Source organism: Schistocerca americana, chromosome 4 (assembly GCF_021461395.2).
Source record: "Schistocerca americana isolate TAMUIC-IGC-003095 chromosome 4, iqSchAmer2.1, whole genome shotgun sequence".
Taxonomy (NCBI): Eukaryota; Metazoa; Arthropoda; class Insecta; order Orthoptera; family Acrididae; genus Schistocerca; species Schistocerca americana.
This window is the reverse complement of record NC_060122.1, coordinates 232,555,746-232,699,924: the sequence shown is the minus strand read 5'-3', so window position 1 is coordinate 232,699,924 and position 144,179 is coordinate 232,555,746.

Here is a 144,179-nt window from a genome sequence, read left to right as displayed (position 1 = left end):
TATCGGGTTGATATTGCTCATGTGTCTGGAGGGGGCCATATTGAACATCTCTGAACTTGTTTTTGAGTGAAAAAAAACCTTTTTAAATACTCTTTGTAATGATGTATAACAGAAGGTTATATTATGTTTCTTTCATTAAATACACATTTTTAAAGTTGTGGTATTCTTATTGAATCATCCCGTATATTAGCAGTTTAGTTTTTCTTGTAACAAGGCTATTTTTGAAAAGCTGCTTATTTGCAAAGTAAGCTATGTTTCCTGCTTGTATTCTTTCCCTTATAGCCTTTCCAATACTGTTATCACTTGTTATTACGGCTCCCAAGTAGTTAAATGAGGACACTCCAGTGAAGCATTTCCCATTGATGTTTAGGTTTTCAGGGGTTCTTCTGGCCTCAGATTGTGACATTGCTACATATTTTGTTTTGTTTTCATTTACTATGAGGCCAAATTTTAAGGCTTCTGTTTCCATTGCCCGGTATGTTTCTAGGAGTGTATTGGTATTTCTTCCTACTGTAGCAATGTTATCAGCATATGCAAATATGTGGCTAGTTTTCATAAATATGGTGCCTTTTGTTGATTTTATTTACTACACTATGCAGTGCTATATTGAATAGGACAGTGGAGAGACTATCCCCTTGCTTCAAACCTTTATTAAAGTCAAAACTTTCACTTGTTCTGCTAAGGACCTTTACTTTTGCTCTTGTATCTGTAATTTTCATTCTGATTAGTCTTATTAATTTAGCACATATACCAACTTCTTTCAGTACTCTGTATAGTTCTTGCCGATTTATGCTGTCAAAGGCTTGTTTGAAATCGATGAATAGGAACTGCAGACCTATATCATATTCATAGAACTTTTCCATCATTTGTCTTATCACAAATATTTGATCAATTGTTCCTCTGCCTGGTCGAAAGCCACACTGATATTCCCCTAGTATACCTTCTGCACACTTCTGTATCCTTTCGTTTAATATATTGGTGAAGATCTTATAAGCTGTGCTTATGAGTGTTACACCTCTATATTTTTCACATGCTGTTCTGTCCCCTTTCTTATAAATGGGGACTATTATTCCAATTTGCCAATTATCTGGCATAGTTTCTGTTTCCCGTATGTCTGATATTAATGTGTGCAGTTCCTTTATTACAGCCTCACCACCAGTTTTTATTAATTCAGAAATTATGCTGTCTTCCCCAGGGGCTCGATTGTTTTTTGACTTGTGCACAGCCTGGGAGACCTCTTGTAGTGTTGGCTTTCTTGCCTCATTGGCTTCATTGTCTACTTCCATCTCCACTCTTCCCTCATGTGCGGCTGTCTCTTCATCTTCTAGGCTGGTGCTTAGTGTATCTTTGAAATACTCTGCCCATCTTCCCACTATCTGTTCTTCCTCCCTTATCATTTTCCCATCTTCACTGGAACAGGTCATTGTTTTTGGATGTAATCTATTCTTCATTTTGCCTATTGCATGATAGAACTTTCTTATTTCACTCTGTTCCATTAGTTCTTCTAGTTCTTGAAATTTCTTCTTATTCCACTCTCTTTACTTTCTCTTGCACTGTCTGTTAGCCCGTCTCCTTAATTCTCTATATTGTTCCACATTATTTCTGGTTTCTCTCTGTAGCACTTTTGCTCTTGCCTTGTTCTTTTCCTCTATTGCTGACCTGCAATCTTCATCAAACCATTCCTGGGTTCTTCTGTTCCTTCTTATGCCTATTATTTCCTCTGCAGCATCCTTAATGGCGTTTTCAAACCTGTTCCACCTTTCATCCACTCCTACTGTAGTCTCTTCTTTGCTCAACTTTCTGCTTAGTGTTAATTTTTTTTTTTAATTCATCAGCGATGTTCAGTTTGTCTGCATTCCATTTCATCATCTTTCCCATTCTGTAGCCATTTGTTAGTGACAGCTTCTCTCTCAAGACTGATTTTATCACAAAGTGGTCTGAATCACAGTGTGATCCTCTGCAGCTCCGTACATCCGTAACTGACGTGGAATGGCGTGCAGTCACTAAAATATGGTACCAGTCACGATGTGAATGGAAACTACAAAAGCACGACAGTATGTAATAAAAATCTTATACCGACGATGTCAGTAAATTATTTAAAGCACTGCAATGGATCTATATCAACACTGTATAGCAAAACGCAATCTGAACACAATGATGAGCACTGCACTTTGTTCAAATTAACTGGTAACGCTCCGCCACAGCAGTTGCTTTCTTCTGAGAGATTCAGTGCGTTCGCCTCCAACGGGTGCCAACTGCCAGTTGAGATTAACTGTCTCCATTTGAGAGAGAACTTTAACACGACTGTTATCTGGTTACGTCTCGAGCATAATTATTGACATTGACTGACAGAATGTCAAGCTCACATGACGTTTACGGCAATAATGTGGGGTGACTCCACTTAAAAAAATTGGTTTGCTGGTTAACGGCGAGAATCAGAGCCTACTGCAAAGGTAATCTTACTTATTGCAGTTTTCAAGCTAAAACATCGTGAAACGGACAGTGTCAAATGCGATATGGGAAGTAAAACATCGAGAAATGCAATAATGAAGACACATGTAAAATACCACAAAAAGTCCATGAGTATTGTTGCATGTGAACACTATAGTGGAAGTAAATTTGACGAACTGCAAACCTACGAAAATATGTCTACAAAATACAATGTGCATCGAATTTGACGGACATTTTTCAGCAGTTTGTGAAAAAAGACAAACAACAATTAGATAATGTAGGCTGACAGTGCACAAATACAATAAAAAGGGTGTGCTTATTTTTACTTGTTCTACATCTGTAATAATATGGAATTATACAAAATAAATAAGCTGACTAATAACGACTGATAAATTTAGGTATAAAAAACTCCAATTATTAAATCAAATAAAGTTCCTGAGTTGCAGTCATTGGTGATTTTTGTGAACAGAGCAGTCTAACCTGTTTAATATAATTCATCATTTGTAACGTCGCTTCGGATATTGCCATCATCAAACGTGAAATTAAGATTAAAGAAACATAAAAATTATAATTGTTAAGGCGACAAAAAAAGATAACAAATATTTATGTTCCGTTATACTTATTGTAGGTCTGATGATGGCAGTAGCTGAAACTTGGCTATAAACTAAGATGTATATATTAAGCGAGCTGAAATGATTCAAATGGCTCTTAGCACTATGGGACTTAACATCTGAGGTCGTCGGTCTCCTAAGTGATCTAAACGGCTAATATTAACCTAGAGAATATAACCGCAACATACTACATTATCAGCTCTCATGAGGCAAAATAAAATAAAATGAAACTGGTTTACAGTTAAATTCGAGAAATTAAGAGAAGGAACTGCAGTAGTGAGACATATACTGTGTTTTGTATTTAAAGCTACTTTGTACAAAGCATACGACTGTGGTGACTTTGCACTGACGGAGGACTCTAAAAGAGGTAGAAGATAATATGACTCTACAGATGTGATCATGATTTTTGAAAGATGTCTGACTTCTCTGAGAAAAGCTTTTTTCGCGAAATTGACGTTCGTTATCACTGGGAAAGGTAGGAAGTGAAGTATAAATGACGTTTCACGAATTGTGAGCAATCGGACTGGGCAGGTTAAATGAACGCTTCCGTAGAGTGTAAAAGTTACGACTACAAGGCGTCCTGGGCGGAAAATGGAGTCTTCTCTAAGGATAAAAAGAAGACGACTTACATGAAATGCCCCTCTAAGAGAAAAAACACGTTTCTGCCCTACGGAATGGAAGTTCCCAGACCCTTCAATACTGGGTAACTGGCTTGAATAGGTAAAACTGAATTAAATTTAAACCGATCAGGGCATTGTACGTTTGTAACGAAACTGGCTTTTAAGAGATTGCAAATACCGCCTTGTGGCCGTGGATGGACCTAAATATTTAACTCCAAACTGTAACGTAACAACTTTTACTCACTCAAGTATACTTCATATCATAGAGCAAAACACATGAATCAGCAAAGATACGTTAAAGATGCCTATAGTAACGATGTAAGAAGATGCGAAAAATGGTCCTAGTTAGAATTAGCAATGTTTTCCCAACCAGGCAGAGTTTTGCTTGCCGTTAGTGGAAACGAGGGAAGATCGCTTCTGGTATACAACACGACAATTGGCGAGAGGTTCTGTTGCGCACACTTCTCGTACAGACACTTTTTTCAGCATCTGCATTACAGATTTTGAACACTTCAATCTGCTGCTCACTTCAGTTGCCGTCTTCTCACGGTGGCCACCTTGTGCACACACAGAAGCTGACACCGCTTCCTCTCGGTAATCGCCTGCACACCGAAAGATTACAGTTTCTCATTTTCCGAAACATTTTCCGTAACCGTGTGGTATGAAATGTCCTGAGCAAAGCGATGCTTAAACGTTGATGTAAAACAGACAAATTAATTAAAAGTTGAGCCCCTAGAAAATTAATTTAACATTTCTTGAAATATTCTGTTAAGGTGCATGACTGAAATGAAATGTATTATTTGCCGTATTCCAAGTCGAATAGATACAATAAATATAATATTATAAAGTGTTAGTGATGTATGTGAATATTTATTCACTGGAGCTGGTCCATTCAACCAAATTTTTCTATTTTATTGTTGTTGCTGCACTCTGGTACACATAATAAATAATAAACTATTGAAAGGTGTACAAATATTGCTGTGGGTACTCTAAACTTGATTTTTGTATTGTTTTAAGACTGGAGTGAGATACGCTTTTCACGAGTTTAAAATCATTGCCTGATGATTTTAAGTTATGTTTTCCAGAATGGGCAGAGTACAATGTAGGACTAACAATTATTAGCTGACGACTTCGAGAGCAAACCAGAGCCGGCATTCTGGCACTTTAGGTCTTCTGTTATATACCATCGTAGCAAAAAGACTGTCGGCAACGTAGCTCGTTTTATAAATGAAGCGTGCGTTAGAAATAAAGTAGAGACTGTACAAGCATCTTTCATGCTTCATGGAATTTTTTATAATGATGTTCAACTACGCAGTCAGTTCATTAATGTTCTGATAGCCTTTTTAAGAAAATATACATTTACAGGTTAACCTTAACTTCTCCAACGAGTTTCCTCTGACAGTACTTTCACAGTCATCAAATACAAGTTCGAGCACTGGAAGTAAAGAACACACATATATCACGGCACATTTAAAACTGAAAGCCATGGTCGCAGTGAGATACGAACATACGACCTCCGCTTCAAGAGACAACTGCGCTATCCAAGACCACGGAAGCCGTCAATCAATTGAAGACTTTAACATTTACTTCATTTGTGTCTTTTCCTCAGGAATATGTGCCAGAGCCGTCGTAAAATTTTATAAACCCAGTTATTCTAATGGACATTAAGAGTGAGAAAATAAAGATATACAGAAACTAAGTAGATGAATGAGTACTGAAATAAACTGTAATCGCTAATAATTAAAATCTACGATAAAATGTGCGCTCAGCTCAAGCTGTATTTTCCTGCAAATAACTTACATCTCCGAAGCGCTAAATTAGAAACCAAACGAACAGCTTTAACAGAAAGTAATCTTGTAACGAAGTAACTTTCGACAGTTGTGGACTCTTCGTCGTTATCAGCGGAAACGTAACTTCTGAGTCAAGTCATTAAAATTACATAAAATACTTTTACGATCATTATGGGCGTAATTTCTGATAAGTACGTTACTGTTTTACTCCACCATTAATTTCTTTGACCTATGTATTCCACTCGTAGGCGCATTTAAATCTATTACACACAAAGTCCACAACGATGAGCGTCTGTTTGAATTTTACATCATAGGTGCGACAGCGAAATCTGTTAGTTAATGTGACGTTCTGTGGCTGTCGATCGGGCAGCTCAAAGAAAATGTCACAGATTTCTATGAATATTCTGTAAAATTCCTGCTTGAGGCCGTCCAACAACACTCGATCAACTTCACACGAAGACTGCTGTAGTGATTTAGGTGAATAACATTGTATCATTCTCCCTGCAAATATCACTAGCACACAGATGTTTTGTGTCTCTTTGACTTACGCTATGGTAGCGGCATCCTTCAGATGAATGTTGGCACTTCACAAAGATATCGTTCACGCCGGCGTCAGTGTCTTGTTGTACCTGTAGCAAAAGTTCGTTATTCGTCTCCTCTTTCGATAAGTGATCAATTTTAAATGAAACTTGTTAACAAATAGAATTAGGATGCTCAACAAAGACTCAAATCTGTAAGTTTGCTCTTTATCATCGTTTAATGCATGTGACTGATGTGCCTGCCTTCCATTCTCGCTGCTATACTGCCACCTCATCTGAATCTTGACGTTCAGGTTGAGTCCATGGACTGTTGCCGCCTAGTGATTTCATGCTGTGCCCTCAAAGCTTTACAATGGGCTTCTAAGCTATCTCACGATTACTTCTGTATAAATCCCTCTTGTTTCACAAATTTTAATTCTAATATATATCATTGTTTCTTAATTCTACCAAAATTTCCTCATCTTTTGAGAGAAGTAGTCAGAGTAGAAAGAAATGGTGATGACGTATCGTTAGTATGTACATGCAGTTAGTATGTTTTTAATCCTAAACATTGTTAGTTTCACGCTAAGAAAATGAAAGATGTCCTTGACCTCTGTTCTCTCCCCTCCCCTGTTTGCCATTTGCACTCGTCCTTATTGTAGACTCCTGCAACATAAATTCTTGAGCTCACAATGTTCTCATCTGATTAAGCTACATACATGTAAATCTCAACTGTTTCAATCGTATCTATGAACTTATTCCAATATCCGCATGCTTGCAGTACCTTTAATACCTGCATTTATTGTCTCTTCTGTATTTTTCATCTTATCCACCTTTGCTCTCCATCATCAGCTCCTTGAATCAAAACTCTTCTAATGTCTGCATAATAATCTCACATCCTTTTCATATTAATTCAATGTCCTTCATCAATCAGTACAACTATAATTTAGTCTTTTAGGTGACCTATCGATGAAAAGTATGTTAATTTTATATCAAATAGCAAATTATCAAGATACCTGAACTTGGTCAAACAAGTGAACTTCGATTCTTACTATCCTACTCCTCATATACCTTTAGATGGCTTATTCGGTGCATCCCTAATGTCTATCCTGTTTTCTGATTGACTAACTTCACACAGTTTTGTCCACCCTGGACTTCCTCTTCATGGCTGCACAACGGATGTTGTTCACTACCATTGCCACAAGATTTCAGGTTTGTATTCTTGGGATTGGTGGAAATTTTATCGTCTCCCTAATTCTGAGTGGGACTGGTTTATTTGTTAAGACAGCAATTGGTGGAAGTAGTGTGGTGCTATAGGGCATTTTAGTAATCACTGTCTGAAGTTATGCCAGATATATATCTGAGGTATTATGCTTCTTACTGCAATACAAGCGACACAGTGTTGCTAATTCTTTCATCGCCAGCTCAGCAGGGCTTGTACTTGGTTTGTATTTTGAAATGAATATGGGCTTGATTCGGTGCTTCTTAAGTGTTGTCTGCCACTGTTTCGACCTGTATTGTGTTGTCAGACAATATTTTGTCATCTCTGCCCACTTGCTTTAGGAGATCGTGATTGAGTGCTTTTGTAATAGTGCACCCAGTTGCCTTTTTCAAGGTGGTAAGGGTAACATATTTATATGTTAATTGTAACACAGCAAAAATAAATGTATTTCCCTTATTTGTCCATGGTAATGGTCCCATTAAATCGGTTGCTGCAATGTATTTTAATATTTCGGGAATTATCAGATACATCGGTGGTCTGGTTTGAAATGTTACGTTTTTAGCCGGCCGCGGTGGCCGTGCGGTTCTGGGCGCTTCAGTCCGGAACCGAAGGACTGCTACGGTCACAGGTCCGAATCCTGCCTCAGGCATGGATGTGTGTGATGTCCTTAGGTTAGTTAGGTGTAAGTAGTTCTAAGTTCTAGGGGACTGATGACCTAAGATGTTAAGTCCCATAGTGCTCAGAGCCATTTTTTGTTACGTTTTTAGCCCTCTGGCAATCTTTGCGTTTGGCTAATACTTTTCTAATTCTTTTTTCCACATTGGGAAAAAGACATTACTGTTTTAAATTGAAGCAATATTTTTGTTGGCCATAATGCCCATTGCCATTATGTGCATACCTATTTATTAATTAACTCTTATTAGATTTGCTGTTAACAAAAACTCCAACGAATTATGGTCAGTAAAGACTTTTGTTTTTCTTCCAAATAAAAAGAATTGAAACCTTTTTAATTCCCATACAACCGCTAGCACCTCCAATTCTGTAATGGAGTAATTCTGTTCACATTTAATCAACACTCTACTTGCCAAAGCAGTAGTTTTATTAATAATTTGTTCGCATTTCTGAAATAGTACTACACCCAATCCAGTTTTTGCGCTGTCTGTGGCCATGCAAAAATCCAAGGTTAGATTGGAATGGGCTAATATGGGTGCTTTTGTTAGCACAATCTTTAATTTCTGAAATTCGTGCTCTGCTTGCTGGTCCCACATCCATGGTGTATTGTTGCTAGTATGTGGATGTAAGTATGGTGCTGCTAATGTATCAATCCAAATGAATTTTTTTGTAAAACTTGATCAGACCTAAAAATCCACCTAGTGTCTTCTGATTGCTGGACCCTCCAAAATCTCTAACTACTTGCAATTTATTTGGATCTGGTTGTATCCCTTCTGCTGATATTATATGACCCAAGAACTCTACTTGCTTTTTGTCAAATCTGGATTTTGCAACATTTAAAGTAGCAGCATAGTCTTTTAATGTTTGGAGGAGGTTTCCTAGAAATTCATTGTGTTGTTCCCATGGTGGTTCTGCAATTAATATGTCATCTACATAACATGTAAGGTTTTCCTACAATTCTTTATTTAAAATTGTTCCTAATCCCCTTATAAAAGCTGCAGATGATATGTTGAGCCCAAATGGTAATCTTTTGAACTGATAGTACCACCCAAATACCATAAAGGCTTTATACTTCTACATTCTGATGCTAATTCAATTTGCCAAAAACTCCATCTTAGATCAAGGAATGAAAAGATCTTTTCCCCAAGAAATTTCTGAAGTAATTCCTCTAACTTTACCGGTCGATCAGTTTCAATAACAATTATTGTATTGATCTGGCTTGAATCTAGTACAAGATGAATACTACCATCTTTCTTATCTACAGTTCTTACAGGCTCATTGTAGGTTGATGATGTGGGTTCAATTATCCCATCTTCCATCATTTTGCGTACTTCAGGAAACACTTTATGCCTATAATATAATGGTACAATGTAAGGTGGAACCCTAACGGTTTGTGTTCTTTTACCTGAAATTGGTATTGAAAATTCTTCATTGCTCCTGTCTTTATTAAAAATATCTCTGCATTACTACGCAGTGTTCTAACTCCTTCTTATCATATTGAGAGATATTAGTTGCTTCCTGTAATATCTTATCTATTTCATTATGAATATAATGTAGTAACCCTGGATCTATAATCTTCAGTTCATCTGTGCACTCGTACTGTGTATGTCTATCTTCTGACACCTCCCCTTGATTTTCATACTTAATCGTAAGTACTTGTCCTGTCAAAGCTTCTCTTCAATGAAAAGAGTAACATAACCTAATGTCACACTCCCTTTTCCCATATTCAAAATTGTTCGTTGTTAGTGTGTCCTTGATACGTAAAGTCTATCCTAGTCTACTTTGTGACGTTAGTGGAATGACCCATAATTGGTCCTCTGAGTCTCGCCTTTCGTGTTTTGAATACTCGCAGTTCATTTTCCCTGTTACATTGTTCAAACAGCTGCTCTGAAATGTCTGACATTTTACTTTTCACTGTCAATGTCTACATTGATGACTGTATCTCCCACTTGAGCGCTAATTTTGGGATATATCTCAGGTGGAACACTTCGATCACTCTCATTCATGAGTGCATCCTCAATCGAATTATATTCCATCCTATCGATCTGTGTCCTCTCAGACACCAAATTTCGTGGTGGAGGTACGTCAATCACTTGCCCTCCTATATAATGGATGGCTTTCCTAGTCTTTGCTGGTCTAATTTCGCCAACTCTTCTCTACATGCTTGCACAATCGTGTCATAATTATCCGCATTATAAAAATTAACTTTGCCATCCAATGGCAGCCCAGCGGGTTTCAATCGATGGCACGTTACCCTCCTGAACTATCTCCGTTCTACTCTCTATGTCAAACATTTGATATAAGCAATGTAGTGCTTCATTTGCATACTTACTTCGAGTGGTGGCACGTCAGCCTCATCGTCAGTTGAGCCCCAGACAATCATGCCCCATCCTGTAACTTGTATTTCCGATCCTATTTTTACGGTCTCTGTTACTGATTTCTCTTCCCCTGAATCACATACAAGTCTACTAATCTGTTTGTTGTTAATCATACAATCGTCTGTCGGTCGAGTGTCATCCTCATGGTTCCCCACTTCTACAACTAGTCAACTGTTTTGTCTCCCTGGGTTAGGTGTCCTAATCCCAACCTTAGGTTGTTTGTTTTTCGTCTGACCATCACATGCACTCGGATTATGCATATCCTCAACTGGTTCTTGAGGGTTGTTCGAATTCAAGTAATTCTGATTTCTTTGGTGAAACAAATTAGGTCTATTTTCACCATTTCGCCAGTTCCTATTCATGTTATTATTGTTATTTCAGAAAAAAACGGCTGTTGTTGCCATTATTATTCCGGCCTGAATTCCCATATCCTTGATTACGTCCATCATTACGTCCTGAGTTCAGTCTATATCCATTACCATTGCCATTGTTTCCGTTTCCTGACCTCTGCCTATCACTGATGGTCTCCTGCTGATTTCGACGTTTTCCTGCATCAAATTCGCTGAATATAAAGTCTAATTCACGAAGAATTCCTTTGAAGGCTTGCAATTTACCTCCTGCTCCACCCACTAATGACTGTTGATACCTCAATGGGAGTTTCATGGCACACAATCGTATTAATTCTTCGTCACTGTACGGATTGTCTAGGCATTGGTTCTTCTTGACGATGTTCTGAATGAACTTAACCGGACTCTTCTCTTTCGAATTTTGGCACATTGTCTTCTGAAGCAACTCTTATTTAATTCTTTTTTGTGCTTCAGGCGACCAATATCGCAACAGAAATGATAACTTGACTCCTCATTCTACTTGCACTTTTGAGATATTCTCTGGATGGTTTCTACAGTTGCTCAATTCATATGTGCACAAATAAAGTCTAGTTTGTAAGATAGTTGACAATTTTCCGGGAACCCGATCTGAAATTGATTAATAAACGTTCTTGAATGTAAGGGGTTTTCATCTTATTTGTAGTGTTGAAAATACCTTTCTGCGAGGAAGTCGTTATTGTCAAATTTTGTATATGCACCATACAGTATTTGTTCTATGCCAGTCCTCCCGCCAATCATACCTCTGTCAAATTCGTTCCTACTCTGTACCGCCATTGGGTATTTAACGCTTACGCTATCACGTAAATGAGTATCAAATATTCGTAATGGTATGCAGTTATTTCTCTCAAGTCCAGCCCCGTGAACTACATTTTCCGTCATTGTAACTGGTATTCTACTTTGGCACAAACTTTCGATTACAGAATCTGTGTCCATTCGTGCCAGTGGCGTCGGATTTGAGTATGATCTGTACTGTTCTGCATAAGAAGTTGCTGCTACCAGACTGACATGTTTCGGTACGACATAGTGTTCTCTTAAATGTTGATCAGCGAACGTCACACTCTGCAGCTGACGTATTGGATTTTGATGTGCTGCACGTAGTTCCGTCTCTGCGTTAAGTATGCTCTGTCTCTGTTCACTTGGGTACGTTCATTTGGAACCTATCTGTACCCACGGTGTGCACCGAAATGTTTTTTTTCTTTTTTTTGCCCTTTTTGTGACAGAGCACATTTGTGCATTCAGATTTGCCGCTACTCTCGTCTTTCTATGCTGTCGCGATCTTTTTGCGTCTCGTAAGCAGCTTCGGATAACCTTCCTGCTACCTTCACAGCGTCCCTATTCGTATTTACCGTGGACTCAGAGGGAGATATTGACTCTGAACACACGCTGTCGTTGACACCACGATCTTCGATACTTTGTAATAATTCGGCTCTCAGTCTTTGAAACTGCTCCTTGGTTTCCTATTCGATCTTCAAAATTGCGATTATAAAATTTATTTTTCGAAGCTTTAGTACCCTTTCTTTGAACTTATCAACTGAACACATGAAGTCTGTAAATGAGTCCCCAATCATTTTATTTTCGGCACTTTTATTTTCACAAGTCAGTTTTGATCACCATCTTCAGATCTGTTGTAAATATAAATATTGTGTAAGCGACCAGGTTCGATTAGTTAAGACTAAATCTATACAAGTATTAATGATGCATGAAATATAAAAATATAAAATATTTATAGCCTTGTAAAGCAGCCATACATACCGTTAAAACATTCTGGTAAAAGTAATTGTCAAGTTAAACTTGTGAGTACATGGTCGCTTACACAATATTTATATTTACAACAGATCTGAAGATGGCGGTAAGCCGAAACCAGTAATGAAGTGTAAAGAAATCTGTGTGATCAAAACCATGGTAAGTGCTGGTAATACTCATATTGCGTAAGGCATTCATACAAGAACCTAATGCCAGTAGAGGGTACTTTAGCTGTAGTACATAGTAAACCAGTGCCGCCAATATGAACAATAAAATGCAGTATGCACGCGTTTAGTTAAAAAAATTTCCTTTGGCTAAATGAGCGTCTGACATTAAAACTTATGCTGATATACTGTATAGGACATTGGACTCATTCTTGAAATCCATGACCTTTTCGAAATGTATTTGCCTTAAAGTGATCAACCTGTTCCTTGACCTCTTTGACACTGGTGAGTTTCATCGCGTAACTTTGTCATATCTTTTTGTACCGCGTCAATATCTGTGCGAATCTGTCTGTGACCTACCATGAGAGTTTCAGTCACCTCTCGTGATTCTTGTGCTTCGTTTCGAATCTGATCATGCCCTTGAGATAACTTTCCTATGCCTTTATTTACCTGTTCACCTAGGTTCTATGTGTTCGAACGATTTTCTGCACTTATATTCTGCATGCACCCATTCGTTTGGTTACTTTGTTGAATCAGATACTGCAACATTTCGAACATACTATTAGATGCATTTAGATTTTTACCGGTAGCCATTTTATTCAAATTTTCCCTTTCCTGTCTCTCCTGTACCTATTCCTTAATCTGTGAATGAAGTGCAGGTGCACTGGCACTCATTCATTCTGTCCTATCACGTGACAATTGGTCTCTTAAGGCTACCCTCGGTTCGAGATAATCCAACCTAGCATCATCTGAAATTACGTCTCTCTCTTGATTTGCCTGTCCCGTTTTCGTCATCAATTCCTTGCTGTGAGTGCCTTGAATTTGTCTCACTTTAGTGGTATTCATGATGTGACATAGCGGCTGATACGTAGTTCTGTTCATGCAACTGTTCTCCCTGTGACACACGCTTCAACCCCTCCACTTTGTCTACTACCTGGCTTTTTTTTCTGTCCTATATTCTTACGTCATTTCCTATCTTTCTGACGCTCTCTGAACTTGGCGTTGTTTCCGCGCCTGACTTCGCGTTGCCATGCGATCGTACGATCTAACATATCCCCAAAACAAGATACATAGTCGTGTACGAATTTTAGTTTACAGTGCGTACTTTCTCTCAGTTTGATGTAAGAATTTTCTCAACGATGTTTGGAACAGAATCCAACGCAGCAACAACGATGTGGCAAAGCCTGTGAGCCAGACAAACATAAAATTATTAAGTATACTTAACTACTGACTTTAAATGAGTTCTACTTTTTCTAAAAAATTAATATAATTACGAAAGATCACACATTTAACACAAAAATGCTGTTCCAGATCTAATAAAGTTTTGAGTTACTGAACCTATAACTTCCAACAACATAGTGCCACACATACTACGTGCCGCTACTTTACTCACTCTCTGACATTTATTAACATAAACTTACCATTGGTAACACTGAACTGTGCTAACAAACCTTTACAAGTTTAAACTGCAACAAGATAACACACCCTATGCACAAATAATTAAGTATATCACTTTCAGTCCTCATATTGACCTCTGACAGTAGTATGTCCTTGCCACATTCGTATTAGTAGTGTGCAATAATAAATTAACGTGATTCTAACAATTTCGCTCTGCTCAAAAATATCCTAATCATCTGAAATTTCACCCTAAAACGTATCCTAGCACTCTTCCATCAACCACAAACGTATTATGGCAATTTTTCACTGTGCTCGAAGGTATCTGGACAGTCTGATTTTTCCATCGAAAATGCATCCTGGCACGCTAATCTGGCAACCAAAAACGCATCCTGGCAGGGTCTCTCTCAACCAAAAACGCATCCTGGCTAGGTCGCCATTATCTGACATACTCCCCTGGTATGATCCATTCATGCCTCTTGCCATGTGCGGAGATATCTGACAGAACTGAAGTGCCTCTGAACACAGGCCCTGCAAGGTAAGGAGATCCTGGATGAAGTCATAATTAGACATCAGAATAACAGCTGTTATGGCCCTAAAATATTTCAGAACACACAAACAACCGATACCTGTTCTAAATATTTTGTTACAGAATCTCCATACACATAGGGTTCAAGTGTGTAGTTAGTGTCACTGGAAAATCTTTTATAATTAGGAATATCCTGACAATGAATTCACAAACCAAATGAAATTAATCGTGATGAACAACCTTCCAAAGCGTTCCTACATGAGAAAAGAAGCCCTAGTGTAATTTACCCTCCAAAATATTACACTCATAACACTTCAATATGCCCTATTGTCTATGCTATTTTAGCTGGACAATAATGTATATTCATCAATATCTTTCTCGACTTTTAAGCCCTATGAACACACACGCGATACATGGCTAGCATGGACACAAGGGAATGAGAAGAAAATACGTAACACAACTCCAGTCTCCAATAGAACTGAAGTGGACACACAAGCTAGTAACTGCCTTACTCTGCGCCTGAGCAAACGCGATATTTGCCGTGCTTTGTCGGCGGCTGCTGTAGTCAGCAGTGGTGAATGACGACGGCGGCGCGTCGACGCTGCGCGGACCAGGAAATCTCAATACTATTCTGGCCTTCACTGTATAAGCAGTCGGGAGAAAAACTGTGTTTTCCCCTAACTAAACTATTGGCAATGTCCACTCAATCCAGCTCTGCGATGTGTACACCTCTGCCCTCTTTAATTGTTCCGAAGAACGTAACTAACTCGGGTCGAAATCCGCCATATCTACTCCGGACATGTTACGAGAGTTTCGAACCCTGTAAACGCAAGTGTTCACTAAAAAGCTCTTCTAGGCCGACAGAACACGAAGTGTTCCATCTACACACGGCCCTGGTCTGAGGAGATCTCTCTCTCCCATCTACTCACTGCCCCGGTCTGTATATCATTTTTGTTCACCCCTCTGCACCTTGTGTTCATACCTTACCACAGTCAGTAGCGGCCAATGCTGATTGTGGTACGACGTGCGTCGTTTTTTGCCCCAATGCAGTTTGAGAAGCGTATTGGTGGTGGAAAATACTTTCCTTCTGGCCTATAGGATTCATGTTTCACTCCCGTACTCTCGGACTCTGCCCATACACGAGCTGTGCACGTGCAACCTCATGTTCTCCACGACTTCGTTAAGTGATATGCGAGTATTCGTTAAAAATGGCGGTGCTTTCCACTTTGGCCTGTTTTCTGTTTTGAAAAAAGAAACATAGCGACAATGTTTCTCGTATGTTTCAAAGACCACCAGTTGTGGCTCTGAAGGCATTCCTTTCCTAGAAGCTTTCCTAGGCATCAGGTGTGGTCTTTCTATGTATGTTCTGTGCAGTCGTCTCTACTCCGCCGTTAACTTTATTTTGTGCGACTCAACATTTTTCGTAAATGCGAATTCCGTGTATTGGTCCTCTAAAAGCGCGCACGCGGACCGCTGCTATGCTGAGATGCTTCTTTCCGTTCCACGCAGGTGTGAATCTGAGAAGCTCGCTTAATGGCTTATTGTCAGTTAATGTGCCTGCCCGATGCGAAGGGTCGGCTTTTATGGCCCCTCTCGAAATGCATTCTGTGTTATACTTCTCTCGACGGCTGGGATCTCCTTGCGTCCACTTCAGTTCAAAGTGATTGCGATACTACGTGACTATTAACATTCAAATTGGTGAATGCTTGTTATTATCGTGTTCATGTTGGCCATTGGCCAGGTATGCATTCCATACTCTCCATACTATGCAGATTAGTATCACTTAACTGAAGTGGGTCATGCGTGGTATCAAATTCCTCGGCTTGATGAGCAGATAATGTTTCTCTATTAAAATAGTGTGTTAAGGAGCAAATATATACCGCCACCTTACACGTACTCACGAGTTTGTCTGACTGTCATTTCTCGCCAGATGACGCTGTTATCGTCTGGACGGGTTTTTAATCGGCTGTACGTCGATGATCATTATATTTCTGGTTGACCTGCGTATGATCATTTAAAGCAAGTGACACCTGTGTGCACCTAGAGTGAAAGGGTTGTTCTGCGTTATGGTTGTCAATAGGAGAGGCCGAAATGTAGTACGTGCATATAACTTTCAGGAAAGACTAACAGGGCATGGTTCCCAATTAGGAGCAAGAATCACCAGCAGCTGACACGTCTTTAGGTCGTGGCACCCAGGTCAGTGGTTTGGTATTACCCCGTGTCATTGAGACACACAACAAATAACAAGAATTGTAGAATGCATCTGTTCTCCAGTTGCCATCCAGATCCCAGATTAGAGACTTTTCATACACATGGGAGAATCGAACAAATTCCTCTGCGTTGAATGCCTTCAAAAAATGACCAAGTGCACTCTGTGTGTTCGGTACAAACTTAATTATATATTATAGATAGTTCATCCATCCTTTAAATGGAAAATCTCTACGATATTTGCCTGTTATTGATATCGATACCGACAAGACATCGATGGTGAGACTTTCGAGAATCTTTTAAGTTTCAAGTTTTAACATTTTTGTGTAGTTTCGCATTTGTTATTGTAATACTGATTCATTTTATTAATTCTGGAGTTACATTTGCATGTTATGCTAATTAGCAAGACCGATTATTTGAAGATTTTTAAAATACTAAGTCAACAGCAAGTACCTTAGGGAAAATATATAAATGTCGTGTGACCAGGGCCTCCCGTCGGGTAGACGGTTCGCTGGGTGCAGGTCTTTCGATTTGACGCCACTTCGGCGACTTGCGCGTCAATGGAGATGAAATGATGATAATTAGGACAACACAACACCCAGTCTCTGAGCGGAGAAAATCCCCAACTCAGCCGAGAATCAAACCCGGGCACTTAAGATTGACATTCTGTCGCGCTGACCACTCAGCTACCGGGGGCGGACACGTTATAGGCTTTAACGAGTGAGTTTGCACTGAGGTAGAAGCTAGAATTTTTCACACCACTTACTGACCGTAGACAATGTGTGCCCTAAATTTCAACCTGGTTTGTCTACCCGTTCCTCAGAAAATGGGGTCTTAACAGACGAACAGACAGAAGGCAGACGGACAACAAACTCTTGGGTATTATTAACCGCTTCAGCCGTCTTTGTTCCTTTGTTACTGTACCATCACCGGTTTCGTGGCGCTAAAAGCCACATCTGATGTGGCTTTTAGAGACACGAAACTGGTGGCGGTACAGTAATAAAGGACCAAATACGGCTGAAGCGGTTATTAATACCCAAGATGAATATTCATAGCTGTGGTTGCCCCTCGTCACAGAGTGATGTACTTCTCGCAAGTGAGAGACTGTTTGTTTACTCTTAGGACATGTATCTTTGACTTGTTATATTGTATGTTCTGTGACTATGGAATAAAGTGTTGTTGGACTGCTAATCGCTGCTCTATTGTGATTCACGACATAAGAATTTGGTGCCGAAACCCGGGAGTAGACTTTGCCCGAGACAATTCCACGATTGTCGTAGTGAACCGAATTCTGGACGCACGTCACGCGGCAATACTACGACGGGGTTTACTGCAGCGATTTGTTACACCACGCAACAAGCTCTTCGACGACAACCGCCATCATACACAGCTAAGTTCAATTGAATTATCACGCAACATGTTTTGTAGTGCGATTTGTAAAGGCAACTGATTACATTAATGCCGCTGTGTACTGCTATTGTAGCTGTTCGATTAGCGCTTTAACGAAGTATCAGATCCTACGCTACGCCTGTAGATTGTTTATGACTAGTGCTGCCATCTAGCGACCATCAATTGAACTACTTCGACTAGCGATCCAAAGATAACGCCTTGCTAGGACCAGCTGATCGCTAGCCGACACTGCTTTAAACTTTCGAGTAATTGGACGGAATGGACGTGCCAGACCACAAACCAGAAGCGCAGTTACACTCTCTAAACAGAAAACGTATGAGAGAAAGAGCAAACATTACGCGACTCGTGGCGGAAGTTGCAAGGTTGCCCGACACATCGGAAATCGCGGATTATAAATACTACAATGACAGATTGGGAAGCGTTCTGGACCGTCTCGTTAAATTAGATGAGGATATTCACGAGTTGTTAGACGATGGCGAATACGAAGAAGATGTTCCTAAATGCGAAGATTATATAGACACCGCGAAACTCACAATTTCCCGATTGTCTCACGAAATAGAGAAACAGCTTGCGAAATCGGTAGCAGACATAAAGATTCCCGACAATCCGCCTTCACAATCTGTAACAATGAGTGTTCCCACAGCTTCAGTAAAACTTCCGCCGATCAAACTTGAGCCTTTTTCAGGCGATATTGAGACATGGGCGCGATTCTGGGAGCAGTTTGAGCAGTCGTTTGACAAAGATCCGACGGTAACTACAATCACTAAACACATTTTTCTTCGCGGCTATCTCTCGGGAGAACCAAAGCATTTAGTGGACGGTATTGCAGTGACGGCCGAGACGTACGCAGAAACGAAGAGGATTCTCCGAGCGCGTTATGGCAACAAGGATCGAATAATTCAAGCCCACTTAAATTATCTCGAAGCCATAAAACCAATTAAGCCGTCCACCCCAGAGGAACTTAATTCAACATTCATTGAACGCCAGCGACGTATTCAAGCTCTCCGGGCACTTGGGGAAGACGTGAACGGATACGGCCGTGTCCTTGCGCCGAAAATTTTACGCGCTTTTCCGGATGATATATGCCGCCGCTGGATAATTCACGCCAAGCGTACAGGAATATCCGAAGGGGACATTTTGCAACTGATGGAGTTTCTGAACGAGGAAGTCGACGGGGCGCTTACCACGCAGAAGATACGCCGTGAATTTTCAAGCACTTCTAGTAACCTTCCCACAGGTTCCACACTTCACGTACACGCGAAATCTAAAAGATCGACTCCGAAGGATACCAGCGTAAAGGAACCATTCTGCGTCTTTTGTGAATCTGACGGTCATTGGGCGCAAGACTGTAAGAAGATCGTACGCGTTAATGATCGAATAGATAAATTGAAACTAGCAAACAGATGCTTTCTTTGTCTTCAACGTGGGCACAAAGTGTCAAATTGCAAAAAGAAAGAAAAGGCTCGGTGTGTTAACTGTAAAAGACTGCATCATAAGTCCATTTGTGAGGAACGAAAGGATATTAGGGGCCCTGCGGGTCAGACAAACGTTACTTCCGTTGGAAAGGTATCTGTCGCTCCCCACGGTTACACGTACCTTCAGACAGCCCAAGAATGCGTCTCAGGACCTACAGGATTGAGCAGGACAACGTGATGTCTACTGGACGCAAAATCGCTGATTGATGACCTGAAACTGCAAACGGTAGACCGACAAGAACTAACCGTTAGTTCCTTTGAATCAAACCCTACACGCCCACGCCACCGCAGGCTTGTTCAGTTTAATATGAAGGGGCTTTGGCAGAATTCTTCAGTGCCACTTACTGCCTTCGAAAGTACTCACGTTATTTCTCACCAGCCTTCAGTTCCACAGCATATAAAGAGTTTACCAGATGCCCGTAAGATTACGCTAGCACATCCGAAAACCGATTCAACAGAAGATCTTCCCGTGGAGATTCTTGTAGGAGGCGATTTTTATTGGAAGATAGTGAAGCACAATTCGCCCATACGCATCTCTGAAACCTTAGTGTTAGTTCCTTCTCTGTTTGGCTGGATACTTAGTGGTAACAAGTCACAAGCCTGTGTGCATGCAACCGTGGTAAATTTTGCTCAGACTGACCGATCTTCTCTGCACTATGACAATGATTTCAGACGCTTTTGGGACATGGAAACTATAGGGATTACTGCCGATCAGGATCTACCTGTGAACAACAAGGATACGAGACTTCTTGAAGAGTTTAGAGCATCTTTCTCTATAAAGGATCATCGAGCAGTCGTTACACTTCCCAAAATGCAACATAAAGTGCTTCCGAGTAACAGACGTATCGCGGAAAAACGATTCAAGCACCTCAGGGAAAGATTTCAACGTCAAGAGACATTTAAGCAAATGTATTTCGATCTTATGCTAGACTACATTACGAAGGGGCAAGTAGAGGTCGCTCCCACCCCACTCTCAGGAAAGGAGCTATTTTATCTCCCTCATCATGCAGTGAGGAAGGAGAAATACGGAACCACTAAGTGGAGAATAGTCTTTGACGCCTCATCTCACGAGAACAATGCACCTTCTCTGAATGAGGTATTAGAAGTAGGACCGAACCTATTACCAGAGATTCTGGAAATTTTACTGCGTTTCAGATTATATTCTACGGCTATCGTCGCGGACATCACACAAGCTTTCCTTCAATTAACCTTGAACGAAAAGGACAAAGACTTGACCAGATTTTTCTGGTTCAAGATTAGCCAGGATCAAACAGGAAATCTTCAAACGACGGACGAACTAACAGAATATCGTTTTAACAGACTCCCATTCGGCCTGACCTGCAGCCCATTTTTACTTTCTGCAACACTAAGAGAACTTGCCGACAAGTGTATGACAGCATTTCCCACCGTAGCGCCACTTATAAACAAGACTGCATACATGGACGACTTTGTGATCTCAGTAGAAGGTGATAATTTGGTGATAACTATATACTATGAACTTGTAACCCTAATGAAATTGATCAGTCTCCCCTTATCAAAATGGGCTACCAACTGTGAACAACTCCACACTATCTGGAGGGCAGAAGGGCGAGAACTCCACACCCAGACTCAAGTTTTAGGTGTAGACTGGAACACCGCAGGTGACTACTTCTGTATCGATCCTAGCGAAATCATCAGAAGGTCGTCAGAAGAGCCAGCCACCAAACGACTTCTTTTACAATGTACGGCTAAATTCTATGACCCACTCGGACTGTTTTCCCCAGTTTCTCTTGTTGGGAAATTGCTATTCCAGGACACATGGTGCCGAGGAATTGGCTGGGATGAACTTATGCCCTGGGACTTAGGGGCACGATGGCGCACTTGAATATCTAGCTTACCTTCATTGTCACATATACGTGTCCCTAGATGGATAGCTACAGCTCATGGAAGAGACTCTCAGCTGCACGTATTCTGTGACGCCTCGGAAAAGGCATATGGAGCAGCTTTGTACATTCGTACTGTCTTAGATGATGACGTCGTAACCCATTTAGTCTGTAGCAAGAACAGACTTGCTCCTATTAAGAAGGTGACATTGCCTCGACTCGAACTTTTAGCGGCAGTAGTTGGGACCAGACTATTGTGTTACTTTTGCCGTGCAACAGACTTTAAAATTGCCCATGCGATATTGTGGACGGATTCTACAATAACACTAAGTTGGATTCGCTGTGATCCTAACAGATGGAAGACCTTCGTTTGTAATCGTGTAACTGAGGTACAAACACACACGACTCCCACGCAATGGAAACACTGCCCAGGACCAGACAATCCTGCTGACCACCTCTCACGTGGACTCCTCGGCTACCAAATGAATTCACTGGATATTTGGTGGCATGGGCCGCCTTGGCTTACACGCTCTCCTGAATGCTGGCCAAACAACGATACTCCAACGATGGTACGACTTCCTCCCGAAGAAAAGAGGAAGAAAACCCAGAGCCAAGTTTTGTCGATATCTACGCCAACCAGCTTTTTGAACTTACTTAAATTCAGCTCGTACTGGAAGCTCATTCGTATCACAGCATGGACTCTCCGTTTCCTACACAACATTCGTCAGAAGAATAAATCTTCAGGAGAACTTACAGCCACCGAATTATCAGCTGCCAAAATGTATTGGATTCGAGTGGGCCAGAGAGATTCCTTCCCCAACGAATTACATGCACTTCAGAATAACTTACCACTGCCAAGAGAGTCAAAAATCGCACGATACAATCCTTTCCTAGAAGATGGACTGATACGTCTAGGAGGTCGACTGCAGTGCACTAGCCTAAATAGGGAACAAAAACATCCTGTACTCCTTGACGGTTCCCACCACTTCACACAATTGGTTATTCGAGACACACACATCCGCCTTCATCACTTTGGTGTTCGTTCTGTACTATCCGAACTGCGAACCGAATTTTGGATCCTTAGAGCTCGTCAGGCCATCAAAAGAATCCTATACTCATGCCTCGCATGCAAGATCTTGAAGAATCCACGAGGGCAACAGATCGAAGCACCGCTGCCACCTGAACGAGTTTCACCTGCCAAACCATTTGCTGTAACCGGAATAGACTTTGCTGGCCCACTATTCATAAAAGTGAGGAAGGAAACGCACAAGTCATATATCACTCTTTTCACATGTGCTACCACACGAGCTGTACACCTCGAACTCTGTACAGACTTGTCAACGGACAAGTTTCTTATGGCACTTCAGCGATTCGCCGGAAAACGCGGACTACCCCACACGATATATACAGATAACGCGAAAACATTCCACGCCAAGAATATGGAACTAGTCCAACTTTGGAAGGCATTAACCACCACAAAATCTTATCAGTTCCTCGCCCACCACGGTATTACTTGGAAATTCATTGTCTCCCGTGCGGCTTGGTGGGGAGGATGGTGGGAAAGAATGGTGGGCACTATAAAGCGTTGCCTACGGAAGGTATTGGGACTCGCAAAGCTCACTGAGGAACAACTGAACACCACCTTGATCAGTATTGAAGCCGCGGTGAACTCCAGGCCCATCACACCAGGAGATGATTGTGATGCACTCACACCATCCCATTTTCTGACGGGAGAAAAACTTACGACTATTCCGACGGGACCAGAGCCTTCAGCGAGCACGAATTTAACAAAGGAATTCCGACTGAGACAGCAACTCTGTGACAGTTTTTGGAACCGTTGGGTTAAAGAATACCTATTGGAGCTCCGGAACTACCATGAAGTTAAACGCCCATCGGGACGAGTCATCCCCTTTCGCCCTGGCGACATCGTGCTGATCCAAGAGGACCTTCGTCCGCGACATATGTGGAAGAAGGCCAGGATAGAAAAGGTACTACCAGGAAGAGACGGCAGGTTAAGGACGATAATACTCCGGACACCAGAAGGTCACATCATTAGTCGTCCTGTGCAGCTGGCCGTACCTTTGGAGGTCGACCAGGGTGGGGAGGATGTCACAGAGTGATGTACTTCTCGCAAGTGAGAGACTGTTTGTTTACTCTTAGGACAATGTATCTTTGACTTGTTATATTGTATGTTCTGTGACTATGGAATAAAGTGTTGTTGGACTGCTAATCGCTGCTCTATTGTGATTCACGACACCCCTCCTACGAAATTGTCTGCCGACAAGAAAGTGATCCATTAACGATTCCGTTTTTACCGAGTGAGGTGAGGAACCTTAAAAAGATATGACTGTTCTTGAGTTGTAGATCGGTTTGCTAGCCACCCTCCTATATGTGGTGGTACGCCCTTGTCTTTAAGTGATTTTTAGGCATTTGTAAGGAAACCTACAGTTCAATGTGGACTCGGAATCTCCGTGCAACTTGTTATTCTCCACGTTACTAAGCCATTGGCAGAGGTGAAAGAAGCGGTGAGTGATAGACGAAAATCCCAGCACAGACCAGTAATCGAATCCTAGGTATTTGTATCTGTAATCTTACTTTTACGCACCAAGCCATCGACTCACACTAATGAGCTATTAGCTATGTGTATACTAGGATTTACAATACAGGGTTATTACAAATGATTGAAGCGATTTCACAGCTCTACAATAACTTTATTATTTGAGATATTTTCACAATGCTTTGCACACACATACAAAAACTCAAAAAGTTTTTTTAGGCATTCACAAATGTTCGATATGTGCCCCTTTAGTGATTCGGCAGACATCAAGCCGATAATCAAGTCCCTCCCACACTCAGCGCAGCATGTCCCCATCAATGAGTTCGAAAGCATCGTTGATGCGAGCTCGCAGTTCTGGCACGTTTCTTGGTAGAGGAGGTTTAAACACTGAATCTTTCACATAACCCCACAGAAAGAAATCGCATGGGGTTAAGTCGGGAGAGCGTGGAGGCCATGACATGAATTGTTGATCATGATCTCCACCACGACCGATCCTTCGGTTTTCCAATCTCCTGTTTAAGAAATGCATCTGCTTTAGCCTTGTCCGTAAGATTTTCCAAACCGTCGGCTGTGGTACTTTAGCTCCCTGCTTGCTTTATTCGTCGACTTCCGCGGCTACGCGTGAAACTTGCCCGCACGCGTTGAACCGTTTCCTCGCTCACTGCAGGCCGACCCGTTGATTTCCCCTTACAGAGGCATCCAGAAGCTTTAAACTGCGCATATCATCGCCGAATGGAGTTAGCAGTTGGTGGATCTTTCTTGAACTTCGTCCTGAAGTGTCGTTGCACTGTTATGACTGACTGATGTGAGTGCATTTCAAGCACGACATACGCTTTCTCGGCTCCTGTCGCCATTTTGTCTCACAGCGCTCTCGAGCGCTCTGGCGGCAGAAACCTGAAGTGCGGCTTCAGCCGAACAAAACTTTATGAGTTTTTCTACGTATCTGTAGTGTGTCGTGACCATATGTCAATGAATGGAGCTACAGTGAATTTATGAAATCGCTTCAATCATTTGTAATAGCCCTGTATTTGACTGTTTACAAAATTTGCCGTTATCGACTGGTCCATCACCAGCAGTTGAGGGCGCGCGTTTGATGTCAGTCACTCGTGCTAGCTAAATCTCAGAAAAGCCGGTAAACAAACGTCTCCCGAAGATCAGTAGACTAAAGTTAACAAACACACTAACAAGTAGCCACAAATACCTCAAGAATTTTTTTATCGCTACTGTTATCATTAACCTAAGATTAACTATAACGCGAAGGAAAAGAGCCATTTGAAGAGTGGATATGTTGAAAGTTCTAAATACCACATCTCACATTTGTGAAGAGCATCAGATGTATCCCTTTCTGTAAATAACCTATTTCTATCCAAATAGTTGAGAAAATATTCTGATGCCACGTCTTGTAGTAAAACCTTCATTCTTCCTTTTTATAGTAAACCTGCAACTCTCCGTGTCTTCGCTCTGGTAGCAATGAGTATCCACGACCAGACGATTTGTTTAAAGCACTTAGGATACACACAAGCTTTTCTCGTGAATCACTGTGTATTAGTGAAATCCATATCGAAATCCATACAGTAGTTTATGAAATTAGACTCCACATATAGACAGAAAAACGCAGAGAATACGTTAATTTAGTAGTATGTATAGACACACACAGTCCTGCCATTAACCTCATCACACTGAAAAATAATGATAGAAATACACCGAAGCGCCAAAGAAACTGGTGCAGGCATGCGTATTCAAATACAGAGATATGCATACAGGCTTAATATGGTGCTGCGGTCGGCAACACCTATAGAAGTGTCTGGTGTAGTTGCTAGATAATTTACTGCTGCTGCAGTGGTTATCAAGATTTAAGTGAATTTGAACTTAGTGTTATAGTGGGTGTACGAGCAAGGGGACACAGCATCTTCGAGGTAGCGATGAAGTGGGAATTTTCCCATACGACCATTTCACAAGTGTACCGTGAATGTCAGGTTCCCGGAGAAACATCAAATCTCGGACATTGCTGCGGCCGGAAAAAGATGCTTTAAGAACGGGACCAACAACGACTGAAGAGAATCCCTCAACACGACAGAAGTGCAACCCTTCTGCAAACTGCTGCAGATTTCAGTGCTGGGCCATCAACACGTTTCAGCAATCGAACCATTCAACGAAACATCATCGATATGGGCTTTCGGAGCCGAAGGTCCACTCGTGTGTCCCTGATGACTGCACGACACAAAGCTTTACGCCCCGCCTGGGCCGGTCAACACCGACATTGGCCTTTTGATGACTGGACTCATATTGCCTGGTCAGACGAGTCTCGTTTCAAATTGTATTGAGAGGACAGACGTGTACGGGTATGGATAGAATCTCATAAATCTATCGACCCCGTATGTCAGCAGGGGGCTGTTCAAGCTGGTGGAGGCTCTGTAAAAGTGTGGGGCGTGTGCAGCTGGAGTTACATGAGATCCCTGATATGTCTAGATACGATTCTGATACGTGGCACGTTTGTAAGCATTCTGTCTGATCAACTGCGTCCATTCATGTTCATTATGCATTCCGGCAGATTGGGCAATTCCAGCAGGACATGCAACACCCCACACGTCCTGAATTTCTACAGAGTTCCCCAGGAAGTGTTCTGAGATTAATCACTTCCGCTAGCCACCAAACTCCCGGACATAAACATTATTGAGCGGGTGTTTTGCAACGTGCTGTTCAGAAGAGATCTCCACTCCCTCGCACTGTTACGTGTTTATGGACAGCTCTGCAGGACTCATGGTTTCAATTCCCTCCAGCACTGCTTCAGACATTAGTCATGTCCATGACACGTCGTGTTGTAGCAATTCTGCGTAATCACTGGGGCCTTACACCTTATTAGGCAGGTGCACCCGCTTCTTTGGCTCTTTAGTGGAAGAAAAGAGATAATTTATTAAGAAAGATCTACGTGACGTAACAGGGAAATGATTGGTTCTATGAGCCAATAAGAACACTTTTGTTTGAAGTGCCATTAATGGCATGACGTTTTATTTGTGATAATGCAAGTACAGGGATACAGCAACAGTGTTTTAATTACTAGAACTGTAAGCTACAAAAGAAATTTCTTGTATCTTGTAAACTTTTTAATAAGAAAATAACAAATTTACGTTCAAGAAAAAGATCTATGTTGACTTCAGTTTCTTATACGACTTCATTCTTGGGATCAGATGTTAAAAAGTTTATTGTAGAATTCCTTGTGCTGTTGAGGAAGAAATGGTAACTTTGTCAACCGATCTTTCTGTTTTGCAACTGATAACCGTAACTGACATTTGAGATGAAGAGCGGCACTGCGGCATGGCATACTCCACCCATGATGATTTCTCCTTTGAATGCGTTGAATTTTTTCTATTCTTCGGTTTCAGAGTAAAAGTTTATGTTATGGCTATTTGAGATGGAAGGGTGTGAGACACTTCGATCATACTACGTTTGGGGATCTTACGCACCTCCATTGACAATGCCGCGTACCGAATACGGCGCCCAGATGGAAGCTGTGAGTTTATTAGTAAAGAATGTAAGCTGTCGGCTTGCCATTTTGTCCTTATTGTTTGTCTGGAGTACGGGACCCCGGGGACATTAAAAAGGTGAATAGTTGTGATTACTATAGGCCGAGCATGTGTGTGAGAGATATTGTTCTGTCGGTCATTACGTTTTGTAAGGTGTGTGTTTTTTTATCGTTTTAGCTGTTTTCTGTGTCATGTTCGTGTTGTTCATGGAGTTGTGTTGGTGTTGCCGGCAGCATATAATTTAGTATCTTGTTAAACTGTGCATGTAAGTTAGTTGGTCTCTCGTAGAAGTCAGCTGTATTTTACGACACGTTGACTCGCGTTCTCGTCTGCTGCTGTCTCTTAAAATTAGTTAAGTGAGGGTTGTATTTATGTCTGTGATCAATTGTTCCAGTGCTGCAAACAAACTATCATGCATTGTTGAGAAGTAATGATATCTATGTGTCTCAAGTTAAGTGGTGTACATGCCACGCACATTCTTAGTAGAATTTCTGTGAAAATGTTAAGTATAGTGCGCCATTTGTGCCAAAGTATGCAAGCATCTCGATGTGTCCAACATGAACTTATGTATAGGCCAAATTTGTTCTTTTCTCAGGTTTCGTGTCAATGTCCGCAGCTCGTGGCCTAGTGTCTAGCGTTGCTGCCTCTGGGTCATGGCGTACTGTGTTCGATTCCTGGCCCTGTTGGGTTTTCTCTGCCTGGGTACTGGGTATTTGTGTTGTCCTCATCATTTCATCATTATCATCATTCGTGACAGAAGCAAGATTGGACTGTGTAAAAATTGGACTGCATAAAAATTGGGACTTTGTGTGGGCGCTGATGACCTGGCAGTTGAGCGCCCCACAAACCAAACATCATCATCTGTGTCAGTGTTCACTTCAAGGCACTTTCTGAAATATTTGACACAATATTTTGAGTTTTAATATTGGCCATTATATCTTAGTTTTTCGTCTTTATCGTATAGTTCTACTTCGATAATACATGTGCTTGAGATTATTTTACCATAATGTGCTTGAGAGGTTACAGTCATCCGTTTGAAACTCAGCTTGCCTTTTCTTACATGATATATTGAGAGATATGGACGAAGGGGAACAGGTAGATTCCATATCCCTAGATCTCTGGAAAGCATCTGACATGGTGCCCCATTGCACACTTCTCAAACAATAGAACCCAGTATGTTGTCCTCGACGGCGAGTATTCATCAGAGACAAGGGTGTCGTTAGGAGGGCCCCAGGGAAGTGTTACAGGACCGCTTTGTTCTCGACATACAAAAATTATTTGGTTGACAGGGTGGGCAGCAATCTGGGGTTCTTTGCTGATGATACCGTGGTGTACGGTAAGGTGTCGAAATTTAGTGACTGTAGGAAGATACAAGACGACTTAGACAAAATTTCCATTTGGTGTGATGAATGGCTGCTGTCCCTAAATGTGGATAAGTTCAAATGGCTCTGAGCACTATGGGACTTAACATATGAGGTCATCAGTCCCCTAGAACTTAGAACTACTTAAACCTAACCTAAGGACATCACACACATCCATGCCCGAGGCAGGATTCGAACCTGCTTGACACAGTCAAGTCGTTTAAATATGTGGCGTAACGTTGAAAAGTGACATAAGGTGTAACGAGCATGTGAGACCTGTGGTTGGGAAGGCGACTGGTCGACTTCTCCTTATTGGGAGAATTTTAGAAAAGAATGATTCATGTGTATAGGGGACCGCATATAGGGCGCTGCTGCGACCTGTTCGTGAGTACTGCTCGAGTGTTTGGGATCCATAGCTTTGAAGATAGACACTGAAGCAAGTCAGAGGCGAGTAAGTTTTACGGAGAAGCTTCGGCAACTCAAATGGGAATATCTACAGGGAAAGCAACGTTCTTTTCGAGGAACAGTAATGAGAAAATTTAGAGAGCCGGCATTTGAAGCCGACTGCTAAATGATTCTACTGCCGCGAACATACGTTGCGCGTAAGGACCACGGAGATAAGATTCGAGAAATTAGGAATCATACGGAGACATACAGACAGTCGTTTTTCCTTCGCTCTATTTGCAAGTGGAACAGGAAAGGAAATAACGAATAGCGGTACAGGGTACCCTCCGCCACGCACCATACGGTAGCTTCCGGATTATCTGTGTAGATGTGGATGTAGATATGGGTTATAAGATTTAACAAATGTAATAAATATTTTTAGGGATGCAACTAGTGTGATCAGTCACAGTTAATTTCCTGTTACAATGATGTGTAAAGCTCAGTCAATAAATGATGAAGTTAAATTTGTCCAGTAAAACCATCGGCATCTTCCGCTCCCCCACTCCCACGCTTCCGCCCGTTTTGAAGACCTTCATGCTTAGTACATGGATGTCCATAGGGAAGCACTACTTGACACAAAAACTAGACAGCATCTAGTAATGAATCTTTCAAACATTTCATCCATGATTTGGCACTTGGAACAAGTCTAGGGACATGCAGCAGAGTGCTGAGGACACAGTAGCACCGAGAACGGACTTTGTGAAAATATGGCACGTACAGTGTTTGACACATCCACTCTTTCACTTGTATTTCACTTATCCTGACGTTATCACAGATCGGACTGGAACGCTGATTATGAGTACTCCTTCTTGTAAGTACATAATTTAGTCAAAGTGGGGCAACACTTACGTATTTGTCTGTCGTTTTCGAAGTCCGTCACTAGCGCACGCAGCATTGTGTATACAACGGGATAACGCACGGGAGTAGTGATGGGGAGCTCGTGAATGAGTCGTTCAAATGAACGCTTCACTCCAGTGAAGTGTGAACTAACCACTCAATTTCAATGAACTGGTACTTCAGACTCTTCACAGGTAGCACACTCTACACTTTTTACTAGTTCACTCACTCTCTTCCGCTCTCCCTCACCCACTATATCGGCGCTACGTCATTCATCCTCGCTTCACTTCAGTCCTCCCTGTCCTGCCTGTCGACGAATCGCGCGGTGTTTGTGGGGAACGATAGGTTTAGGAGGGGTTGTGGTAAGGCAGCGTCAGCTGCTACCTGCAGTGCTGACATCATTAACCGTGACTATTTGTGCAGTTAAACTTCGCGTCTACGGGTAGCCTACCGTTGGCAGCGCTTGCAGACAAATGAATATTAAAGATACAAACGAAGAGGCTGGCTGTGTGAGCACGCACAGCCAACATGAAAAAAAAAAAGGTTTGTCAATAACACTGAAAGAGGGATTTTACCTGAAATCGTACCAATGACTACAGGTGTCAGTTTACGTTTTGAATCTGGTGGGTTATTATTCTCAACAAAAATAAAATCTACAGGAAAACTTCTGAATAATTACTTAACGTAGTTATGTAGACTTTGTGACAGTGGTAAACATACTCATTCTATTTTTGATTAAATTTTAAAAGGAACATAAAATTGGACTGCATTTCGTTGGTAGCCCTATTTTTCAGTCCATGAATACTACAAATAATGTTTCATTTGGTAGATAAAGACTATTTTGGGCGCTTCATGAGAAAATATCGAGGAAGATTAAATGTAATACCTTCTTTATATGTGACAGGCTTCTCTGTTTATCTTTCCTTTGTCCCCTTCGACCATGCTCTATTTAAGTTAACTCAGACGCTGTAAGAGCGTAAAACGTTGCGTGCACGTTACTAGAGAGCCTGTTTAGGGAGAGAGTGGCCATAGGTGAAGTTGCCCGTGATTGGTTGATTAGCTTTGGCAGAAAAATGGCGCCAAACGACTCTCGATCTTCCTATGTTCGCCGTGCTTTTGAGTTGAATTGAAGTTCAGAGGACTTTTGGAAACGATTAAAAGGTATTTGAATTATTGAGAGACTTGTTATGCGTTGTGCATGCATGTTCGATTTAGTTGTATATCGTTTTTAGTACGTAATTAGCGTTTGCGATCTTAAATACGAGTTGAAATAATGAATCGTTTTGTGATGAAGTCGGTAGGCCTACATGTTTGAAGTAAACACGTTAGTAATTGTACAGTACTGTTTTTGACATCTGTAATTCGTTCTGCAGACGTTCGTAAACGTTGCCAGGTTGTTTTGCATTTGGTTGTTCCAATAGAGGCGAAGGTGGATTTCGCATGTTAGCATTTCAACGCAATGAAGAAAGACGAAAGCAGTGGGTAGTCGCAGTCAACAGGGCTGACATAAATCAAACAGGAGCCTTGTGGAAACCAACCAAGTACTCTTATCTATGCGAAGTAAGTCGTTTTTGCTTTTTACTACATATAAAACAACATGCAATATACATAGTTAAATTTGGAAACAGACCTGTAAATTGGCTGTGTGAAAATTATTATAACACATTATTCTTATAAACAAAGGCATTTAACGAATGATTTCGCCATATTGTCTTGTGCTTTTGATTCGATGAGTGTGTACTCCACTACTCCACTACTGGCCATTCAAAAGTCCCGCCCGCCGTTTGGCAGAAAAATGGCCGCCGTATCGTCCGGATGGCCACTCTCTCCGTATACAGGCTCTCTACACGTTACTGCATAGTTCGGCCATCTGTTGGTAAAATTATGAAGTATTACGAAGCTTTATTGTACGAGCGAAGCGAAGCGAGCGTAGCAGCGGCTGAGCGGCGAACTGGGCAACTTCGCCAGGCTTCCGTACTTCAGGAATGAACTACTTCATTTGAACGCTTCACGGCAAAGAGTGAAATGAATGAAGTAGTTCACGGGAATGAACGAGTTCGACCCATCTCTACACGGGAGAGCTCACGGGGAGGGAATGTTGGCGAGCCCTGCGCGGCCGGCGATCTGTGGCGACATCTGCTGCCCGCGCCATCTGTTGCTGCTGCTGCTGTTGCTTTGCAGCCGGGCGCGCCCGCTGCACAGTGTCGGCACCGCCTGCCGCTGCCGCAGGCTTCCGATGCGGACCGCTCTGCCGTTGATAATCGTCATTCTGCCTACAACAGTCTGGCAGATACACAAGCCTGGAAGGTCCCTTCTGTCAAGCCGAATTAAAGCCAATGAATCTCTTATGAATTTCGCCCGTCATAACGTCATGTGACGATAGAGATATTAATCCCAAAACCTCTGAACGCGGAACGGCCGCCCCGCCGCCTACCCGCCCTCCAGATATCGTCCCGGACCTGCGTCCTCTCCATAAATCAAGGACCCAATACCGCGGCTCTCTGCCTATTGCTACCCTCAGCCTTCCTGTCCCAGCTGTACCCACCCACCCACGCTGTTCCCAACCCCCATAAATCATAAACCACTCTCTCCCTGCTCTCCTACGCTGCCACCAGACACTATTCTGCCCACATCGTACCATCCTTACCATCCATTCTGAGTGCTGATCATCGTATTTATTACGCATACACACTGCTGAAAAAAAAAAGGTTGATGCATCGGGAAAGACGATGTCCATTTTGATCCGATTACGGCGTATGCTACCTGGTGGATAGCAGATGTACTGATAATGCTTTCACTAATATAGATGTTTCAGCATGGGTACCTCAAAACCGCTTATGATATTGATCTGTGAATATAATCATTTCATTTGCTCATTTGTTTTGTTTTGATTGCATCTCTTGTTTATTTCAGCATGCCAGAAAAGAGAAACTGGTAGTGATTGGTGACAAAATCCGTGCAGTTTCGCCCAGTGCGATAGACGAGCACAGGAAAACTCTTGAGTAGCATTTATATACCGTATATTCAAAACTTGGACAAATAACACAAGTACACCTTTAAGTATTGGTCCTTTCAAGTGCTGCAAATTGCAGGGCTGTGCTATTCTGTGGCTAAAAGTCACACTCTTAAAAGATTCCCCATTCGCCAGGAACCGTAATTTTGCAACCGTCCTGCAAAATAACAGAGCGTTTACCGGTATTTTATCTGTAATCTAGGATGATATGATCACAAAACGTATAAACATATGATTTAATTCTGACTTTGGAGAATGTGAGATAGCCTCCGTCATGACTGTGTCACACTTGCTAAATCCGCCTTCTACACTCCTGGAAATTGAAATAAGAACACCGTGAATTCATTGTCCCAGGAAGGGGAAACTTTATTGACACATTCCTGGGGTCAGATACATCACATGATCACACTGACAGAACCACAGGCACATAGACACAGGCAACAGAGCATGCACAATGTCGGCACTAGTACAGTGTATATCCACTTTTCGCAGCAATGCAGGCTGCTATTCTCCCATGGAGACGATCGTAGAGATGCTGGATGTAGTCCTGTGGAACGGCTTGCCATGCCATTTCCACCTGGCGCCTCAGTTGGACCAGCGTTCGTGCTGGACGTGCAGACCGCGTGAGACGACGCTTCATCCAGTCCCAAACATGCTCAATGGGGGACAGATCCGGAGATCTTGCTGGCCAGGGTAGTTGACGTACACCTTCTAGAGCACGTTGGGTGGCACGGCATACATGCGGACGTGCATTGTCCTGTTGGAGCAGCAAGTTCTCTTGCCGGTCTAGGAATGGTAGAACGATGGGTTCGATGACGGTTTGGATGTACCGTGCACTATTCAGTGTCCCCTCGACGATCACCAGTGGTGTACGGCCAGTGTAGGAGATCGCTCCCCACACCATGATGCCGGGTGTTGGCCCTGTGTGCCTCGGTCGTATGCAGTCCTGATTGTGGCGCTCACCTGCACGGCGCCAAACACGCATACGAACATCATTGGCACCAAGGCAGAAGCGACTCTCATCGCTGAAGACGACACGTCTCCATTCGTCCCTCCATTCACGCCTGTCGCGACACCACTGGAGGCGGGCTGCACGATGTTGGGGCGTGAGCGGAAGACGGCCTAACGGCGTGCGGGACCGTAGCCCAGCTTCATGGAGACGGTTGCGAATGGTCCTCGCCGATACCCCAGGAGCAACAGTGTCCCTAATTTGCTGGGAAGTGGCGGTGCGGTCCCCTACGGCACTGCGTAGGATCCTACGGTCTTGGCATGCATCCGTGCGTCGCTGCGGTCCGGTCCCAGGTCGACGGGCACGTGCACCTTCCGCCGACCACTGGCGACAACATCGATGTACTGTGGAGACCTCATGCCCCACGTGTTGAGCAATTCGGCGGTACGTCCACCCGGCCTCCCGCATGCCCACTATACGCCCTCGCTCAAAGTCCGTCAACTGCACATACGGTTCACGTCCACGCTGTCGCGGCGTGCTACCAGTGTTAAAGACTGCGATGGAGCTCCGTATGCCACGGCAAACTGGCTGACACTGACGGCGGCGGTGCACAAATGCTGCGCAGCTGGCGCGATTCGACGGCCAACACCGCGGTTCCTGGTGTGTCCGCTGTGCCGTGCGTGTGATCATTGCTTGTACAGCCCTCTCGCAGTGTCCGGAGCAAGTATGGTGGGTCTGACACACCGGTGTCAATGTGTTCTTTTTTCCATTTCCAGGAGTGTATCATAAACAGAAGCTTCTCGAAACAGGCCTTGTCCATCCTAACGAAGTTCCGAAATTCTTGCGGATCTTAGGGTCTCAGTTCTTTCATTAACAGTGACTATGTTGCCCTGCGTTCGTCCCCTCTTTTAAGCCAGGGTCGAAACCAACAACGTCTAACTTTTAGTCTTCGTCCCCGTTGTGCCCTAATCCGTAGATTTGTTGTCCCTGTCAGGGCAATAGCTCCAAAAACAAGTGGATCCTCCATGTGCAATATTCTGTATAAACGTAAATTTCGACGTACATACACCTGTGTAAGCAAGTGTCGTAATAAAAACTGATAAGTCTGTAATTCAGAACAGTACTAACCTACAGAAGAGAAAAACAATTACTTAATAGATAATGGTAGAAAACAATTTCTTATTAAATAGGAACCTTCAGCCCACAGAAATAATTTGAACGGATGACGCACCAGTATATCCTACTGTCGCCTTTACAAGACAACAGACAGTTCAATTTTCTTTTCGCGTGTATCGTCTGCTGCTCGCGCGTATAGTCTGCTGCTGCGCATGCGCCCTAGGTATATCCCGCGTGGAGTGTGTAATAGGTCGGAAGTGAAGCAGTCTGTAGTTACAGGTATGCACGCTAGGGGCGGTGGTGTATAGGTGTACAGTCTAGGCGCATCGTGTAATACGGGCTTTAGGTCTGCTTGAGACAGCCACTTAGCAGCTCTTCTCAGCAGCGCTACCGATGGCGAATCTGCAGGTGTATGTGCAGTCCCCACGAAGCCACAGCCATTGCACGACGGCGCTCCTGCCCGTCTCGGTGATTCGCTTCGCCGCGAGTGGCGACCACACCACTCGGTACTGTGCAACAAACTTTCAAACTCGTGGGCCCAGCGCTGCTGACGCACGAGTCGTGGGCCGCTTTGTGGCTACGCAGTAGTTGCTGCAAAGAGGGTGGTTGGTTTCGACTGTTGTAGACAGTGGCGTTGGGTATGAGAAAATACTGACCAAACTACAATACAGGAATTTTGCCATTAAGGGGAGGTTTACTATCTTTTGGTTCAAAAAAATCGATTTTTTTAAATCTCATTTTTGGATCCATAAAACTGTTTAGAATCCACCCTTGTGACAGTTTTTCCGAATACGGAAGGTAAATGTTTATTATTCGCGGTTGAACGAAAAAATGCACCTTCTTGAAATCGGCCTTTTTCACGCACCAGTTTGTTTCTTCTGGAGGACGAATTATTGTGCCGGTGCTTGGGAGGAAACACAAAAAATTCAAATGAAAGTTGAACGCGTGTGTTTAGAAGTTAGCCCCCAAGCATTTGCATTCTGGTGCGAAGACTGTGGAGATTGCGCCTTTCCTGGCAGTGAGCAGCTTCAACGAAGGGTATACTGTAATTCTGAAGACCATGACAACGATGGACGTCACCCTGGGACTCCATTGGACGCAGTTCACCAAACAATCGATCACCGGATTCAAGCGGCTGAAAACCAATTGCCACCGGCCGTACGGGCGACTCTGGTGCAGCGCAGGATGGCCCAGATCCAGCAGAACGCCCTCTACTAGGAAGAGGAAGGACTAGTTTATGGACTCGGAATAGCAGATTGAACGTGAGTTGCATAATAATGCATTTGTATGTAGTGAAAACTTCGAACGCGTTTTTCTCGAAATCCCTTTTTTTTAACGCGCGGTATGGTAACTTCAAATCTACTAAACCGATTGGCATGATTCTTTGTTTCCGACGAAGCTAACTAAATTGTCTAGGAGCTGTACCTCTGTTATTCCGATCCATCAACTATAAATGTGTTTACCTGGCCGACGAAGTCGATAAATCGATGAAAAAATTCCCTATATTTATTTTTCAAATGGCCGCCATTTTGCTTCCTATGGTCCAAATAAGCGAGGTATAAATCCTAAAAAATCTTATATACTTCGCTAACGTCAACTCAGTTCTGATTTCAGACGAGCCGGCTGACCTGTGACATACTGCGCGTGGAGGTCTACATCGAAATTTTGTTCCTTTTCGACGGCACTTCCGTCTTTGCTCTTCGACATTTCCGGTCGAATAAATTCCAGTTTGTAGAGGAAATATCAATAAACATTTTGATCAAATTTGACATTGATATCTGTAACACATCCCGAGAAAAAAATTCTCAAAGAACATGCTTTTTTGGGGCCGAAGTTATTAAACCTCCCCTTAAGACTAAAAAGTGTATTGCCATATGGGATCTGAAACTGCAGGATTGGAGCAACAAAATCGCAAAGAAGCAGGCATGTTAGTCAATCGTAGGGAAATTTGAAACAAATTGCACTGGCATGTTCAATGCAGAGAACCACCTGACCAGTAATAAAAATAATAGTTATTTCCACAAAAAAATCAGTAATAGTGAAATACAGTGAAATATGTCAATAGAAAATCATCTAGGCCAAACTATAAATAAATCAAAGAAAGAAACTGATGAAAAATATTTATAAGCTAAGAAATACGTAAATAATAATTATAGTGCGCAAGAAAAATGTTAAGAAAAATGTTTTGTAAAATTTATTTAAGTTCATTGCAATCGATGATGACGGTGAAGTATCCACACGAAGCTCTTTCTTGGCACGAGAGCCTGCGAATTGATACATGGGGACCATGGCGAGAAGTGCGCAGCATTGTCGGTAGAACACTCTTCAGTCAACCTTTGTGCAGTGAAGTTGTGTGTAGAGACAGAGAGGTGTGCCTGTTCGCCACCAGCTATGTACTACTTGAAGAATACTATAATTATACAATTGGTAATTATTCATGAATTATTAAAATTCGACGCCACGAAGGCATCAAAGGTATTTAGGCGCTAACTGCATGTTGTAAGTTCGTTGTTACATTTTTAATCTGTTTTATGTAAACAATCCCCAAACTGAAGTTTGATAAATTGAATCATTATAAAGAGTTAAAAATTTATATTCAGTCATTTTCAGAATATATCAGTTTATCTCAGTCAATATCGTATTATTTTTCATTGAACCCAGTAACCAAAAGATTTAACTTTTGCTGAAATTTCTCAATTTTTTATTTAATAATTACATTTAATTTTGCACCAGTAACTTCAATAAGAAAGCAAATGAATAATAAGTACAGTTTTAGCTCACATATTAGCAATCCTAGTAAATGAATTCCAACTCAAATAGTTATCAACAATAGATCAGAGTGCATATATCCAGACATGCAGCAAGATGACGTTATCCAGAGGCGACCCAGTAAAATAAAAGGTAAGCAATATATATTCAGGTTCACTGCATAGACAAACAGTACTAAGGGCCACGGCGTAAGCTTATGTCTTCGTGTCGTAATAGTCTTCTTTTGATCAGTCACATTAATATTGCTACCAATAATGGCACAAGGTATACAACATTGTGTACACTAAAAGCTATCAGATCAGACACATTGAGAAAAGCAAGTCCAGACAGGAAAGCTGCAAGGCACATAGAGTTCAATTCTCTTTCTTTCTTTCATTAGACGGAATGTAAGATAATTATTTTATTCTAGACGGTAAAGTTATCGTGTAAACGCATTAAGTTCAATCATTATTTCTTTTATTTACTCGATGGGAAGGTTTCAACAGAAATTTTCCACTAACACTGGGATCTGAAACATAACAATCGGAAAGAAGAATGCGTGGTAGTCAGTCATAGGGAAATTCGAAACAAATTCATCTGGCGAGTTCGAAATAGAGAAACTCAAGAAAAGTAATATTTATTTCCACAAAAAAGTCTGTAATATATCAAAAATGTAGTAGCTACAATACTTACAAATTGTGAACATGCAAAGTAGTATTTCAAGCAAACATCTCGGTGCACGTTAGTCCTGATTACAAATCTGATGTACATCGAGATCATTTTCATGCTCATTCACTCGTGAAGCAATCAGCAAATGCTGCTCGGATCCATTTAGTAGCGTTTCAAGGAGGAGGGTGGACTACTGGCGTCTCATCCTCTAGTCCAGCAACACAACATGTGTCCTCAAAGCTTGTACCCATCTCTTTCCATGAGGAAGTTATACAGAAAGTATTAAGTTTCAATTGCAATTTCTATCAAATCTTATTCACAGTGTAATGAAATATCCTCCACTTAATGCTCAGTATTTTACTCGAGATGACCAGAGCGTGCAGCGCCACTGACGTGCTTTTCCAGCAACAGTGAGGCGCATTTGGAGTACCACTCGGTAGCACCGCCACTAACTTGCGAGCCACTGAGCAGTGCTCCTCAGTTCCTCCATGTGAGGTGGTCTGAGCGCACCTCAATGCCTGTCTTCTGTCAAGACACGAATTGTCAGTTCAGATCGGTAGAGTAGTGATGCTGCTCTTGACAGGATCTGTATTTACACTGAGGTGAAAAAAGTCGTGGGATATCTCCCAATATCGTGTCTGACCTCCTTTTCCCGGCCCAGTGCAGCAGCTCCAAGTGGTATGGACTCGACAAGTGGTTGGAAGTCTCCTGAAATACTGCGCTATGCTGTATCTATAGCCGCCAATAATTGGAAAAGCGTTGCTGGTGCAGGATTTTGCGCACATGACCTCTCAATTATGTCCCGTAAATGCTCGACATGTTTCGTGTTGGGCGATTTGGGTGGCCGTATCATTGGATCGATTTGTCCAGAATATTCTTCAAACCAATCGTGAACAACTGTGGCTCGCTGACATGGCGCAGTGTGGTCTATAAAGATTTCAACGTAGTATGGGAACATGAAGGCCATGAACGGCTGCAAATGCTTTCCAAGTAGCCGAACATAATCATTTCCAGTCAATGACGAGTTCAGTTGGACCAAAGGACCCACACCATTCCATGTAAACAGAGGCCACACCATTATGGAGCCACCACCAGCTTGCACAATGCCTTGTTGACAACTTGGGTCCATGGTGTATACGTCACACTCGAATCCTAGCATCAGCTCTGGCCAACTGAAATCAGAACTCATCTGAGCAGTTCAAAGCTTTTCAGTCGTCTAGGGTCCAACCGATATGGTCACAATCCCAGGAGAGCCGCTACGGGCGATGCAAAGGATCTCGCGTCGGTCGTCTGCGGCATAGACAATTAACGCTAAATTTCTCCTCACTGTCCTTTGTCGTTCGTCCAACATTGATTTTCATGGTTGTTTCACGCAGTGTTGCTTGTCTGTTAGCATTTACTACGCAAACGCCGCTGCTCCCGGTAGTTAAGTGAAGGCCGTCGGCCATTGTGTTGTTCGTGGCGAGAGGCACACTCTTCACATCGTGGATCTCGGAATACTGAATTCCTAAATGGTATGTTTCTTGCGTTTAGCGCCAACTACCATCATGCATTCGGTTAATTCTAGTCGTGCCGCAATAATCGCATCAGAAACGTTCTCACATAAATCACCTGAGTACAACTGACAGCTGTGCCAATACACTGCCCTTTTATACCTTGTGTACGCGATACTACCACCATCTGTACATGTGTGTATCGCTATCCCATGGCTTTTGTCACTGCTGGTTAATTGTCGGATAAAAGAGAAGTAAGTGTGCCTGTTGAGAGAATGAAGCGTGTACCAAAGAAAAATGAAATGAGTGTATGGCGGGAGGCCCCAAGCGGGGAAGTTCGGCCGCCAAGTCTTATTTCAGACGACGCCACATTGGGCCACCTGCGCGCCAGTGATGAGGATGAAGTGATGATGAGGACAACACAACACCCAGTCCCCAGGCGCCAGCCGTGAATCGAACCCGCGCCCGCTTGCTTGGGAGGCACACACGTTACCACCCAGCTAAGCAGGCGGACAGCGTGTACCAAATTGTGTCTATCAGAATTAAGGTTGAAGTTTTGGTTCGCTATGAGAAAGGTAAGCATGCTTTCGGACTTAGCGAATACACCAGCTTACACTGACTTAAGTCTGTCTAGAGTAACCACATCTCACTCGGAGTCAATGGAATGAATGGAAAAAATGGTGGTCCACTAGACTGAGGAAGAGCATATCACCCTCCCTCTCTGAAGTTGCTATTCAAGCGACAGCCAAGAGCTTGTGTGCAAATTTAGCGAAAGAAGAGGACGATGCACCACCTTTCTCGACCATATCAGCTTTTTCTACCGCTTCAAGCATTTTTGCTTTGTTTTTTTGTTTTTACAGGATTAAAATGAGAGGTGAGGCAGCTGCTGCAGATGAAGTGGAAACCGATAAAATTATAAAGAGGTTTAAAGAAACTGTGACAGTAAAAGTCTATATTGGGAAGCAAGTCTTCAACCTTGATGAAACGGGCTTATTTTGGGAAAAATTGTGAAGAATTTCTATTGAAGAAAGAACAGCACCTATATTTAAGGCTTCCAAGGACTGGTGCACCTTTCTTTTTTGGAGGAAATGCTGTAGAGCATTGCAAATTAAAACTTTTTATGATCTACCACTCTCACAATCTTAGGGCACTAATGGGTTGTGACAAGAGCACGCTGGAAGTTCACTGGAGATGGAATAAAAAAGTGGTATGTGTTCTGCAGTATTCAATGTCAATTTAGCTAATAAACTCAACAGAGAATTGAAGGTCTATTGTCAGAAAGAACAAGACGCTTCCAAAATTCTTCTCTCCGTGATAATGTTCCCAGTCACTCACTTTCCATTATAAATTTAACAAACATTTCGAAATTCTCCTTACGTCATCGAACAGGGAGTCACCTCTAGATTCAAGGCACATTATCGTATTTTACAGACATAAGACGCTACGGACTATAAGACGCGCCTTAATTTTTAAGTAAATTAAAAAAAAAATTATTATGAAGCCAGAATAAAAAAATTCTTAGTTTATAAAAGCGAACTGACCATTAAAATCCCTGAAAACCATCATCTTCTAATTTTCACCGGTTTGCATTCAGAACTCTAATAGCACATTTAGTCTCCCTCATTTTTTTATCAGTTTTTCTTTACCACCCCATCAATCGCGAATGGTTTTTTCCTGTTGGTGGAAGGTCGAAATGCCGCTCACCAGCTTTGTTCTCATATTCTTCTGCATACGCTATTACTTTCAATTTACATTACTTTACCATAAGAATGCATTTTATTTTTTTCCATTACGAAACAAGCTATTAACAATAATGTTGTACTGTTACCGCTAACACACATCACTTTCAATTCAAGTTCCCTGACACCGTAGACTGCAATGACGCATCATATGCTGGACAGTGTTCTGGGTTTCTGTGGAGAGACGGGAGCGAAACAGTGTTAGCAAGCTTGCGAATCCCCGCAACTCCACGTTCGCCGCATCGGTGGACTACTGCTGCCAGTTGAACCCACTGCTGCCAGATGCAAATAGGTTTCCCGCGGTATCGAATGTATGGTCATTTTTAAGACTGGCGGGAATTTTAAATCAAACGCTAGAGTTTTTGTATTCATTTCGAGTATAAGACGCACCTGAATTTTGGAGGCAATTTTTGGAAGAAAAAAAGTGTCTTATAATCCGTAAAATACGGTATCTGCATAAAAGATTTTACAGTCTCATAGAAGAATCTGATTTTCTGCCGACAATTTAATATTAAGTTGGCGATTATTATTACGGGTGCATATTTAGTGAAAAGTGTGTGGAAGAAACTGTGTCGGAGCTAGTGGATGAAGCGATCAGTAATATGACCATTGCAATAAGAGAAACTGCGAACATGGCACGACGAATGGAACCAATAATGTCGACGAAAAGGATGTGTATGACCTCTTAAACTCTCATCCGAGAATCTGAGCAGCGCTCATTTGATAGTTTCCAGTGAGAACAGTAATAATGAAGGAACCGAAGTCGAGCATGTTCAGAGTGTTAGGAATATGACAACGAATAAAATGGCGGAAGCTTTCAGAATGGCAGGCGCTGCAACGACAATTTTTGAACATGATCCTGAAGAAGTAAGGAGTTGAATAATGGTACAAAGAGTTGTTCAATCAACTTACAAAATAGAATACGTAGCCGACAATTAAAACACTTCTTAGCAAAACAGTTGCCACTTCAAATGAGTATCAAGGGACTAGCGAGAACACTTAAGCTAAAAAGCATTTGCATGTAAGGAAATCCGCCATAAAACTCAGCGGACTATAGTACCATCAGATTCTTCCTCTATAGATGAAGGGCTGTTTGGGATGTAGACGGTCTTATTGAAAATGATTTTGGCGTATTATTCTGTCTTACAGTGTTAAATTTTTAAGTGTTTGAATTTTTCATTAAAATACATCCAGGAAGATGATAATGGTTAATATGGTAAAATACAATCGAACTTTGCTATTTTAAAGTTAATATCTGAGCAAACGAGAACCTAGCCTCCTAGTTCATATATAAATGACTCTCAATTTACGAGAATTCGATTGAGCGGTGATTCCGCGAAACGTAACTATCGCGTATAACGAGATTAATCTGTAAATATAAATTCTTTAAACCACTGAGGAGTCCTTGGTAAAAGGTACTTCCCGCTGTGTTTACGGTCTTCCCCTTCGGCGGAGGGCACTAACACACTTGCCTCTGCGATTACCCTCATCTGGAAGGTACGAATCCCACTGGTGGAAAAAATTTACCCTGGCGGTATTTAGCCAGCAAGGAAAGGAAAGGTGGCGCTGCAGAGTTCTTGGTTCGTCCCTCTGATTGGGAGGTTATATGCCATTACCAGTCTCAGCCTCTTCCTTTTCTCAAGATCTCACGGCACAAGGAAGAGTCCTCATCACACACACCCTTTACTGTCACCTACACTCCTTAGATAGATTTAATCTGCGTATGACCATCCTTTTAATAGGCGTGTACAAGGACTTATGCTGTTCAATATGAAATGAAATCTAAAATAACTGCGGCTGTCTCTTTTGCATTTAATTTATTTACGCAGGTAGTTTCGGTGTTCCATTACACAATGTTCAGGTCCTTTGAGTAACTAGGAGGAATCCAGTTTCGTGTAGAGTCATAACACGAGCCAGTGCTAAATAATCGGTGTCTGTAGATCTCTAGATTACACAACACTATCCCTTCGTTCATCAACGCACGACTGTCAGGACAGCATTCCCTTGTCCTGATGGTTGTCGGTTAACGAACGAAGTGTCGTGTAAACCATAGATCCACAGACACCGACTACTTAATATAGGCTCCTGTTATGGTACCACACGAGACAGGAATCCATTCAATTTATGTTGCTCAGAAGTCCTGAAGACTGCAATCAAACACTGAAGCTGGCTGCGTAAATAAATTCAATGCTGGTAAACGTAAGACACATTTCACACATCGTGATGAAAGAGGCCATTGCGAGCGGGTTTCTGATTAGGCGGCTGAACCTAATCCTAAGAGGTTATATACTACGACTGCAGTTCTCCGACATGAAATTGTTACTGAAATTCGTATACAGTTAATTCATTGTATCACTTTCAAATGTTTACTCTGTGGTACAAGAACTGTCTTAGGACTTTTGCCCAGTAATTCTCCTTTTTTTCACTGTATTTGCATATCAGTTTTATTTTTATGAACTAAGCTCTCTGCAACAGGAAATGGTAGTAGGAGAACCTGCAACGTGCAATGTTTATTCTTAGGGACTGAATTCCATGGTCTTTGTGATTAAAACCGTGTCGTGATCCGTCTTCTACGCTTGAAGAGGCTGTTTCCAGAGAATGTGCTCTTTTTTTGTCCAATATGACGGCGAGTCCTTGTTGAGTGCGTGACATTTTGTGAGAAGATGATTCAATTAAAGAAGAATCCGACCAGTCGTGAATTATCATTGTTCGCTTTGATTTTCGGCACCAACTGTTGATGCACAAAACTAATACCGATTGCGCAATGTTAATTAATTATGTTAGATATTTTGTCGAACATTGACACCACTTCCGTACTTGTTTCACTATTTCACTTGCACCCACCTTGTATCTCAAATGTTAGTTTTATCAATCAGCAGCCATCTGCGACAGTTTGTTGATGACACTGTAGTACACGAGAAAGTATCATTGCTGAGTAACTGTAAAAGGATACAGGATGACAGGGAGAGAATTTCTGTTTTGGTGCGATGCGTAGCAGAAAAATGTAAGTTAATGCGGATGAGTAGGAAAAAGCATTCAGTAGTATTCCAATACAGTATTAGTGATGTGCTGCTTTCTACAGTCACATCGATCAAATGTCTAGGCGTAACGTCGCAAAGTGGTATGAAACGGAACGAGCACGTAAGGATGGTTGCAGGGAAGATAAATGGTCGATTTCGGTTTATTGGAAGCATTCTTGGAAAATGTAGCTCATCTGTGAAGCAGACAGCGTGTAGAACACTCATGCGACTCATTCTTGAGTACCACTTGAGTATTTTGGATCCGCACCAGTTCGTGTTAAATGAGCATATCGCAGCAATCCATAAATGTGGTGCTAGATTCTTTATTGGTAGTTTCTGTCAAAATGCCACTATTACTGGTATGTTTAGTGAGGTCAAAAGGAAATCCCTGGAGTGAAGACGACCATCTTTTTCCAAAACACTATTGACAAAATTTAGAGAACCGGCATTTGAGGCCGACTGCAGAACAGTTCTACTACTACCAACGTATATCTCGCGTAAGGACCACTAAGAGAATATAAGAGAAATTAATGCTCGTACGCAGGCATCTGGAAGAAGCCCAGTGTAGATAGAGTGGAGGTCAGTGAAGTGAAATGGAAAGAAGACAAGAATTTCTGGTCAGACGACTATAGGATAATATCAGCAGCAGCAGAAAATGATGTAACGGCAGTAGAATTCGTTACGAATAGAAATATAGGGCAGAGGGTGGGATGCTGTGAACAGTTCAGTGATAGCGCTGTTCTTATCACATTCGATAACAAACCATTGCCGACAACAATAGTTCAGGTGTAGATGTCGATGTCGCGAGGAGAAAATAAAGGGACAGTGAAGGTACATGAGAACATTGAACGAGTAAAGGGATATCATAATTTAAGAATAATGGGGGACTAGAACGCGACTGTATGAGAACGAGTACAAGAAAGAGTTACAGGAGTATATAGGCTTGGTAATAGGAATGAGGGGGACGGATACTAACTGAGTTCTGCAATAAATGTCAACTAGTAATAGCAATCAGAGTGTTGGACTGACAAACAGGTGCAAGGAAGTTAACTCCCAAGAAACCTTGGGTAACAGTAGAAACACATAAAATGATGGACGAAACAAGGAAGTACAAAAACCAAGGAAAGCCAGGAGTCCAGAAATATATTAGGGATGAATGTAATAGGACGTGCAGGAAAGGCTTAAGTATGTGTGAAGTAATGGAAGAAAATGATCGTCGGAAGGACTGAAAAGTCAAAACAGCTTTCGTGGAAATAAAAACAATAGAGGCAACATTAAGAGTACAAAGGGGATCCCACTGTCAAACACAGAGAGCAGACAGATGCGAAGAGTACAATGAAGGCCTTTATGAAGCGGAGTAATTGCCTGATGGTTTTATCGAAGATGAAATGGGAGTCGATTTAGAAGAGATGGGATCCAGTATTTGGGTTAGAATTTAAAACAGCTGTGGAACACTTAAGATCAATGAAGGTAGAAAGGATAGATAACATTTCGTTGGAACTTCTAGGGTCACAGGAGAAAGTGGCACCTGAACGACCATTGAAGGTGGGTGCAGAATGTATGAGACTGCTAAATACCATCAGACTGTCGGGAAAACATCATCCATACAATTCCCAAGACTGCAAGAACCGACAAGCGCGAAAATCTTAACAGCTCATGCATCCATGTTGCTGACAAGAACAGTATACAGCAGAATGGAAAAGAAACTCGAGGATCTACTAGATGACCATCAAATTGGCTTTAGGAATGATGATGGCACCAGAGAAGCAGTTCTGTTGTTACGCTTGATTATGGGAGCGAGACTGAAGAAAAGTCTGAAAGTCCAAAGGAATTTGTCGTCTTTCAAAAAGCGCTCGAGAGTGTAAAATGGTGCAACATGTTCGAAAGATTGAGAAAAACTAGAGAAACGACTGGTAATATACAATAAGTAAAGGAACCAAGAAGTGGCAATACGACAGGACGATCAAGAACGAACTGCTCGGATTACAAAGGGTGTAAGACGGGCTGCAGTCTTTAGGCCCTACTGTCCCATCTGTTCATTTCAGAAGCAGTGACGGAAATAAAAGAAAGGCTCAAGACTTGGATTAAAATTCAGGGTGAAAAGATATCATTGATAAGATTCGATGATGACATTGTTATCCTCAGTGAACGTGAAGAAGAATGATAGAATCTGTTGAACGGAATGAACAGTGTAAGGAGTGCAGAATGGGGATTGAGAGTAAACCGAAGAAAGACGAAAGTTATGAGAAGTAGCAGAAATGAGAACAGCGAGAAACTTAACATCAAAATTGATGATGGCGAAATAGACGAAGTTAAGGAATTCTTCTCTCTCGGATGAAAAACAACCGATAAAGAGAAACAACGGTGGCACCTTATTTGCGAATGGAAAATGAAGGGAAATTACTAGTAGTGATACAAGGTACTTGCATAATATGTGAGCGTATGTAGATGTGGAACACTTTGCACACACTCTAACGCCATCCGTCGTAACTGCCTTAGCTGTACTGTCCGATACTCGCTGATCAGGTGAACAGCACACATGAGCTGACGGCAACAAAACATGCAATTTTTACGTGATCGGCAGAGAAGTGCAATATTCTTGTGGAAAAATCCTTTTCCTTACGATACTCATATAATCGAGTAGTTGTATCAATGGTGTTCTCTGTTCAGGGACCAATTTTGATATTCATTTATATATGACGGAGTTTGACCACCTGTGCATTAACAAAAATGTGCATATCATTACAAGATCTCTTTCTCTCTTCTTTTTGTGGCTCTCTCCGTTCTTTTCGCGTATGGAGCGCTGGAAGAGTGACTGCTCAAATGTCTCTACAGGACGACTCAGGAGGAATGGCACATAATCTGTGATGTGATTCTAAATGTGAATATATACCTAAAAAATACTATGAAAATGGGTCCGGTTTTCTGTCGTTACGGAACTGAAACGGATTAAAGACTACACACATCCGTGGATGATTATGAAGACAAGTGTTAATATTACTCACAGAAATGTTGTGTAGGTAGTGTGGTGGACAGATTAATGGTGGGCCAGGTGACTGATTATACTGCAGGAGGCATTCATGAAGTCCCCCCCCCCCCCCCCCCATGTCAATGCACTTGTCAAAGTGTTCCAGGGTGTGTTGTATTGCACATCGATCATCATCTCGGCCGGCTTTAATGCTGGCAACAGCGTTGGTGATGCGAACGACAAGTTCTTCAGGTGTATTTACCTTCGTAGCATACTTATCGCCCTTTAACCAGCCACATAAACGGAAATCTAATGCGGTTAGCTCGGGCGATCTGGCAGGCCAGTGAATCGGTGATACGTCATGTTCAGGTACATTTGCCATCGTTCCTCTAATGTCACATCGTGAGAAAGTGCAGATAGGTCTTCCATCAGTAAATGTGTGTATACTGCGTCTGCCATGCAGTTTGGCAGGAACACAGACCCTATCACCAGGTTCAAATGGTTCAAATGGCTCTGAGCACTACGGGACTTAACATCTGAGGTCATCAGTCCCCCAGAACTGAGAACTACTTAAACCTAACTAACCTAAGGACATCACACACATCAATGCCCGAGGCAGGATTCGAACCTGCGACCGCAGCAATCGCGCGGTTCCGGACTGGAGCGCCTAGAACCGCTTGGCTACCGCGGCCGGCTATCACCAGGTCATCAGTAACACCACATCAGGCGTTCACTGAAAACTTACCTTGGAATCTTGTTTCCCTAGCATCATGTTTGATCTCCATAGCCCATGTATGAGAATTGTGGGTGTTCATGACACCATTGCATATAAATATAGCCTCATATGTAAATAAAGTGTGTCACATGATGTCTCTGTGTACAGCCAACCATTCACAAAATTGTTGTTTGCATTCTGAGTCACCTGGATGCAGATGTAGCACGAGCTGCACGTGGAAAAGTTGCAAGCCTTTGGAATGTAATGTACACCACATTCGAATTTTTGGAATGTCGAGCTGACGGCTAATGCGCCGTGTACTGGTGGTGGGCCTCTGTTGCACCATTGCAATTATGTCTTCCCTTTCCTCAACTGACTGGAAGTTCTCACGTTCTGATGTTATGTGTACGCTGCACACTTTTCTGCATTCACATAATGTTTGAACAACACTGGGAAATACTCTGGCACATAGGGTTCGTCGATTAGGGAAACTTATCTAGCATTCTGTCACAGCTGCACGAGTTACTGCCATTACATTTCCCTTACACAAACAACATGTCTACTTATTCTTCATGGGTGAGTGTATGCATCATGTTGGTATTCAGGGACACAACGGACTTGCTAAGTTAAACAACACTCAACCATAACTTGCGCACAGCCCCACGACTGCTCACTAATCCAATTCATGGCACAATGGGTAGATTGCAGATGTTGCCTCGCTGCAATGTCAACGTGCTGCCATCTCTTTGAGAACCCGCACAACTCTGGCAGTATGGATCAGTCATCTGTCCCACCATTATTCTATTCACCACAGCTCTTACGTAGCATTTTCTTAAGTAATATGCACACTTCTCTTCATTTTAATTCATAGGTGGACAAGTGTTCACAGGATTTTTCGGTTTATTTTCACATGTGACTTTCCACCTGAATCACTCTGTGTGTGTGCTGTAGGTGGTTTAAACATGTTTTCGCTAGGAACGGGGCTGTGTTGTATTCTCAGCTTTCTCGCTTGGTTTGTAAGTGAGCGAGGTGGCGCAGTAATTAAGACACAGGTCGCGTATTCAGTAGGACGGCGGTTCAAATCCTATCCGCCCCTCCAACGATTTCCGTAAACAGCATAAGGCAGATGTTAGGATGGTTCCTTTGAAAGAGCATGTCCGGTTTCCTTCCCTATCCCTCCCCAACCGGAGCTTCCGCTCCGTCTCTTATGACCTCGTCAATGCGACGTTAAGTACCAGCAATTGCTTCGTTGTAAAAATTGTGAGGCGTTGATACTGTAGTCATTGGAAACTATATATCTGAATTTTTAGCACTATTAACAAATATCTGTGATTTTTAAAACGACATTACGCTTTAGATGAGCTATATAGCAGCAGTCAGCGCAAACACCACATGGGCACAATGAAATAATTGATTATAATAGTTTAAATCACGTGAAAGACGTGTCTGCCGAAATACACAGTGTGTCGATGTACAGTGTACGATTCGTTAGACGCTGTACTAGTATTCAGGAAAAATAACAAGTAAACCATCGACAAAATATCGCTCATTGTCGGTATTAATCCCTTCTGCTTCAGTGATTAATTATAAAATGTAATAGCTACTATTTGCGTTTGAGCGCTTGACACACGTAGACAGCTTTCCTTAAATGATTTCTTATTGTTGCCAGACCAGCTGTGTGACTGGCCTGAGGACTTTCTGGCTAACGCAACACAACAAAGAGAGTTTCATGACATATTCAAGATAAATCTAAACCTAGCTGTCAAACAACGGCTGAATGAAGCGAAAATAAGGGTAAGGAGAGCAGTGAGACAGGCTTTCAATGACAGCAAGTAAATTTTTGTCAACAGATCTCAATAAAAACCCTCTCAGTAAAAACCGTAAGAGATACAGGTCTTACGCAAACCGAGTAAGTGGTTCAAAATCCTCTGTTTATTCACTCAGTGGCCATACTGACACCGAAACGAAAGGTAACAGAGAGAAGGCCGAAATACTTAATTCGACCTTCCAAAAGTGTTTCACAGATGAGGATCGTAACACGGTCTCTCCCTTCAATTATCATAGAAACGTTGAATTTTAAGACACTGAGATAACCAATGGCGGAACAGAGAAGCAACTATAACTTGATAGAGGAAAGTGTAACGTTCCCTGGCAAACTCACACATTAACAAACTGAAATTTATTTGTACCATATACGCCTCTCTGAGCAATTTGTATATAATGTAATTATTTAACAAAAAATATTATTGAATTTTGTGTAAAAGACATTTGTTATTATTGTAATATTTTTTGTAGTAATATTCTCTCTGTATTTAGGATGGTAATATTTCTATATTAAATATGTAATTGCGAAATGTGTCAATATCTGAGATAACAGAGATGTGAAATTCAGCCAGAGGGAAATAATGTCGTGAAATTACACAGAAATGTTAATAGTCAGCAGTACTATAAAAGCACAATGCACTATGTATTCTTTGGTCTTCCTCGTTTAGAGCTGAAAGCGGTAGGAAGCTGTGTCGATGTATTTGGTGAATGGGTAGACGTCATTTGTCTGTATCTAGATTTAGCCGCCATTGAAGGAGAAATTACGAACTAATGCGAGTTGAATTATTGCTTGATCTAAATATATCAGAATTTATAAAAAGTGTGTATTATTAATGTAAATTAGCTTGCCCATGTCATCTATAATATTTCTTTAAAGAGTTTTCAGCATTTTTTTAGCGGTGTTGCTGGGCTGTGCCGCAACCGATCGATTTGCAGCGGCGGCACATTTAAAAAATTGTTCCGCTAAAGGAAAAATCAACCAAACCCGTAAATCGGGAACAGATAGATAAACATTAACAGTGAACTAAGAGAATGTTCTTCTTTTACAGCGATCCAGAGACTGACTGAGATTTTAAAAAAATAGTTACACATTTGTGCATTCTTAGACGGATAGTTAACATTGAAATTTAACAATTTTGGTTCTTTCAAATAACTTTAATGTATAGCGAAGTAGGTTTGATCAGTGATAATTAAATGTCGGCTTGGTAATAATTAACCATTTTTTGCTAATAGTGATAATCTTGTGTTCAAAAGCTAACGCCGGGAAACAATTCAGTAAAAATATTTAACAAAAAATCCACTGCATTTAGAAAATGTGTGCCAAGGCCGAATGATGTAAAGAATTTAATTTTCAACCAAATATTCTTAATCAGTTAACATGAGTTCACGTAATTTTTAAATGTACGTAATTCTTTTGAAAGTGAAAATTTTTATTACCACACGTAAATAAGAGAGAGGTTCTACAACAAAGTTCGCACGCAAAGAAAGTAAGGTAAAGAAAATTAACTTAAAAGCAAATTTTATTCTTTAACGAAATTTACACAGCAATTTTCGTTAAAAAAGGCATCAGGAGTAGATGAAACACCTATAAGATTCTACGAAGATTACGCGCAAGGATTTTCTCTCTTTCATGCAGCAATTTATCGTAGATCGCTGGAAAAAACCGTGGGTCGTTCTTGTTTCTAAGAAGGATCGTAGGACAGCCGGGCATACCTCTATGGTATATTATTGTAGAAATGGAACATGTTTTATGCTCAAGAATTATGACGTTTATAGAGACGGAAAATCTCTTCCGCAAAAATCAGCATGGATTCCGCAAACAGAGATCTTCCGAAACTTAGCTCGCTCTGTTGCTTCATGTCATCCATAACGCCGTAGATAACGCCGCTCAGGTAGATGCCGTATTCCTTGGCTCCAGGAAGGTATTTGAAACCATCCTGTAATTCGGTTAAGTGAATAGATTACGAGCTTACCGAGTACCGGACTAGATTTGCGATTGTATGCAAGACTTTCTTGCAAATAGAACTCAACTCGTCGCTCTTAATGGAACAAAATCTGCAAATGTAAAGATAATTGCCGGAGTACCCCAGGGCAGTGTGACTGGACTGTTACTCATTACAGTGTATTGAAATGATCTATCAGAATGTGTCGGAAGCTCCTTAAGACTGTTAGTGGATGATGTGGTTGTCTATAAGAAAGCAGCAACGCCAGAAAACAGTATAGATTTGCAGAACGACCTGCAGTGAATTGATGAACGGTGCAGGCTTTGGTAATTGGCCCTGAACATAAATAAATGTAATATATTGCGCATACACAGGAAAAGATATCCACTGCTGCGTAACTACATTATAAATGAAAGATTACGGGAAACAGTATCTACAGCAAAATATCTAGGATAACTATCCAGAACGACCTTAAGCGGAAGGCGACCGATTCGTAAGTACTGTTCACAATTCTGGGACCCTTATGAGGAAGGGCTGACAGGAGAGGTAGAGAAGGTCCAACGAACAGTGGGACGTTTCGTTACGCGTTCGTTTAGTCGGCGCGACAGCGTCATAGGGATGCTCAACAAATTCCAGTGGCAGACGTTACAAGAGAAGTGTTGTGCATCACCGAGAGATTTACTATAGAAATTTCGAGTAAGCACTTTCTGGGAAGAGTCAGACAACATATTACTTCCCCATACATCTAACGAAATGACCACGACGAGAAAATTCGAGAAATTACATCTAATACGAATACAAGAACTTACAGACAATTATTGCTCCCACGCTCCATTCACGAGGAAAACAAGGTAAAGGGTGGGGGGAGGGGGTATCAGTTAGTAGTACCAGAAGTGCTCTACGCCTCACACCGTTAAGTATCTTTTACAGTATGATGCAGAGGTAGATGCAGACAAGTCAGTCTCAACGGAGAAAAGTCTTCAGACGTAAAAGCAACTTCGGGCATACCCAAAGGGAGTGTTATTGGACAATTACTTTTCACACTATGTAAAAACGATCCAGTGAAGAACGTCGGAAATTCCTTAGGCTTTTCAGGGACGTTGGTGTTATATAAAAAGAAGTCACAACTCTAGAATATTGTAGTGATATCCTTAGATGATCGACGATTGGTGCAGGGGTTAATAATGGACCTACAACATAAACAATTATAACGAACTGTTTGCGAATTGGCTAGGCAGGAAGACCCGTTATTGTACGAGTACATGAATGCACAACAAGCACTGGACGGAATCGCTTCTATTAACTTTCTAGATGTATAAGTACGGCGTGATTTAAAGTGAACGACCACGTAAAATCAATCGATGGTGAGGCAGATACCAGATTGAGATTCATTGGAAGACTCCTTAGGAAATGTGATTTACCCACAAAGGAGGTAGCTTACAAAACCCTCGTTCGACCAGTACTTGAATATTGCTCGACGGTCTGGGATCCTTACCAAAAGGGATTGACAGACGAGATAGAGAGTGTACGAAGAAGAGCAGCGCTTTCATTACAGATTTATTTAGTAAGTGCGAAAGCGCCTCAGAGGTACGCAGCTAACACTAGTGGCAGACCTTACTTCAAGGGAGGCTTTCTGTAATAAAGAGTCAACCAATATATTACTTCCTCGTACATATATCTAGCGAACAGGCCACGAAGACTAATTTAGAGAGATTGAAGCCAACACGAGAACATACTACGCTTACCACGATTTACGAACTTTCCTCACAGCTTCACGTCTGCCAATACCGCTCTTCTTATTTCCAAACTTCACAAAATGCTTCTTTTACACCATAATTAACAGTTTTAGATTGACAGATATCGAGGAGAAAAGGATAAGCCGCACCCCAGGTGTCGTCTTCAGAAAGAATCCTTATTCGCAAGTGCAGTGTGCTGTCTTATTAAAATACCTGGCAAATGAAAACTACTTCCGGTAGCGGGACACTGACGAACGTTTCCAGGTTCGATTCCTGGTCAGATACATTTTTTTTTAATCAACCGGAAAGTTTCATCACTAAATCTTCTTGTCATAATGCCCACGTGTTTGATAGAACTAAAGGCGTCAATGGCGTGTACGTGTATTTCTCAACATTTTCGCAATAATTAAAATATAAGTGAAGGTTTATTGCTGTATCATTGTGCACAGAGAACTGAGAATGAGTGTCAAACTTCAGAAGAAAATCGCTCCCTGATTTCTAATCCCAAGTCACTGATCAGTGAGACAGGGTTGTAGCCTATCCCCGATGCTATTCAATCTGCTTATTGAGCAAGCAGTGAAGGAAACAAAAGAAAAATTCGGAGTAGGTATTACAATCCATGGAGAAGAAATAAAAACCTTGAGGTTCGCCGATGACATTGTAATTCTGTCAGAGACAGCAAAGGACTTGGAAGAGCAGTTGAACGGAATGGATAGTGTCTTGAAAGGAGGATATAAGATGAACATTAACAAAAACAAAACGAGGACAATGGAATGTAGTCGAATTAAGTCGGGTGATGCTGAGGGAATTAGATTAGGAAATAAGACACTTAAAGTACTAAGGAAGTTTTGCTATTTGGGGAGCAAAATAACTGATGATGGTCGAAGTAGAGAGGATATAAAATGTAGACTGGCAATGGCAAGGAAAACGTTTCTGAAGAAGAGAAATTTGTTAACATCGAGTATAGATTTAAGTGTCAGGAAGTCGTTTCTGAAAATTTTGTTTGGAGTGTAGCCATGTATGGAAGTGAAACATGGACGATATATAGTTTGGACAAGAAGTGAATAGAAGCTTTCGAAATGTTGTGCTACAGAAGAATGCTGAAGATTAGATGGGTAGATCAAATAACTAATGAGGAGGTACTGAACAGGATTGGGGAAAAGAGAAGTTTGTGGCACAACTTGACTATAAGAAAGGATCGGTTGGTAGGACATGTTCTGAGGCATCAAGGAATCACCCATTTAGTATTGGAGGGCAGCGTGGAGGGTAAAAATCGTAGAGGGAGACCAAGAGATGAATACACTAAACAGATTCAGAAGGATGTAGGTTGCAGTAGGTACTGGGAGATGAAGAAGCTTGCACAGGATAGAGTAGCATGGAGAGCTGCATCAAACCAGTCTCACGATAGAAGACCACAACAACAACAATTTAGAATGAGATTTTCACTCTGCAGAGGAGAGGTAGGAGACGAGATACTGGCAGAAGTAAAGCTGTGGGTACCGGGCGTGAGTCGTGCTTCGGTAGCTCAGTTGGTAGAGCACTTGCCCGCGAAAGGCAAAGGTCCCGGGTTCGAGTCTCGGTCGGGCACACAGTTTTAATCTGCCAGGAAGTTTCAACAACAATTTAGTTTTATTTTAGAAACGTCTGTGGAATAATCAAAGCTCACGACAGTGAAAAAGAAAAAGAACTTTTATTCTATCCGTAAAAAAAAAATCAACTGGTATACAAAAAGTAATCCATAAAGGTCGGGTGTCAAAACACAGTCATTTTCGAAATAACTAGAGCAACTCCCGTGGCAGCCATAATCTGCTGGATTGATAGCGATAATGATGCTGTTAATGACGACAGGCTTGGGATAGACATCATTTTCTTAAGATGCTTAATCATCATCATCATAAATCGTTGTGCTCGTTGCTGAGCGTCCTGATCCCATGAACCAAGCGTCTCCATCCCGGACGGTAGCCAGCTTCTCTTAGCGGCTGCTGAAGAGGTAGGCCGGAGATCTTGATTTGATCTATCCATCTGCTCGCTGCTCTTCCTCTTGGTCTCGTGCCCTCGATCTTTCCTTGCAAGATTGTTTTTTTTTAGATTTTCTCCATCTCTTCTCACAATATGGCCAAAGAACTGGAGAATGTTTTCGGTGACTCGAAAAGAAAGGCGTCTGGAGATATCGAGCTGTTCAATAGTGGACACATTTATTCTTCTTTCGGTCGACTTTATGCGTAGCATACTATGCCAGCACCAAAGCTCAAACGCATCAATGCGCCGTTTGTCTCTGGCCTTGAGTGTCCACGTTTCGCAACCATCGAAGAAGACAGAAAACACGAGTCTTACAACTAGCCTGATCTTTGTGCTATTTGTTATTGCTCTGTTCTGCCAGATCTTGGTGAGCTTCTTCATAGCTACTCGCCCTAGGAGGATCCTTCTTCTTATCTCATCTTCACAACTTACCGTGCTGGAGATGGCTGACCCAAGATAGATGAAGGAATGCACGACTTCCAGTTCCTGTAATCGACCTGTAAGCTGGATCTGCTCTTCTCGATCAGTTATCATGAGTTTGGGCTTGCTGACGTTGATGTCTAATCCATATGCTAGACTAAAGTCCTTCATTCGTTAGTAGCTCAGCAAGTTCATCTTCACTTTTGGCTAAAAGCACAGTGCCATCAGCAAAACGGAGGTTGTTAATAGTTCTTACACCAATTGAGATGCCTTTGGTCCAGCCATCAAGAGCTTTCCTAATGACATGTTCTGCATAGATATTCTACAGTTGTGGGGATAGGACACAACCTTTTGATACTATGTAGGAATCAGACGTGCAAGCACTTGCCTTTACACCTGCGAAGTGATTACTGTATAGACTTTTGATCAATGCTATCAAGTGGGGTGGGACACCGAACTCTGCAAGCATCTGCCACAGTTTTTCGCAGACAACACAGTCAAAGGCTTTCCTATAGTCAAGGAAGCAGATGAAAACAGGAACACAGAACTCTTACCATTTTTCTATTATTTGTCTTATGTTGAGGATCTATTGCAAAAATGCAAATGGCTCTGAGCACTATGGGACTCAACTGCGAGGTCATTAGTCCCCTAGAACTTAGAACTAGTTAAACCTAACTAACCTAAGGACATCACAAACAACCATGCCCGAGGCAGGATTCGAACCTGCGACCGTAGCGGTCTTGCGGTTCCAGACTGCAGCGCCTTTAACCGCACGGCCACTTCTGCCGGCTGAGGATCTGCTCACGAGTTCCTTTCCCTTCAACAGAATGTGTTTTTTCTCTGGATACGCTTAATAATCTGATGGAATACTTCCAAACGTTTCGATACAACACCGAGGCACACGCTACAGAATCGTCGAATAGTTACGAAATGGGCGCTAAACGAACTACCAGAAAATCACATCCACAGAGGTTTTTCTTAAAAATATACAGCATGAACAGTAAGAAAAATTATCAGTGGTTTTAGTCGTGTCAAATAACCAGATTGGATTGGAGACAGCCAGAATTCGAAATAGCTCGGGAAATCTTATGCTATCTTCACTCAGAACTCCGAGATAGGTCACCACTTGCAGTAATAATGTTTAAGCGATCTCTTCGTTGGTAGGTTTCAGTGTAGCGTCAGTGCTACTTCCATTACCATTCGTTTACTATGTTCCGAAGATGAAAAAAACAATCATTAATGACGCACGTGAAACTGATGGGAATGAAAAAGAAGTATACGGGACGTTTATGAAAATCAGAAGCATATATCCATAATGAATTATCTTCTCTGGCTCAACATAAGGCATCTGGGTAAATTAAACGAATGTAATGGAAAAATTCTCAAGACATTAGGTCAAAACTGATTTCACAGTACTGAGAGATATCACTCTATTCCAAGGTGAATTGAAACCTAATACAGTTTGTCTGCACAAGAAAATCGGTGGACATTAATCTGCCTGCAATGTAACTCCGTCTATAACGGTCCGTAAGTTAGATATTTCATCTTCTTGCAGTTGACGCCTGTTACAGGAGTACTGCAACCCAGATATCTGGGCTTCAGATTAATTTTCCTCCGTTGCAATGCCTATGTCAGCCTGAAAAGTTACTTTAAAGACCAGCTACGGCTGAATGGTCTCGAATGCTTCTTTTGCAATACGTGTCTTCAACTCCCGTTACGATGTGTTCACTGCATTTTGCGACTGTTTACAACAGTTGTTTACAGTTCTACAGCATTAGCATTTTACAATATCTCTCATACAGCGAAGCTGTGAAGCAACAACTGACTTTTTTCATAGAAACTTGAAGAGCAATTTCTTCAGTTCCTGGGGGATCCATGGACCGGAACGTATCTCCTAGGAAGGTCGTTATAAGCATATACAGGGTGTTTCAAAAATGACCGGTATATTTGAAACGGCAATAAAACCTAAACGAGCAGCGATAGAAATACACCGTTTGTTGCAATATGCTTGGGACAACAGTACATTTTCAGGCGGACAAACTTTCGAAATTACAGTAGTTACAATTTTCAACAACAGATGGCGCTGCAAGTGATGTGAAAGATATAGAAGACAACGCAGTCTGTGGGTGCGCCATTCTGTACGTCGTCTTTCTGCTGTAAGCGTGTGCTGTTCACAACGTGCAAGTGTGCTGTGGACAACATGGTTTATTCCTTAGAACAGAGGATTTTTCTGGTGTTGGAATTCCACCGCCTAGAACACAGTGTTGTTGCAACAAGACGAAGTTTTCAACGGAGGTTTAATGTAACCAAAGGACCGAAAAGCGATACAATAAAGGATCTGTTTGAAAAATTTCAATGGACTGGGAACGTGACGGATGAACGTGCTGGAAAGGTAGGGCGACCGCGTACGGCAACCACAGAGGGCAACGCGCAGCTAGTGCAGCAGGTGATCCAACAGCGGCCTCGGGTTTCCGTTCGCCGTGTTGCAGCTGCGGTCCAAATGACGCCAACGTCCACGTATCGTCTCATGCGCCAGAGTTTACACCTCTATCCATACAAAATTCAAACGCGGCAACCCCTCAGCGCCGCTATCATTGCTGCACGAGAGACATTCGCTAACGATATAGTGCACAGGATTGATGACGGCGATATGCATGTGGGCAGCATTTGGTTTACTGACGAAGCTTATTTTTACCTGGACGGCTTCGTCAATAAACAGAACTGGCGCATATGGGGAACCGAAAAGCCCCATGTTGCAGTCCCATCGTCCCTGCATCCTCAAAAAGTACTGGTCTGGGCCGCCATTTCTTCCAAAGGAATCATTGGCCCATTTTTCAGATCCGAAACGATTACTGCATCACGCTATCTGGACATTCTTCGTGAATTTGTGGCGGTACAAACTGCCTTAGACGACACTGCGAACACCCCGTGGTTTATGCAAGATGGTGCCCGGCCACATCGCACGGCCGACGTCTTTAATTTCCTGAATGAATATTTCGATGATCGTGTGATTGCTTTGGGCTATCCGAAACATACAGGAGGCGGCGTGGATTGGCCTCCCCACTCGCCAGACATGAACCCCTGTGACTTCTTTCTGTGGGGACACTTGAAAGACCAGGTGTACCGCCAGAATCCAGAAACAATCGAACAGCTGAAGCAGTACATCTCATCTGCATGTGAAGCCATTCCGCCAGACACGTTGTCAAAGGTTTCGGGTAATTTCATTCAGAGACTACGCCATATTATTGCTACGCATGGTGGATATGTGGAAAATATCGTACCATAGAGTTTCCCAGACCGCAGCGCCATCTGTTGTTGAAAATTGTAACTACTGTAATTTCGAAAGTTTGTCTGCCTGAAAATGTACTGTTGTCCCAAGCATATTGCAACAAACGGTGTATTTCTATCGCTGCTCGTTTAGTTTTTATTGCCGTTTCAAATATACCGGTCAATTTTGAAACACCCTGTAGTAATCCCTAGCTGCAGCAAGTGCCGCAGTGCGTCGTAGTATCGCCCTTCGCAACCCCATTTCGCAGATATGGTGCCCTCACCCTACTGCACGGTACATGTACAAAGAAAATAAAAATTTGGTGCACAGAATAAGGGTTACAAACGTCCACTAAACGAAAAAGAAAATTCCTTTTAAAAAAACGCGGACATCATTTGTTGGATTGAAAGGTAAGATATAACACTTCGCTTGAAGCTAAAGTGATCTGTTACACCTTATAGTAAACAACAGACGGTTTAGTGATGGAATACAAGAATAGCTAGGGCTTACCATTTTGTTGGTCCGTAGTGTCTTGTATGGGATCTGGAGGCAGTTATTTACCTTCCAGTTCGAAGGTCATTAGTCATGTAATAAATTAGGATCTGGCAGCTCTCTTGAGGCTGACGAAGTAATTCTCATGTGCCTGGTTATTCACTTAGTAACAAAATTTTTCTGCTCAAAGGTAAATAACCTGAACACTAAACGTGAATGAAGAGTACTATGTTAGAGGCGAGGAAACTTTATTTAATATGTTTACACAAGACTACTTAAAAGAAGGATGTCTAGCACGATATTCACTCTAATCATTGGTTCTCAACGCTGTAGAATTTTAAACTCATCGTCTGAAGTAAGTGAAGTTCACATATTTATTATGAAGTTAGTCTTCTTGGCATACATTTTGGCGTTCACTGCTAAGCGCGCAGCAATTGCTTGCATTACGACGTGCCGTGTCCAATGGCACGGTTATTTTTCCCACCTCCAGAATTTAATTTTAGTGGAGGGTCCTGCTGGAGCCATGAGAGGGCGATGATGAGCTTTGGTTTGTGGGGTGCTCAACTGCGCGGTTATCAGCGCCCGTACAAATTCCCAACCTTTGCGCAGTCCAATCTCGAATGATGATGGAATGATGAGGACAACACAAACACCCAGTCATCTCGAGGCAGGTGAAAATCCCTGACCCCGCCGGGAATCGAACCCGGCACCCCGTGATCGGGAAGCGAGAACGCGACCGCGAGACCACGACCTGCGGACTTGAGAGGTCGAACGGTGCGAACACGTGACTGCTGAAAGCGCCGCAGTGGCTGCGACGGTCGCCAACATGGACGGCGGCGTGGCAAATTATTTCCAGCATGTAGCGCTAGCTACACTCTCGAAGTAACGGTGGGCAAACCTGCAGTGCGACGCCAGGGGCTGGATTGACGGAGATGTCCGTAAAGGCGGCCAGGATCTGAAGATGTGCGGTATTTTGCTGCACGGAGACGAACAAGCGTTTTCTGGGTTAAGTCGAGAGACCGGGACTCGAGAAACTGGTGTACTGCGGCTGTCAGCCGCACATGACTACGGTCTGCGCCGAGAGTGGCCCCTGGGTGGACACAACAGCCGGGCGGACAAGTTTGGACAGCCAGCGATCCTAGTGGAGGCGGTGAAAGTGGCTTCTGCAGGTCAAGAGGAACACTGCCTATGCGGTTTTGCAGCTGACGGTTTCACGCTGGTGGTTTCATGGCTGATACAGCGCACTGTGTGGTATTCGAGTGGTGCACTGGATGTGTTTATAAGCCACAAATTCTTCACGGTCCAAACACACCTCGGGTTGGTGATAAGTGGAAGCTATGTTTGCATTGCGTGCACGATTCCACCTAGCGTGCATAAAGCAGTTTCAACTCGACCTCTAAGGAAACGTGCTATTACTCACCAAGGTTTTAAACCTCGGAAGAATAGCTCCCATCAATGTTCCTAAATATTCCAATGAAGTAGTAAAGTGACCTCTCTCTTAGAATAGACAACAACTGTTCCCTGTAATTGTATTCATTGGAACTACTTTTGTACATGCTGGGCCATTACAATGCACAATCTCAGGTATCGCCTGTTCAGACAAGGGGATCCTGGTATTAAATTTCTCAAATAACGTAAAATATAAAGATCAATAATATCACAAAATGCAGGATAGTTAATTATTTTAACTGAGAGAAAGACTCTCTCCTGGAAGCCTATACTAATTTCGAGCTGAACAATGCTACCGGCTCTAACAAATTTTATTCTTTCCCCACAAGTGTTAAGGAAATACGTTAATTTCGGGAAATACTACTAGGAGGACAGATCTTCCTACTTTGAGCTTCGTATCACTGGAATAAAAACTGGCTTGTGACGCGACATTTACATTTAATGGCGTGCTGCGTTTTTTACCGTGTGTTGCACAGCGTTGTCGGCTTGGTTACTGCCGTGTGTCGTCGTATCCGTAAATATATAAGAATCATATACCGAGCCTGGCTGATCCTATATCAGCAACTTGCCCTACGTTTTCGTGAAATGAAAAACGTTGACTTCACCTTAGTCAGCTTTTGATGCCAAAGCACACTCGCAAGGCGGGCGCGCCGTGTGTTACTCTGCCCTTGCTTTTCTCGCAAGAATTGAACTATATTGGCTCTCTTCTTTCTCTGTTGAGGAGATTTACGAAAAGAATTCAGCCAGCTGTTGACTGAATTTTGGAGCCTTTCCTCATGTCAGAAAGGAATGCCCTCCGATCACACTCGATGACGTCTCAAGCGAAAGTGCCTGTCGCGCTGACAGTTGCGCATCTTCTCAGGCTAGCTTCCCCTCCCTCTACAGTGGGGCTGGACACTGGATGGTGCAGCTAATGGCAGTCTAGTAGCTACGGCTGTCCAATCAGCAAATGGCTTAATATGTATAGTTTCGTATAATTGGCTGGCTTTCAAGTCAACAGGTCTGTTACCCCCCTTATTATTACTCCATCATCCACAATAGTGGTAAATTACTTCTCCACGCGCTGCTCATGTGATATACTGTTCTTCCCCCAGTTCTCTGCCGTGCCCGTCACCTGCGCTTGTCTAGGCTGCGATTCTGCAGGCCATTGTGTCACAGCGTGGCTAACTGAAAGTGGCTTCCACTCTGTTTCTATCTAACTTAAACAAACAAATTTACATAACGCAGTTATTCTCGTCGCTCTCGGTGCCACGTGTATCAAATCTCAAACAAGTGAAATATACACACAAAAACCCGTCCCATGTTGCAAAACCAGTGTCTTGCCAAACGACACGTAAAACTGATGCACCCGACGTGTAAGGTGTCCAAAATACAGATGCCTTTCAACGGAACTGAAAGATTGATCTGTGACATGTTGTCGCTATTTATTGACGACATACAAGAGTTTGGCCGTGTGCACTGTTCAAAAATGGTTCAAATGGGCCCGCATCTCGTGGTCGTGCGGTAGCGTTCTCGCTTCCCACGCCCGGGTTCCCGGTTTCGATTCCCGGCGGGGTCAGGGATTTTCTCTGCCTCGTGATGGCTGGGTGTTGTGTGCTGTCCTTAGGTTAGTTAGGTTTAAGTAGTTCTAAGTTCTAGGGGACTTATGACCACAGCAGTTGAGTCCCATAGTGCTCAGAGCCATCTGAACCATTTTTTGGTTCAAATGGCTCTGAGCACTATGGGAACCATCATCTGAGGTCATCAGTCCCCTAGAACATAGAACTACCAAACCTAACTAACATAAGGACATCACACGTATCCAAGCCCGAGGCAGGACTCGAACCTGCGACCGTAGCGGTCGCACGGTTCCAGACTGAAGCGCCTAGTACCACTCGGCCACTCCGGCCAGCGTGTGCACTGTGATCAAGAGCAGTTCTACTTCTTAACTACACACTGTCAGTATGATAGAGTGTTTCGTTTACACTACGCTGTGAATGTGGGTACTGGGAACTCATTGTATAACAATTTACTAACTACTGGCGTAAGTAGTTTGGAGTTTGGTTGAGAGTTGTGTGTAGTTTCTTGTGGTAGCTACCTGGTGACGGTAGTAGTAGTAGACCAATGTTCAGCTGTGTCTCATTATCCTAGATGTCTAAAAGCTTTTTGGCCGTCTTATGTTTTACTGCTGAGGTGTGTCTGATGTGATGACTGGTAATGGCCGAGGTCCAGACAGTGGACATGGTTAGTGTTGTCCGGTTACGTGTATTAGGAAAAAGGCTGGATTTTTTCTTCTGTTGAATTGAAATTGTACATTGACTATTTGCAGCCTTACTTAATGATACTTATGGGCTACAGAGATATTTCGTTTTGGGAAAAATGTATTTCTACTCTGTGCTTTTTAAATAAAATAACGCGTAAATTGCGCACTAAGTTTGCACAGCTGCCAGCCCGAAATCCGCTCCTCCTTTGTCCTACGCTACAACGAGATAAAGCGATAAAATTCCACAGACAAAGAGATCAGAGGGGAACAAAAACATATATCGCATCTTGCCAAACATCATCTCCAATATTTTAGACATTATCGATAATCGAATACTTACACGAAGGCAAAGTGACAGCAGATGCTTAACGTTGCTTGCAGAACTTTTGTGTTCTCCATATTTTGTTCGATATTCAATTCGTATATCGAAGATAAAATGTCGGTAAATAGTTTTTACAGCAGAATAGGATACTGAGCTGCTAGTAATCTATACGTTTAGAGTTTTGCTTCTTTTATTAGTCCTGAAGTAGCACCTGAGAACAAGTGAAAATTAAGCGCTGCTTCGTGAATTAAACAGTTTATGCTGTATATTAATATTATGATGCTAGCGCTGACCGCAGTTAGCTCATTACCATAATCTCGAACTCACACTACCTGGAATGGAACCTTTTGCTCGTACTTCCAGAAACTGTAAACAGATTGTTGATACTAATGCTATACGGATAATTTATGTTAACATCAATGGATGCAAGTGAAATAATTTAAAATGCAAGAAAAACCGAATCTATTTACGAAGCTAAATATAGCCAAAATATAACATGGCAACTGAATTACGTGGATCAGTCACATTAACGTGACCACAGCCAATGATCGACGGCAAAGTACATTAACCACTAGCAGTGGTGGGTCTATAAAGCGTGTTGGGAGGACGGAGTAGAATGGTTTTGTATGTTCTAGACCACTAGACCACCATCTAGCTCAATACTGCAATTTTTGACTAATCCACCGATATTTTAGATTCCGTCTATTTACCTCATTCCCACAGATTTCTGAGCTCTAGCTCAATACCTCAGTTTATGACTAACCCCACCGACCTTAGCTATTTACCTCATTTTTTCGTTAACCAACCGATTTCTAAGATCTTTATTTCATATAAAAAGGGAATGTAAGAAAAAAATGAATTGGTTAATGAAGGTTAATTATTCTAATGAACATCGTGAAGTCTATATCATGAGATTCATTATTTTTATTTTTAAGTTTCTTCATATAGGTAAGAATATCACTTCACATTACTTTCACACACCCAGTTTCAACTACTTTTTTGGCGTATTGGGCGAACTAAATGGTAAAAAAATCTGTATACATTGTTAAAGGCCCCAATAAAGATAAATGTATTGAAATGAAGAAAAATAGCAATATTCTTAAGAAAGGATTTTGCTGTATTCCATATAGCAGTCTTTGGCAAGAACTCGAAATTTTTACCACCCCGAGAAAGAACCATTTTTGGATATAAAAACAGATGGCTTTTCTACTCATAATGGGGATTCTTTCCCCAGAGTATCTTATTTAAAATTACATCCAAATTTCAAAAATAAAGATAGTTTATTGTATAAAGAAGATGATAAGGAAATAATGGAATATAAAAAGATGGGTCAAATATTAGGAAATATAAAAATAGTAAACTGCAAACGACTAGAAAATCTAGATGATGGATTAGAACTAATTATTTCCAACATTCAAATCGAAAATTATTGAGAAAAATACAGATACATTTTTAAATTCGAAAATATACCAGATTCTTATTGTTCCGATTATTGGCTGGAAGAAGAAATTAGAAATAAAAATACAGATCTAAATTACAAGATTAAAATTAAACTTGATAAAATTAAAACAACACCAAATTAGAATAAAGAAAGACTTGCAGGAGTATCTAGGGCAAGGTTCCTGAATTAGTATCTCTTATTGAAGGAAATAGTGCGCATATAGTATTAGGAACGGAAAGTTGGTTAAAACCGGAAGTGAACAGTAACGAAATCCTAGACACAGAATGGAATATATACCGCAAGGATAGGATAAACGCCAATGGTGGAGGAGTATTTATAGCAGTAAAGAATTCAATAATATCCAGTGAAGTTATTAGCGAATGCGAATGTGAAATAATCTGGGTTAAGTTAAGTATCAAAGGTGGGTCAGATATGATAGTCGGATGCTTCTATAGACCACCTGCATCAGCAACCGTAGTAGTTGAGCGCCTCAGAGAGAACCTGCAGAACGTCGTGAAGAAGTTTCGTGATCATACTATTGTAATAGGGGGAGACTTCAATCTACCAGGTATAGAATGGGATAGTCACACAATCAGAACTGGAGCCAGGGACAGAGACTCTTGTGACATTATCCTGACTGCCTTGTCCGAGAATTACTTCGAGCAGATAGTTAGAGAACCAACTCGTGAAGCTAACGTTTTAGACCTCATAGCAACAAATAGACCGGAACTTTTCGACTCCGTGAATGTAGAAGAGGGTATCAGTGATCATAAGTCAGTGGTTGCATCAATGACTACAAGTGTAATAAGAAATGCCAAGAAAGGAAGGAAAATATATTTGCTTAACAAGAGTGATAGGGCACAAATCGAAGAATATCTGAGTGACCACCATCAAACGTTCATTTCTGAGGAAGAGGATGTGGAACAAAAATGGAAAAAATTCAGGAACATCGTCCAGTACGCCTTAGATAAGTTCGTACCGACTAAGGTCCAAAGCGAGGGGAAAGATCCACCGTGGTATAACAATCATGTACGAAAGGTACTACGGAAACAAAGAAAGCTTCATCATAGGTTTAAGAGTAGTCGAATCATAGCTGATAAGGAAAAGCTGAACGAAGCGAAAAAGAGCGTAAAGAGAGCAATGAGAGAAGCATTCAACGAATTCGAACATAAAACATTGGCAAACAATCTAAACAAGAACCCTAAAAAGTTTTGGTCATATGTAAAATCGGTAAGCGGATCTAAATCCCCTATTCAGTCACTCGTTGACCACGATGGCAGCGAAACAGAGGACGACCGAAGAAAGGCAGAAATACTGAATTCAGTGTTCCGAAACTGTTTCACTGCGGAAAATCGTAACACGGTCCCTGACTTCAGCCGTCGCACGGACGCCAAAATGGAAAATATTGAAATAAACGATATCGGAATTGAAAAACAACTGCTATCACTTAGTAGCGGAAAAGCATCCGGACCAGACGAGATACCCTTAAGATTCTACAGTGATTATGCTAAAGAACTTGCCCCCTTTCTATCAGCAATTTATCGTAGATCGCTGGAAGAACGTAAAGTACCTAGCGACTGGAAGAAAGCGCAGGTCGTTCCCATTTTCAAGAAGGGTCATAAATCAGAGGCGAATAATTATAGGCCTATTTCGCTTACGTCAATCTGTTGTAGAATAATGGAACATGTTTTGTGTTCTCGTATTATGACGTTCTTAGATAATACAAATCTCCTTCATCATAACCAACATGGATTCCGCAAACAGAGATCATGTGAAACTCAGCTCGCCCTATTTGCCCAAGAAATTCACAGTGCCGTTGACACTGGCGAGCAGATTGATGCCGTATTCCTGGACTTCAGGAAGGCATTTGATACGGTTCCGCACTTACGTTTAGTGAAAAAAATACGAGCTTACGGAATATCGGACCAGGTTTGTGATTGGATTCAGGATTTCCTAGAAGAAAGAACACAACATGTCATTCTTAACGGTTCAAAATCTGCAGATGTAGAGGTAATTTCGGGAGTACCGCAGGGAAGCGTGATAGGACCTTTATTGTTTACAATATACATAAATGACTTAGTTGACAACATCGGTAGCTCCGTGAGGCTATTTGCAGATGACACGGTTGTCTACAAGAAAGTAGCAACATCAGAAGACTCGTACGTACTCCAGGAGGACCTGCAGAGGATTAATGCATGGTGCGACAGCTGGCAGCTTTCCCTAAACGTAGATAAATGTAATATAATGCGCATACATAGGGGCAGAAATCCATTCCAGTACGATTATGCCATAGGTGGTAAATCATTGGAAGCGGTAACGACCGTAAAATACTTAGGAGTTACTATCCGGAGCGATCTGAAGTGGAATGATCACATAAAACAAATAGTGGGAAAAGCAGGCGCCAGGTTGAGATTCATAGGAAGAATTCTAAGAAAATGTGACTCATCGACGAAAGAAGTAGCTTACAAAACGCTTGTTCGTCCGATTCTTGAGTATTGCTCATCAGTATGGGACCCTTACCAGGTTGGATTAATAGAAGAGATAGACATGATCCAGCGAAAAGCAGCGCGATTCGTCATGGGGACATTTAGTCAGCGCGAGAACGTTACGGAGATGCTGAACAAGCTCCATTGGCGGACACTTCAAGAAAGGCGTTACGCAATACGGAGAGGTTTATTATCTAAATTACGAGAGAGCACATTCCGGGAAGAGATGGGCAACATATTACTACCGCCCACATATATCTCGCGTAATGATCACAACGAAAAGATCCGAGAAATTAGAGCAAATACGGAGACTTACAAGCAGTCGTTCTTCCCACGCACAGTTCGTGAATGGAACAGGGAAGGGGGGATCAGATAGTGGTACAATAAGTACCCTCCGCCACACACCGTAAGGTGGCTCGCGGAGTATAGATGTAGATGTAGATGTAGATGGATTCGTTGTCTATTTTTTATGTATCTATTTAAATTGTTTCGAATTTCTATGGAATAATGATGGGTATTCGTAATTGAGGCCAACTAAATTTGCTATGTACTTATAAATATAATAATCTCCAGTAATGTAACAAGGGTGAATTAAATTTCCATCTTCTGCAGAATAGATATGGTAAACATTATATCCCAAATAACTAAGCAATAGCAGATACCATTCCCTTTCTATAGTCTCCTTAGTTATGTAGACAAATACATCTGTTTCCCAAGGTTGAACATCTCTGGGGATAATTACTTTCCCCATTTAATCCAGTTAATTTTTTTTTTTTTTTTTTTTTTTTGGTCATCAGTCTACTGACTGGTTTGATGCGGCCCGCCACGAATTCCTTTCCTGTGCTAACCTCTTTATCTCAGAGTAGCACTTGCAACTTACATCCTCAATTATTTGCTTGACGTATTCCAATCTCTGTCTTCCTCTACAGTTTTTGCACTCTACAGCTCCCTCTAGTACCATGGAAGTCATTCCCTCATGTCTTAGCAGATGTCCTATCATCCTGTCCCTTCTCCTTATCAGTGTTTTCCACATATTCCTTTCCTCTCCGATTCTGCGTAGAACCTCCTCATTCCTTACCTTACCAGTCCACCTAATTTTCAACATTCGTCTATAGTACCACATCTCAAATGCTTCGATTCTCTTCTGTTCCGGTTTTCCCACAGTCCATGTTTCACTACCATACAATGCTGTACTCCAGACGTACATCCTCAGAAATTTCTTCCTCAAATTAAGGCCGGTATTTGATATTAGTAGTCTTCTCTTGGCCAGAAATGCCTTTTTTGCCACAGCGAGTCTGCTTTTGATGTCCTCCTTGCTCCGTCCGTCATTGGTTATTTTACTGCCTAGGTAGCAGAATTCCTTAACTTCATTGACTTCGTGACCATCAATCCTGATGTTAAGTTTCTCGCTGTTCTCAGTTCTACTACTTCTCATTACCTTCGTCTTTCTCCGATTTACTCTCAAACCATACTGTGTACTCATTAGACTGTTCATTCCGTTCAGCAGATCATTTAATTCTTCTTCACTTTCACTCAGGATAGCAATGTCATCAGCGAATCGTATCATTGATATCCTTTCACCTTGTATTTTAATTCCACTCCTGAACCTTTCTTTTATTTCCATCATTGCTTCCTCGATGTACAGATTGAAGAGTAGGAGCGAAAGGCTACAGCCTTGTCTTACGCCCTTCTTAATACGAGTACTTCGTTCTTGATCGTATACTCTTATTATTCCCTCTTGGTTGTTGTACATATTGTATATGACCCGTCACTCCCTATAACTTACCCCTACTTTTTTCAGAATCTCGAACAGCTTGCACCATTTTATATTGTCGAACGCTTTTTCCAGGTCGACAAATCCTATGGAAGTGTCTTGATTTTTCTTTAGCCTTGCTTCCATTATTAGCCGTAACGTCAGAATTGCCTCTCTTGTCCCTTTACTTTTCCTAAAGCCAAACTGATCGTCACCTAGCGCATTCTCAATTTTCTTTTCCATTCTTCTGTATATTATTCATGTAAGCTGTTTCGATGCATGAGCTCTTAAGCTGATTGTGCGATAATTCTCGCACTTGTCAGCTCTTGCCGTCTTCGGAATTGTGTGGATGATGCTTTTCCGAAAGTCAGATGGTATATCGCCAGACTCATATATTCTACACACCAACGTGAATAGTCGTTTTGTTGCCACTTCCCCCAATGATTTTAGAAATTCTGATGGAATGTTATCTATCCCTTCTGCCTTATTTGACCGGAAGTCCTCCAAAGCTCTTTTAAATTCCGATTCTAATACTGGATCCCCTATCTCTTCTAAATCGACTCCTGTTTCTTCTTCTATCACATCAGACAAATCTTCACCCTTATAGAGGCTTTCAATGTATTCTTTCCACCTATCTGCTCTCTCCTCTGCATTTAACAGTGGAATTCCCGTTGCACTCTTAATGTTACCACCGTTGCTTTTAATGTCACCAAAGGTTGTTTTGACTTTCCTGTATGCTGAGTCTGTCCTTCCGACAATCATATCTTTTCGATGTCTTCACATTTTTCCTGCAGCCATTTCGACTTAGCTTCCCTGCACTTTCTATTTATTTCATTCCTCAGCGACTTGTATTTCTGTATTCCTGATTTTCCTGGAACATGTTTGTACTTCCTCCTTTCATCAATCAACTGAAGTATTTCTTCTGTTACCCATGTCTTCTTCGCAGCTACCTTCTTTGTACCTATGTTTTCCTTCCCAACTTCTGTGATGGCCCTTTTTAGAGATGTCCATTCCTCTTCAACTGTACTGCCTACTGCGCTATTCCTTATTGCTGTATCTATAGCGTTAGAGAACTTCAAACGTATCTCGTCATTCTTTAGTACTTCCATATCCCACTTCTTTGCGTATTGATTCTTCCTGACTAATGTCTTGAACTTCAGCCTACTCTTCATCACTACTATATTGTGATCTGAGTTTATATCTGCTCCTGGGTACGCCTTGCAATCCAGTATCTGATTTCGGAATCTCTGTCTGACCATGATGTAATCTAATTGAAATCTTCCCATATCTCCCGGCCTTTTCCAAGTATACCTCCTCCTCTTGTGATTCTTGAACAGGGTATTCGCTATTACTAGCTGAAACTTGTTACAGAACTCAATTAGTCTTTCTCCTCTTTCATTCCTTGTCCCAAGCCCATATTCTCCTGTAACCTTTTCTTCTACTCCTTCCCCTACAACTGCATTCCAGTCGCCCATGACTATTAGATTTTCGTCCCCCTTTACACACTGCATTACCCTTTCAATATCCTCATACACTTTCTCTATCTGTTCATCTTCAGCTTGGGACGTCGGCATGTATACCTGAACTATCGTTGTCGGTGTTGGTCTGCTGTCGATTCTGATTAGAACAACCCGATCACTGAACTGTTCACAGTAACACACCCTCTGCCCTACCTTCCTATTCATAACGAATCCTACACCTGGTATACCATTTTCTGCTGCTGTTGATATTACCCCATACTCATCTGACCAGAAATCCTTGTCTTCCTTCCACTTCACTTCACTGACCCCTACTATATCTAGATTGAGCCTTTGCATTTCCCTTTTCAGATTTTGTAGTTTCCCTACCACGTTCAAGCTTCTGACATTCCACGCCCCGACTCGTAGAACGTTATCCTTTCGTTGATTATTCGATCTTTTTCTCATGGCAACCTCCCCCTTGGCAGTCCCCTCCCGGAGATCCGAATGGGGGACTATTCCGGAATCTTTTGCCAATGGAGAGATCATCATGACACTTCTTCAGTTACAGGTCACATGTCCTGTGGATACACGTTACGTGTCTTTAATGCAGTGGTTTCCATTGCCTTCTGCATCCTCATGTCATTGATCATTGCTGATTCTTTCGCCTTTAGGGGCAATTTCCCACCCCTAGGACAAGAGAGTGCCCTGAACTTCTATCCGCTCCTCCGCCCTCTTTGACAAGGCCGTTGGCAGAATGAGGCTGACTTCTTATGCCGGAAGTCTTCGGCCGCCAATGCTGATTATTTATTAAAATTTAGGCAGTGGCGGAGATCGAACCCGGGACCGAAGACGTTCTCATTATGAATCAAAGACGCTACCTCTAGACCACGGGTACAACTCACTTATAACGTACTAAAAATCTATAGTAGTAAACGGAAGAAGACGGAAACTCTAAAATTATAGATCCATTTTTTAAGAATAAAATGCATTGCAAAGATATGCAATAAAAATTAAATAATTTGTTAGCCGAAGAATACCATATAGAATGTTTGGATTTAGTTTTACTTAAAAATGGCTGCGCATAAATTACAGTTTACGACAAGGAAAAAGATGCTTTTGTAGAATTAAAAAATTTAAATAAACGAAGTAGAAACAAATATATATAAAAGATTCTTAAGGCAATTAATAAATTTTATAGGGAAAAAAACGATTCGGATTCTAACGAAGAAAGCGAAACAGATATCGATAAATATTGTAAAGACGATTTTCACACAAAGAAGTTGTAAAAGAGCACAATGGTGGTCGAATTTTCAGAAGACGGTTTTAAATTTCTATATACACTCCTGGAAATTGAAATAAGAACACCGTGAATTCATTGTCCCAGGAAGGGGAAACTTTATTGACACATTCCTGGGGTCAGATACATCACATGATCACACTGACAGAACCACAGGCACATAGACACAGGCAACAGAGCATGCACAATGTCGGCACTAGTACAGTGTATATCCACCTTTCGCAGCAATGCAGGCTGCTATTCTCCCATGGAGACGATCGTAGAGATGCTGGATGTAGTCCTGTGGAACGGCTTGCCATGCCATTTCCACCTGGCGCCTCAGTTGGACCAGCGTTCGTGCTGGACGTGCAGACCGCGTGAGACGACGCTTCATCCAGTCCCAAACATGCTCAATGGGGGACAGATCCGGAGATCTTGCTGGCCAGGGTAGTTGACTTACACCTTCTAGAGCACGTTGGGTGGCACGGGATACATGCGGACGTGCATTGTCCTGTTGGAACAGCAAGTTCCCTTGCCGGTCTAGGAATGGTAGAACGATGGGTTCGATGACGGTTTGGATGCACCGTGCACTATTCAGTGTCCCCTCGACGATCACCAGTGGTGTACGGCCAGTGTAGGAGATCGCTCCCCACACCATGATGCCGGGTGTTGGCCCTGTGTGCCTCGGTCGTATGCAGTCCTGATTGTGGCGCTCACCTGCACGGCGCCAAACACGCATACGACCATCATTGGCACCAAGGCAGAAGCGACTCTCATCGCTGAAGACGACACGTCTCCATTCGCCCCTCCATTCACGCCTGTCGCGACACCACTGGAGGCGGGCTGCACGATGTTGGGGCGTGAGCGGAAGACGGCCTAACGGTGTGCGGGACCGTAGTCCAGCTTCATGGAGACGGTTGCGAATGGTCCTCGCCGATACCCCAGGAGCAACAGTGTCCCTAATTTGCTGGGAAGTGGCGGTGCGGTCCCCTACGGCACTGCGTAGGATCCTACGGTCTTGGCGTGCATCCGTGCGTCGCTGCAGTCCGGTCCCAGGTCGACGGGCACGTGCACCTTCCGCCGACCACTGGCGACAACATCGATGTACTGTGGAGACCTCACGCCCCACGTGTTGAGCAATTCGGGGGTACGTCCACCCGGCCTCCCGCATGCCCACTATACGCCCTCGCTCAAAGTCCGTCAACTGCACATACGGTTCACGTCCACGCTGTCGCGGCATGCTACCAGTGTTAAAGACTGCGATGGAGCTCCGTATGCCACGGCAAACTGACTGACACTGACGGCGGCGGTGCACAAATGCTGCGCAGCTAGCGCCATTCGACGGCCAACACCGCGGTTTCTGGTGTGTCCGCTGTGCTGTGCGTGTGATCATTGCTTGTACAGCCCTCTCGCAGTGTCCGGAGCAAGTATGGTGGGTCTGACACACCGGTGTCAATGTGTTCTTTTTTCCATTTCCAGGAGTGTATATTTAAGTAGCACTGTTTTGGTGCTAACAAATTTTTATATATTTTTTGTTCTAATTATTGGCTGGAGGAAGAGATTAAAGTAGTTTGGGGGCCGCCTCCCAGGTTGGTCTAACTTACAGCAAAAAACAGGTAATACTTATCATTACCTCTTAACGATTCGTTCACCTTTAAATTGCAAATGAAAATAAATCTAGACCTGGCGAATTACCGAGTAACTCGAAACGAAGAATTTAATTTACAAAAAAATTTTTGTTGGATGAGGCTCGTTTAAATTCGAATTGACAATAATAGTGCCGGCCGGTGTGGTCGTGTGGTTCTAGGCGCTACAAATGGTTCAAATGGCTCTGAGCACTATGGGACTCAACATCTGAGGTCATCAGTCCCCTAGAACTTAGAACTACTTAAACCTAACTAACCTAAGGACATCACACACATCCATGACCGAGGCAGGATTCGAACCTGCGACCGTAGCGGTCACGCGGTTCCAGACTGTAGCGCCTAGCTGGCCGATGTGGCCAACTAAATTAGAGTTATATTAATACGTTCAGCTGTTGATGGACGTGGATCTTACTGACCAACTATCTTACTGACCAACTATCTTACTGACCAACTATCTTACTGACCAACTATCTTACTGACCAACTATCTTACTGATCAACTATCTTACAGACCAACTATCTTACTGACCAACCATCTTACTGACCAACTATCTTACTGACCAACTACGTTACTGACCAACCATCTTACTGACCAACTATCTTACTGACCAACTATCTTAGTGACCAACTATCTTACTGACCAACTATCTTACTGACCAACTATCTTACTGACCAACTATCTTAGTGACCAAGTATCTTAGTGACAAACTATCTTACTGAGCAACTATCTTACTGAGCAACTGTCTTACTGAGCAACTATCCTACTGACCAACTATCTTACTGACCAACTAACTAACCAACAAGGTGACTGACCAACTAACAAACAAAAAAACCCTATGTTAAGCAAACCTAAACAACCATTCGTTAAGCAAACGTAAACAAATGTCCGTTAAGCAAACGTAAACAAACGTTCGTTAAGCAAATGTAATCAAACTTTCGTTAAGCAAAAGTTTGTTTACGTTTGCTTAAATAACGTTTGTTTATGTTTGCTTAACGTTTGGTTTTTTTTCCCTTTCTTGTCTACCGTGTATTCAGTTGAGACAGTAGAGTTTGTATGAGATTTGTACCTATTACTAGGCTCTTTCAATACAATATGCCCCACAGTTTTTTTCTAAAGAGTTAGGATTTGGTGACAATGTCAGTCAACATATCTTTCTACTATTTTTGTACACAGTCTCCATCATTTTAGTAAAAGCTCAAAGCGAGCCACCGAGATTTCGTCACCTATGGCGATCTGTGACAGAAAGGCCTTTGCATTTGCTTCAAAATGGTAACCCAAACGTCCTCGGTTCCGGATTAGAGTCCTGCCACTGCTTAAATATTGAATAAAGATCAACAATGTTGGCAGCTGAAGACTTCTACCATAAGAAGTGCCACTCATTCTTCCAACGACTTGTCAAAGAAGGCGGAGGAGCAGACATAAGTTCAGGCCACTCTCTTCTCCTAGGGGTCGGAAACTGTGTATAAACGTAGAAGAATCAGCAATGATCAACGGCCTGAGGATGCAGAAAGCAATGGAAAACACTGCATTAAAAAACACATAATGTGTATCTACAGAACATATGACCGCTAACTGAAAAAGAGTCGTCATGATCTCTCCATTGGCAAAAGATCCCAGACTAGCCCCCATTTGGATCTCTGGGAGGGAACTGGTAAGGGGGAGGTGACCATTAGAGACAGATTGAGTAAACAACGACAGGATAAAGTTCTGTGAGTCGGTGAGTGGATTGTCAGAAGTCTGAACGTGGTAGTCAAGCAAGACAAAGTGTGAAGGGAAAGGCTAAGACTCAATCTAGATACAGTGGGCGTCAGTGAAGTGATATGGAAAGAAGAGAAGGATTTCTGGTCAGAAGAGTGTAGGGCAATATCGACAGCACCAGAAAATGATATAACGAGGGTTCGATTCGTTACGAATACGAAGCTAGGGCAGAGAGATTTACTGTGAACAGTTCAGTGATAGGGAAGTTCTCATCAGAATTGACAGAAAACTAACTCTGAGAACGGTAGTGCAGATATACTTGCCTATGTCACAAGCCGAAGATAAAGAGATAGGGGAACTGCATGAGAATATTCACTGATGAGGAAATTGAATGCCGTTTTAGGGGAAGGAGCAGAAGAAAGGTTTACGGGAGGATATGGGCTTGGTACAAGGAATGAAAGAGGAGCAAGACTGACTGAGTTCCGCAGTGAATTGCAGCTAGTAATGGCGAATAATCTGTTCAAGTGTCACAAGAGGAGGAACTATACTTGACAAAGGCCAGGACATAGAGGAAGATTTCAGTTAGATTACAAAATGGTCAGTCAGAGATTCCGAAATCAGATAATGTATTGTAAGGCGTACTCAGGAACAGATACAGACTCAGACCACAATTTAGAAATGATGAAACATCGGTTAAAATTTAAGATACTGGTCAGGAAGAACAGATAAGCAAAACAGTGGGAAGTGAGAATACTAATGAATTTGGACGCACGCTTAGGTTATAGACACTGCGATAGGGAATAGGTCAATAGGCAGTTCAATTAAAGAGAAACGAACACATCTTTAAAAAGGCATCATAGAAGTCGGAAAGAAAAACATAGGGATAAAGACGCTAACGGCGAAGAAACCGTAGGTAACACAAGAAAAAAAGGAACGAAGTACGAAAATGTTGAAGGGAGTTCAGGAATACAGAAATACAAGTACTTAGGAACGAAATGGCAGCATGAAAAATCTGAAGAAATCGTAAAAGAAATGATTGTCGGAAGGACTGACTCAGCATACAGAAAAGTCAAAACAACTTTCGATGAAATTAAGAATGCAATGGGAATTCAACTGTTAAATGTAAAGGAGAGAGCGGATAGGTGGCATGTGTACAATGAAGGTCTCTATGACGGGAAAGATTTGTCTGAAGTGACAGAGGAAGAGACAGGAGTGAATATATAAGTGACAGGGAACTGAGTATTAGAATCATGGTTTAATAGATCATTGGAACATTTACGATCGAGTAAGGCAGAAGGGATGGATAACATTCCATAAGAATGTGAAGAAGGAGTACAATGAGGTAAACGACTTGGCTGATGATGTGATAGAACAAACAGGGATTGACAAGGAACACATATACTATCCACTATTAGAACTGAAATTTAAAGCTTTCGACTACCTAAGATCGAATGAGGCAGAAGGGATAGATAAAATTCCACCTTAACTTTTTAAATTATTGGAGGAAGTGGCATCAAACCACTATTCACTTTGTTGTATTGAATGTATAAGTCTGGCTATATACTATCAGAAAAACATCATCTATACAATTCCGAAGACAGCAAGAGCCAAGTGTGAGAACTATTGCACAATCCGGTTTTCAGCTCATGCATTCAAGTTGCTGACAAGAATAATATATTGAAGAATGGAAAAGAAATTTGATAATGTGTTAGATGAAGATCAGTTTACCTTTAGCAAAGGGAAAGGCACCAGAGAGACAGTTCTGACGTTACGGTTTATAATGGATGCAAGAGTACAGAAAAATCAAGACATGTTCATAGGTTCGTTAATGTCAAATAGCACAAGATGTTCGAAATTCTGAGGAAAGTAGGGTAAGCTATAGGGAAAACGGGTGATATACGACGTGTACAAGTGCCCAGAGGGAATTATAAATATGAAGACCAAGAACGAAGTGCCCCGGTTAGAAAGGATGTAAGAAAGAGATGTTCAATCTCCACAACGAAGAAGCAATAAAGGAAATGAAGGAAAGATTCAAGAGTGGAATTAAAATTCAAAACGGAGGGGTATAAATGATAATATTCGCTGATGAAATTGCTATCCTCAGTGAAAGAAGCAGATTTAAATCATCTGTTAAATGTAATGACCAGTCTACAGAGCACAGAATATGGAATGAGAATAAAGCAAAGAAAGATAAAAGTATTGATAAGTAGCAGAAATGAGAGCAGCAAGAAACATAACATCAGGGCTGACTGTTACGAAGTACACGAAGTTAAGGAATTCTGTAGTCTAGGTAGCAAAATAACCCGTGTCGTACGGAACAAGCAGGACATCAGAACCGGATTAATACTGACAAAAGGGTCATTCCTGGCCAAAGAAGCAGACTAGTATCAAATATAAGCCTTAATTTGAGGAAGAAATTTCTGAGAATGTGCGTTTAGAGCACAGTATTGCATGGTAGTTGAACATCGACTGTGTTGAAAGCGAAACAGAAGAGAACAGAAGCGTTTGAGATATGATGCAGCAAAATGATGTTGAAAATGGAGTGGACTTGTAAGGCAAGGCATGAGGAGGTTTTTCGCAGAATCGAAGAAGAACAGGCAGAGCACGATAGGACATATGTTAAGACGTCACAGAATAAGTTCCACGGTACTAAAATCAACTACGGAGGGTAAATATGTATGGGAAGACAGAGATTGGAATACGCCCCACAAATAGTTATAGACGTTGGGTGCAAGTGATACTCTGAGATAAAGACGTGCTCGGATGAACTAAGTGTAAGGCGACCCCTCGCGATAGGTCGGAAATCTGGGTTCGTGTCCCGCTCCGGAATAAATTATCATTGTTGACATTTCATTATACAGTTGACGGTTGTCCAATCACAGCTGCGAATACCTGTATTGTTTCTGAGATGAAGAGGTTGTCACAGAAGAGAAATTTGTAGCGACTTGCCTAAAACCAGTAGCATTCATAATTCGAAAAAGAAAGGAAATACTTGTGTTTGAGACAAAATGGGAGAAATTCCCTTGAAGATTTATATACACACATCAAAAAAGTTTTTGATCACGAGAGTTACGGAACCTGTACAGAAAATAGAGATCAACAAAAGCGTCATTTCCGCCCTTTTTATTGTTCATGAAAACCGCACCACCATACAGCGAGACCTTAAGCGGTGGTGGTCTAGATTGCTGTACACACCGGTACCTCTAATACGCAGTACCACGTCCTCTTGCGTTGATGCATGCCTGTATTGGTCGTGGCATACTATCCACAAGTTCATCAAGGCACTGCTGGTCCAGATTGTCTCACTTCTCAACGGCGATTTGGCGTAGATCTCTCAGAGTGGTTGATGGGTCACGACGTCCACAAACAGCCATTTTCAATCTATCCCAGGCACTTCGATAGGGTTCACGTCTGGAGAACATGCTGGCCACTCTATCCGAGCGATGTAGTTATCATGAAGGAAGTCATTCACAAGATGTGCACGATGGGGGCGCGAATTGTCGTCCACGAAGACGAATCCCTCGCCAATATGCTGCTGATATTGTTGCACTATCATTCGGAGGATGGCATTCACGCATCGTACAGCCGTTACGGCGCCTTCTATGACCACCAGCGGCGTACGTCAACCTCACATATGCCACCCCAGAACAGCAGGGAACTTCCACCTTGCTGGACTCGCTTGACAGTGTGTCTTAGGCGTTCAACCTGACCGGGTATCCTCCAAACGCGTCTCCAACGATTGTCTGGTTGAAGGCATATGCGACACTCATCGGTGAAGAGAACGTGATGCCAATCCTGAGCGGTCCATTCTGCAGGTTGTTGGGCCCATCTGTACCGTGCTGCATGGTGTCGTGGTTGAAAAGATGGACCTCGCCGTGGACGTCGTGAGTGAAGTTGCGCATCATGCAGCCTATTGCGCACAGTTTGAGTCGTAACACGACGTACTGTGGATGCACGGAAAGCATTATTCAACATGGTGGCGTTGCTGTCAGGGTTCCTCTGTAACGTAATGCGTAGGTAGCGGTCATCCACTGCAGTAGTAGCCCTCGGGTGGCCTAAGCGAGGCATCTCATTGACAGTTCCTCCATGTCCTAGCAACATCGCTTTGGTTCACTCCGAGACTCCTGGACGCATCCCCTGTTGGGAGCCCTTCCTGGCATAAAGTAACAATGCTGACGGGTTCGAACTGCTTTATTGGCGTTTTAGGCATGGTTGAACCACAGACAGCATGAGCCCTGTACCTCCTTCCTGGTGGAATGACTTAAACTGGTCGGCTGTCGGACCCAGTAAACCTCTCCCTACAGCACAACTCCTCTCTTTCATTGTCTGCCACTGGAGGTTGTTAAGCATCTCCGTAACGCTCTCGTGCCGACTAAACCATTCCGCGACGAATCGTGCTCCTCTTCATTGGATTTTCTCTATCTCTTGTATCAGTCCGACGTGGTAAGCGTCCCAGATTTTTTAACAATACCCAATAATCCGTCGAAAAAGCATCTCGCAAGCGCTCTCGCCCTGGGATCAGCATTTCGTACAACTTGTTTTATGTGGTTATTCCACTTAAGTCCACTCTGGATAGTTACTCCTAGATATTTCACGGTATATTCTGTTTCTCCCAATTTGTCATCAATAGTGTAGTTGTACAGTAGTGACTTCCTTTCCCTAAGTATGATCAATATATTATATTTGTTTATGTTCAGGTTCACCTACCAGAACCAGGAACATTAAACAGTCCTCTATACGTCGTTCGGCACACCCACACTGTCTTCTGGCGATGCTGCTTTGTCGTAGACAACCGCATCATCTGCGAAAAGTCTTAGGAGCTTCCGAAGCTTTCTACTAGATCATTTGTATACATTATAAACTGCGACAGTTCTATCACACTTCCCTGGGATACTCCGGAAATTATCTTTATACCGGCAGATTTTTTTCCGTTAAGAGCGATGGGTTGTGTTGAATTCTGCCTATACGGAGGTCTTAAACTTAGTCGCAAATCTGGTCCGATACTTGGTAAGCTCACATTTGTTTCATTAAACTGTATGCGCGGGACGGGGCCAAACGGCTTCCTGAAGTCAAGGAACACGGCATCAACCTGAGCGTCGTCGACTACAGCGCTATAGATCACATTGAGGAACAGAGCAGGCTGAGTATCGCGAGATCTCTGTATGCGGAAGCCATGTTGATTTTTGTAGGGAAGTTTTCGTTCTCCAAAAGCGTCATAATTCTTGAAGCTAAAACATGTTCCATAATCCTACAGCAGATTAACGACTACAATATTTGCCAGTAATTATGTGCATCAGTCCTACGACGCTTCCTGGTTACGGGAATGGGTTGCGCCTTTTTCCAGATGCCTGATATCCTTCGTAACACCAGCGCTAGAAGGTGAGCAAGTTCTTTTGTATAATCTTTGTAGAATGCTACAGCATCTCGTCTTGTCCTGATGCCTTTCCACTATTAACAAGGGAAACTCCGCATCGCACCCTCTTCAGATTCAGTGGTAAGATGGCCCAGTGGATAGCCTGTCAAAGACTGAACACAGATCAAGCATGAAAACAGGGAGTAGGTGTACTGAACTATGAGAAAAAAAGCAAAACAGAAACAGTGAACGGTCCAAGAACAAGTGCAATAAGGAGCAGCATGAAACAACAAAGGCGTCGTGGGTAAGTGGTCATGGTGTTGGACTGCCAAACGGGAGAGCTGTGTTCAAAACTCGTTCGTACTATTTACTTTTTCCACAAAATTGTACTGGCCGTTCGGTCATTGAAATGTTTGCTCTGTATTCCATACTTTGGTTGTGGAATATGAGTCATATGGTGAGAATATGTTACCGTTGCAAGTAAATGTGGTGAGTATTGCGAGCAGAAATGAAAATAACAAATAAACGGGTGTGAACTATGTTACAACAAATGAATTCAAGAGTGAAAACATCCAAAACCGAATGCAGCTTTAAAAACGCTAAAAACACATGTTTTGACAGAGCACAGAGAAACTGTGTGAAAGTGGAACAGTTGAGTTTATTTGTGGCAGCTTCTGTGCCAAACTATTTTTTTTCATCACTACCTTGATGGTCACCTCTGTCGGGAAAGAAGGCATGTCTCACTCACTTACCAGTCGTCCAATTTAGGTGCGTCCGTAAGAGATTCCTATCATATTACACACGTACTGTCACTAATGCCGTGTATGACACATTAGCCATCTTTTCCAGTAGAGGATTCGGTTGACTTGTCAAACGTTTGCGCTTCCCATTCGAAAGCCACTTCTTTTCGGCTGCTAACAGAGTAGTTGTGCAGAATCAACCTTCGTTATAGGTATCTTCCTTACACCTCGCTGTTGCAAACATTACACCACTACATAGACACAGCCGGCCGCGGTGGCCGAGCGGTTGTAGGCGCGTCAGTCCGTAACCGCGCGACTGCTACGGTCGCAGGTTCGAATCCTGCCTCGGGCATGGATGTGCGTGATGTCCTTAGGTTAGTTAGGTTTAAGTAGTTCTAAGTTTTAGGGGACTGATGACCTCAGATGTTAAGTCCCAAAGTGCTCAGAGCCATTTTGAACTACATAGACACAAATTTGAATAAAGCGAACAGCAGAGAAAAAATATACACACATCAAAAAAAGTTTTTCATCACTCTGGTTCCCAGAACTCCTGAAGATAGACATTGACTGTGGATATTGTATCACAGACACAGTCTCTTTGACTATTAAGAGATGTCACTAACCCAACTCAGAGATGTAAACAACCATGCGCGAGTACAGCATCTTAGACGGAGGGGATCCGACAGCCGATCAGTTCCAGTCATTGTAGGAAGGAGGTACACGGCTCGTGCTGTCTGTACTTCAATCATGCCTAGACGGTCGATACCGCGATTCCATCGCGTCCGCACTGTTACTTTGAGCCAGGAAGGGCTCTCAACAAGGGAAGTGTCCAGGCGTCTCGGAGTGAACCAAAGTGATGTTGTTCGGACGTGGAGGAGATAAATAGGGACAGGAACTGTCGATCACATGCCTCGCTTAGGCCACCCAAGGGCTACTACTGCAGTGGATGACAGCTACCTACGGATTATGTTTCGGAGGATCCCTGACAGCAACGCTACCATGTTGAATAATGCTTTCGTTCACAAACAGGACGTCGTGTTACGACTCAAACTGTGTGCAATGGGATGCATGATGCGCAACTTCATTCCCGATGTCCATGGCGAGGTCCATCTTTGCAACCACAACACCATACAGCGCGGTACAGATGGGCCCAACAACAGGCTGAATGGACCGCTCAGGATTGGTATCATGTTCTCTACACCGATGAGTGTCGCATATTCCTTCAACCAGACAATCATCAGAGACATGTCTGGAGGCAACCCGGTCAGGCTGAACACCTTAGACACACCGTGCAGCGAGTGAAGCAATGTGGAGGTTCTCTCTTGGTCTCTGGGTGGCATTATGTGGGGCCAACGTAAGCCGCTGGTGGTCATGGAAGACACCGTAACGGCTGTACGATGCGTGAATGCCATCCTCAGACCGAAAGTGCAACCATGTCGGCAACGTACTGGCGAGGCATTCGTCTTCATGGACGACAATTGGCGCCCCCATCGTGCACACCTTGTGAATGACTTCATTCAGGATAACGACATCACTCGACTAGAGTGACCAGCATGTTCTCCTGACATGAACCCTGTCCTACATGTCTGGTATACACTGAAAAACGCTGTTTGTGGATGTCGTGACCCATCAACCACTCTGAGCGATCGACCCCGAATCACCGTTGATGAATGCGACAATCTGGACCAACAGTGCCTTGATGAACTTGTGGATAGTATGCCACGACGAATACAGGCATGCATCAATGCAAGAGGACGTGCTACTGGGTATTAGAGGCACCGGCGTGGGCAGCAATCTTGATCAGACCCTCTGAGCATCTCGCTGTATGGTGGTACAACATCCAATGTGTGTTTTTCATGAACAATAAAAAGGGCGGAAATGATATTTATGTTGCTCTCTATTCCAATTTTCTGTATAGGTTCCGGAACTCTCGGAACAGAGGTGATGCAAGACTTTTTTTGATGTGTGTATACTTAAGTGGCATTTGGAAGGTCTGAACACGGCTCGTTCGCTTGGTAGTCCAACATCGTAATCAGTTAACCACGACGCCATGTGTCTTCTCGGCTGCACCATATTGCTCGTCTTGTTCTCGGACCGTTCACTGTCTGTATTTTGCTCTTGTTCACAGTCCGATACACCTTCTTCCTGTTTTCGTGCTTGATCTGTGTTCAGTTTTTGACAGGCCATCCACCGGACCCTCTTACCGCTAAATCTCAGGGGGTTGCAATGTAGAGTTTCATTTGTAAGCGATTATAGTTGCTTCAGTACTTCGGCCGTCTCTTCGTGATATTCGGTTTCGGCGCCAAGATGAGTAGAGGTTTTCGAACTGATTACTGATTTTATGTAAGACCAAAACCTCCCACTGGTTTTACTCAGATCGGTTGACATAATTTTTCTTTCAAAGTCACTGAACGTTTCTCTCATTACTCTCATTACGCTCATTTTCGCTTCGTCCAGCTTCCGTTTGTTCGTTAGATTGTCGCTTCTCTTGAATCTGTGGTGGAACTCTCTTAGTTTAGGTATCAGTTTCCTAATACCGGTATTTAACGACGGTGGATCATTCCTATTCCTTATGATCGTGATCGGAACGTACTTCTCTAAGGAATATTGTACGATGCTTTTTAATTTTTCCCATTTGTGCTCAAAACCTTCATCCTCAGCACCGAATATTTGATGCTGACTGCTGTGATGCTCTGGAATTTGTATCCTATCACTCTGCTAACCAAAATATTTTCCTACCTTTCTTAACATTTCTTGCAAGACCCCTGGTCATAGTTGCTGTCACAGCTTTATGATCATTGATACCTTCCTCTACGTAAGCTGATTCGATACGTTCAGGTCTGTTTGTTGCTAGGAGGTCTTAAGACGAGTTGGTTCTCTGATCATCTGCTCCAAGTAATTTTTGGACAAGGCATTCAGAATAATGTTAAACCACTCGCTGTCTCTGGCAACAGTTTTATAGCACCACTCTCCCAATCTATATCTGCCCAGTTCAAGCCATCCCCTATTATAATGGCATGATCAGAAAAACTAAGAACAATGTTCTTCAAGTTCCCTCTGAAGCGCTCTGCCTCTACAGCTCTTGACTCTGGGGGTTTAATTTCAACGAACTATGTATAGATGCACATGGTTTCCCTTTACAATGGACAATGGATTTCATACTCACTGCACTCTGCAAGTGAAAACTGAATGAAAGAAATCAAAAACACAATAGCGAAACACCCACTTTAGAATTATATTTCTGAAAGAAAAAGATTAAACCTCGCTACTTGTTGAAATCGCTACCGAACTTCAAAATATAATTGTGAGCTGTACAGACCCATGCGTCCGAAAAAAAGGAGCCTTACCATTGGCGATATTCCCAAGTCCAGTCCTAACAGAAGGTGGAGGGGAGGGGGTAGCCGTTATCTAGTGCTAAAACGTGCTTAGACGTGTTTTGACGGAAACGGTGTATCTATGGCCTGACATGGGTTCACTACTATATTTGGCTACCAGAGTACAGCTCGCTTGCCAAAGTTCAGACGTACAGTAGCTTCCTCTCTGCTTCCGCACGGAACCTTCGAAACATTCTCGTTCTCTCATTCACAGGGGTGCACATGGAAGGATGGGTCAAGTGAGTAAACTCATTTTTTTACTCATGCTTCCTGACGAGGCTCGTCACGAAAGCAGGAACGTAACATCCGTAGTCACCTGCGTGTTGAGAGCATGCTCGGAAATTTTGAATCGTCACCTCTTATGAAACATGTACCGTGTGAGGTATCACAGAGGCATATAGACAGGAATTATTCCCACGTACAATGCATGAATTTATCAGGAAGAAAAATTCAAGTATGCCACAATAACAAATACCTTCTAGCATGCACTTCACAATGATTCTCAGTGTAAGGATACAGATGATATAGATGGAGTACGATCAACAGTTGAAGAGCCGTCGGGGCTTCTAAAGGTCGCTTTGTAAGTGTGTAAATACACTTTCCATGATTTTCTGGCCCATGTAAATGAATTTTTTTTGCCATTCTTCAATATAAACTCAAGGTGCCATTCAAGCAATACAACGATAACAAGCAGCAATATAGTATTTCTGTCCAGCCTCTTTACTTAATAATTTGGAAGTGTGAATGCTTTTGCAGTATACCGAACACTGATGTTTCTGAGTGCAGAAGTAGTATATTCTGCAGGTAGCTTATGATTGGTGTCTATCGGTACGCTTAAAGTTTCGGACCAAGATAGTATTTACCACTGCAAATCACAGCAGCATTTGGCCAAGTATTAAATTTTGTATTTGACCCTCAGGCCGCTCATTATCTCGTAGAGAATAATCGCAGCTGACACTCTATTCTTTTTGCTCATAGCTAACGTTCCACCTCGTTAAACTTGAAGAATTTCATAAAGCGGACGTTGTAGAAGTTTTTTCATTAAACAAAGCTTAAATTCCGTTGCACCGTTATTATTTTCTTGTCGGAACGCTGCAGCGAAAAAACGAAGACGTGGGCGGCGAACGTGCACTGATTACTGTATAGTTATATTTAGCTTCTATGAGAACACAGCGACCATGCAAAATAATTTAATTGGGAACACACTGCAAATGTGTGAGTCAGCATGTCGGTGAAGAACATGTAAATCTGGATTACACTACGTTCTCCAACATGTGATTGATTTAGCAAAACTAAAGCTGGCCTAGAGAATATTTGCAATAACACGTACGCGAAATTGACGCTTGTCAATGAACGTAACACAAAATGCTGCAAATGGCCACTATTGACGTAGTTGAAGGGTGACACGAGTAGTGACTCTGTCTGAGGGGTAGCAGCCATAGCGTTTTCAATGTTCTGTTGTAGGTCCTCAAGTTGTCTGAGTACACCTGACGCAGAAATTTGTCACACAGGCAAAAAATCACAAGGAGGAAGATCACGTGATCAAGTGGTCAGGGGGTTGCACTGCCTCTGTTGATCGTTGACCCTCCACAGAAACCCTTGCGGAGCGCGGTTTGGTCTCTCACTATCCTTTAAAGACTCTGTTCACCTAGCTGGATAGGCTTTAGTTTGTCTGCCCCTTCACTCTGCGATGGTAAGTACCGTTTTAGCCACCAAAAGGAACTTTGAAGAAAATTCCTACCAAGCAAAGGCCACATAACTCCAGTCCATGGGCACTAGCTGAAAGTTAAATTTCCGAGCGTTCGTAATTCTTGCATGAGTCTTTGGAAAAAATGTCAAAAAATTTCCTTTAGTTGCTTTATTGTTTTTAAAACAAGAAAAATGGCCATCAAGTCCGTACGTAATAGCCCGACATCAATTATGCAGTCTCTATTACAATTCCACACTTGAAACAGCCAGAAGACATTTAGTCCGACTGAAATTTTGAACGTCCTAAACAGTCACTGATCCAAGACTATTTGTGAGGTAACAGATATAGTCATTCAGTAGGTTTCTTATAAAGAAATGCTCGCCATAATTTCTCGTTACATCCACGAAATACGCCACGCGGAGTTTATGGACAACGTGAAATGTTCAAACGCAAATATCTCCTTAAGTAAACTATTCATAACGCTCAAACTTTCAGGAAATACTCAATACTGTACTCGCGTTTCTTCAGTGACACGAGAACCTATCAGACTACCGAATTTCTTCATTTTCGTACAAATTTGATCAACACGATTTAGCATAGGTGTTTACCAAAAGACAGCTTCCGAGTGACTCATAGATGTGAGGTACAAAGCCTTACTCAAGCGTGCGAGAAATGCTGAATTGCTGTTGGCTGGTACGTTAAGTAGCCAATCAGATGACCTTGAGCACATCTATACTCGCGGTATCTCTAACATCAGCCAATCAGATTACCACAAGTAATTTTGACCAGAAATCTCGTAGTGCCAAAAGTAAAGAAAATTACTGCAAAAATTAAATTACTAATAAATCTGATACTCAACCCCGCTTCTGTCTGTGTTTTACAAAAGCAAACACCCTCGGACATATGTCACAAATTCCCCTACTGCACAATTTTCTCACGCAAACATTCACGTAGTTTTAATACAATATCACTTTACGTATGTCCCCCGTTCACTCTCTGCCTCTCCAAAACACTCACACAACCAAAACACGATGAAATAATAACATTCCAAATTACTTTTAATTATTTCAGAAATCTGTAGTAATGAAACTAAAGAAATTTCCAGAAAATTAGATTTTATGAATTTGTAGTTTCGACTGATACTATAGATGAGTACATTACAGTGTCTTACTCGGTTTCATAATGCCAGTAGGATTATTATGGGTTTTATGTGAAGTGTTATGTCTCCGAAGGTAATGAAGTTATGGATTTGAAATTTTAAGAGTGTGGTTGTGTTGTCCATAAAATTTGGTATACTAGTATGAAGAAGATCGACTAATATTTAATAGTACTTCTTCAGATTCATAGAGAGAATGTGCCAGCGTGAGAATCAAAATCTGCTCTCCTTTCGGCACCACGGCAAACTGCTCTTTCAATGCAAGATGGCAACTCATAATAATTTGCTACGTTACAAACTCATTAACCTGCGACATGATTGTCAAGAGTGTGTGCTGTTGATCTCTCTTGCTGAAAATATCCCTGCAGTTTTTTGTCTTCCCTATATTGATTAACATTTGGGTTAAACATTTTCCGGACATATCGGTTAGCAATAACGCTTTGGTGACAAAATCGTGTTGCCATTCGGACACCAGACTTGGGCACCAAACAGCCATCTTCAGACTGTGCGACGGTTCTGCAGAGTACTGATAGGGATTTTCTGAAGCATGATGGCGCACGTTCTGTGAGTCCACGCACCCTGGCAAGCTGAACCAGTTTTCATCTTACGAAATCAGGGAGTACCCAAAAGACCAGATTTTACTTCAATTAGAAACCACTTGCGGAACAGAAAAGGTGAAAGTTCGTCTGGACACCCTATTTTATGAAGTAAATTTGTGAGGATACAGATACAAGTCTTTTTTGATAATGTTTCGACACGACAATTTCTTGTCCAAAGACATGGAGTTGAGGTTTCGTCGGACTTTGTGCCAAGCTTTTCCTCACACTATCAATGTTTTCTGATGCTCGAACCGCCTCCGTAGCCGAGGCTGTGTGACAGGACCCTGTTTCGAAGCCTGGTAACTCCTCGGATCCTTCTAAGGCAGGGAGGTGTCGAAGTTGGTCCACTCAGCATTACTAGCATTCATCGGCTGCCAATAACGGTTAGAGTGGATAGTGACACGTTGATCACATATCTTATGATCAGAGACCACTCCTCATACTGCCTTCTTTTTCATGTTTGCAAGTAAATCATTAAATTGTAAACGGAAAAAAGAACGGCAGTTCATTGATCAAGAAGAAAAAATAAATATTTTCTCCATATCTATGACGTGAGTAGATTAACGAAAGTATGTATTATTGGCAATCTTCTGTAAAGCAATTTATGAAAGGAAATTTCTTTTTCATGTTTGTGCTTTTCAAAGCAGTAAACAGGAAAACGATTGGTATACAAATAATTACAACTTCACTGTTGAAGGAAAAAAAGGCTCTTCTGTTCCTTGAGAGGAAAGGAATGTAAGAACACAAAATGGAAAATAAAACTGCCTTCTGCACTGTTGAACGCCTGCGACAATATCTTAAAATTTCCAATGAACTAAAGTCTCTGGAAGCAAGTAGTTTTCGTACAAACAGAGCAGTGTCACCCGCTACTATCCGAATTACTGGTCTTTAACTAGTTAACCGTTGATCACGATGTTCAACATCTTTCCAAACGACCTCCTGTAGTCACGATGTTGGCTTATTTTGACGTCTTCATTATCGATATATGAACATAGCATGCCCATTCTATGTGATGAACGATGAAGTGTGGCCCATGATCCACGTTGCAACGTTGTTTTCTGCTTGTGGATATCTCAGTTTTTGTGGTTGAAGGATCTACAAAAGATCTACACTACTGGGCGTCGTACGGTCTATCACCGACAATCTACGACGAAGAAATCTTGTAATTTCTGCTCCATGTCTACACGTGAACCTATGAATTAGTATATCTACTCTCCTGCATGCGTCACAGTTCGGTGTCGACTAAGGCCTGTCATATGTAGCTTCTCATCCGTTGCTACTTTATTATTTACTGTGAGATACCAGTCGGTTATGAAGTGTGACGGTAACATATCGCTGTGCACATTCCGCCGAACCGTACGCCATTTCGTACGCGGATGTTTCCCTTCGATACGATTTCTGTCATTTGTTGTGAGAAGGTCATAAAGTTTCCTGTTGGGCAGACTTTCGGTATCGAAGATTGTGTGTCGAATGTAGCTCATTTTCATAGTACAGTCGTAAATGTCGGTAATAAAGCGAAATGTGGGTGATGTCAATGGGTGGATCAAGACTATGAGGCTTCCACCGTTTGATGAGGTTTCTGATGATATTGGTCCTGCAGGCACGAACTTTCTAACTGATGCGAATTAGAAGCAGGGCGTACCTTGATGAGTTGAAGGCCACCTTTGGACGTGGGTAAAGTTAATGTATCAAACTGAACTTTGAAAATGTGCGCTCTAAGAAGAAACCAGTACAGCGCTTGCTGTATAGTCTTTGCTAGATGGTCGCATACTGGAAGAATTTGGGCCAAATAATTCATCTTGCTTGTAGTGCCGATCTCTATGGTCTTAACTTTCTGTAGTAAGTTCAAATTACGGTCGGATGGAGTATCAAAGTATCACGTAACTTATTTAGCATTTGTGGCCGGTTCTTCATCAGGAATTTCTCTGGGATGACCTCAAAGATAACACCGAGAGTTTTGTGAGAATCCTTTTCAGTGCACCAGGTAACTTGGGATATGGTTTTGGTGCTATTTAGTATTGCTCCTGAAACAAACATGAATGCCCGTAAAAGAAATTCTACTGGCATACACTACTGGCCATTAAAATTGCTGCACCACGAAGATGACGTGCTACAGACGCGAAATTTAAGCGACAGGAAGAAGATGTTGTGATATACAAATGATTAGCTTTTCAGGACATTCACACAAGGTTTGCGCCGATGGCGACACCTACAACGTGCTGACATGAGGAAGGTTTCGAACCGATTTCTCATACACAAACAGCAGTTGACGGCGTTGCCTGGTGAAACGTTGTTGTGATGCCTCGTGTAAGGGGGAGAAATACGTACCATCACGTTACCGACTTTGATAAAGGTCGGATTGTATCCTATCGCGATTGCGGTTTATCGTATCGCGACATTGCTGCTCGCGTTGGTCGAGATCCAATGACTGTTAGCAGAATATGGAATCGGTGGGTTCAGGAGGGTAATACGGATCCCACCGGCCTCGTGTTACTAGCAGTCGAGATGACAGGCATCTTATCCGCATGGCTGTAACGGATCTGTGATGGTGTACTTAACGACGAACCTGGGTGCCCGAATGGCAAAACGTCATTTTTTCGGATGAATCCAGGTTCTGTTTACAGCATCATGATGGTCGCATCCGTGTTGGGCGACATCACGGTGAACGAACATTAGAAGCGTGTATTCGTCATCGCCATACTTGTGTATCACCCGGCGTGATGGTATGGGCTACCATTGGTTAAACATCTCGGTCACCTCTTGTTCGCATTGACGGCACTTTGAACAGTGGACGTTACATTTCAGATGTGTTACGACCCGTGACTCTACCCTTCATTTGATCCCTGCGAAACCCTACATTTGAGCAGGATAATGAACGACGGCATGTTGCAGGTCCTGTACGGTATACAGAAAATGTTCGACTGCTGCCCTGGCCAGCACATTCTCGAGACCTCTCATCAATTGAAAACGTCTGGTCAATGTTGGCCGAGCAACTGGCTCGTCACAATACGCCAGTCACTACTCTTGATGAACTGTGGTATCGTGTTGAAGCTGCATGGGCAGCTGTACCTGTACATGCCATCCAAGCTCTGTTTGACTCAGTGCCCAGGCGTGTCAAGGCCGTTATTACGGCCAGAGGTGGTTGTTCTGGGTACTGATTTCTCAGGATCTATGCACCCAAATTCCCTGGAAATGTAATCACATGTCAGTTCTAGTATAATATATTTGTCCAATGAATATCCGTTTATCATCTGCATTTCTTCTTGGTGGAGCTATTGTAATGGTCAGTAGTGTAAATTGTTGTAATGATGACACAGTTACGGATGTATCGACAGCGTACGGAATGCAAGGGATAGTAATAGGATCGATGCTAAGCTTGATCCCAAGTCGTTCAGTATCGACACCGCTTTAATGGCGTATAATATCATTGACACAGGACATCCTTGTCGATGGACTGTCCAATGGGAACTTCATTTGTAAAATGGCTATTAATAAGAATCCGGGAAGAGACGTTTTTAGTGAATTTGAGAATTAATTATATGAAATGAGATACCGAACCTAGTTTCGTCGTATTTTTAAAGAGGAAGTCATGACCTACAAGATCATACGGCTTCTCAAAATCTGGGGAGATCAGAGCGCATGTCCTTTGTTTTCAGCATATGTACAGATGATGTCCCTCAAATCACAGGCAGCTGAGATTCCGCTTCGGCCTTGCACTGCGCTGTGTTGGTAACTGCTTAAAATATTGTGTGTAACGGTTTGCATCCGTAGCTGCCGGCCGGTGTGGCCGAGTGGTTCTAGGAGCTTCAGTCTGGAACCGCGCGACCGCTACTGTCGCAGGTTCGAATCCTGCCTCGGGCATGGATGTGTGTGATGTCCTTAGGTTAGTTAGGTTTAAGTAGTTCTACGTTCTAGGGGACTGATGACCTCAGAAGTTAAGTCCCATAGTTCTCAGAGCCATATGAACCATTTGAACCATCCGTAGCTTATCCGATCTGTTTATAAGTTTGATATCGGCGTTCAAGAGTGTAATGGGGAGCCTTTTTTCTGTAAGGGCTATCTCTAGTAGAGTCGAGCGGAGGAGGTTCCAGAAGCGATGGCGCTGTGGCCTTCAGGTCCTGGTGTTTCCTCTTTCTTTACGCTGTGCAGATCAAGGTCATAAGAAAATGTTCATCAATTTGTTGCTTCTTCTAAAGTTGACTCCCGTCTCAATCTGGTTTCGAGCGGGAGCTGAAGACCTTGCCGTCAAGCGCCCATACAAACCTCTCCATCCATCCACCTAAATTTTACTGCAGTAGTCATAGACGTGGGAGACGATGTCACGTTGCTTCGTGATGGCGTTCTCGTGTCATCAATGACGCCTTCAATCAGTATAGCTTTACATAGCTTCGTCGTTCTCAGAACGTGGGACAGAGAGGTTCATTCCTCGGCGGCAACGTCTTTTCAGTAGCTTCGCACGATGATCCCATCCATTCGTTTCCGTTGAATTGTCGTTATTTTCGCTTCAATCGTTTGATCTGTGGATGAATTGAAGTGCCTGGGCTAGCAGGACAGAGCTGATTAGGTTGTGGAGACGGACCAAAATGAGTTCCTGTCAGTTGCACTCAACATACAAATTTTATTTATTAATACACAGTATTACAGAAAGGATGCAAAACACTCAAAACCTTAATCGAGCTCCTTTGAATAACTTTAAATTTGCTGAAGGCCACATTTAAAATGCAAGACACAAGACCTAAGCAAAATTGGAGTACAAGATTCTTCTGGAGCTTTCAACCAAAATTATTTTCTAAATCTTCAATCTGATTGGCTGACTGACCTAGCAACTTAATTTTTTATGGAACTAGGCTGGAGGTCGCATATTAAGCAATAAGAGGAATTTGAATCAAAAGGCAGAAGGCCTTATCTTAAAACATTTCATATAAAATAAAGTTTAACAATCTCATGCCTTAAGGGCCAGACAAGGGCATTAATTTAAGAGATATTAATACTCGCCCTAAGGCCACACATCAACACAATCATTTAACGGCTTAAGGCCTTAAAATATTTAAGGTAAAATTCGGTGAAAGTCCCATATAAGGAATGACAATCTTATGTTTAAAAGGCAAGACAGGAACATATATAAAAACTCGGCTGAAAGCCACACATCACCCAAATAACTAAAACTCAAACAGGGAAGTTCCTATGTAACAGATACGAAACGGCGCTCAGAAGTTTCCAAGGGTCGGCCTGGAATTGTAACACTAACGCCCGTTTAGGCGAGAAAGGAAGGCTGACCAACGATCTCTTAATCGGAAGGCAGCCCAACCAACAGACAGCCGACGAACCAACCACTACCTGATTTCGGTCACCTGAACAACAGCGCCACAACCAAAATGCCAGCTAGGCAAAGAGACCAGTAACACTCGTCTTCAAATATTGGTGTGTTAGTAAGGCTACTGAGATACATGAACATCGCCACGGTTGTGGAACAACACAGCATGAACACGGTCAGAAATCACTCACTCGCTGCTCTGTAGCAACCGACAAACTGGCTACTGCAGTACGTAGACAGCATTACAGTATTTAAAGCATTGCTCAGTGGAATTGACACAGGGAACATAGTGTTCCACGAAACACTGCAGCAAGAAACTTGAACATTCTTAAAACGAATCACTGATGAACAACTAGAACAAATCACAGGCGGACACACACACACAAATTCGAAAGACGGTCGGTGTCAAAACACATGTCGTCTGACCAGACGACCGACCAAAAACCAACCAAGGTCGTTGCCACTCGAACCATGTGTGTCAGCAACGGCCGGGTGAGTCTTGACTATCCGGGCCGCACCCAACCAAGCAGAGGGAACACAACCGACATGTGGTATCGATAACAACGACGCCAGGGAATACTTTCTCAAGTTGTCACTACGAGAGACACAGACGACAGCGCTCTCTAACCGGTGCTGTCGAGGTCTACGAGCTCCGCGACTGCTTCAGCCCATTTGATCAGGTGCAGCCAGCCAGTACACTTCGCTTCAGCATCGCAACTACGTACAAAGTTGTGTAATCGCTTATCACCTTGTTTTTGCACCATTAAACCACGTTCTTCCAGTACCGACTTGTATTACCTTTTTCCGTTCCTACCCACGCGCCGCCTCATTGGCGGGATACAAAACGACATCTCTGCAAAGGAAGCCGCGGTGGTCGTGCGGTTCTAGGCGCTTCAGTCCAGAACCGCGAGGCTGCTACGGTCGCAGGTTCGAATCTCGCCTCGGGCATGGATGTGTATGATGTCCTTAGGTTAGTTAGGTTTAAGTAGTTCTAAGTTCTAAGGGACTGATGACCTTAGAAGTTAAGTCCCATAGTGCTCAGAACCATTTCAACCATTTTGAATCTGCAGAGGAAGGAACTGACCCAAATACACGTCGTCGATGAGACGACCGACAGAAAGACCAACCAACGGTCGTCCCCGTTGGTACTGGCTGTTTGGACCTCACTGGGACTCCGTGCTGGTGCTGCATCCCGACCACCCTGCTGGTCCTTCTCCAACTGACTTCCAGACACACGACGACCCGGAAATACTATCGGTCGCTCTAGAGATGGTATGACAGTGCACTTATCGATCCGCGCTGCTGCTGCCGCCGCGCATGGGTAAGTAAGGCAGGAAGTTAGTGACGCCAGTAAATGGAATAACAAGACGAGGCGGGAGTACCGTAATACAAGATGACAAACCACAAATGGCATGAAGACAAGCCGTGCACGGCTCATCAATGTCGCACGAAAGATTGTTAGTGTGACTGTACAGTTCTTCCAAACAGCGATACTAAAATTCAAGAGCCTGTTTCTGCGTAGCTCATGATGGTGAGGGGTAATTTAGGGTTGGGGTCTTGAATCCACCACTGTAGACGTCGGTGGCGCTGGATTTGTTGCCATACTGTGTTCGTCTCCACTTCAAGTTGCGCATCCTGCAAAAGACTGACATTCGATTTCCATTAGCCTTCGCCACGGTAAAATTGCTGACGCTGTTGGGTGAGGTAACACTGATAAGGGTAGTGGTCGGAAACGTTGCCTGGAGGTATGTCACAGTTCACAGTATGTCGCTGGAGTGCATCGCTCACTTAGGTCATATCAAGACGACTGGCGGACTGATTGGTTACGAAGGTTTACACTAGCCGCTCACCGCGCAGGTTTTACCACGTATCATGAAGACGCGTCCCATGAAATACATGTTCAAGCTCTACACATCTGTTCGTTCGTGTTAGAAGTTTGGTCTCTGTCGTTAGGCACACAATTGTATTCACCGCTGAGAATAAGATGTGCATGATAAGCGCTAAGAAACATGGGAACCTCGTTTTTATACGAATTTGAACGTTCTCTCTCATGACCGCTACCTGAGAGGGCGTATACGTTTACAATCTGCACGCCATTCACTCGAAGAGAAATGCCACGACCACTAGGCAGCCCCTGCGCGTCTATAAAGACTATACCGTCGCACAATACACTGAAGCGCCAAAGAAACTGATACAGGCATGCGTATTCAAATACAGAGATATATAAACAGGCAGAATACGGCGCTGTGGTCGACAATGTCTATATAATAAACAAGTGTCTGGCGCAGTTGTTAGATCGGGTACTGCTGCTACAATGGCAGGTTAACAAAACTTAAGTGAGTTTCAACGTCGTGTTATAGTCGGCGCACGAGCGGTGGGACGCAGCATCTCCGAGGCAGCGATTAAGTGGGGGGAGGATCTTCCCATACGACCATTTCACGAGTGTACGGTGAATATCAGCAATCCGGTAAAACATCAGATCTCCGATATCGCTGCGGCTGCAAGAAGATCCTGCAAGAACGGGACCAACGACGACTGAAGGGGTTGAAATGGCTCTAAGCACTATGGGACTTAACATCTGAGGTCATCAGTCCCCTAGGCTTGGAACTACTTAAACCTAACTAACGTAAGGACATCACACACATCCATGCCCGAAGCGGGATTCGAACCTGCGACCGTAGCAGCGGCGCAGTTCCTGCCTGAAGCTACGAGAACCGCTTGGCCACAGTCGCCGACCGACTGAGGAGAATCGTTCAACGTGAAAGAAGTGCAACCCTTCCCCATATTGTTGCTGATTTCAGTGCTGGGCCATCAGCAAGTGTCAGCGCGCGGACCATTCAATGAAACATTATCGACATGGGCTTTCGGAGCCGAAAGTTCAAAAAAATGGTTCAAATGGCTCTGAGCACTAAGGGACCTATCCTCTAACGTCATCTGTCCCCTATAACTTAAACCTAACTATCCTGAACACATCATACACATCCATGCCCGAGACAGGAACTTGCGACCGTAGCGGTCGCGCGGTTCCAGACTGTAGCGCCTAGAACTGCTCGGCCATCCCGGCCGGCCCGAAAGTTCACTCGTGTACTCTTGATGACGGCACGACACAAAGCTCTAGGCCTCGTCTGGGCCCGTCAACATCGACGTTGGACTTATCAAGACTGGAAACCTGTTGCCAGGTCGGACGAGTCTCGTTTCAAATTGTATCGAGACAGCCTCATGAATCCGTGGACTCTGCATGTCAGCACGGGACTCTTCAAGCTGTTGGAGGCTCTATAATGCTGTCGAGCGTGTGTAGTAGGGGTGATATGGGACCCCAGATAGGTTTAGGTAGGACTCTGACAGGTGAGCGTATTGTCTAATCATCTGCATCCATTCACGTCCATTGTGCATACAGACGGACTTGGGTAATTCCAGTAGGACAATGCGACACCCCACACGTCCATAATTGCTACTGAGTTGCTCCAGGAACACTGTTCTGAGTTTAAACACTGCCGATCTCCTCCAAATTACCCAAATATGTATATTATTGAGCATATCTGCGATGCCTTGCAGCGTGGTGTTCAGAAGAGGTCTCCACCCCGTCGTACTCGTACGGTTTTATGGAGAACCTAGCAGGATTCATGGTGTCAGTTCCCTCCAGCACCATTTCAGACATTGTTTTACTGCACTTAGGCATGTGTACCAGTTTCTTTGGCCCTTCAGTGTAGTGTGGCAGTGCCTACAGCATCCAGTGTGTTGATGTTGTTAATAAGGACATAACAGGGCTCTTCTAACACTGTGACTACCTCCTGAAGCATGGCAATGTCACCGCTGGTGCCAGACAAGAAATCAGGTAGCGATCGGAGTTTCACCGCACGCTAAATCCTACTGATGTTAACTGTAGTAATATTGTGGAATTCCCGTTGCACTCTTAATGTTACCACCGTTGCTTTTAATGTCACCAAAGGTTGTTTTGACTTTCCTGTATGCTGAGTCAGTCCTTCCGACAATCATATCTTTTTCGATGTCTTCACATTTTTCCTGCAGCCATTTCGTCTTAGCTTCCCTGCACTTCCTATTTATCTCATTCCTCAGCGACTTGTATTTCTGTATTCCTGATTTTCTCGTAACATGTTTGTACTTCCTCCTTTCATCAATCAACTGAAGTATTTCTTCTGTTACCCATGGCTTCTTCGCAGCTACCTTCTTTGTACCTATGTTTTCCTTCCCAACTTCTGTGATGGCTCTTTTTAGAGATGTCCATTCCTCTTCAACTGTACTGCCTACTGCGCTATTCCTTATTGCTGTATCTATAGCGTTAGAGAACTTCAAACGTATCTCGTCATTCTTTAGTACTTCCGTATCCCACTTCTTTGCGTATTGATTCTTCCTGATTAATGCCTTGTACTTCAGCCTACTCTTCATCACTACTATATTGTGATCTGAGTCTATATCTTCTCCTGGGTACGCCTTACAATCCAGTATGTGATTTCGGAATCTCTGTCTGACCATGATGTAATGTAATTGAAATCTTCCCGAAAGCTATACGTATACTTTTCACGCCACTGACAACTTCGTAAGGATACGCACTTGACCATTTTCCCATGGAGAAGGAAAATGTAGCGTTGTTGAAGATGTTATAGCCTCCTTCGCTATTCTTTCTTTTAAGACCCTCTCATATAGTCGTACTAGTGATGGTATCACACTTATGTCCTCGTAATTTTCATAGTCCAGCCTGTTCCCTTCTTTATAGACTGAAGCAATAATGGATTTTTATCCATTACTTGGGTACCTTGTCCCTTTCCAAGCACTTATTATATACAACTGCGCCAAGATATCACTCACAACCATAGGAGCTCCCTTTATTAATACTGTGTTTATTCCTTCCGGACCCGTATGTTTCACAGTTTCAGAAATTTCTTATGAGGATATCTGTCGCGCACAGTGATGTTCATTATCTTCTGTCAAATTTCCTTATATAAATTCCTTTCTGTTCTCCATGAGCGGGGCTTGATAATACTTCACCTGCTCCTCAAAACTTATTATAGTAACCCCAGCTCTACGTCTGTCTTCAACTCTCATCGTCTTCAGTATCTTCCACACTCTGTTGCTCTAGCCCCACCTAAGATTTGTTCTCTATCTTCTCCGACATTCTGCCACACATTTTTAGCTTTAGTAATGGCCCTGTGTGCTTCTTTCTACGCTCCATATATGTTACGGTATTCATCAAGCCAGCTGCCCAGACATTTATTATAGGCTTGCTTCTTCATCTTCACTAATTTCTCTGTTTTCCCATTCCACCATGAATTCTTCCTGAAATTTTTCTCGATTTAGTTTTCCCCTTGAGCTTCAAGAGCCACCTCATGTATTCTTTGCCAATTTAATTTTCCGTATTTTTCTCTCTATCATTCCCAATGTCGCAACCTTGTGTTTCTGCAATATGTTTAGCTCAATACATTACATTTACAGGTACGTAACTGTATTTTCTTTCTGTATGCAAGGTAAGGTGGTGCTGCCCGTGTCCATGAGTTATAGGGCAGAAACCCAGAGGATATCCGTTGCGCACAAAACCCCAAGTAAAGCATATTGAAGTAACAGTTTCTGGTTGTAACTGACTATCATTACATTTTTGTTACAGTTGTGATCGTTCTCTTATAGCAACCATCTAGGTTTACGCACATCAGCCAGCCAAGTGAGGCAATTCACTGACGACAATGAAAAGTGGAAAGACAGCTGAGAGGGCGACGACCTTCCTCTCGGTGGCGTAACAGAATTATCGATATTACCTGTATTTGTATTATCTAACTTCTTTGGCTGTTTTCACTTGATGTAACTTCTTTGTCATCAAACTCTGTGATGTATTATATAAATGTTTTATTCATTATTTACACCAATTTATGTTGATGTAATTAATCTATGGATGTAATTTTAGAAATGATGTTCGGTAAAAGAGTTGAGATTTTAAAACATTTACTTATAATATCGTTTCATGCATAGGGAAAGTAGGTTTTTAACCATGTAAAACTTGGAGGGAAGTCCCTCTGCAACGAAACTGGCTCGGTGGAAATAGAAAACGTTGATTTGGCGCTCGAACTGCAATTCTCCTTTGTGGCAAGAATTGATCGATGGCTAACAGGCAAAGTGTTCGCATCTTCTGAACTGAACAAAGCAAGAGAACAGCAAGATTATGTAATATAGTCTTGGATGTGGAAGTAATCTGGGTTATTATTTGTGGCATACTTTGGTTAACTCTGTACTACGAAAGGCTGACGCTTAAAAGAGAATTTTCAGATCTTGTTACACAGCAACAGCCGTGGATACTTTTGCCGCCTTTTTTGAATAGCCACAGCGGATCGAAACTTCCACCACCTTCATCCCAAAATGCCAGTTGAGTATTGTGTAACTGCATGAACCAGTTATGCAATTTCGTATTCAGTAATTGTGTTATGTAAACTTTATGCTGGGCACTTGCATTTTATCCTTAGTTATTTACCTAGACGGCTACTTATCCCAAGTGCTACGATATTTCCTAGAATCGTATTTTAATGAGCTGAAAAGTCACTTCAGTAAATTTTCACAACAGTTAGTAAACTTGATGGAGCAGTAAATTTCATAATTTTTAGTGAGTCTAAATTTAGAAGTGCTCTATGTATTTTTCATAAAATAATAAAAAGTTTCACCAAAGTATAACTGCCAACAGCAAATTTAAAGTATACAGCTTATAGATTCTACTTAGGGAAATCTATTTTAGTATTATCTGCAATAACTGTGATGATTCATAATAAATACTGGCGAGCAGACTTGAAGGGCCAGCATAAGGGTTAACTGTGTTACGACTAAAATGTTCAGCCTTGATCTAAGCCTACTGATACATTACTTTCTGAGTCGCCATGCTAACTGTTGAGCCAGTTTCATGTTACAGCGATAGGATTAATGAAGTGCACTTGCCAGTCTTTAACGTTTTTGAGCTATAATAAGCAACTGACTAAAACTATTCAAAATATACTACACCTAGGTGCTGCATGTCCCACTTGAGTTGGATAGTATAAGGAAGTGAGAGCTCCTTGTCAACACAAATAGTAATCAGTAAAAATGATATAATCAATTGAAAACCATTTCAATTACAGTATTTTTCTGTAAATCAACTTATAAAAGTAGTGCTCCAACATAAAAAAAAATCATTTACGGGGGAAATTATTATTACTTTGCTGCTTTTTTGTACAGATAGTTTTATTGAGAGCCATTGGTTGCAAAAACGGTTAAGATTGCTGCAGTGTTGTTTCCTCCAAACTACTGTCTCATTACTTAATAAATTGCACTATTGCTTGGTATTGTACTTGTTAAACATAATTTCAGTATCATGTATAGTTAACTTTCTTTATGAACCGTGGGAGAACTTGGTGCAGCTTTGCCGAATTAGATTGGCGACCATTTCCTTTTACGTAATTACAGCTTCCTTTATTACTAGTATAACTTTGGTTCGATTCCCGGTTTTTTACCGCTTCCTTTGAATAGAAATCATTAGACAACCGAAAAATGCTCCAGTAACTTCTTGTTAACAAACAGTAACAGCCAAAATTCAAATCCTTTTCACGGGAGTGACCTTATCAGTATATTTCTAGTTCAGGAGTAGCTAGTAGTGTTTTATGAGGCGACCATGACAGGATTATTAGCGCACTTAGCGAAGGGTATCACACGTGTCGCCACATGACAGGACGTTTTTCAGCTTGTTACACACTATAATTAATTTGTTTATTGTTATTTCAGTTCCCCACAATGGGGCCGAGCTGGCAACAATAAAAACTGCTCTTCAGCCAAGGGGTAAATAATCTGTACTTAAAATGGTTAAAAATATACAAAAGGTCACAATAACAGATTATTTAATAAAAAAAACACAGGTCGACAATGTCGACAACTTTAGCGTAGAAACAAGTGACAATAAACAAGGATTTTGTAAGACAGACATAGATGGAACATATTGATGATTTTTAAAATTCGATTCACGATTCTATATCACAGTTAAAATATAGACACTGATGAATGCGAATGGTGCCATTGTGTAATGGCGATTTTAGGTGGCGTATGAAAAAGTTTTCGTGATGAAGGTGCATTGATTATGAATTGCAGGTAGCGACTAAAACTCAGCAATGTGGATAAAGTATGAAGGAATTCTCTTTATGCATGATGCGATTCTTGCAACAGAGAAGCAGCGCATGGAATAAGAATAGGACAGTAATAGTAGAGTGTTTGGTGTGAGATGTGGTGATCTGAGGTAGTGTGTTGTAGGAAGTCAGCCTCATTTTGGATGTCGTCAGAGTATGGAAGATTGGAATCATGGCTTTCGATTATGCTGAATTTGGGTATGTTATACAGTCCAGTCTACATGGAAATATACCTCGATATGTCAGATTGGATAATTAGCAGGGGTCTGAGGTTTGGTATACGGTATGAGATCTGGAGAAGGACAGGTAGTGATGACTCCCAGTTAGATGTAGCATTTCTGCTGTGGTGCACCTCAAGAGAGAATGAAGTTCTCTGTTCAGGCATAGTTTGTGACGGTGGTTTTGATTACAGTGAAGGCATACGTGTGGGTTCCTGCAGTGTTACGTCAGGCAGTCATTGTAGTGGAGTCATCTATATGCTTGTGTAGTGGATCACATAGGGAACCAGGGTAATATCTGTGTCAGGACAGGGATATGGATATTGTGGCCATTGAGGACGTTGATAAACTGACGCCACCGCCGTTTTTCCGCGGGTGTACTGGAATGAAGGTTATGGTAACCTGTGAATATGTATGTGGTAAGGGTTCAGTCTACATGGATGAGGAAATCATAAGTGCTGGTATTGCTAGGGTGGATGTGAGTTTTGGTAGAAAGATGGTGAGAATGAAGTGCTGTGTTGAATCATTTAGGAGGCAGCAGATAGGGATATTTGGGAGATGGGCACAGCCACTCCGTCACAGGCTGTAGGATGAGGATTATCGGTGGAGTGTAGACTGTGGGGAAACGTGTGTATGGGATGGTGAGGATGGAGAAAGGTTTTGTTGACGAGCAGGGTGTGGATTCGTGTTGCTGGTGGGTATGGATAAGAAGGTATTTATTGGAGTAGAGGAACTGACGTTTTGATAGAGGATGTTGTACGTCTGCTGTATCATCTTCAGTAAAACAAGGAGAAGTTTGAGGGGTAGGTTAGACTAGTGTTTCGAGATCATCGAAAATAAACTGCACTTGATTTTGGAAATACTTGACGTAGGTATTGAGGTGGAAGATGGTGTGGGGGTCTAGGGTTATTTGTTGCAGCATTAATGCTGTGAAACGAACTATATGTTCAACAGTGAATGGAGGACAGAGAGAGTTGTTTGAGTGGAATAGTTGATCAACTGTGCATATGTGGACAGTGAGTTCAGGCGTTTGGAGAGAGGTTTTTGATTTGCATTTGTGGGAGTAATTGGGCAGAGATTTGGGTTCACAGGTGTTGTAGCTAGGTGGTGAGGTAAGTTCAGGCATAGTTTGTGAAGATGGTTTCGCTTACAGTGAAGACACATGTGTGAGTTCCTGCAGTGTTCTGTCGGGTAGTCATTGTAGTAGAGTCATCTATATGTTTGTGTAGTAGATCACATAATATATTTTTCTTTATTGTTATTTCAGTCTCCTGCGCGCTATATGGGTGGGGAGGTGGGCTTCAGCGGTACAGGCAATCTTCTCTTCAGACAGTGGGCAATAAAAACGTGAAGTAGATGAAAAAACAAGAATCAGATAGTGACGATATAAACACTGAAACTTAAACTTTTGAAAGGTGAAAATTGAATTGAAGGTTTGAGATATACAACAGGTGAATTTTTGCACTGGTACTTAAAAACATTAATAATAAAACGTTAAATACAATGAGTGCACATTTAAACCATGTTGTTGAAACACTGATAAGTAAGAAAAGCACTTTTCAAAGCATGGGGTAAGGAAAATTGGGGAGAGGTGGTGAAGGAGAGGAAGCGCTGATAAGGTGGATCCGTTTGTGTGGACTTATAGCTGGTAAACTGTGTAAATGCCATGGGGGATTTCAGGATCTGGGAGGGGGAGATGGTTGAAGTTTCGTTGGCATAGCATGTGGAGGGTGTGTAAGTGGAGTGTTTTTGGGGTGTGTTTGCAAAGGCGCGGTAGAATATGAGGATTGGAAAGTGTGGGGGGGGGGGGGAAGGGGGGGGGAAACGATATGATTGCTGTAGGTGAGTTAGCGGATAGTGTAAATTGTGTGGAGGTGCATACACTGTAATTTTTTCTTCTTTATTGTGATTTCATTCCCCTGCTCCATGTGAGCAGGGAGGGCTAGCAGAGGCACAATCCGCCACTCTTCAGCCAAGTGACATTACAGTTAAGAAAGTGGAAACTATATATAAAAAAGGTGAAAAAAGGGAATATGAAAACATAACAAGTGGAGACAATGGGGGTTAAAATATACACTGACATGAAGACATTCATTTTGGAACGCTGAAAAACAGAGTTGGCCATTGGTGGAGCACATAAAATACACTGAAGCCACTTGCACAAGATAAAAGTTGGCCACAGTATAAAAACACTCCAGTAGGAAGACAATGTGGTGACTAAGGTGGTTGTGTGGCTGGCAGCCGCGATCAGCTGATGGGACGCAAGTGTCAATGAGGTTCATGTGCCGGCCACAAGGAGCGCTGACATCTACTTACTCCTAGCCAAGGCGTGCGAGCCATCCATAACTTTTAAGCGATGTGCTACGTTATAATTGTTCCGATGTTGATTTCACAGAACGTTTCTGGGGAGTTCTACCCAAGGCTTCTGTTACCTTCCATTTGCTCTTATAGTGTAATCACTGCCTATGTTATGTGTTCTTTCTTGAGAGATCTTCAATAAAAACATAATATATAGAGGACATACTTCTTCCACAATAAGAACGCAATAGTTAGTCACAAGCCTAATGCACAGTCGGAATGCGACAACACTTAAAAGACTACTGTAAAAGACGGAGCACACATGACAAAGAATAACTACTGCCGGGAGGGACCTGCTGTGGGAGAGTAGGCTGAGAGGAGGGAAAAATAGGGGAGAGGAAGGTGCAGTGGGGAAGGGTGGCTGGAAGGGGTGGAATGGAAAGAAAAAGGGGGGGCCCAACAGACAGGAGATAGGTGGGAGATGGAAAGGCAAGGCATGTCAGGAGGGGGCTCAGAGACATAGAAGGGTGGCATGGAAAGGGGAGGGGGCTGGAGAAGGGACAAGGAAAAAGAGGGTAGAGGGAGCCCTGAGGAGTAAGAGGAGGAAAGGTAGGGTGAGAGTTGGTAGGAGGGGTAGAGATCATGGTGAAGCTCATCATCTGGGAGGGGCAGGTGCTGGAAGTTGCGATGGAAAAGCAGGTGGAGGGTGTGGAGATGCAGAGAGAGCGGGATGCAGTGGTAAAGGCGTGGCAATGTGCTGGTGGTAGGGAGGATAGAAGACACCAGGGGGTTGGGGGGGGGGGATTGCGTAAGTGGACTATGTAAAGGGTGCAGATGTGTTTGAGGAAAATGAGAGGATGTGGGAAGGGGGTTAGGTCATAGAAGTTCTACGTCAGGGACAGGAGGCAGATATGGAAGGTGAGGTAGAGTGCATTGTGTTCAAGGATTTAGAGGGCTTCAAAGAATCTGGGAGGGACAGATATCCAGGTGATGCTGGCACAACAAAGGATGAGGTAGATCAAGGATTTTTAGGTGTGAAGAATGTTGGAAGGATGCAGTCCCCATGTGTGGCTGGACAGGAGTTTCAGGAGGTGGAGTCTATTGTGGGCTTTGTGTTGGATCACAAGGAGATGGGGTGTCCAGGTGAGGTGACGGTCGAGGGTGCTGCCTAGATATTTCAGGGTAGGAGTGAAGTGGATAGAATGGCCATAAATGGTGAGGTAAAAATCATAGAGCCAGAAGGAGCGGGTGGTATGACATATGATGATTGCCTGGGTCTTGGAAGAGTTGATGCAAAGGAGCCACTGTTTGCACCAGGCAGCGAACTGTTTAAGGTGGTTTGACGAGTACAATGGGACCATTGAAGGGTAAGATAGAGGGCCACGAAGGCGGTGTCATCAGCAAATTGGAGGAGGTGAACAGGCAGAGAAGGTTTGGGCATATCTGCAGTATACAGGAGAGAGGAAATGATAGAGCCTTGGGGCATGCCGGCGATGAGATTGAAAATATGGGAGTCAGTATTGTGGATAGTGACATAGAGGGGGCGACAGGAGAGAACGGAAGCAATGAGATGGACGAAACTGATGGGAAGAGCATAGGCCTGGAGTTTAAAGAGGAGGCCAGTACTTGGAGGAGTTGACAGGGAGGGTGGAGTTGAGGAGTGTACATGTCTGGCACCAGTCCCGGTGTTTCTGTGCTGTGAGGAGGTTTTGGATGACTCATTGTAATTGCCCATGGAGGAGGAGTGTATCCCCGACATGGGTGTGGACGAGGGAGTGGTAAGGCCTGTGGGATTCACGGAGAACAAGGACTGCCCAGTAGGGAAGTGAGGTTTGGTAGGAAAATGGGCCTCTACGGCCTCAGTGATGACTTCTGGAGGAAGAGGGAGGCATGGGTAACATTAGCGGGACAGTGAAAGGTAAGGGGGTGGCTTTCGACTTATGAGGCAATGGATTCTCGGTAGGAATCCCAGTCGGCGCAGCAGTAGTCATGGACGGGCTTTAGAGGGCGGGCGGGCGGGTGAGGAGAGGGGAGGGGGATGATGGTCTGAGATCGTGAGGAGGACTGGGGTCGAGGACATCTGCGACGATATGATCAAGGAGGCTGGTGGAAGCGAAGATGACATCCGTGGTGGACACACTGTAATACAGATCACAGCATATGTACTATACGCGAAACAGACGTATCACGAGCACTGAAAGTCCAGGGGCCTAAATTGCAGTAAATTCCATAAATAACAGCAAATATTACGGATGTTTAAGTAGTAAACTGTAATTCATATTCAGTATTAATATGGATAGAAAGCAATATTGCATCGATGCGACAGTACAGGAAGTACCGAGAAACATCGTGGAGCCCGAAATCAGTTACCCAAATGTGTTCACAGGTAGCTCCACAGTAAAGCAACTTGCTTACGTGGAATTCCCTGCGTATGTAAACGACCAAATTCAGTTGATGAGCCTGTCACAAAGGTAACAGGAACGAATGGACGAAACAAATTAGAAAGATGACGTAGAAGATAATGGTTGTGGGCAAGAATGGAAGAATGGGCTATATTTTCAATTCTCCACAAGCACAGAAAGAACCGGTCGAGCAACATGAGGTAGACTCAGAACATGAGAATACGATTGAACAGGAAAGTGAAAAGCTTTTTGAGTATGAATGAGTTGTTATAAATGTTATCTGTGCAAATTAAAGCACAAGTTAGCAGCATTAATAGTTAGCTTTTAGTACAATGTGGTAGCATCAAGACGCAAGTTACTGAGCTCGATAATCAACTGAAATACAAGTTTATGTCACGAAATCTTAGAGCGTTAAAATAAGTAAGCAGACGAAAATAGTAGACGAAGAGGTAGACGTTTTGAATACTGCAGTCAAAGACATGACACTTGAAATAAATACCATAAATAGCAATGCAGCTGCTATGCTGGGCAGATCAATGATATCGACGAAAGGTTCGTATTTGAAGTCATAAAGATTCCAGAATCGGTAGAGCCTTTGGTAGTAATGAAAGCGGACGAAACTGTCTTTGGTGAGGAAACCGAAATTGTTGACGAACGTAGAAATGTAATCTCACGTTGGAGAAAAAAGGGTTGATCCTGAAAAAGACATAAGCAAACAGATAAATATTTGCGAACAGAAATGTGAGCAAAAAATAAGTAAAAATTTACGATCTTAAAAATAAAATAAGAGACAAGCCCTGTTGTGTCAATGACAGGATACCTTACAGCAAACTGTTAGAGAAAGAGGAACTCTTCTGGTCTACCAAAAGGCATACCGGCTAGATCCTCTGGAGTTTTTGAAAAATAAGTCAGGAAAGACATAACGTACTTACCAATGCATTAGCAGGGAATGCTAAACGATTGGGAATACACCTTAATACAGATGAAACGGCTTTTAACGGACTCTAATGAAAGTTTACCAAGGAATACTGGTCAGATGAGAAACAAGATTATTTATGGCGAGAATTCATAATGACGATATTGTATGACAAAGGGTCAGAAACTCCGTGATAGGTTTCTGCACATCCTAGACCCAAAAATTGACACGCTAAATACATAGACGATCGAATCCGAGATTATTTGGAGCTATGAAAGAAGCTACCAAAGTATTCGAAGAGATACGTAGGAAGCAACCACAAAACTTTTCTGCGTTTCCGTGCTTATCGTCAAAATAACAACAAAACCAGATGAAACCACAGTGACAGTGAGCATGGTGACGGTGATATGTATCGCGTTAGTATTGTTCAAGAAGGGAAAGGGCAGAGGTCGAGGTACATTAGCAATTCTCGGTAGACACCCAAACTAATGCTGACAGATTTTCACGGCCCAAACCTAAGAAACAATACCGACGTAGAACGTAATGAGCTTAGTACAGGAGAGTGCGACTGCGAAGCACCGAAAGCCGCTGCAAGCGAGGCGACAGATATGCTCCGGAATGAGTCACGGCAGGCAGGCGATGAAACTTATACATGCTAGCGGGCAGATCGCCCGCCAGTAACGAATAAATCAGATCAGTCAGCTGTCCTTATGGGAGCTGTATTTGTGGCAGCAGACCAATATGAAAGTGTCACATTAGGAACCCACTTTGGTAGATAATGACACCTTTCGAAGAGAGAACGCGAACATGTTCGTAGGCGAGGAGGAAAGCGCCGACACCAGTTTAAATAACGATAAAATCTGCCAAAATTAGTTGTCAAGGATAGCGAGTTGTTGCGAAGAGATCGATGATATATGCCAATGGCCAAAGCAATGCGAGTGGGAAGATTTCAAAAGGAATTATACGACCCTAAGATTGGGTGGTAGTGAAAGGAGGAAAAACGGACGTCGAAAATAGGACGTCACCCGATAGTAAGGAGGAAATGGACGTATTTAGGGCCACGCGAATTTCACGAGCAGCAATTAGTAAAGAGGTGGTAGATAGTGAGAAAAAGGACGCCGCGCAATGTACGCGAACTGCCAGTGAGACTGGTATTAATAGTAAGAAAAGAAATGCGGTCGCATTGAGGAGAAGGGAAGAAAATGAAATTCTCATCGCTGCTGAGAAGTATTCACGACTAAAGAAACACCAGTGGAACAGACTGTTGTCGATAGACAAGAAGAGGTAAACTCGGACGATTGCTTATGAATTATCGAAGTTGACGATGACTACACAAAATACTAAGTGAAGGTAGACGTCATTAGAGCTGATGAAACAGACGGATCAGACGAAGAAGCTAGTGTGACAGAAAAAGATGTGCTAAAGTTAAGACAAATCCTTTACCCTAAGTGTTTAAAATCTGGCAAACGATCAGACGAGGAAATTAACATCAGTCTGTTTTGTAGCTACAGATGAAGCAATTTCAAAGCAAGAAATATGAGTAAGCACAGAACCAAGAAAGAAAGACCCTCCAGGTTCTACAATATCGAACCATCAGCGAATTCAAATCATAAAAGACTAAGGAATCCAAAAACCGAAAAAACTTTCAGACATATGTGATCTGCAGGTGAACAACATGTCTTGGAATAATCTCACGTTCGACCAAGATTTGTTATTGGAAGAAGGAAATAATTTCGAAAGTGGAACCATGAAGCAAACCATCACTCCCGTCGAAATGTACACATTAAATTACAATCCCTTTACTCACGGGATCATAAATAAAGTCAATATCAGAAATTTTGGGAGAACATTTCAATAAACGCTGTTTGGTAGTGATGCCAGCAAACGGCGTCAAAATCGCAGGGGCTACTGGCAAAGCTAATTAAAAGTCAAATATTGGCAGAACTCGAAATTAAAGGACGAGAGTTCGAACATGATATCCTGGTCGTTCCACATTTGAACACTGAAGTGATTTTCGGGATCGATTTATTGGATAAAGAAAAAGTATATACTGACTGTACTAAAACAGAAAATCCGGTAAGATGGTAGTAATGTTTGATAATACTGAACTTTCGTGACACTAAATTTGAACCAATGCAGTTAGAAACAGATCCGAAGAATGAAAGTTTGACTAGTATTTTCGGAATGTACCATGTTAAAAACTTAATGGGTAATGATCGGAAGAGAATAATTTTAAAGAAATCATTGAGAAATTACAGGACCTTACACTCGAACTAAAGTCTGAACTGTTCAACATATTAGAAAGTAACTGGGAGGTATTTTCGGTCAACCTGGACTAGTTAACAACTTTGAGCACCGTATGGAAGCACTGGCAGATGAACCATTTTTCTTGAGACTTTATTCGGTTCCCCTGTCAAAGAAACAAGCTGTGCAGGCAGAAATAGATAAAATGCTTGGATAGTGGGAACTGAACGAAGCACCAGTGAATATAATAGCCCTCTCACTTTTGTAAATAAGAGTGAAACCTGATTGGTAGGTAGTCAGAGAGCGCACAGGATAATGTCAAGGTTTTGAATGGGGCTGTAAACAGTTACTGTGAGTTGCACTGTAAGACACTGGCTCGGACACGACCATGCAGAGGGAACACTTGCCCACTGGCCACCCGACATCTCTGCACAAGAAAGGAACCCACACACGTCGTGCAAGATGATCAAATGAAGGGGCCCAGAAGGGATCGAAAACCAAACCCGAGTCGCCCAATTAGACGACTGACCGAACCACCAACCAACAGTCGTGCCTGCTCAAGTCTCCTTCCGTTGGACAGTGCATGTGTGGCACCAGTGGTCGGGCGAGTACTGGCTGTGCAGACCTCATTGTAGCTCCATCCCAACTCAAATCACCGCACACCACGACCCGGAAATACTAGCGGGTCGCTCCGAAGATAGTACGACAGTGCTCTAATCGATAGCGCTGCTGCTGCCACTCACAGGCAGGCAGGCCAGCAATTTAGTGATGCCAGTAGATCGAATAAGAAACTGGACGGCAGTACTGCAAAGACAACATGTCGAGTAATATAATAAACGGCACGAACACGAGTCATGCACGGCTCAAAGAGAAGTGGAGGCTTGTGAGTGGAGATGGAAGCACCAACTTTAAACAAGTGTGTCAAAAGAGAAATAGACCGACCCGAAAATTTAAATAACATGTTACCCAAAATTAATTCAGTACTTATCCAGCCTTGATTTGGCAGATGGCTACTGGTAGATTCCGTTGAATGCAGAATCGCGTAAATGTACCTCATTTTTATTTTCTGGAAAGTGTTACCATTATAAAGTTGTCCCATTTTATCTGAATCATCACGGTTTCTTAAAAGAGAGATAAAATTCCTGCGACATATCATTAACACTTCTGGGATTGGCAAGGAGCCGGAAAAATTAAATGATCAAATTAAAAAATGCCCTCCACCTAGGGGCAAAAAGCAACTCAAAGATTTTTAAATCTACATCTACATCTATGCCCTGCAAACCACCGTGAGGGATTTGTCAGAGGGTATGGCCCATTGTCCGAGTCATCAGGTTTCTTCCCGTTCCATTCAGATATAGAGCGCGCGAAGGATGATTGTTTGAATGCCTCTGTGCGTGCGATAATTATTCTAAACTTATCCTTACGATCCCTATGTGAGCGATACGTAGGGATTGTAGTATATTCCTAGAGTCATGAAACTCTTGAAACTTTGTTAACAGACTTTCTCAGGGTAGTTTACGTCTAGCCTCAAGAGTCTTCCAGTTCAGTTCCTTCAGTAACTCTGTAACACTGTCCCAGTTGTCAAACAAATCTGATAAGCATTAGGTGTGGTACTGAGTCAAATACTTTTCGGAAATAAAAAAAAATGCTGCGTCTATCTGACCGCCTCGATCCAAAACTATCAGTATGTCACGTGAGCAAAGTACGAGTTGGGTTTTACGTGGTCGATGTTTTCGGGATCCATTTTGGTTGGCATTGAGGAGGTCATTCTGTTCAAGATGCCTCATTATGTTTGAGTTCACAATATATTCCAAGCTTCTGTCATAAATCTATAACAAGGATATTGGATGGACGGTAGTTTTCTGGATCGTTTCTACTACCCTTCTTGTAGACAGATGTGACCTATCCTTTTTTTTTTCAAGAAATGGAGACGGTTTTTTGTTCGAGGGATTTACGATAGATTATTTACCAGAGGGGCAAGCTCAGGCGCAAATTCAATCTAGTATGTGACAGGGATTCCATCGGGCCCTGGAACTTCGTTAAATTTTAACGATTTCAGCTGCTTCTCAACACCACTGACACTTGTATTTATTTCTTTCAGATTTTCAGTGCTACGGGGATTAAATTGGGGCAATTCTCCAGAGTTTTTCTTAGTAAAGGAACATTTGAAAACGGAGTAAAACATTTCAACTTTTGCTTTGCTACCCTCAATTTCAGTTCCTTTCTCATTCGCTAGGTACTGTGCACTAACCTTGGCGCCACTAAAAGCCTTTACACACTAACAGCCTTTACATACAATCAGAATTTCTTTGCGTTTTGTGAAATATCATTTAGACAATATTGTGCCACTGTAGACATTGAAAACATCGCGCACTGGTCTCTTGATAGCTGAAAGTGTTTTATTCTGAAACTCTCTATCTATAGCCCTACGCTTTGGTTTACACCTATTATGCAGTAATCTCTGTTTCTTTAGAAGCTTCTTTGCAGTGAATGTATGCTATGGAGATTCCCTCCCATTAGGAACTGTTCTACAGTAGTTCTCCTACATGCTCTTGCCCTGTGCTTAAAGTTTCGAGTTCCTCATTGAGATATGACACTACTGATTGTTTATCTAGATTACTGAACACATACATTTTTCTGATTTTCTTAGTTGTCCTTTGTACTATGGTAATTATTATTGCCACAACCGCATCATGGTCTTTGATGTCAGTTACGATGAGGACATTCTAAAAGAGGTCAGATCTTTTGTTACCATTAGACCCAATATATTACCATCATGAATGGCGTTCCTAACAACCTGTTATAGGTACTTTACCGAGAAGGCATTTGCTAATGTTTCACAGCGTGTTTTATCACGCCCTCCACAAACAAAACTGTAATTTTCCCAGTTGATTCTTGGATGATAGAAGTCTCCACCTACGATTACCGTATGACTGGGGAACTTACGTACAAGTGAACTGAGGTTTTCTCTAAAGTTCTCGGTTACATCAGGAAACGAGTCTGGTTGACGAGAGAAGGATCGAATTATTATTTTATGCCAACCTCTCATACTGAGTCTTGCGCAAACAATCTCACATTCAGCTTCAGTTTATATTTCGGTGCATTTGAGTTTCATGTCTACTGTGATAAATACGCCACCTCCATTTCCTCCCAAAAATCTCACTGCTGCCAACTTCAGATTTCATCCAGCTTTCTGTACCTGGTATTATGTGAGTTTTACTGCTTTTCATGAGCGCTTCAAACTCTAACACTTTGTTGGGAATGCATCGGCAGTTAACCATTAGGATTTTTATACTCTCACCTGTAGGTTCTTACACTTTTGATCTTACACTGATACGTCTGGGTGTCCTACAGCTGTCGTTATCGGGAATGGATAGAGAGTCACCTAATCTAAGTAACCCTTGTGTGCACACCATGCACCGTCGTCTACCTGAGTAGCAGCCGCTGATGTGTAATGCACACCTGACCCATTTAGGGGGACCCTTCTGTTATCAACCCTGTGGCGCACGCTCTGGAAGTCGCAGCTATCTTGTGACAGAACCTTTGATTTCTAGCTGCTTACTTCAACCAACTCATGCGGTGTTGGAGAGCTGCATTTACAGTGGAGCTGCCTTTTGCATGGTCCAATGTATTACAAGGTAGTGAACAAATAACTTTAAATTAAGCCTGCTGATTATCTTTTAATATGTCTAGCTAAAAAGCTACCAATTCCCTATGAGAATTGTAGGAAGTATACTAAACCATATTTCTATTAAGACAACACAAAAACCTGTGATAAAAATTACTAGTTTCCTAAAATTTTTTGGTGTTCATTACAGTCGTTGTTGTTGTGGTCTTCAGTCCTGAGAGTGGTTTTATGCAGCTCTCCATGCTACTCTATCCTGTGAAAGCTTCTTCATCTCCCAGTACGTACTGCAGCCTACATCCTTCTGAATCTGCATAGTGTATTCATCTCTTGGTCTCCCTTTACGATTTTTACCCTCCACGCTGCCCTCCGAGACTAAATTGGTGATCCCTTGATACCTCAGAACGAGTCCTACCAAGCGATCCCTTCTTCTAGTCAAGTTGTCCCACAAACTCCTCTTCTCCCCAATCCTATTCAATACCTCGTCATTGGTTATGTGATCTACCCATCCAATCTTCAGCATTCTTCTGTAGCACCACATTTCGAAAGCTTCTATTCTCTTCTTGTCCAAACTGTTTATCGTCCATGTTTGACTTCCATACATGGCTACACTTCATACAAATACTTTCAGAAACGGCTTCGTGACACTTAAATCTATACTCGATGTTAACAAATGTCTCTTCTTGAGAAACGCTTTCCTTGCCGTTGACAGTCTACATTTTATATCCTCTCTACTTCGACCATCATAAGTTATTTTGCTCCATAAATAGCAAAACTGCTTTACTACCGTAAGTGTCTCATTTCCTAATCTAACTCCCTCAGCATCACCCGACTTAATTCGATTACATTGCATTATCCTCGTTTTGCTTTGGTTAATGTTCATCTTATATCCTCCCTTCAAGACACTGTCCATTCCGTTCAACTGCTCTTCCAAGTCCTTTCCTTTCTCTGACAGAATTATAATGTCATCGGCGAACCTCAAAGTTTTTATATCTTCTCCATGGATTTTAATACCTACTCCGAATTTTTCTTTTGTTTCCTTTACTGCTTGCTCAATATACAGATTGAATAACATCGGGGAGGGGCTACAACCCTGTCTCACTCCCTTCCCAACCACTGCTTCACTTTCCTGCCCTCGACTCTTATAACTTCCATCTGGTTTCTGTAGAAATTGTAAATAGCCTTTCGATCCCTATATTTGATCCCTGCCACCTTCAGAATTTGAAAGAGAGTATTCCAGTCAACATTGTCAAAAGCTTTCTCCAAGTCTACAAATGGTAGAAACGTAGGTTTGCCTTTTCTTATCTAACTTCTAAGATAAGTCGTAGGGTCAGTATTACCTCACGTGTTCCCATATTTCTACGGAATCCAAACTGATCGTCCCCGAGGTCGATTTCTACCCGTTTTTCCATTCGTCTGTAAAGAATTCGCGTTAGTACTTCGCAGCCGTGACTTATTAAACTGCTAGTACGGTAATTTTCACATCTGTCAACGCCTGCTTTCTTTGGGATTGGAATTATTACATTCTTCTTGAAGTCTAAGGGTATTTCGTCTGTCTCATACAATTTGCTCACCAGATGGTAGAGTTTTGTCAGGACTGGCTCTCCCAAGGCCGTCAGTAGTTCTAATGGAATGTTGTCTACTCCTGGGGCCATGTTTCGACTCAGGTCTTTCAGTGCTCTGTCAAACTCTTCACGCAGTATCGTATCCCCTGTTTCATCTTCATCTACATTCTCTTCCCTTTCTATAACATTGCCCTCAGGTACATCGCCCTTGTATAGACACTCTATATACTCCTTCCACCTTTCTGCTTTCCCTTCTTTGCTTAGAACTGAGTTTCCATCTGAGCTCTCGATATTCATGCAAGTGGTTCTCTTTTCTCCAAGGTCTCTTTAATTTTCCTGTAGGCAGTATCTATCTTACCCCTAGTGAAATAAGCCTCTTCATCCTTACATTTGTTCTCTAGCCATGCCTGCTTAGCCATCTTGCACTTTCTGTCGATCTCATTTTTGAGACGTTTGTATTCCTTTTTGCCTGCTTCATTTACTGAATTTTTATATTTTCTCCTTTCATCAATTAAATTCAATATTTCTTCTGTTACCCAAGGATTTCGACTAGCCCTCGTCTTTTTACCTACTTGCACTTTCTGTCGATCTCATTTTTGAGACGCTTGTATTCCTTTTTGCCTGCTTCATTTACTGAATTTTTATATTTTCTCCTTTCATCAATTAAATTCAATATTTCTTCTGTCACCCAAGGATTTCTACTAGCCCTCGTCTTTTCACCTACTTGATTCTCTACTGCCTTCACTACTTCATCCCTCATACTCTTTCCCCCATTCTTGTCAATTTTTCCCTTATGCTCTCCCTGAAACTCTGTACAACATCTGGTTTAGTCAGTTTATCCAGTTCCCATCTCCTTAAATTCCCACCCTTTTGCAGTTTCTTCAGTTTTAATCTACAGTTCATAACCAATAGATTGTGGTCAGAGTCCACATCTTTTCCTGGAAATGTCTTACAATTTAAAACCTGGTTCCTAAATCTCTGTCTTACCATAATAGAATCTATCTGAAACCTGTCAGTATCTCCAGGCATCTTCCATGTATACAACCTTCTTTTATGATTCTTGAACCAAGTGTTAGCTATGATTAAGTTATGCTCTGTGCAAAATTCTACCAGGCGGCTTTCATTTCTCCCCCCTCCCCCCCAATCCATATTCACCTACTACGTTTCCTTCTCTTCCTTTTCCTACTATCGAATTCCAGTCACCGATGACTATTAAATTTTCGTCTCCCTTCTCTACCTGAATGATTTCTTTTATCTCATCATACATTTCTTCAATTTTTTCCTCATCTGCAGAGCTAGTTGGCATATAGACTTGTACTATTGTCGTAGGCGTGGGCTTCGTGTCTATCTTGGCCACAATAATGCGTTCACTATGTTGTTTGTAGTAACTTACCCGAACTTCTATTTTTTTATTCATTATTAAACCTACTCCTGCATTACCCCTATTTGATTTTGTATTTATAACCCTGTATTCACCTGACCAAAAGTCTTGTTCTACATCTACATCTACATCTATACTCCGCGAGCCACCTTACGGTGTGTGGCGGAGGGTACTTATTGTACCACTATCTGATCCCCCCTTCCCTGTTCCATTCACGTATTGTGCGTGGGAAGAACGACTGCTTGTAAGTCTCCGTATTTGCTCTAATTTCTCGGATCTTTTCGTTGTGATCATTACGCGAGATATATGTGGGCGGTAGTAATATGTTGCCCATCTCTTCCCGGAATGTGCTCTCTCGTAATTTCGATAATAAACCTCTCCGTATTGCGTAACGCCTTTCTTGAAGTGTCCGCCACTGGAGCTTGTTCAGCATCTCCGTAACGCTCTCGCGCTGACTAAATGTCCCCATGACGAATCGCGCTGCTTTTCGCTGGATCATGTCTATCTCTTCTATTAATCCAACCTGGTAAGGGTCCCATACTGATGAGCAATACTCAAGAATCGGACGAACAAGCGTTTTGTAAGCTACTTCTTTCGTCGATGAGTCACATTTTCTTAGAATTCTTCTTATGAATCTCAACCTGGCGCCTGCTTTTCCCACTATTTGTTTTATGTGATCATTCCACTTCAGATCGCTCCGGATAGTAACTCCTAAGTATTTTACGGTCGTTACCGCTTCCAATGATTTACCACCTATGGCATAATCGTACTGGAATGGATTTCTGCCCCTATGTATGCGCATTATATTACATTTATCTACGTTTAGGGAAAGCTGCCAGCTGTCGCACCATGCATTAATCCTCTGCAGGTCCTCCTGGAGTACGTACGAGTCTTCTGATGTTGCTACTTTCTTGTAGACAACCGTGTCATCTGCAAATAGCCTCACGGAGCTACCGATGTTGTCAACTAAGTCATTTATGTATATTGTAAACAATAAAGGTCCTATCACGCTTCCCTGCGGTACTCCCGAAATTACCTCTACATCTGCAGATTTTGAACCGTTAAGAATGACATGTTGTGTTCTTTCTTCTAGGAAATCCTGAATCCAATCACAAACCTGGTCCGATATTCCGTAAGCTCGTATTTTTTTCACTAAACGTAAGTGCGGAACCGTATCAAATGCCTTCCTGAAGTCCAGGAATACGGCATCAATCTGCTCGCCAGTGTCTACGGCACTGTGAATTTCTTGGGCAAATAGGGCGAGCTGAGTTTCACATGATCTCTGTTTGCGGAATCCATGTTGGTTATGATGAAGGAGATTTGTATTATCTAAGAACGTCATAATACGAGAACACAAAACATGTTCCATTATTCTACAACAGATTGACGTAAGCGAAATAGGCCTATAATTATTCGCATCTGATTTATGACCCTTCTTGAAAATGGGAACGACCTGCGCTTTCTTCCAGTCGCTAGGTACTTTACGTTCTTCCAGCGATCTACGATAAATTGCTGATAGAAAGGGGGCAAGTTCTTTAGCATAATCACTGTAGAATCTTAAGAGTATCTCGTCTGGTCCGGATGCTTTTCCGCTACTAAGTGATAGCAGTTGTTTTTCAATTCCGATATCGTTTATTTCAATATTTTCCATTTTGGCGTCCGTGCGACGGCTGAAGTCAGGGACCGTGTTACGATTTTCCGCAGTGAAACAGTTTCGGAACACTGAATTCAGTATTTCTGCCTTTCTTCGGTCGTCCTCTGTTTCGGTGCCATCGTGGTCAACGAGTGACTGAATAGGGGATTTAGATCTGCTTACCGATTTTACATATGACCAAAACTTTTTAAGGTTCTTGTTTAGATTGTTTGCCAATGTTTGATGTTCGAATTCGTTGAATGCTTCTCTCATTGCTCTCTTTACGCTCTTTTTCGCTTCGTTCAGCTTTTCCTTATCAGCTATGATTCGACTACTCTTAAACCTATGATGAAGCTTTCTTTGTTTCCGTAGTACCTTTCGTACATGATTGTTATACCACGGTGGATCTTTCCCCTCGCTTTGGACCTTAGTCGGCACGAACTTATCTAAGGCGTACTGGACGATGTTTCTGAATTTTTTCCATTTTTGTTCCACATCCTCTTCCTCAGAAATGAACGTTTGATGGTGGTCACTCAGATATTCTGCGATTTGTGCCCTATCACTCTTGTTAAGCAAATATATTTTCCTTCCTTTCTTGGCATTTCTTATTACACTTGTAGTCATTGATGCAACCACTGACTTATGATCACTGATACCCTCTTCTACATTCACGGAGTCGAAAAGTTCCGGTCTATTTGTTGCTATGAGGTCTAAAACGTTAGCTTCACGAGTTGGTTCTCTAACTATCTGCTCGAAGTAATTCTCGGACAAGGCAGTCAGGATAATGTCACAAGAGTCTCTGTCCCTGGCTCCAGTTCTGATTGTGTGACTATCCCATTCTATACCTGGTAGATTGAAGTCTCCCCCTATTACAATAGTATGATCACGAAACTTCTTCACGACGTTCTGCAGTTCTCTCTGAGGCGCTCAACTACTACGGTTGCTGATGCAGGTGGTCTATAGAAGCATCCGACTATCATATCTGACCCACCTTTGATACTTAACTTAACCCAGATTATTTCACATTCGCATTCGCTAATAACTTCACTGGATATAATTGAATTCTTTACTGCTATAAATACTCCTCCACCATTGGCGTTTATCCTATCCTTGCGGTATATATTCCATTCTGAGTCTAGGATTTCGTTACTGTTCACTTCCGGTTTTAACCAACTTTCCGTTCCTAATACTATATGCGCACTATTTCCTTCAATAAGAGATACTAATTCAGGAACCTTGCCCTGGATACTCCTGTAGTTTACCAATATTACGTTAACTTTTCCTGTTTTTGGTCTCTGAGGACGGACGTTCTTTATCAACGATGATAATGTCCTCTCTGGTAAGCCGTCAGGTATTTTATCGTTTCGCCCAAGGGGGGGGTCCCTCTAACCAAAAAACCCCCGTGTGCACGCCACACGTACTCTGCTACCCTAGTAGCTGCTTCCGGTGTGTAGTGCACGCCTGACCTGTCTAGGGGGGCCCTACAGTTCTCCACCCAATAACGGAGGTCGATGAATTTGCAACCATTATAGTCGCAGAGTCGTCTGAGCCTCTGGTTTAGACCCTCCACACGGCTCCAAACCAGAGGACCGCGATCGACTCTGGGCACTATGCTGCAGATATTAAGCTCAGCTTGCACTCCGCGTGCGATGCTGGTTGTCTTCACCAAATCAGCCAGCCGCCGGAAGGAACCAAGGATGGCCTCAGAACCCAAGCGGCAGGCGTCATTCGTTCCGACATGTGCTACTATCTGCAGCCGGTCACACCCAGTGCGTTCAATAGCTGCCGGAAGGGCCTCCTCCACATTACGGACGGGACCCCCCGGCAAGCACACCGAGTGCACACTGGCATTCTTCCCCGACCTACCCGCTATTTTCCTAAGGGGCTCCATAACCCGCCTAACGTTGGAGCTCCCTATAACTAATAGGCCCGCCCTCTGTGACTGTCGGGACCTTGCCGGAGAATCGGCCACTGGCCCAACAGGCGAGGCATCCTGTGGTGGCTCGGAAACGATGTCATCACCACTAGGAAGCACCCCGTACCTGTTGGAAAGGGGTAAGGCAGCTGCCACGCGGCCAGATCCCACCTTCGCCTTTCGGCCAGGCACGCGCGAGCCCACCACTGTCCGCCATTCACCCTGGAGTGATGGCTGACCGGTAAGATGCTCACTGCCGGAAGACGCAGCGACATCAGGGGTTCCATGTGATTCCAAGGCCACCGAAGTAGGCATAGGTCTCATCACAGTTGCCCCAACGCCACTACGAGCCGACGCCTGCGCCTCGAGCTCGATGAGCCTAACAGACAAAGCCTCCACCTGTCCCCGAAGAGTGGCCAATTCTCCTTGCGTCCGCTCACAACAACCACAGTCCCTACACATGACTATGTTTACCCTACTCTATACGGTGACAAATTCTCAAGATAATCTTCTGATGAGCTACTCTGATAATCAAGAAACACTCACTGAAATACGAGACGCGAAAACTACGCAGCAAATAAGTACAAAAACGCTTTATACAAACAGTACTCGCTGCTGCTGGTGCTCTCGCTCTGGCTGTCACAAGACAACTGCTGATTCAAGTGACTAGTGGCTAACGGCCGCGAAACAAAAAAAAGACGGTTTTAGGGCGCTTTCTGTTCTAAACGATCAAGAAAACACTAAGAAATCTAACACGAAAACTACCTAAAGTTTTATCAAGAACTGTTAGTTACTATGCAGAGCAGATAAACACAAATAGAATCCCTTCCTTAGTGGAAGGTCGTAAACAAAATGCAAAATAAACGCTTTATACAAACAGTACTCGCTGCTGCTGGTGCTCTCGCTCTGGCTGTCACAAGACAACCGAACATCACTAATTCCCACTATATCTAACTTTAACCTATCCATTTCCCTTTTTAAATTTTCTAATCTACCTGCTCGATTAACGGATCTGACATTCCACGCTCCTATCCGTAGAACGCCAGTTTTCTTTCTCCCACGCTCCGATCCGTAGAACGCCAGTTTTCTTTCTCCGCTCCGATCCGTAGAACGCCAGTTTTCTTCTCTAGTCGTTAGCAGACATGAAAACAGAGTTAATTTACAATAGATGCAGATAATGTTTAGGGCTACTCCTCTTCAAGAGAGAACTGAATGTAACACAATTAACTAAATCACAAATGCCGATTTACTACAAATTGCTCCTATATCATGGAAAAACTATGGTAGCTCCCGAGAATTCGCGAAGACGCACGTTTATTTGAGTTGATATACAATAAAATTCAGGGATGATGTTTACTATGGCGGAAATGTGGACCAAAAACTGATCTGCTATGAAATAAATTAAGTGTCCAAAACACTTGTTCCGTTAACTCACGAGAATATGGTTTTATAAGAGCCCGGAAATTCTCAGAAATAACCAGTTTCTCACGTATCGTTACAATGAAATTAGAGAACGATTGTTTTAATCGGGAATAGGCCTACTGTTCTCACAGATGTTAAAAGAGCACAATTAAACTGAAGCCCATAATTGGGGGCAACAGTACGAGTTTATCGGAGCACTCGCAAATGTTCGAAATTTCACAATGTATCACAATACAAACCGGAATTGATACAACCAATGAAAAATTATGCAGGAGCGACGAGAACAATAAAATATGAGAAACCAGAACTTCAAATTGGCACACGAATCTTGTACACAGGTACTCACACAAAGGAAAATTCTGAAGTCGGCATTTATATATAAATAAATGTGCGTATTGCACGGATTTTTCACTTACTGTGTTTGTGCACACATCTACACTGGCGTACCGATGGAGAACACTGCAACTTGAATTTATCTTGGTCGAAATCGTTAACATGTGCCACACCAACAAAGGTCGTCTTTGGCCTGTTACAGCTAACGATGCACACGTTCCTTGTCCTCTGCGAATTTTATCGAAAATTTGCCAAGGGGCAAGGACTTAAAGTCACCATTTATATTTAGAAAGAATAATGCTTTTATTTGGACTAAATAATGTCAGTATCACACCAAAAAATTAAAAAGTGGGCTAATGAGAAATAATGTTTTACACCGTCCCGTAGTAACGGAACCCTTTCAGATGAATGCAGATAGTAGTGCCTATGGAATTACGGTCGAAATTTTCCAAGAAAACATTCCTACAGAAGAATCATGTCTCATAACAATAGCCTTCGGAAGTAGGACTTGAACTAAATACGAGAGGAATTACACCATACCAGAAGCAGTCATATGGGATTTTAAAAAATTCCATACAAGCCATGAAGCGCCATTTCTGAAAAATTGCCGCCTATTAAACGGCAGATTAAACCGCTGAAAAGAAAGTACTGAAGACGGTACTTTCCATATGAGGTTAATTAAAAAAGGACTAGGAAAAGGAAAATTGAACAGTTTTTTAGGAACATCAGGCATTACCAAAATGAACATAAAGTTTTGAAATCAGGAAATTATCCTCAAATTTCTAAATATCACATGATCCTTAAAGAATTTTTGTATAGACAGAAAGATCTGATAGGAAGGACTGGAAAGTATGTCAGCTACTTCAATTAGAGAGGGAGATGATAAACTACTTTCACCTTGCGCTAGAACACAGTGGACAGAAAAAAACGTAGACAAGCTTTCACGTGTAGTAGCCATAATCAGTAATGCGGCCCAAAACGTAACTGACCGTATCAAGTCGTATAACATTAGCCAAAGACCAAAGGCAGCAAATCGAACAAATCAACGTCCTACGCAAAACAACATATCGGAAGATGCACTGGACTTATCGTCCGTGGAATTGTACAACTGTCGACTTGTGTAAACGTTTCGTGGGAATGTGTGATGTGCCCTTTTCTTTTATACGCAAGACAATAGAGTTTAGACGACTGGAGTAGTAGTTTGATCTAGGTTCCCACAGTGGAGCCCAGTCAGGGATCAGCGTTCGAAGCTACAATTCGCTATTTTTGTGTCTCTTAGGTGAAAAACATCGCTCCTTTTCCTTCGAAGGGAAAGGAAGGGACAACGCATTCTCCTGATCAGTTTCAGTTAAGATGTACAGCCACAGCGAAAAATTTACGCTATTATCTCTATGAAATTCCCTCAAGCATTTTGTAGCAGTAACTAATGAACTGGCCTCAGATTCGTTCGCGAGGAATAATATTCAGCTTTCCATCCGGCTATTTATGTGTAGGTTATAGAGATTTCACTAAATCATGTCAAATGAATGTTCACATGGTTTCTACGCGATCTCAGTAAGCTGTTTTTTAGGTGACCTACGTAGGTCCTTGTTTGTGTTTGAACCTTGGACATCCAAGCCTAAATTTTTGTTTGTAGGTAGATTTTATCAGGACTGATAACGTACAGAAAATCATTACAAAGCACCATTTTAACCCAATAACAAACAGAAACATGAAATATCCCGTGGCAATTTTCAATTCAATGTTTTAAGATGGCTTTGATCGATCACGGCCCACTGACTTTTAAATTGTATGAAGTTTGCTGAGGTACATACACACATTAATTCCAAATTATGTACAAACCAGCAAAGGTACTGAGGAGTATAGTAATGTTTCGAAGTAGTGTCTATAATGTATAAATACACAGTTAGTCACTTGAGACAATTTTTGAAAACGGACGATGATTTGATTTTCACGAAACAGACTCTCTGTGTCAGGTACACAACACGCCGTCCCACTTGAGCGCCCACAGCCTTCTACAGGCAGAATAAATAGGATGAAATAAAAAGGATAGAACCTCGAAATATATTGACAAATTTCTTGACACTCACATTGGAGACAAAGAAAAACTGATGCCATTAGGTATGATATACCTTCTTTACTTCGTTTTGAATGTAACAGCATGTAGATGGCCGCCATTACGTTGCGTACGTTCCGGTAGGCGGCGAACGAAAGTATCGATCACCCGATTCATGTTGAGTAGAATCTCCTCCACAGCTGTAGGAATCCTCTTCGCAAGTTTAGTCATGGCATGCGTAGCGCACACTTGATTGTCCAAATTTTCCCAGTAGAAGCAGTCAGCCGCAGCCAAGTCGGGTGACCGTGTAAGCCATTCAGAGTCTCCAAATCCGGGAACCAACCCACCGTTGCTCACACTTGGAAGGAACGACTCATTTAAAATTTGGGCTCAGTGATCATTAGTAGCCGCTGATACCAAATCAAGCGACGCCACAACACACACACACACACACATACACACACATGATCTTCACAATACAGGGATTTATCATTTAGCCGATGGCGGTTACATAGGTTACGTGGCGCCTAGTAGCCGTAATTCTATTTGCTGACACCAAAGTCTGCATGACACCACCGTTTGCATAAATGTGTGTCTCATCGGACATTAGCATGTCGCCACTCATCTGCGGGTTGCCTGCTAAAAGTTCCAGGAACCGCAAGTATTACAGAATTGCTTTGGTAACTCAAAAGGGAATTTTTGGGGAGAAGGCGACGTTCTCTATCTGGTTATGACGAATGATGCGCTGAATCTGACAGTGTTGGCGCCAAGGTAAGCCTGGCAGCAGAGAGATGAGTACTTCGGACGACTGCTTGACGCGAATTCTCCACTCGCTCAGCGGTCGTCATCGTCGCCATGGAGTTTTATTCTTTGCACAAGATTCAGTTGTCCTGAATTGTTGCAGCCACCCTACAATCGTCCGATGATCCGGAACTTTATCATGCCGTTTCGATTCGAAATGGCGATGCAAGAGTCGCCGAACTGTGATGGGAGATTTGTTATTTTTGGAATAATTCTCAATGGCGAATCCTCGATGCTCTGAATTCTGAAAGGCCATAATTAAAAATGGCCGTCCTTCCTCACTGCAGTGCACGCACACTTATTTTGCTCAGGCGACTCGAATCCTACTAATCATTCTGCCGCACCGTGTATTCTTTGTACGGGGTGATTCAGTTGCCCCTATCGCCACACACCGATTAGTGGCTAGCGGAGTATATATGTAGATGTAGATGTAGCCCCGAATGCTATATCAGGCGTTTCTAAACCATGTGCGAGATTTTCATATTTTCTCATAGCTAAGCGCCAACTATTATTTCTACAGAAAAAATGAGCAGGATACTTTTGTAGGAGATTTAATGCAGTTAAATTCTGCAGCGGCGTACGTTTTCGCTGGAGACCATGGTTCTCGAGTTATTCGAGATAAACTTACTGAAGTTACCTTCAAACGCAGCTCCACGCCCTCATATATCCCTAACTAGTCATGATTTCTTATATAGTCGTCTATTTCGTTAACATTATTGCCATAAACGTTCCCATGAGGGTAATGAAAGGCAAACGACTTCTGTAAACGTTATGCTAAAACTAATCCAGATTTATTCATTAGAACCACAGCAGTTTCGTAATCAGAAGGCTTGACGAATGAAAAGCTGTTATTTTTCATTTTACGCTCTTAAAATTTACAAAACTGTTGGGAAAATTTTATACAAACGTTAATTTCATGATTTATATGTGCTCGACTAAGCCGGTGGCATAATAAGGTCTCTCAACGAAGATATAAAAAAGTCGAATGTTGGAAATAGTTCGTGAAATCACAAATTTTCGTACAGTGGTAGGAAGGAGTGTCATGAACAACATAATAGAAATCCTGAGCAGTTGGGTGGCGGGAGGAAGGGGGGGGGGTTGAGTGTAGGAGTGGGGATTCATTTGTAGGTCACTTTCGTATGTTTTTTTTGAATTAATCGAAAACTACAACCTATAGCGACAACCCATCCCAATACATAATGTAACTGCATTATATATGCTACACATACGTCACGTTAATTGTTTTTCTGCATGACTAATTCTTTGCGCGTGTTAGCGAGAGAATATGAAAATCTCGCGTATGATTTTTGAAGGCCAGATATACGAGGGTCACTCCTAAAGAAATTCACACTATTTTTTTTAAATCCATCTTTTATTTTACATGTTTGAAAGTTTTACAGTGTGTAGATACATCTTTTAGGAACAATATTTTCATTTCTCCTCATAACTTCCATCCCTCTCAACTGCCTTACGCCACTTTGGAGCCAGCGCCTGTATACCCGCAGGGTAAAATTCTGGACCAACCTGTTGGAGGCACTGTTTGGCAGCGTGCATAAGGGAGTCATCACCTTCAAACCTTGTTCCACGAAGAGAGTCTTTCCCAAAGAGATGATAGTCACATGGAGCCAGTTCAGGACCGTAAGGCGAGTGTTTCAGTGTTGTCCATCCATGTTTTGTGATCGTTTCCATGGTTTTTTGACTGACATGTGGCCGTGCATTGTCGTGCAACAGCAAAACATCCTGCTTTTGCCGATGTGGTCGAACACGACTCAGTCGAGCTTGAAGTTTCTTTAATGTCGCCACATATGCATCAGAATTTATGGTGGTTCCACTTGGCACTATGTCCACAAGCAAGAGTCCTTACGAATCGAAAAACACCGTAGCCATTACTTTTCCAGCAGAAGGTGTGGTTTTGAATTTTTTTTCTTGGGTGAATTTGTATGATTCCACTCCATTGATTGCCTCTTCGTCTCTGGTGAAAAATGATGGAGCCATGTTTCATCACCTGTCATAATTCTTCCAAGACATTCCTCTCCACCATTCTCATACTGCTCCAAAAGTTCGCTGCATACCGTTTTTCTTGTTTCTCTGTGAGCCACTGTCAACATCCTGAGAACCCATCTCGCACAAACCTTTTTTAACGCCAACGCTTTCAGTATTCTGCAAACACTTCCTTCCTCTGTCCCAATGTAGTGTGACAATTCGTTCACTGTGATGCGTCTGTCAGCAGTCACCAATTCGTCAACTCTCTGCACATTGTCTGGAGTGTGTGCAGTACGAGGCCTGCTGCTGCGAGGACAATCCTCAGTATTTCTGTGCCCGCTTTCAACACGTAAGCTGCTTGCCCACCGAGTAACTGTACTGCGATCGACAGCAGCATCTCCATACACCTTTTTCAACCTCTTGTGGATGTTTCTCACTGTCTCGTTTTTACAGCACAGGAATTCTATGACAGCACGTTGCTTCTGACGAACGTCAAGTGTAGCAGCCACCTTGAAGACATGCTGTGACGGCGCCACTCACGGGAACGGGTTGAAGTAAGTTTGAAGACAAGCGGAAAGGACGTATCTACACACTGTAAAACTTTCACACATGCAAAATGAAAACTGTATTTTTACAAAAATAGTGTGCATTTCTTTTGGAGTGACCCTCGTAGAATTCCGAACAGCATAAAACGACAGGGGCACGTGAATCGCCCCTTATATCCAGGCCATGGTCTTAAGAGCCCCCACACCCGTGGCAAGAGGGTAGGTGAGTGGCCCCCGTAGCTCTTAGGAAAGGAACAAATGTAGTGTACTCAAGCGTTTTTCTTTCTGGAAAATGATTTCAAAGTCGGTAGCACACATTTGTTTAAAAGGGACGGAACTAAAACTTTTCGATGCCCACTTACAAGTTACCCATTCGTCTTGCAAACTGTTCCAAATACTCTAAACCCCCCCCCCCCCCCCAGGTCCAAACCCGCCCACTTCCTTACAAACTGTCGTATCAGCGCTCTTTTATGGTCTGCAATATTTTTCTCCATTTCCCGAAAGCTTTTCGCTGGACAGCATTTTATAGGACAATGCTCAAAACTGCCAGTCAGTTTAATAGGCCATTGGCGTTCCATCAACTATAAAAGGGTTAAGAGTAATTCTACACTGTCTAATGAAACTATATGACGAAATGCTGTAAAACTCTCGCTCGAAGTATTATATTATGCAACAAACGCGAGTTAAGTGTCTCAGTATTTTTGACAATCGCCACGTCAGGGCAATCGATTATGAATTTATGTTACAACCGATATGTCTTTCGAGAAAGACTTGGAATTGGTGCTAGATGCAGTTTGTATAGCGCACCACTGCATCGCTTGCGGACCATGGATGAGCGGATAAATGTAACGTGTTCTATATTCGTTTGTCTCGTGCTGTTCGTAGAGCGCTCTTGATCGCCGTGCAGTACGTGGCAGTAAAACCAGATTGGAACGCGCTCTATTTTCATTGTTCGCAGGTTTAGTAATGTATGCTAGCGGTCCGGGCTGTAGCCAGCGTGGTGGATTTGTGGTTCACAACCACGTCTGACGCCGTAATGCTCGCTCCAGGCTCTGACGCCGGCTAATGGAAAAGCTGCTGCGTGCCCGGCGGCGTTCAGATAGCGGAAAGGCTGCTGACGATCCTTTGAGATAGCTGTGAAGCTGCCCGGATTTCCCAGCCGCGGAATTCCGCACAAACTGAAACGCAACTGCAAAGCTTTTATGTCATTGTTTGTTGCTTTATGTCCTGCAATTACGGAACGTGACAAATGTGAGATATACGACGGTGTGCTGGAAAGTAACGCCTCCGAATTTTTTATGTGAAAACTCTTAAGGCAAATTAAACAAATGTTATTACCATTAGATCGGAGGAAGATGCTATACTTAAAGTTTGGAGGATCACAAGGCGAATTAGAATTGGAGATTTAGGATCAGCACTGAATTATTGTTTACTGATGAGATTTTTCTATGTAAAGGCCAGTTGGCGTTACGAAACCATTAGTAATTATATGCGTATTTAATTTTTTTATGTACAGAAATCAGAATTCATTTGCACAGTTGTTGCACATGTTTTCTTCCTCTGTACAGGTTTCATGCAACCATTTATTGCAAATGACACACTGAATCCAATCCACCTGTGGCCCTTTTTTAACATAGTAATTCTTGGCACACTCAGCACAATAACGACTGTCATTTGCTGAGTTACTTGGTTTGCTAAACTTAGACCGACCTGTAGTTGAGTTGTTGCTTTTAATTCGACGTGACCTAGCTCATGCTGCGCCTTTCCGACTACCTTCTGTGAGAACTTCAGCGGTTTTCTTTGTACCTTCGATGGTAATGCATCCAAGATAGGCATAGGAGTAATTTCTTCGAACGATATTCCTGGCATCAGCTCATTATCGACCTGTGCTTGAAGTCTTCTATTGCCTTTCTGTGGGAGAACAACCTGAGCACATCCTCTACAGTCGGTATTACATCCTTCATTCTTATCTGCCACACCAGTAGCAACCAGATCAGAAATTTGAAATGCCTCCTCTGGAATTATTTGTGAATTGTATGGGTAAAAGTCACAAGCTTCAAATTCAGATTGAACATTGGATGGAACTGCAGCTTTCTTCCAGGCTTCGCTGAGGAAGACTGGGAACTGTGCTCTTGAGACATTACGTGCAGCATGACACAATGTCCAGTTTCGCATTGTCCTGTGAAAAAGCTTGTTTCAGTGATTTGGAAACACACCTGTTAAGAGGCTGAAGGTAGTGTGTTGAATGCGGAGGTAAACAAATCATGATGACATCATATTCTGTTGCAAGATGAAGCATATCTGCATCAGTAGAATGTGAGGTGTCCCCATCGAGAAGCAGAACTACTTTTCCTTGTTGTTTTTTGGGAATAAAGTGGTCTTTCATCCAACCCATGAATATATCAGAGTTGACATACCCTGATCTCTTATTCATAAATACAATCGAACCATTCGGAAGTCCATCCTCCCATTCAGACTTCTTTCTTTTACCTTTCAAAATGCACGCTGGTGGAATGAAGTTGCCTTCAGCATTGCAGCAAGTGATTACCGTTATGGTTTCCCCCTTTTCTTGGGAAGTTACTTGATACAAAGAAGGAGAACCTTTTTTCTGTTTTCACTTTGTCTGGACTAGGATTCATCTGAAACCCAGTTTCGTCCATGTTGTACAGGCGGCCAGGCTTATCCAGTGAATAATTTGCTGTTAAGACTTCCAGAACTAAAGAAAAATATGCTGTAATAGCTTCTCTATTCATTGCCCTAGACATATCAATAGAGAGACCTTGTAGCTTCTTCACAGCTAGCTGTGGATTACGTTTCAGAAACGACTGTAACCGGTCCCAAAGTGCCATTTCATTAGAAAATCTGTGAGAAATTCCACATCTTTCCGCAAACTGGAATACTAGCCTACGAAGAGTTTCTCCAGTTGGTGGAAATCCACACATTTGCAACTGTCTTATGTAAGTGAGCAATTGTTTCTCAGTCTCTTACCAAGGCTACAAATCATAACAATAATTATAATGTGATAGTTATTCATCACTGAGAAAAGTTTGAGGAATTAAAAAAATGTAATTCAATCATAAATTTTTAGGTGAATTAATATTTCAGTCAGAAATTATTCTTATTTTGCTCCATAATCAAAGAAAACATTATAATTAATAGAATACGGCTTACTTTGTGGGCCCATGCCATGCTTCCTTTCATCTTTCTTCAACAGACGTCGTTTCAGAGTTCTATATGGGATACCATATTCTTGGGACGCTCAGAACAATTCATTCCATCAGTCCTTGCACGTTCCATAGCCATTTGTAGGGACTCTTCAGACCACTGACACCTGTTTGATGTTCTTGTGGTGTCACCGCCAGACACCACACTTGCTAGGTGGTAGCTTAAATCGGCCGCGGTCCATTTAGTACATGTCGGACCCGCGTGTCGCCACTGTGTGATCGCAGACCGAGCGCCACCACAAGGCAGGTCTCGAGATACGGAATAGCACTCGCCCCAGTTGTACGACGACTTTGCTAGCGACTCCACTGACGAAGCCTTCTCTCATTTGCCGAGAGACAGTTAGAATAGCCTTCAGCTAAGTCCATGGCTACGACCTAGCAAGGCGCCACTAGCCTTACATAGTTTGATAGTTATCGTATGAAATGTCTCAACAAGAAGAACGTTGTAAACCAAAGGACTATATAAAAGTTAAGTATTCGAGGAGCTGCATACTTTTCTTATTAACATTCACTACTTATCCTGTTCCAGAATTCACGCCCGTCTGCATTAGATAGCGTGCATTTCGGCCTCCTCTATCTACAAGGTGTTGGCACATTTGCCAACACATCAGTTCTAACATACGTTCGAGGCATTTCCTACGAAAAGAAAGTCTGTGTACCTGGAGGATACGATTCGGGATCTTACCCCCAGAAAACAGCGGCGTCTCTCCCGAGGATCGGGGTGAGATGCCACTTAGCATGACTGGCACAACATGGCCGTTGTGTAGCAACGGCGGACGGCAACTTAAACTACAAAATATCTTCTACACTCAACATGTGCAACATTTGACTCTACTACATTATTCAGACGCTCGTATGCTCTTGAAAATAGCTGTGCACAATTTACAAGGCGTCAGTTTTAGCTCTTACCTTGTATTTGTTGCTTCCAAAGCGGAGAAACAATTACCACAGCGATACATGAAGCTGTCTTCGCCCCATACTACAGCTAGCGGTTGCCGTCCAGGATGGTGTCGCGATCTGTTGAGAGCCGGCGGAAATACCAGTTTTAGGCATCTCACCCCGATAGGCATCCCCCCCCCCCCCCCTCCACCCGATCTACTCTATACATCTTCATTCTTCGTGTCTACATATTTGCAGCCCTCTGCCGGTACAGGGCTCCGAATTGTAGTGTAAGATGGCGGTTTTCAACGTAACTATGTCGATGCATGAGAAACTCCGGGCTGTAATCGAGTATAGAAGTTGAAAAGTTTGTCTCCACATGGAGCGCCCACTTCTTCAGCGTGACGAGGCCAGACCACATACATGTGCTGCGACATCTGCAACAATTCGACGTCTTGGATCCACTGTCAACCAATCATCCGCCATACAGTTGCGACTTGGCCCCATCCGATTTTCATCTGTTTCCTGTAGTTAAAGAACCTTTTTGTGGACTTCAGTTTGATGGTGATGAAGCAGTGCAAGCAGAGGCGAGATTGTCGCCCCGTCAACAAACATTCTACAGTGGCCATATCAATGATCTAGTTTCTCGTCAGGATAAGCGCGTTCGTCTCCAGATTGACGATGTTGAGAAATACGTATGCAGACGTTAAGAACAAACATATATGATGTTAATAACATCTGTTTTATTTAAAAAGAGCTAGTCGTTTACACATAAAAAATCGGAGGCATTGCTTTTCAGAACGCTTTCGTGTAAGAGTGTTAACTCCGTCTTCGGTCGAATTGCGAACTTCACGAGCACAAGCCTGTTTTTTAGCCTGTCAATCGTAGTGTTTCCATGAAAGGGATCAACAAATCTGTTTCACATTATGTAAATGTACACATGAAGTTGTAGGTTCAAATGGCTCTGAGCACTAGGGGATTAACTTCTAAGGTCATCAGTCCCCTAGAACTTAGAACTACTTAAACCTAACTAACCTAACGACATCACACACATCCACGCCCGAGGCAGGATTCGAACCTGCGACCGTAGCGGTCGCGCTGTTCCACACTGTAGCGCCTAGAACCGCTCGGCCACCACGGACGGCACAGATGAAGTTTTTACCTCGTTGGAGTTGTAACGATGATTAGGTACACTGCGCGATTTTTCGTGTAAATATGAAAGAAGGAAAGGTAAGACTGAAAAAAAAAAGAGTATGTCCCAATCTCAACTAAACCAGAAGTTGATGGTACTAAAAAATATATATTTTTTTTATTCTAATAAATATTATGTTGGCCGTACAGATAGAGAATGTAATGTATATTACCTACTTTCATTATTCCTTTAGTTCATCATGACCACTTTGAAGACTACCCGCCATTTATTTCTGAAAGGAGATGTGCATTTGAAAATGATATAATTTCAGTTATGTGCTGACTTGCGTCGATGATACATTGATTGCTTGTGCAACGTGGAGAACTGACTACAGGAGACTGTAAAAAATCATAGTTCTGAGAACATTTTGTTTGTAATTTTCGCCTTTATATGATAAAAGACACATCAAATGTATTTACTTCTGTAGATATTTAATATGCACGTTCAGTTTTCTCTTTTATGTACATGTCAAATTATAGAAACATTTACTGGAAAACAGGAGTATATGTACTTCATAGTGGCACAATAGCTTAATTAAACTAATCCATTACACCTGATATATCGAGTAATTTGCACAGGTCGTGTTGCATAATTTTGATTGCATCAAATATCAGAGAAATTGGACAATATAAACGATGAATGACGTCAGATTATCTTCGTACAGGTTAGTGAAAGGCTATATTTGAACAGTTACTGAATGGGAAGTAAGCCGCATAAAACATTATTTGTCTGACAAACACATGAAAATTTTGATGGCGGAAGTAACATTTAACAGCAAAATTTAGATGAATGAAATCCATTAGTAAATTGTTTTTATAATTTGATATTTTTTACGAAAGTAATCATTTCTTCTTGTCACGCATATTATATTATTCTTTCATATTCATTTCCATCAGTTAATTAGAAATACTGACTGCATACCAAACAGCTCAGATTCGGCGAGCGACAGTTTTAAAATTATAATTTATTGATTCACGTTTGTATCTGATATTACGGTTTGTAGATAAATTTTCTTACGAGCCTTATGCTGACGACGTGTTAGCTATGTTTCCTTGTAAGCAGATGTTTCTTTATTTACAAAACAATAACGTAATTATTGAGAGCGTTTCTTAATTAGTTGTGTTGAAGAACGTAGTAAAACGGAGCCAATGGAATTCCAACCTTTGACGATGAAATCTAGCTAATAGATATTTTCGTCTCTGCTAACAACTTTAGCCAGCACATAACGCTCTTCGACTATCATTCGCACTACAGTCCTGTTCCACTGGCGAATGATACGCGAGGATAGCGATAGCGGTCAAACCTCCGCATGACCTGAGGTTTCTTTAATTTTCTTGTGGTAATCATTTTGATAAACATATGTAGGAAGAAGTAATATGTTTCTCTACCGTTCTCACAATGTGCGCTCTCATAATTTTAACGGTAAGCATCTCAGTGATGCCTCTCTTATAGCGTCTGCTACCGGATTTTATTCTCCGTGGCGTGTTGTCTCTGAACAAACCCATGGCGAAACGCGTCACTCTTCAGCGACTCTTCTCTATCTCTTCTACTAAACCTACCTGGTAAGGACTGATGAATAAGAATCGAGATTTTTTGTTTTATTTTTCGTTTATTTATGTATTTATTTATTTTTTGAGTCATCAATCTTCTGACTGATTTGATGCAGCCCGTCGCGAATTCCTCTCCTGTGCCGAAGTTTTCATCTCAGAGCAGCACTAGTCTCCTATGCCCTCAATCATTTTCTGTTTGTTTTCCAGTCTCTGACCTACAGTTTTTACGCCTTACATCTCCGTCTCGTACCATGGCAGTTACTCTCTGACATCCTAACAGTTGTCCTATCATCCTGTCCCTCCTTCTTGTTTGTTTTCCGTATATTTCTTTCCTTAGCAATGTTTTGTAAGTGATGTATTGGTAAATGTGCCAACACCTTGTAGATAGAGGCGGCCGAAATCTAACGCAGACGGGCGTGAATTCTGGAACAGGATAAGTAGTGAATTCTCATAAGAAAAGTGTGCAGCTCCTCGAATACTTATCTTTTATTTATCCTTGTGGTACATCGCTCTTGATAATACAAATAAGACTATCTTCAGATACGGTTAATGGCGCCTTGCTAGGTCGTAGCCATGGACTTAGCTGAAGGCTATTCTAACTGTCTCTCGGAAAATGAGAGAAGGCTTCGTCAGTGTAGTCGCTAGCAATGTCGTCGTCGTACAACTAGGGCGAGTGCTATTCCGTATCTTGAGACCTGCCTTGTGGTGGCGCTAGGTCTGCAATCACACAGTGGCGACACACGGGTCCGACATGTACTAAATGGACCGCGGCCGATTTAAGCTACCACCTAGCAAGTGTGGTGTCTGGCGGTGACACCACAGTAAGCAGCTTACATCGTTCATGAATTACATTTCATTACTATTGTGGAGTTGTGGTGTATAGTGGTTACAATGGCACTTCAGTGCCTGCCTCTAAAAATGTCAGAAATATCACAACATGTAGTCACATGATTATAATACTGTGGACTATGTATCTGGTGAAGAATATATATTAAGTATATAAGAAACATAGAAAGAAAACATTTCATAAACAAGGACGTATACGATAACTGGAAGACGGAATCCATCGTGTGTACTCATGGTGACGAGAGAATGAGAAAGATATGAGATGACTGAACGAGAGGCATTCAGTATGTGATGCAACACATTTTTTCTGAAAGCAGGTTGGTTTTACACAGGATTTCAGTATACCATATTGTTACTCGCGCTTTCGGCTACAAAACCCTAGTTTTCAACATAAACTCCATTGAACGCGACAACCTTACGCCACCCTATTTGGAGGGCCTGATTGCATGCATAGAACCACTCTACTGGTCGACGTCGGAGCCATCGACTTGCTGCAGCATTAACTTCCCCGTCATCCAAGTAATGCTTCCCGCGGGTTGCATCCTTGATGGGGCTGAACAGATGGAACTCGGAAGTTGCGAGATCCGGGCTGTAGGGAGGATGAGGAAGAACAGTTCCATGAAGTGTTGCGAGTTCCTTTCACCTGTGCAGACCAGGCCTTGTGTAGTCACGGAGAAGAAAACTTCGTTTGCGTTCTTGTGGCGACGAACAGGCTGAAGTCTTTTGTTCAGTACCCATACGGTAGCACAAACCTATTACTACACCAACTCAGACGTCCAGTTGAGCAGCGAAGTGTTTGATTGTGACCCGTCGATCACCTCGAGTGAGAATGTCTGCACGTTCCAACATTGCATGAGTCACAGCTATATGCGGCCGGCTGGCACGCGGGAGATCGGACAGGTTTGCGCGACCTTGTTGCGGTGATGACAGACCCCTTGCCCAACGACTCACCATGCTTTTGTTCACTAGCAGTTCTCAGATTATTCTGCAAGGGTCTTTAAATGTCTGTGATGCTCTGCTTTCCCGCCGAAAGAAACTTACCGATACCTTTCTACTTGGAACGCACTTCTGCTACAGACGCCATTTTGAAGCCTACTTGCAGCGCCGCCATGTATCGGTTCATGAAACTGTCGAGCCTGAAGCGGGAATATTCCACGATGTCCCACAGCAAATTCCGCATTTTTGCAACCGAAATTGGCCGAGAAATAAAAGGGTGCATTATTTATTGAACGTCCCTCGTAGCCACGTTATTTATTACAACATCAAGGAGTACTTTAATAGGCTACAGGTGTTCTATATGTCTGCCCAAAAATCATGAAAACTCTAGTATTACAAAACTTTGAGCCTAATGGATGAGCATCAGCTATCAAATAACTTCAATAATTACAGTACTCTGAAGCAACCTAGGTACTGTGTAACATATTATCCTCGTTACAGCTTAAGAATTACATACAGACCTCTTCAAAAGTAAGAACTCATGCAGGTTGACAGGCCACGTCTGGATATTTTGGGATGCAAACATATCAGATGTGATATTACGCAAGTGAATGAGCACATACTTTCTCACGCTGAAGTTTATTAATGTTCATTATTGAAACCACATACACGATCGTTTAGGAATACACATTTCACCCACAGATATATCTAGGAAACTTATCAAACGTTTAGCAATACAACGAAATATACTATGGGATCAAAAGTACACATTGCATTGTGCTGCCACCTACTGCCAGGTACTCCACATCAGCGACCTCAGTAGTCATTAGACATCGTGAGAGAACAGAATGGGGCGATCTGCGGAACTTACTGACTTCGAAAGTGGTCAGGTGATGGGGCGTCACTTGTGTCATACGTCTGTCAGCATGATTTCCACACTCCTAAACATCGTTACGTCCACTGTTTCCGATGTGGTATTGAAGGACAAACGTGCTGGCACACGTACAGCACAAAAGCCTACAGGCCGACCTCGTCTGTTGACTGCTCAGTCTATGTGATTGCCGTAAGCTTAGTGACAACAGTGCATCCCAATTTAAGTTATACAATATAGCACTGAAGATGGTCACTCAGTGACAGAAAATCGATTTTGTATTAGTAAAAAATATACGACCAATGCTGTCTCTTTTTTCAAGTATACCTGTTACCTGGTCGTAGAGCACAAGACAACATGGAGTCTCCAATCAATATAATTTTCATATGAATCACCCGGGTGCAAATGACACCTGTGCCGGCCTCGGTGGTCTAGCGGTTCTAGGCGCTCAGTCCGGAGCTGCGCGACTGCTACGGTCGCAGGTTCGAATCCTGCCTCGGGCATGGATGTGTGTGATGTCCTTAGGTTAGTTAGGTTTAAGTAGTTCTAAGTTCTAGGGGACTGATGACCTCCGATGTTAAGTCCCATAGTGCTCAGAGCCATTTGAACCATTTTTTTGACACCTGTGCCAATGCATTGTCCTTAAATACCTTGTGTAAGCGATACTAACGCCATCTGTTATGTGCTTATCGCTATCCCATAACTTTTGTCACCTCAGTGTGAGATATGAGGAGTTTCTCTGCAGAATCGGCAAGGAGGGATATATGTGGGAAACATTTGTAAGAAGAAGAGCATTAGGATAGTGTATCAATAAATAACTTGTGGTGTCACCGCCAGACAACACACTTGCTAGGTGGTAGCCTTTAAATCGGCCGCGGTCCATTAGTATACGTCGGACCCGCGTGTCGCCACTGTCAGTGATAGCAGACCGAGCGCCACCACACGGCAGGTCTAGAGCGACGTACTAGCACTCGCCCCAGTGGTACAGCCGACTTTGCTAGCGAAGCTACACTGACCAATACGCTCTCATTTGCCGAGACGATAGTTAGCATAGCCTTCTGCTAAGTCATTGGCTACGACCTAGCAAGGCGCCATTACCAGTGTATAGTAAAATGGAGATTATATCTGTACAAGAGCGATGTACACCGATTATGGATTAAAGTTAAGTATTACAAGATTTTCGTACTTTATTGCAATTCTCAAGACATTGTCCTGTTCCAGACCTCACGCCGGTCTGCGTGTATTTAGACGCGTGCATTTCGGCCTCCTGTAGCGACACGGTGTTGGCTCTTGAGCCAACACTACATAACTTCCATGATACCATAGGAAACTGGAGAGGGCAGACACTCTAGGGGAAGAAAGACATTCTAATATACATACAAAATAATTGAGGACATATGGTATAAGTGCTACTCTTTGTTGAAGATGTTGGCACAGAAGACGAGGTCGTGGCGAGCTGTATCAGACCGGTCAGAGATCTGGTGACGCACAAAAAATGGAAAAAAATGAATAAAATAAACAGCTGTATCTGTGATGCTGATGATGTCGGTGTGTTGGGTACTTCTATCACTATCGAGGTGTATAATCTTATTTGTAATTCATCGTAGCTTATAGGATTCATCAGCCATTAGCTTATATATTTATTTTATGACTATCGTGCTGTCTACATTGTATTGTGTTTGATCGAAGGTGCCCCTCGGTCCATCTTCTTTACTTCTTTAATTGGGATAGATTTGTCTTAATCCAGTCATATTCCACGAATATGAACCGGAGCGGTCACATCGCTTCAGTCGTAGGTGAAGCAAGTGGCAAACTGTGGGTCATTGGCAGGACACATGGAAAATAGTTCCAGTCTATAAGTGAGGTTGCATGCAAAACAGTTATGTGACTGATCCTAGAGTACTGCTCAAATGTGTGGGACCCCTACCAAATAGGATTAACAGGGGATATAGAACGAATACAAAGAAGGATAACACGGTGACAGGTTTGTTGGACCCTTGGGAGAGTGTCAGGTGAGTGCTGAAAGAACTAAGTTGGCAGAAATTTGAAAATAGACACGAACTATCCTGCGGTCTATATAGAGAGTTTCAAGAACCAACTTATTGTTATGGATCTAGGACTACGCAACAACCCCCTACATATCATTCCGATAGAGATCACGAAGATCAGATTAGACTATTTATTATAATGCGCACAGAGTCATTTAAGTAATAATGTTTTCTACGCCCTTCACATGAATAAATACGAGAAAAGCACTAACAGCTGGTACAACGGGCCGTGCCCTCGTCCAAGCACTTCACATGTGGTATGCAGAGTACAGATATAGATGTAGATATAGCTGTAAATGTTTACAGCGTGCAACTGGAAGTAAAGTAATATTATTATTTTTCTCTGGTATCCTACAGTTGTCTTGCATCGGTACGAACTTCTACGAAGGCCTACTGACCTGTCAAGATTTTTTTTTAACATTACTGAAGAGTGAAAATCGGCATCCGGAACCCATTACGAATTTAACCTCTTGTGGGGTATGTTGTGACAGATTCGGTCCACGTCCAGTCTGTTATGTGCAGATGCTGTGCTTAAGAAAATTTGGATCTATGGTCCTATGCCGGACTATTCTTTAGCGACAGTTTGTATCTCAAAATAATCTGTTGTTATCGCCTGCAGTATTGGTGGTGTCTTTCTTCAAAATTTCCCAGCCTGTAATAATATTGCAATGAATATCTCTACAACAGACAATGGTACTCTGGTGTATGCAGCAAACAGGTCATGTTGGACAGTAATGAACAGTGCCGCACTGCAGTACATCAGAATTGCATCTTTTGAAATAAACAGAGGCAGTAAAATTTACTCTAATAAATGTTATACGGACAACACAGATCTTGACAAAGTTTGCTGGAAACGTGCCATGTTTAAAAAGTAAGATTCCAAACTTCTGGTTTAATCCCTTAATTACAATGCCAATGAAATGGCTACAGATTCTCGAAAAGTGAGTAACAAAAGGCCATGTGGGTTTTTGTATCTGTATATGCAATAAATTAAAGCTAAGTTTAATGTGACGTTATTAATCGCCAATAATTTGATAGTCGTTCATAACACAAATATTGTTAGTACCCATGTAACTTAGTAAAGTATAACCTACAAACAATAACTAAATTTCTGGAGTTCACTATCAAATGGTAACTGTACAAAGCTGTAATAAATCAGCATTTCTCAGTTATTCCCAGCATAAAGTCCACAACGATTACACTCTAATTAAGCTTGAAAAATGTGCATGCGTCAACGTATATTCCGCTAAGGCTTAAAAATAGCTCGTCTTATATTTTTTTCCCTGGAGACATAGTTGTCAAGGGTGGAAATACTGCGGTGGGGTCTGCAGATCTTGCAGAGACTGAATTTTTTGTAAGACGCACATTCATTACAATTTTTAGCAACTCGCTCCAGTCCAGGTATAGTGGTTACACCAATTTAGCAAAAAGGCTAGGACGATGCCTTCGTTAAGTCCATTTACTGAACAGCCTTTGTTCATCATCTGTGAAGGCCCGTGTGTCTACAAGACATTAAAGTGTAGCCTTCCTTCCTTTATCGACTTTTGAATTGATGCAAAAGGGGTAATGTTTTTTAATAACGTTTTTCTTAGATTCATTGATGTAATGGGATCTAGGCTGCAGAGCCACCATTAAAGTGTGCTTAGCAAAACATTTCTAATCCACACATAGTATAAAAAGTGATGTATGTATGTTCGCTATCTGTTTCTAAATCACAAGACCTATTTCAATCAAACTTGGTACACATATCCCTTTCTATCAAGCAACATTCTCTATAGGGCTAAAAACAATCAGTCATATTTCAGGGTATATGACGTTACAAACGAAATGCTGAAAAACTGGAACATCATGCATTATGTTTAACTTTGTTACTCCTGTGCTACTAACTACATTCACAACATATTTCGCAGACAGTATCCACATGTCACTATGTGTACTTAGAATATTATTTCATGGTACCACCATAGCTCAGGAGATATGAGGTGATAAACACTGAGCTGCATGAAAACTGACGCATTGTGCATGATGTTTAAATTTAATGCGTCATTTCTACTAACTCTATTTACAATATGTTTTGCAGAATATGTCTACAAAACTGTATCAGTGTATGACACATAGACCAGGAGATGTGACGGCATAATCACTGAGATGCGTTAAAAACTGCCGCATCATACAAGAGGTTTAAATTTATTACATCTTTGGTACTAACTATATTCACAACATATTTCGCAGTCAGTATCCAGTTATACCGCTGAATGTACCCACACAATGTATGATTATACAGGCGATGGTTCAAGAAATATAACATTATAGCCACTGCAATGCACAAAAGAATGACACATCACACAAACTTTTAATACATTTATTCGTTACTTCTGAGACACTCCTACAGTCGAGTCAGTTTAAGGAAATCCCTGACACCTGGCACCGCTTTTGACAACTTACAATGGCGAAGCGGAAACAGCTGTAGACAAAAATAGCCGTGTGTAGAGCTACGAAGAGGCGTAGCCATAGAAACGTTGCAATATCGGGTTGTGGATACCAGGGGCAGCTGCGCCCCGCGTACAGAAACAGTTTCATAGTTTCAGAGGTGTTTCGCGAACACATGGAAATGAAATTTTTCCAATAATACAATGCAAACACAGTTCACTTCGTTACTGTTTCTAACAAAAATTTGACAAAATAAATACACGGTCCATGCCGGGGTTTGTCAGCTAGTAAATGAATAAATATTGTCCTTTCTCTCTAGCAACCTTGCTTACTTGCAATACACCGTCTCACACTTCACAGCTCACATGAAATAGATGCTGGCACGTCTAGAGTGTCAGGATGAAGAAGCTGCAAGTGTGAGAGTTTTCCAGCGGGACACAGGACGACGAATAGTTGGTGGGGTGTCCGCCAGGGGCGCACCGATCGCGCCCTCCAGAACCACACGGCGGCGGCGGCGTCCGGCCAGATAACTTCTCTCCGGACACTCTGGCGCCCACGTCCCAAACTTTCTTCCCTGAGTCAATTACATTCCCTGCCGTCCTCTCCCACCCTCCTGCCCCGCATCAGCCCTACTCCTGCGCCGCTAAGAAAGTGCCTCGACCTCCATTAGGGATCTGACACGTGTCATCTGTTTGGCTTCGCCCCGACTGCTGGCAGATTCCTGCTTTTCATCCGAGGGATTGGAAAGTGTAGGAGCACCGTACAAGAACAGTAAATTGGTTTAACCTGCACAGGCACTCACATTAAGTTAGAGCTGTTAATCAACTGATATGCTACACTCGCCACATGTATCTTGCATAGACATTTTTATTGTAAGCTTTGTCTTGATGTCTAAGTTCCTACAAGTCTTAGTAGTACACAGTCTAAATGGTCCACTGTAGCACTCTCAGCGACTGTTCAGACGACAAGAGAATTGTTGCTGCGATTTCACATTCACTCGGTCGTAACAGACTGCAAAGCCACTAGCTTCCTCCGCTAGGTCTCTGCAAAAGTTTATCAATGTGGTTGGCTACAATACGGCGCGGATATTTTCTGCCCACTAACGAGTCTGTCCACATCTGTCGTCATCCAGTGCTCTCACTGGACTTGCATAGTAGTTAGCCTTTACTCTTTCCTTTTTTAAGGTAGTGCACAGCAGGCTGATGTAGACTACAGCTTTGCTGCGAAATAACGCAAGAAGCCGGGATGGTCCAGAGGCATACGGAATTTGGAGTAATTGGGTATGAATTTCCAATTTTGGCACTGGACTGATAACCAAACGGAACTTCGGAAAAAATGTGGTTGAAATAGAGCAGGAACAAAGTTATGTATTTCCACATACAGTAATTAAAATGTTTAACACTTTTCTAATTAAAGATTTGGTAAATAGTGCTCTGATCCAAACACAGGCACAAATGTTCGTTACGAGATTTTAAGACAATCATTTATCGCTTAAAACTTCCGAAGATTTAAGTAAAGATGCTTCGCCTTTCGTCGTTCAGGACTTACTGAATTTGGCTTTAAAGGCAAACGTTAAGCTGTGTGGTGCCCTTATCATGGTGCCAAACTCTTTGCACATACGGAGCTAGTGTTAAGGCGTCTTTGGCCGATAAAGAAGGAAGCTGATCAAAGGGGAGAGGAGGCATGAGAATTAAGCCAACATGGGAGCACTATATTACGACGCACACAGAAAGATCTAGACTGTTCCTTGTTAAAAGAAGTATGTCACCTGGTGCGGTATTGACTGTTTTTCAGTCTATAAATGTCTTCGTGAGCTGTGAAAAATTTATGAAACGCGATCTTCTTAGTCAAATATAAGAATGTTGTTGCCCCCTCGAGAAGGCAAAAATCTTCCGCACAGGTCCATGGACATGAAGAAATGTTTTGAACAGCGGAAGGAATGAATTTATACTCGTGTGGACTGATTTCGGCCTTACAGCGAAGGTGACCACCATTAACTGAACAAGCTCACATTCAAGCAATGATATTCTCGATATTCTTACGTGACATCAAGTGTAAGGCATTTTGCTGCGGGATACGAGAACACTTCTGTGATAAACAGCTCGCCCATTGTCACTGAACTGATGGAGAAAGTTGGCATGTCTTATTGCCACAACTCATCGTTTGAAACCAGCCATACCCTAATACAACTGAGCAAGCAGACCCTTCGCAAAACAAGCAGTCTAATTTTGTGCCGAGACAGTACACTCAAAGAAAAATAAAAGAAAAAGAAGCTTTGGCGGCTGTTGGGTGAATGTGTGACGCTGCTGTAGCACAGTGCACATGAAGTCTTAGCAAACTACATTCGTGTACTCAGTTAGATACTGTCCGAACCCGGTAGCTGAGTGGGCGACAGTCTGCCTTCGGCAGGGCAACAGAGCGGACGCGTACGTGT